Source organism: Styela clava, chromosome 7, assembly GCF_964204865.1.
Source record: "Styela clava chromosome 7, kaStyClav1.hap1.2, whole genome shotgun sequence".
Classification (NCBI taxonomy): domain Eukaryota; kingdom Metazoa; phylum Chordata; class Ascidiacea; order Stolidobranchia; family Styelidae; genus Styela; species Styela clava.
Window position 1 is genome coordinate 5430765 of NC_135256.1, and position 111596 is coordinate 5542360.

A 111596-nucleotide genomic window follows, 5' to 3' on the forward strand; every position below is an offset into this window, starting at 1 on the left:
CGAGGCTTTAAAAAATACAAACCGGTCCCAACACCAGCAAAAAACGCCCGACTCTTACTTCATTACCCCTTTGTAGTATTTCAACACAGATCTAGATTTATGCGGCGTCCAATTCCGTCAAGTGTATCGATTATCAACTTATACAAGATGGATAGATGTACAGGTTGTCCATAAAGTGAGTCCCTTTACAATTTCAATTTTGTTATGAAGTCAGTTCTCGATATATCTTAACAAGGTTTGTTGTTTTCTAATCAGCAATTGTTTAAGTATTTTTACCTCATTCAATATATCTGTGCGGGCCAAAACAATATATGGTATCGATAAATTCTCTTTGCAATTTTAAAAATTTCTACAACTTTATGGACACTCCAAATAAGAAATCTGATTTTACTATATCTGTTCTAGGTACAGATATACACAAACTACATATTGGGAGTCTTACAGGAATAACAATTCCCAGAACAAAATGCGCAAATCCAATGTTTCCAGAAAACAGAATGAGTCATAATTACGTATCTGTAGTGTAGTTTCATAAAAGTTCAGACTTCAGCTTGTGATTGGCAGAGGAAGACGCAACCGAACCAACCTTTTTTATGCTGGTTAATAATTCCGAATATTTACCGCTTAAATAATTGAAAAATTGAAATACGCCCGAATAAATGAATTTGTTTGAAACTTTGGAAAACTCTATCCCTTTACCCTTGAAAAACAAGGTATGCTAATTTAAATTAACTGAACTGAACATTACTATAAATAATTGTTACTATGCCAGATCTCACTAAAACAATTATTATGACGTTTTGTACGTATGTATATTGCATATACCGTAGCTAAAGTTTTGTAAGTCACGCAATTTAAAACTGTACTATTATTATGACGTTTTGTACGTATGTATATTGCATATACCGTAGCTAAAGTTTTGTAAGTCACGCAATTTAAAACTGTATTTGTGACGTCATAATCCATGAACTCGAAATCCCTATTATGACGTAAGTTGCCGCCAATCTAAGTATCTTCTTCATTATTGTATTACCGCACTTGTGTTACAGGCCCGTCAACTATGTTTCATGATTTTCCTTGCTTTTTTTACTCAAAGCGTCTCCCTGATTTCTCGGATAAACATTCCTGTTAAAATCTTATGACTTTGGTGTTACTGTGTTAGTACTAACTTGGCGATAACGATGAAAGTGAAAGCGCAAATTTTCTCTTTCATTTTTGAAATTGTTATTCCGGCAGCGCGTGCGGCTGCCAAAACGCAACATTTTGGCGTAGTTTCACGACGATGAAAGGGATATTTCAATAAAAAACACAAAAGATACAGAGAAAATTTGATTTAAATCAAGCACTTGTTTAACAGACGTATTTTTAGAATTGATAAAAAAAAAAAACTAGTGATAAACCTCCAAAATGAAATTGTATGATAAATCAGTGAACGCACATGTACAGAAATTTCAACTAAGTGGGCAACAATCATGTCTGGTGCATATAATCGCGCAACAAGCATATACTAAATACAACCGACTACTCCACATAAATTGTTATGACGATTTAGGGCTTCGCGCGTGATTGATACTAGATACTAGTAGATAGATAGGCACATGTACGATAGTTGCCCGACAGCACACTCTTATCTTCTTAAGTGACAGATAGCAATATTTTAGTATTAAGAGTTACGCAACACTAATTGTTTGCGTTTACTGAACTCACTTCAGTTATTGGACACAAAGTGGACCAATGGATCGGATCGTTTAGGTATTATGTTGTTGTTGTTCGACTAGGTATATTTCTTTCTGTCGTTACAAAAATATCGCTTTTCTCTTCAACTACTGTACCAACTGCCCTAAAATGTCAGTGGCTGAAGATTGTATTTTTCGCGAGAGAAGTAGATTTTCTAGATCTAGTCTAGATTTTCGCTAGATTTCCGGTGCATATATTTGAGTATAACTCTCTTATTTCACCCACCTTTATTCAAAACTCAAATGCGATCAACTCAAGCGCGAACCTTCTTTCGCTGTCTCAAATAATCGATCCCAACGATATGGTACTAGTTATGTTTCACGATAATGGTGTTCTGAAATAGGGGATTGTGCTGATATATGCGATTGGTATATCAGAATTGTCAATATATTCTTCAGCAGCTGTTCTCAAACGGTGGGGCGCAGTTTGAGCGACAACTATTTGAGGGGGCTTGGAGCGTATTAACAATAAAAACAATTGTTATACTTGATATAGCCCGCCTTATTTTGGATATTTACATTTTTTAATGTCGGATCTTTACGTTCCATCCACGTATTTTCAACGTGTTTTTTGAAAAAAACATGCTTCCGCCTTACCATCTGTTATTTATAGTTTATTGTTAGCTAGTTATTTTTAGGTAGGGCGCGAGACTAGACAAATTCTAAAATGAGAGCACGGTTTAAAAAGTTTGAAAACCATTGTTAATCTAGATTGATAGTGAAACTGGTGAATATCATTATATCTAGACTCCATGTAATCATATTTTTCCGAATAGTACGGTGTTCCAAGGTGCAAAACAAGAGAGCTATGCTCAAATATATGACCACGTCACAAGGTCTCGCTATTTTTTATTCTGACACATAAAAAACGAATTTTTGAGGTCCACAGAATATTTTGAAATAAATAAAAATAATAGCATTCTGGCAAAAAAATCGATCTTCAATCACTGAAAATTCCAAAGCAATTGGTCCAGTATATGAAGAGAAAAGCGATTTAATCGTGACGAAGGAGAAGAATAATAACCAGAACAACAACATAATATTGAAACGATCGTCATGTACACTGACGTGTCCAATTACGTGGGTTCTTGTTAACTTTAAATGACAGGATATGGGATCATTTGTACAAAACCCCGCCAGTCATTTGAGTAAAACACTACGTTTTAAAATAAAAAATTATTAATTATTCAGTCCAGGTTAGGATGGAGAATGATTTGAATACCTTTCGCAACCTGCCTTACTATCGTTGTCGAGGGTTTGTACGAAAGATCCCAGATTCGGATTATTACCTCCAAATTCCAAGTTTTTATTGCCACGATTCGAGCTTTGTCAATCGTGTACGTCGCGTTGTATATACAGTTTTTGTAGAAGATTGAGTGGAATTGTAGGCTGACCTTTAACCCGGTAACTGAGAATAGAAGAATTTGCAGCTATATCTTGTATGACGAAGTTAGACTATGATCTAACGAAAGCTTACAAATTTGATATTTCGAGATTATGATTTTTTCATTTATCCTTTATTTCGTTCAAGCATGCTTGTGGCAACTGACACATACGGATCCGAAGAAGTAAACAAGGAGAAAGGACTTGCGGTTCATGGTACAATACCATAGTACCATATTCGAATCGATTCGAATAGTAAATGATTCGAATCGGTTCAGAGCAAAACGCCGCCATCTTGTTTTTTTTCCACCAATGGTCGAGGTGAATTCCCCATTTTTTTTTTTATTGAACCCCTATTTATTCAATGCAATTCTGACATATGACTATTTTCTGTAGTGAATTATTGATAAATAGGTGTTTTTCATTGTGTGTGCACACTCAGTAATCTGTCCAAGTGATGTATGTATTCTTTGTTTCCAATAATTCATTTATTGACAGGACCAATTACAATGAAAAAAGTCATTGCAATAATTTATCTTCCATTGGCTTACAAGTATTTGAGATTCGATTTGAGAAAAATATTCGATTCGATTCTGGAATCATCAGGTATTCGAAAATGCCCAACCCTATAGTACCAGGTTAGGGTTAGGGCATAATTTTATTCCGATTTTCTTTATTTTAGTTCTATTACGAGTTTGGGAACTGTCTGTGTTAGCGAAGAGAATATACCCCCTGTCCATAGGTTTCACTCCTTTTACACAATTTGATTTCAAGTAGACGAACAAAATTAGTTATCTCCCTATTGGTACACACTCTTCTGGAGCGCCCTTTAATTGGGTCAAAACAAACCTTCCTCGACACTCCTACCCCAGATGCTTTATTCACATACTTTATTTAGACACAGAGTAAATATCAAACATACTTAACTTGCACGCAAGAAGGCAATTAATTCTAAACTTCAAATGTCCTTGTTGCAAATGCTGCAATCGTATATGCACTTTATGCAGAGTTTACACGCCCACGCAACTTCGCTTCGAAGTATGACGTAGGAGGAATCGGGAGAGGCAACATGATAAAACATCTTGCCCAGCGGTCCTCGATACTCCGGCGTATTTTATTATGGTTTTATTGCAGTTGCATGTCAAACTTTTCTACTGCCCGGAGTGAGTTTCTGATAATGGTGCCCCTTATACCTAACTTCAAAAACAATCTGGGGGCTTAACAAATAGTAGATGTTGTTATGCACGAGAACGAATAAATTGAAGGTCAAGTAAGAGTGAAATATTTGTATTATTTTTGTTTAAATCATTAAACAGAGCAACAAACTCACTCCTATAACGTGTTGCCCTTCACGCTCCTGCTTAGTTAGCAACAATTTTGCTGATTTGTAAGTATTTTGTATGTTTATACAAACTCAAAGGTGAATAACCCTAATAAAAACTTTCGTGGCACGTTTAGGTTTTGAATGAAAATAAGTTTAGATTTGTATTTTAAAATCAAATTAGTACCTATGAGTCAAATCGCTTATCTATTTTCGTTAATACCTTCAAAACAATATGAGGACTCGCTTTCTCCCAACTCAATACGTACACATTTATATGAAAACCAGACACTTTCTCCCTGCGGATTGTTTTAATGGTGGCGCGTAGTGCCATGGCTCAGTACACATTTGACACTGATGTACCGCAGACCTTGCCGTCTAAACACGGTTTAAGATAGAATGACTTAATTTGGGCGGGATTGGGTGTAAATTCGCCACAATTGGCAAGGTCATCTAATAAAAATATGTTTACAAATAAAAAAATGTTCGTCAATATAATTGTATTGGTGGCAACAGACTCTGATGACCCCAAAGGGTCGTATCATTTCCTCCCAGTCATCCAACTAAGCATCTGTCTATTTCTTGTTTATATGTGTTTGCATAATATTGTGTGTTTTATGGTTTGACCAATGGAATAAACTCTCTCTCTCTCTGTTGTACGCTTCTAAGAAAATTATGGTTAGCACTGATTCCGGCTTAAAAGCAATGTACACAATCAAGATAAACGAACTCTGTTGTTCCTATAATAATTTGTGTGATATCTGTCGCACTCATGTAATATTTCGTGTTATCAGCAAATGCAAACATTCTGTTATCAATGGTGTATGCCTTCCATACGTAATGGCTTTTCTCATTTATAGGGTTTGGGTCAACAGAGTGTCAAGGAAGATTATACAACGTCTTAAGTCTCATTATGATAGAATCGCATGTACTCGCAGTTTCTACTGGGCACATATTCATTATATATATATATATATATCCTAGATGTAAATGCTAGTTTTCAGATCCTTTTCACAAAAACTATTGCAAACTGAGTGGCAATCTCAAATCTGAAAGATTGCGAATTTCTAAAATTTCTCGTTGCTCGAATTCTCTACCCACGTCATCTGAGATAACGCGGCAAACCGCTTTTTGAAAAACACAAAATACTCAAATACAAAATAAACATCACAAGGTATATATGTTGGGCGCGTGTGTTTATTCCGACATATTGCAGTCAGATAAACCACCAAAGCCTGGAAATGTTTTCGGATAAATTCTTCAAACTTGTTCTCTGCATCTGCGCTACGATATGTTGGGTGGATGCTCTACCTTCATCTGAAAAGGTTAGTTATACTTTTTCATTTTATTATTACAAGAGAGCAGTGCTCAAATATATAGACAGGAGAATTTTAGAAAGTGTTCTCGTGAATTAAAAATTAACAGCAAAAGTTTCAGCGAAAGGCCGGACCCGTAGAAAATAGTTTTTATGGTATAAGACCTTAAATAGGTCTGAATATAAATACAAAAGTAAATAAATTTTTCAGTAAATACTTATTTTATTTATTTAATACCATGAAAACTCAAAATTGATAATTTTTAACAGAATGTGGATCCCGCTGCCGTTGTGGAGGTTTCTGATAATAACCCGGAGGAGAGGTATGGTTCGATGTTTATATGTATAGGATGACCCCAAAGCAAAACACATAAATTTTTAATTACTTCTGCGGACATGAAAACAATTATTCAACATCCGATGAACTTCTGTTTGTGTACGATTTCACCCAGAAGTTTTAGTAATTCAGGACACTTTGCGTAAAACTTTTGTTTTCTCAAGAATGTTCCAATTTACCTGGATTATGTTTTTTTTTTTGGGGGGGGGGGGGGGGGGGGCTTGTTACAGGGGGGTGAAAGGCGTGAAATACTGAAGCATACATAGCAATCTTCCGTAGCTTGGAACATTTTTTAGACCCTCGAGGCTCTTGAAACCCCCACGTTTCCGGCTAGCTGAAACGGTGTAACTTAACAATCAAAAATTCTAGCCTATAAACAACAAAGCCGTATGGTTTGTTTAACGAACCACAAACAGTCATAGTTATAGAGCATATACCAGGAATATTTCTGAAATATTGTATTGTATTTTAAGCATTCATTCAAGCCACAGCGATAACACCGATGAGAACCTGAATATACAAACCAGATGTATTCAAATTGGACAAAATGATTGCGATAAATCTTCCGAATGCTGTGGATATCCAACGATAGTGTGCGCGTGAGTGTGTGGTCGCAACCATTTATTTTTTCATGGATCTTACTTAATATATAGCGCGTCCATGAAGTCTTTCATTTTTTTAAATTGCAAAGGGAGTTTATCGATACCATGTATTATTTTGGCCCTCACAGATGTATGTACTTTCGCCCTCACAGAAGTAAAAATACTTAAATAGTTACTGATTAAAACACAACAAACCTGGTTAAGATATATTGAGAACTGACTTCATAACAAAATTCAAATTGTAAAGGGATGTTATGGATACCCTGTATGTTGACTCTAACCGATTATCGGGAGTTTTGTATCTATCCTGACTCATAATATACCACAAATTTACATTATATGCTTACTCTAACAATTGGTCTGTTGTTTTATATTTATTCTAACGTATATTTACCGTATGTTTTTAAATGGGTACTCCCGAAGTATGTGAACCAAGATGGCGGGACGTAGTTTGTGTACCTGCTTAGGGTTAGGCCATAATTCTATTCCAATTTGTCTTATTTTAGTTCTATTACGAGTTCGGGGACTAGCCCAGTGCCTCCCATAGTATTTGTGCCTGAAATTATGAGCCTAACCTGTTACGCATACTACGTCCCGTTGTCCGCCATCTTGGTTCACATAACATACTCCTGTTCATATGCTTTCTTTAACCATTTGTCTCAAGTTTAAACTCAGCCCAATTTAAATGTATTATCGAATCATATTTACAAATATATAACTATTCATCTAAGAGTTGATTGTTACGGATGCATGGACATAGTAACTGGTATCTTTAAATCACGTGGATGTTGCCATTTTATTTCAGACGTAATCTGACATTTTTTAAAGGCTCAATTACAAATACAGAAAAGTCCTACCCCTAAATATTTTCTTTTTTCAGGATCAACTTGAATACCTGGGTCACGACTTGCGTTCCTCGATTCTTACTGAAGAACAGCGTTGGTGGCCAAGAAATGCAAATAATAGATTAGGAATGAAAATTACGAAGTAGCATATTTAGAATAAAAAACTACGCAATCACTTCTGTCTCGAATTTATGGAAATGTATAAAGCGAGAGAATATCTGATTTGATAAACTTCATTCAAAAAATTAACTTTCCTTATCATGCTCTTTAACTGTGTTAAAAATTATGGGAAACGGTTTTATCGTATTTTAGTGATATTTCGCATATACTCTCGTCTACTCATTCAATGAGGCAGTAAACGGACATCAAACTGGGAGCGATGTATCTCAGACAAGATCCTAAGGCCGAGTACGGGACATATATCAGCTCCGAATTGTCCTAAAATTTTGTTCCAAACAATATAGTATGCTACACATATAATCTGCGAATGTCATATTTTGCAAAACTCATCAAGTTTTGCGACAATTAAATCGTTATTCTGCTTGATTGGCTGATTTTTGTGCATAAAAAATTTATCTGCATCATATGTACAATGTTCTTTTATTGTTATGCGCCAGAGTTTAGGCAGATCCCTCCTTTGCGCAATGTAAGTATCACTGTTGTCTCTTGTGGGTATGTAAATCTGCTCGGCTTGTGCAAGAATGAGATCAACCTGACAGTTGCTCGAAATATTCCAAGATTTTGTTAGCAGTGTAGATATCGGGGCTTATATTACGTTAGTTCTATAAATAGAATCGATTTGAAAGCTGTTGAGTTACAAATCACCAAGACATGGTACAGGTGACTCGAAAATGAAATTTATTGAGCGGTCCTTTTGATGGCAATACCTTATTTCAGGCATGTCCAACCTTTTTAGTGCCGCGCGCCATTTTCATACGAGGAAACTCATTGCGGGCCGCCAACTTAAATATATATATATGATATACCAGTTCTGATTTACGTTAGAATTTGAATCAAACGGATTGCACAAAGCTATTGTGAGTTTATTCGACGCAAAAATAACATACACACGATAGCAAAAGTCAAACAAAAAAACAACGTATACCGGAACCAGTAGCAAAGATATTGTACATTTTTTTATTTTACTGTGGCGATAAGGATGATCAGAACCGACAAGAAGGATAAAAAATCCTATAATTTTCCTTGACCCATGATCGCACAATAGCTTTTAATTTTGTTGAATTTTCATTTAGTCGTGTCCTTCGCGCGTTTGAACGACGAGGAATAAATGCTTTAATAATAATTTACCTATTTTTTATGGGAGGTGTCAAATGTGCCTCAAATTTGTGGGAGACGATTGCTTAAGTTTAGTTTATTTAATTTCGAAAAATACTTTGCGGGCCACTCGAAACTCTTCTACGGGCCACGGGTTGGACGACCCTGTTTGTTTTCAATAGAACTTCTATTATCCATCCATTATCATGTTAAATTATTGCACTTTTGCATTTTTATAGCTGTACCAAAACGGTCATCATATAATAATGTCATCAAACTGGCTCCTAATTCGTGACCTTCCTAAATGCAAATTATAAATTTTTAGGAGCAGTTTTATTTATCTATTGATTGTTAATCATTTTGCTGAAAATTACACACAAAACCTTGAGGATCAAGACTAATGATAATAGGATTAGAATAGCTTCTACAGGCTTTGCATGATATTCAGTTCGATTCGAATCAAAAATTATTCGATTTTGGACAGCCCTAATTGTAGATAACAGTTCATATTTGAATATAATAGCTTCGAATATAGTAAACTATTCGGTATTGGACATCCCTGGGAGGAAGTTACTGGTTCTGTATCAAATCATATTTTTAGGCTTACGTGAACTATTATTTGTTTAAAAAGCATATGACTGTAGGCTGTTAATTCTAACAACTGTTCGCGGTATTACTGTGTGACAGAATCAGGAATGTGTGACTATGAGTTAATACAAAATGTTTTCATCATATCATACTAAAATATGCGAGATTAACGCCACACAGGTCCCACCGAGATTTGAACTCGGATCGCTGGATTCAAAGTCCAGAGTGCTAACCATTACACCATGGGGCCGACGCGGTATAGCGTATGTGATAATTGGTGAAATATACGTAATCAAATTAAATCAATTAACTCGTTTTTATCATAATTAATCGGAAATCAACGGGTAATCAGTTTTAACTTTCTTAATCATAGATTCAAACATCAGAATATCTCCATGAGATGAAGAGGTAAATAGTCTTAGACTGAGAAATATAAAGAGAGTGATAGAGAGAGAGATGTAGATGCATATACCTTAGTTTGCGCCGTTCGGCGCCATGGCTTAGTTGGTAAAGCGCCTGTCTAGTAAACAGGAGATCCTGGGTTCGAATCCCAGTGGTGCCTTTATTTGTTTCAAATCTTGGTGTGCGCGTAAGTGTGTGGTCGCAACCATTTGTTATTTCATGGATCTTGCTTACGTTATTCCATGGATCTTACCTAATAAAGAGGGTGTCCATAAATTCTTGGAATTTTTTAAAATTGCAAAGGGAATTTATCGATACCATGTAATATTTTGGCCCTCACAGACGTATTATATGAAGTAAAAATACTTAAACAATTACTGATTAAAAAATAACAAACCTGGTTAAAATATATTGAGGACTGACTTCATAACAAAATTGAAATTGTAAAGGGATTTTATCGACACCCTATCTGTTTACTCTAACCCGGCGTTTCCCAACCTTTTTGGTCGCGAACTATTTTCTCACCGGCGAAAACCTTTGCGGACTCAAGGTGCGTTTATTGCAACCGTACTCTGTGTGAAAAAGCAATAAAACTAAACACAACATAATTTTACCGAAATTCAAAATAGGAAACTCGCCACAATTACGCGGTCGTTATAAGAGCCGAATTATTTAGTGTATGATGGCCTTTCCTTTCGCACAACGGTCAATCCATGACAACGACAAGATTTTAAATGTCTTTCTATTTTAATTTAATTGTGTTCATGGTAACTCGCCGTTGCGTCGGCTTACGACAAGATTACTTCTTAATGTATGCATCACGGCAGTCTGCGAACATAATAATGGGAGAATATATTGCCCTATTATATTTAGTTTGGATACATACTTTTTGCGATCTTGCAAATTTGTTATTTGTGCCTGAAATTATGGCCAAACCTGGTACACATACTATTTTCCGTTGTCGGCCATCTTGATTCACGTAACATACCCTTGTTTATATGCTTTTTTTAACCGTTTGTCTCAAGTTTAAACCCAGTCCAATTCAAATGTATTATCGAATCTGGTACACATACTACGTTCCGTTGTCCGCCATCTTGATTCACATAACATACACCTGTTTATATGCTTTTTTAACCGTTTGTCTCCAGTTTGAACCCAGCCCAATTCAAATGTATTATAGAATCATATTTACAAATATATAACTATTCATCTAAGAGTTGATTGTTACGGATGCATGGAATCAGTAACTGGTATCTTTAAATTTCGTGTATGTTGCCATTTTATTTCAGAAGTAATCTGACAATTTTAAAAGGCTCAGTTACAAATACAGAAAGGTGTTTTTAAACTTTTACCTTCATTTATTTCATTTTACAGAATCAACTTAAATAACTGGGTCACGACTTGCGTCCCTCGATTCCTCCTGAAGAACAGCGTTGGTGGCCAAGAAATGCAAATAATAGATTAGGAATGAAACTTACAAAGTAGCATATTTAGAATATAAAACTACGCAATCACTTCTGTCTCGAATTTATGGAAATATATAAAGCGAGAGAATATCTGATTTGATAAACTTCATTCAAAAAATTAACTTTCCTTATCATGCTCTTTAAATGTGTAAAAAATTATAGGAAACGGTTTTATCGTATTTTAGTGATATTTCGCATATACTCTCGTCTACTCATTCAATGAGGCAGTAAACGGACATCAAACTGGGAGCGATGTATCTCAGACAAGATCCTAAGGCCGAGTACGGGACATATATCAGCTCCGAATTGTCCTAAAATTTTGTGCCAAACAATATAGTATGCTACACATATAATCTGCGAATGTCATATTTTCAAAACTCATCAAGTTTTGCGAAAATTAAATCGTTATTCTGCTTGATTGGCTGATTTTTGTGCATAAAAAATTTATCTGCATAATATGTACGATGTTCTTTTATTGTTATGCGCCAGAGTTTAGGCAGATCCCTCCTTTGCGCAATGCAAGTATCACTGTTGTCTCTTGTGGGTATGTAAATCTGCTCGGCTTGTGCAAGAATGAGATCAACCTGACAGTTGCTCGAAATATTCCAAGATTTTGTTAGCAGTGTAGATATCGGGGCTTATATTACGTTAGTTTTATAAATAGAATCGATTTGAAAGCTGTTGAGTTACAAATCACCAAGACATGGTACAGGTGACTCGAAAATGAAATTTATTGAGCGGTCCTTTTGATGGCAATACCTTATTTCAGGCATGTCCAACCTTTTTAGTGCCGCGGGCCACTTTCATACGAGGAAACTCATTGCGGGCCGCCAACTTAAATATATATATATGATATACCAGTTCTGATTTACGTTAGAATTTGAATCAAACGGATTGCACAAAGCTATTGTGAGTTTATTCGACGCAAAAATAACATACACACGATAGCAAAAGTCAAACAAAAAAAACAACGTATACCGGAACCAGTAGCAAAGATATTGTACATTTTTTTTATTTTACTGAGGCGATAAGGATGATCAAATCTTACAAGAAGGATAAAAACTCCTATAATTTTTTCGACCAATGATCGCACAATTTGATTTTGTTGAATTTTCATTTAGTCCTGTCTTTCGCGCGTTTGAACGGTGCTGCATTGGAGTAAATGCTTTAATAATAATTTACCTAATTTTAATGGGACGTGTCAACTGTGGCTCAAATTTGTGGGAGACGTCGGGTTAAGTTTAGTTTATTTAATTTCGGAAAATACTGCGCGGGCCACTCGAAACTCTTCTGCGGGTCACGGGTTGGACGACCCTGCATAATTTCAAGGGAACTTCTATAATCCATCTATTATCATGTTAAATTATTGCACTTTTGCATTTTGATGGCTGTACCAATACGGTCATCATATAATAATGTCATCAAACTAGCTCCTAATTCGTGACCTTCCTAAATGCAAATTATAAATTTTTAGGAGCAGTTTTATCTATCTATTGGTTGTTAATCATTTTGCTGAAAATACCACACAAAACCTTGAGAACCAAGACTAATGATAATAGGATTAGAATAGCTCCTACAGGCTTTGCATAATGTTCAGTTCGATTCGAATCAAAAAATATTCGATTTTGGACAGCCCTAATTGTAGATAACAGTTCATAATTGAATATAATAATTTCGAATATAGTAAACTATTCGGTATTGGCCATCCCTGGGAAGAAGTTACTGGTTCTCTATTAAATCATATTTTTAGGCTTACGCGAAATAGTATTTGTTTAATAAAAAGCAAGAATCAGGAATGTGTGACTATGAGTTTATACAAAAAGTTTTCATCAAATCATACATTAGTAAGCGAGATTAACGCCACACAGGTCCCACCGGGATTTGAACTCGGATCGCTGAATTCAAAGTCCAGAGTGCTAACCATTACACCATGGGGCCGACGCGGTGATGGCGCTTGTGATAATTGGTAAAATATACGTAATCAAATTAAATCAATTAACTCGTTTTGATCAAAATTAATCGGAAATCAACGGGTAATTATTTTAACATTCTTAATCATAGATTCAAACATCAGAATATCTCCATGAGATGAAGAGGTAAATAGTCTTAGACTGAGAAAGATAAAGAAAGTGATAAAGAGAGAGATGTAGATGCATATACCATAGCCTACGCCGTTCGGCGCCATGGCTTAGTTGGTAAAGCGCCTGTCTAGTAAACAGGAGATCCTGGGTTCGAATCCCAGTGGTGCCTTTATTTGTTTCAAATCTTGGTGTGCCCGTAAGTGTGTGGTCGCAACCATTTGTTATTCCATGGATCTTACTTACGTTATTCCATGGATCTTACCTAATATAGAGGGTGTCCATGGAGTCTTGGAATTTTTCAAAATTGCAAAGGGAATTTATCGATACCATGTAATATTTTGGCCCTCACAGATGTATTGAATGAAGTAAAAATACTTAAACAATTATTGATTAAAAAAAAAAAAACCTGGTTAAAATATATTGAGAACTAACTTCATAACAAAATTGAAATTGTAAAGGGATTTTATGGACACCCTATCTGTTTACTCAAACTGGTTTTTCCCAACGTTTTTTGGTCGCGGACTATTTTCTCACCGGCGAAAACATTTGCGGACTCAAGGTGCGTTTATTGCAACCGTACTCTGTGTGAAAAAGCAATAAAACCAAACACAACATAATTTTACCGAATTTCAAAATCGAAAATTTGCCACAACTACGCGTTCGTTATAAGAGCCGAATTTTTTAGTGCCTGATGGCCTTTTCTGTCACACAATAGTCAATCCATGACAACGACAAAAAATTAAATGACTTTCTATTTAAATTTAATTGTGTTCATGGCAACTCGCGTTGCGTCGGCTTATGACAAGATTACTTCTTAATGTATGCATTACTTCTTAAAAATGGCACGGCAGTCTGCGAACATAATATTGGGAGAATATATTGCCCGATTATATTTAGTTTGAATACATATTTTTTGCGATCTTGCGAATTTGTTATTTGTGCCTGAAATTATGACCTAATCTGGTACACATACTACGTTCCGTTGTCCGCCATCTTGGTTCACATAACATACCCCTGTTTATATGCTTTCTTTAATGGTTTGTCTCAAGTTTAATCCCAGCCCAATTCAAATGTTTTATCGAATCATATTTACAAATATATAACTATTCATCTAATAGTTGATTGTTACGGATGCATGGACTTAGTAACTGGTATCTTTAAATCTCGTGGATGTTGCCGTTTTATTTCAGGAGTTATCTACCATTTTTTAAAGGCTCAATTACAAATACAGCAAAGTCCTACCCTCAAATATTTTCATTTTCCAGAATCAACTTGAATACCTGGGTCACGACTTGCGTTCCTCGATTCTTACTGAAGAACAGCGTTGGTGGCCAAGAAATGCAAATAATAGATTAGGAATGAAAATTACGAAGTAGCATACTTGGAATAAAAAACTACGCAATCACTTCTGTCTCGAATTTATGGAAATGTATAAAGCGAGAAAATATCTGATTTGATAAACTTCATTCAAAAAATTAACTTTCCTTATCATGCTCTCTAACTGTGTAAAAAACTATAGGCAACCGTTTTATCGTATTTTAGTGAAATTTTGCATATACTCGCGTCTACTCATTCAATGAGGCAGTAAACGGACATCAAAAGGATCACCGACAAGATCCTATGTCCGAGTACGGGACATATATCAGCTCCAAATTGTCCTAATATTTTGTGCCAAACAATATAGTATGCTACACATATAATCTGCAAATGTCATATTTAGCAAAACTCATCAAGTTTTGCGACAATTAAATCGGTATTCTGCTTGATTGGCTGATTTTTGTGCATAAAAATTTTATCTGCATCATAATATGTACGATGTTCTTTTATTATTACGAGCCAGAGTTTAGGCAGATCCCTCCCTTGCACAAAGACAAGTATCACTGTCGTCTCTTGTGGATATGTGAATCTGCTCGGCTTGTACAAGATTGAGATCAACCTGACAGTTGCTCGAGATATTCGAAGATTTTGTTAGCAGTGTAGATAACGGGCGCTATATAACGCTAGTTCTATAAATAAAATCGATTTGAAGCTGTTGAGTTACTAATCACCAAGACATGGTACATGTGACTCAGAGATGATATTCATTACGCGGTCCTTTTGATGGCAATACCCTATTTCAGGCATGTCCAGCCTTTTTAGTGCCGCGGGCCACTTTCATACAAGGAAACTCATTGCGGGCCGCAAACTTAAATATAAATATATATTATACCAGTTCTGATTTACGTTAGAATTTGAATCAAACGCCTGGATTGCACAAAGCTATTGTGAATATCTGAACACAATATGCACGCATTTTCACGGAGTGACTAAATTTCAGAAGTTTTATTCAACGCAAAATAACATACACACGATAGCAAAATGCAAACAAAACAAAAAAAAAACAATGTATACCGGAACCAGTAGCAAAGATATTGTACATTTTTTTATTTTACTGAGGCGATAAGGATGATCAAATCCTACAAGAAGGATAAAAACTCCTATAATTTTCTCGACCAATGACCGCACAATTTGATTTTGTTGAATTTTCATTTAGTCCTGTCTTTCGCGCGTTTGAACGGTGCTGCATTTGAATAAATGCTTTAATAATAATTTACCTAATTTTTATGGGACGTGTCAACTGTGGCTCAAATTTGTGGGAGACGTCGGGTTAAGTTTAGTTTATTTAATTTCGGAAAATACTGCGCGAACCACTCGAAACTCTTCTGCGGGTCACGGGTTGGACGACCCTGCATAATTTCAATGGAACTTCTATTATCCACCTATTATCATGTTAAATTATTGCACTTTTGCATTTTGATGGCTGTACCAATACGGTCATCATATAATAATGTCATCAAACTAGCTCCTAATTCGTGACCTTCCTAAATGCAAATTATAAATTTTTAGGAGCAGTTTTATCTATCTATTGGTTGTTAATCATTTTGCTGAAAATACCACACAAAACCTTGAGAATCAAGACTAATGATAATAGGATTAGAATAGCTCCTACAGGCTTCGCATAATGTTCAGTTCGATTCGAATCAAAAAATATTCGATTTTGGACAGCCCTAATTGTAGATAACAGTTCATAATTGAATATAATAATTTCGAATATAGTAAACTATTATAAGATGAAGAGGTAAATAGTCTTAGACTGAGAAAGATAAAGAAAGTGATAGAGAGAGATGTAGATGCATATACCTTACTTAGTGCATGTTGTTCGGCGCCATGGCTTAGCTGGTAAAGCGCCTGTCTTGTAAACAGGAGATCCTGGGTTCGAATCCCAGTGGTGCCTTTATTTGTTTCAAATCTTGGTGTGCCCGTAAGTGTGTGGTCGCAACCATTTGTTATTCCATGGATCTTACTTACGTTATTCCATGGATCTTACCAAATAAAGAGGGTGTCCATGAAGTCTTGGAATTTTTCAAAATTGCAAAGATGTAATATTTTGGCACTCACAGACGTATTATATGAAGTAAAAATACTTAAACAATTACTGATTAAAAAACAACAAACCTGGTTAAAATATATTGAGGACTGACTTCATAACAAAATTGAAATTGTAAAGGGATTTTATCGACACCCTATCTGTTTACTCTAACCCGGCGTTTCCCAACCTTTTTGGTCGCGAACTACTTTCTCACCGGCGAAAATCTTTGCGGACTCAAGGTGCGTTTATTGCAACCGTACTCTGTGTGAAAAAGCAATAAAACTGAACACAACATAATTTTACCAAAATCGGAAATTTGCCGCAATTACGCGTTCGTTATAAGAGCCGAATTTTTTAGTGTAGGATGGCCTTTTCTGTTGCACAATAGTCAATCCATGACAACGACAAGAATTTAAATGTCTTTCTATTTTAATTCAATTGTGTTTGTGGTAACTCGCCGTTGCGTCGGCTTACGACCAGATTACTTCTTAATGTATGCATTACTTCTTAAAAAATGGCACGGCAGTCTGCGAACATAATAATGGGAGAATATATTGCCCGATTATATTTAGTTTGGATACATATTTTTTGCGATCTTGCGAATTTGTTATTTGTGCCTGAAATTATGACCTAACCTGGTACACATACTACGTTCCGTTGTCCGCCATCTTGGTTCACATAACATACCCCTGTTTATATTCTTTCTTTAATCGTTTGTCTCAAGTTTAATCCCAGCCCAATTCAAATGTATTATCGAATCATATTTACAAATATATAACTATTCATCTAATAGTTGATTGTTACGGATGCATGGACTTAGTAACTGGTATCTTTAAATCTCGTGGATGTTGCCGTTTTATTTCAGGAGTAATCTGACATTTTTTAAGGGCTCAATTACAAATACAGCAAAGTACTACCCTCAAATATTTTTATTTTCCAGAATCAACTTGAATACCTGGGTCACGACTTGCGTTCCTCGATTCTTACTGAAGAACAGCGCTGGTGGCCAAGAAATGCAAATGATAGATTAGGAATGAAAATTACGAAGTAGCATATTTAGAATAAAAAACTACGCAATCACTTCTGTCTCGAATTTATGGAAATGTATAAAGCGAGACAATATCTGATTTGATAAACTTCATTCAAAAAATCAACTTTCCTTATCATGCTCTCTAACTGTGTAAAAAATTATAGGCAACTGTTTTATCGTATTTTAGTGATATTTCGCATATACTCGCGTCTACTCATTCAATGAGGCAGTAAACAGACATCAAACTGGGGCGATTGATCACCGACAAGATTCTAAGGCCGAGTACGGGACATATATCAGCTCCGAATTGTCCTAAAATTTTGTGCCAAACAATATAGTATATATATATACTACACATATATTCTGCGAATGTCATATTTAGCAAAATTCATCAAGTTTTGCGACACTTAAACGTTATTCTTCTTGATTTGCTGATTTTTGTGCATAAAAATTTTATCTGCATCATAATATGTACGATGTTCTTTTATTATTACGAGCCAGAGTTTAGGCAGATCCCTCCCTTGCGCGAAGACAAGTATCACTGTTGTCTCTTGTGGATATGTGAATCTGCTCGGCTTGTACAAAATTGAGATCAACCTGACAGTTGCTCGAGATATTCGAAGATTTTGTGTAGATAATGGGGCGCTATATAACGCTCGTTCTATAAATACAATCGATTTGAAGCTGTTGAGTTACTAATCACCAAGACATGGTACAGGTGACTCAGAGATGAAATTCATTACGGCGGTCCTTTTGGTGGCAATACCTTATTTCAGGCATGTCCAACCGTTTTAGTGCCGCGGGCCACTTTCATACGAGGAAACTCATTGCGGGCCGCAAACTTAAATATAGATGTATATTATACCAGTTCAGTTTACGTTAGAATTTGAATCAAACGCCTGGATTGCACAAAACTATTGTGAATATCTGAACACAATATGCAGGGATTTTCACGGTGTGACTAAATTTCAGAAGTTTTATTCAACGCAAAAATAACGTAAACACGATAGCAAAATGCAAACAAAAAAAAAAACAATGTATACCGGAACCAGTAGCAAAGATATTGTACATTTTTTTATTTTACTGAGGCGATAAGGATGATCAAAGCCTACAAGAAGGATAAAAACTCCTCTAATTTTCCTCGACCAATGATCGCACAATTTGATTTTGTTGAATTTTCATTTAGTCGTGTCTTTCGCGCGTTTGAACAATGCTGCATTTGAATAAATGCTTTAATAATAATTTACTTAATTTTTTATGGGAAGTGTCAACTGTGGCTCAAATTTGTGGGAGACGTCGGGTTAAGTTTAGTTTAATTAATTTCGGAAAATACTGCGCGGGCCACTCGAAACTCTTCTGCGCGCCACGGGTTGGACGACCCTGCTTAATTTCAATGGAACTTCTATTATCCATCTATTATCATGTTAAATTATTGCACTTTTGCATTTTGATGGCTGTACCAATACGGTCATCATATAATAATGTCTTCAAACTGTGACCTAATGTATTATCGAATCTGGTACACATACTACGTTCCGTTGTCCGCCATCTTGGTTCACATAACATACTCCTGTTTATATGCTTTTTTAACCGTTTGTCTAAAGTTTAAACCCAGCCCAATTCAAATGTATTATAGAATCATATTTACAAATATATAACTATTCATCTAAGAGTTGATTGTTACGGATGTATGGAATCAGTAACTGGTATCTTTAAATTTCGTGTATGTTGCCATTTTATTTCAGAAGTAATCTGACAATTTTAAAAGGCTCAGTTACAAATACAGAAAAGTGTTTTTAAACTTTTACCTTCAATTATTTCATTTTACAGAATCAACTTAAATAACTGGGTCACGACTTGCGTCCCTCGATTCCTCCTGAAGAACAGCGTTGGTGGCCAAGAAATGCAAATAATAGATTAGGAATGAAACTTACAAAGTAGCATATTTAGAATATAAAACTACGCAATCACTTCTGTCTCGAATTCATGGAAATATATAAAGCGAGAGAATATCTGATTTGATAAACTTCATTCAAAAAATCATGCTTTCCTTATCATGCTCTCTAACTGTGTAAAAAATTATAGGCAACTGTTTTATCGTATTTTATTGATATTTCGCATATACTCGCGTTTACTCATTCAATGAGGCAGTAAACGGACATCAAACTGGGGACGATTGATCTCCGACAAGATTCTAAGGCCGAGTACGGGACATATATCAGCTCCGAATTGTCCTAAAATTTTGTGCCAAACAATATAGTATGCTACACATATAGTCTGCGAATGTCATATTTTGCAAAGCTCATTGAGTTTTGCGACAAATAAATCGTTATTCTGCTTGATTGGCTGATTTTTGTGCCTAAAAATTTTATCTGTATCATATGTACGATGTTCTTTTAGAGTTCAGGCAGATTCCTCCTTTGCGCAAATGCAAGTATCAATGTTGTCTCTTGTGGGTATGTAAATCTGCTCGGCCTGTACAAGAATGAGATCAACTTGACAGTTGCTCGAGATATTCGAAGATTTTGTTAGCAGTGTAGATAACGGGCGCTAAATAACGCTAGTTCTATAAATAGAATCGATTTGAAGCTGTTGAGTTACTAATCACCAAGACATGGTACAGGTGACTCAAAGATGAAATTCATTGGGGCGGTCCTTTTGATGGCAATACCTTATTTCAGGCATGTCCAACCTTTTTAGTTGCATGATATTTAGTTCGATTCGAATAAAAAATTATTCGATTTTGGACAGCCCTAATTGTAGATGACAGTTCATATTTGAATATAATAATTTCGAATATAGTGAACTATTCGGTATTAGCCATCCCTGGGAGAAAGTTACTGGTTCTCTATTAGATCATGTTTTTAGGCTTACGCAAAATATTATTTGTTTAAAAAAGCATATGACTGTAGGCTTTTAATTCTAACAACTGTTCGCGTTATTACTGTGTGACAGAATCAGGATTGTGTGACTGTGAGTTTATACAAAAAGCTTTCATCAAATCATACAAAAATATGCGAGACTAACGCCACACAGGTCCCACCGAGATTTGAACTCGGATCGCTGGATTCAGAGTCCAGAGTGCTAACCATTACACCATGGGGCCGACGAGGAACGGTGCTTGAGATAATTACTAAAATAAACGTAATCAAATTAAATCAATTAACTCTTCTTGATCAAAATTAATAGCAAACAAATGGGAAACCAAATATAATTTCATTAACCACATACTCAACGAATAGAATATCTCAATTAGTTAGAGAGGTGGATAGAGTTAGACATAGATAGACAGAGAAACAGAGAGAGAGAGAGTCATACAAGTGCTAATTGTAGATAACAGTTCATAATTGAATATAATAGGATAGGATTTACATATTTATCCCGGGGGAGAGGAAAGCCGATAAGACGGCTTATCCATATGGCGAACCACGGCCTCTCGTCCGGTTACCATTCCAAGTCGGGTATGGGATAGAGTTTTTTACTGTATTGTTTGTTTTCGGAAGCATGGACTTGGTGGTGGAGGAAGCCGTAACCGACCAGCGGTTACGTGAACCACCCAACGACGGCGAGGAGTCCAGCAATCCTCTCGCACATAACCCTCCCTGCATGGGATTCGAACCTGCGAACCCACGCAGAGCAATTAGAGGTGCGGTGGCGAGCGTATTCCTAACGCTTAGCCCGTTGAGCCACACCGCCACGCCAAATAATTTCGAATATAGTAAACTATTCGGTATTGGCCATCCCTGGGAAGAAGTTACTGGTTCTCTATTAAATCATATTTTTAGGCTTACGCGAAATAGTATTCGTTTAATAAAAAGCAAGAATCAGGAATGTGTGACTATGAGTTTATACAAAAAGTTTTCATCAAATCATACATTAGTAAGCGAGATCAACGCCACACAGGTCCCACCGAGATTTGAACTCGGATCGCTGGATTCAAAGTCCAGAGTGCTAACCATTACACCATGGGGCCGACGCGGTGATGGCGCTTGTGATAATTGGTAAAATATACGTAATCAAATTAAATCAATTAACTCGTTCTGATCAAAATTAATCGGAAATCAACGGGTAATTATTTTAACATTCTTAATCATAGATTCAAACATCAGAATATCTCCATGAGATGAAGAGGTAAATAGTCTTAGACTGAGAAAGATAAAGAAAGTGATAAAGAGAGAGATGTAGATGCATATACCATAGCCCATAGGTTCTCAAAGTGCTCCGTACGGAGCCCCAGGGCTCCGCAAGAGAAACCCAGGGGCTCCGCGAGCTATTCGATTACTTTTCAAAATAATGACTTGGCTAATTTTGTAACTGTTCAAAGGGGCAATAACAGCTTTGATATAGTTTGACAACAATATAGCCTCGAAATATGGCAAAGAGGCGTAAATAAAAAATGACATTATTTATAAGCTGGAGCGCAGCCAGGATTCTTAAGACGTGAGGATTTGATTCGGAAATTTCCGCGCAATATTATTTGCGATTATAAAAAACGGATAACGAGATTTCTGTTGCGTAAAATATTCAATGCTTGTCCGATGCGAACATTTGAAGTGTCTTGTCGTAATAATTCAATTGTACTCATAGTTACTCACGTTTCATTCGAGATTACTAATATGAAAGAACACTATTCTAAAATAACATAAAATACGTGATAAACTGCCAACTATAAATAAATTGGAGTCGTAACACATAACACCAAATTTTGTGATTTACAATGCCTATAAAAGCGTTTTTAATCTGACGTGACTCTGCTAAAACGAAACTTATAGTGTGATCTTTTATTTTAACTTTTAATATTTTAGAAGGCTGTTTTTCAATTAAGAAATTTGGGTTGCGGATTTACCTCCTCATTATTAATTATTATTTTCAGCACTTCGTTGCCGATAACGATATGGTAACATGTTTTTCACATTGAACTCATAATTTCCCACGAGAATAAAAAAGCAATTATCGTCGTCATTGTGGAACATTACATGTATATGCCGAAATATTTTTTGATTTAGGGATGATAAACACCGGCGTAAAGATGTTTAATAACACACCATACTGACAAAAACTATCGGTTATTGTAACAAAATGCAATCGGGCACGTTATTAGCGGCCTTCCGAAAATGTCAAAAGGGAAAAGATTCGACCCCTAGTTGAATATGTTTGTCAAGTGTCAAATTTACAGCTTTAGTAAGAGTATATATAATTTATCTTTGAAATTTAGATTTATTTATGACTTGCATTAACCATATTAAAAAAGGTTTAGCATTTAAATCAAGTAAAGTACTTTTAACTTACTCAGCAAAATTAATCGGGAAGTAACAATTTTAACATTACTTTTGGGGCTCCGTGAATAATAGTCAACATTTTCAAGGGCTCCGCAACACTAAAAGTTTGAGAACCCCTGCCATAGCCTACGCCGTTCGGCGCCATGGCTTATTTGGTAAAGCGCCTGTCTAGTAAACAGGAGATCCTGGGTTCGAATCCCAGTGGTGCCTTTATTTGATTCAAATCTTGGTGTGCGCGTAAGTGTGTGGTCGCAACCATTTGTTATTCCATGGATCTTACTTACGTTATTCCATGGATCTTACCAAATAAAGAGGGTGTCCATGAAGTCTTGGAATTTTTCAAAATTGCAAAGGGAATTTATCGATACCATCTAATATTTTGGCCCTCATAGACGTATTATATGAAGTAAAAATACTTAAACAATTACTGATTAAAAAACAACAACCCTGGTTAAAATATATTGGGGACTGACTTCATAACAAAACTGAAATTGTAAAGGAATTTTATCGACACCCTATCTGTTTACTCAAACTGGTTTTTCCCAACCTTTTTGGTCGCGGACTATTTTCTCACCGGCGAAAACCTTTGCGGACTCAAGGTGCGTTTATTGCAATCGTACTCTGTGTGAAAAAGCAATAAAACCAAACACAACATAATTTTACCGAATTTCAAAATCGGAAATTCGCCACAATTACGCGTTGGTTATAAGAGCCGAATTTTTTAGTGTATGATGGCCTTTTCTGTCGCACAATAGTCAATCCATGACAACGACAAGAATTTAAATGTCTTTCTATTTTAATTTAATTGTGTTCATGGTAACTCGCCGTATTTAGCATATTTAGATTAAAAAACTACGCAATCACTTCTGTCTCGAATTTATGGAAATGTATAAAGCGAGAGAATATCTGGTTTGATAAACTTCATTCAAAAAATTAACTTTCCTTATCATGCTTTCTAACTGTGTAAAAAATTATAGGCAACTGTTTTATCGTATTTTACTGATATTTCGCATATACTCGCGTTTACTCATTCAATGAGGCAGTAAGCGGACATTAAACTGGGGACGATTGATCTCCGACAAGATTCTAAGGCCGAGTACGGGACATATATCAGCTCCGAATTGTCCTAAAATTTTGTGCCAAACAATATAGTATGCTACACATATAATCTGCGAATGTCATATTTTGCAAAGCTCCTTGAGTTTTGCGACAATTAAATCGTTATTCGGCTTGATTGGCTGATTTTTGTGCGTAAAAATTTTATCTGCATCATATGTGCGATGTTCTTTTATTATTACGAGCCAGAGTTTAGGCAGATCCCTCCCTTGCGCAAAGACAAGTATCACTGTTGTCTCTTGTGGATATGTGAATCTGCTCGGCTTGTACAAGATTGAGATCAACCTGACAGTTGCTCGAGATATTCGAAGATTTTGTGTAGATAATGGGGCGCTATATAACGCTAGTTCTATAAATAGAATCGATTTGAAGCTGTTGAGTTACTAATCACCAATACAAGGTACAGGTGACTCAGAGATGAAATTCATTACGGCGGTCCTTTCGATGGCAATACCTTATTTCAGGCATGTCCAACCTTTTTAGTGCCGCGGGCCACTCTCATACGAGAAAACTCATTGCGGGCCGCAAACTTAAATATATATATATATATATATATATATATATATATATATTATACCAGTTCTGTTTACGTTAGAATTTGAATCAAACGCCTGGATTGCACAAAGCTATTGTGAATATCTGAACACAATATGCACGCATTTTCACGGAGTGACTAAATTTCAGAAGTTTTATTCAACGCAAAATAACATAGGGGAAAGTGGGGAAGGTTGGGACACATTTTTTTCTTTTGCATATTTTGAGCCGTTAATTCTGCATATTCTCTTAAGTTTGCGGGACTAATGCATAGAGGGGTAAATGTAGTTTTTATTCAGCAACAAAGAAATTCCCTTGCGACACACATCTTACTACCAAAATGCTTTGAAAAACGTCTGTCAAGTGTCCCACTGTACCCCACTTGTGGGGCACAATCGGACAGACCCTGGGGCACAATGGGTCAGTCTGTCAAAATTCAACGAAGTATGCCCTTAAAAATAAGCAATTAATCAGCATAATCGTCTAAAGTACGGGGAGACTTCGAATTTGAAGATTTAATATATTTAAAATCAATGTTCAACTGAAATAGTTCAGATATTTTGACAAAACATTTTGCAAAAAAATTTGATTATTTCCTTCCTCGAATCTAAATCTGGAAATATTATTGATTCTCGAATATATTCCATATTGGGCCATGGGTCGAAAGAAACCATTATGTTACACAAAATATAACGCATCCCTAAGTCTCTAAGCACTTATTGTAACAAACACTGTCGAATTGTGCCCTGTAGAGCATTTCCCACTGAACCCCGGTCCATTGTTCCCCATAGGAAACAAATATTTTCAGACCATCCCACGGCAAAATTCGGAAGGCACAGCCACTCGCTAACGTTAGGAATATTTTACAGTGGATTGACGCTAAAGAATATCAGACGATGGTTTGTCTCGTTGGAAAGGCTAAACTAAAAAAAAGAAAAAACTGGAACGGTGAAATTTTTTTTTTCAATCTCCCAAAACCAATTTCACCCCATAGCTTGCGCCAATCTACCCGTCCGTTGTCCGTTCGCGGGGACGTTGTAACTCACCGAAGGGCGGATTGGAACATCGAGCCGCGGAGTTGCATTTTGGTGGCTGTACGCCTGTACCAATACGATCATCATATAATAATGTCATCAAACTAGCTCCTAATTCGTGACTTTCCTAAATGCAAATTATAAATTTTTAGGAGCAGTTTTAACCATCTATTGGTTTTTAAACATTTTGCGGAAAATTACACACAGAACCTTGAGGATCAAGACTAATGATAATAGGATTAGAATAGCTCCGACAGGCTTTGCATAATATTCAGTTCGATTCGAATCAAAAAATATTCGATTTTGGACAGCTCTAATTGTAGATAACAATTCATATTTGAATATAATAGTTTCGAATATAGTAAACTATTCGGTATTGGCCATCCCTGGGAGGAAGTTACTGGTTCTGTATCAAATCATATTTTTAGGCTTACGTGAAATATTATTTGTTTAAAAAGCATATGACTGTAGGCTGTTAATTCTAACAACTGTTCGGAGTATTACTGTGTGACAGAATCAGGAATGTGTGACTATGAGTTAATACAAAATGTTTTCATCATATCATACTAAAATATGCGAGATTAACGCCACAAAGGTCCCACCGAGATTTGAACTCGGATCGCTGGATTCAAAGTCCAGAGCGCTAACCATTACACCATGGGGCCAACGCGGTATAACGTATGTGATAATTGGTGAAATATACGTAATCAAATTAAATCAATTGACTCGTTTTTATCAAAATTAATCGGAAATCAACGGGTTATCAGTTTTAACTTTCTTAATCATAGATTCAAACATCAGAATATCTCCATGAGATGAAGAGGTAAATGGACCTTTCCCCGACCTTTGACCCCCGGAAAATTCTTCCTATACTTTACCATTGCAAAATTTTCAGTGCTATTTTAGGAGTGCTTTTGCGAGTTGGCGCCTGTAAAATGGGGTATGTGTTTCAAACCATCATTATGATTCATTGCACACAACAATCGGTTTTTTCAAAGTACCGGTAAAAAATTTCAGGCTAGTCTATCACAGCTATTTCTACACTAATTTCTATTACTGCAATTAAATTAAAACTCCTAGGAAGACAGAGTGATTATTGAATTATCTGATTTTTATTTAAGTTTCCGAAACACAACTGAACAATAACGAATAGAGTTCAAAAACGCGAAAACGAGGTAATGTTTACAACCACGCTTGAAAATCTGTCTGAGTGAGAAAAGTGTCTATGCGGATGCAAAAGGGGGCATTGTTACGTCACTTTTTTCATTTTGCTGATTGGCCAATGTCACGAAGTAAACAAGGAAGTCGATGCTCGGGGAAAGGATCATAGTCTTAGACTGAGAAAGATAAAGAGAGTGATAGAGAGAGAGATGTAGATGCATATACCTTAGTCTACGCCGTTCGGCGCCATGGCTTAGTTGGTAAAGCGCCTGTCTAGTAAACAGGAGATCCTGGGTTCGAATCCCAGTGGTGCCTTTATTTGTTTCAAATCTTGGTGTGCGCGTAAGTTTGTGGTCGCAACCATTTGTTATTCCATGGATCTTACTTACGTTATTCCATGGATCTTACCTAATAAAGAGGGTGTCCATAAAGTCTTGGAATTTTTTAAAATTGCAAAGGGAATTTATCGATACCATGTTATATTTTGGACCTCATAGACGTATTATATAAAGTAAAAATACTTAAAACAATTACTGATTAAAAAACAACAAACCTGGTTAAAATATATTGAGGACTGACTTCATAACAAAATTGAAATTGTAAAGGGATTTTATCGACACCCTATCTGTTTACTCTAACCCGGCGTTTCCCAACCTTTTTGGTCGCGAACTATTTTCTCACCGGCGAAAACCTTTGCAGACTCAAGGCGCGTTTATTGCAACCGTACTCTGCGTGAAAAAGCAATAAAACCAAACACAACAGAAATTTAACGAATTTCAAAATCGGAAATTTGCCACAATTACGCGTTGGTTATAAGAGCCGAATTTTTTAGTGTATGATGGCCTTTTCTGTCGCACAATAGTCAATCCATGACAACGACAAGAATTTAAATGTCTTTCTATTTTAATTTAATTGTGTTCATGGTAACTCGCCGTTGCGTCGGCTTACGACAAGATTACTTCTTAATGTATGTATTACTTCTTAAAAATGGCACGGCAGTCTGCGAACATACTAATGGGAGAATATATTGCCCGATTATATTTAGTTTGGATACATATTTTTTGCGATCTTGCGAATTTGTTATTTGTGCCTGAAATCATGGCCTAACCTGGTACACATACTACGTTCCGTTGTCCGCCATCTTGGTTCACATAACATACCCTTGTTTATATGCTTTCTTTAACCGTTTGTCTCAAGTTTAATCCCAGCTCAATTCAAATGTGTTATCGAATCCTATTTACAAATAACTATTCATTTAGGAGTTGATTGTTACGGATGCATGGACTTTAAATCTTAAGGACGTTGTCAATTTATTTCACAAGTCTTCAAACCTTTTTTAAAGGCTCAATTACAAAATCAATCACAAAAAAAAAAGTCCTACTCTTAAATATTTTCATTTTCCAGAATCAACTTGAATACCTGGGTCACGACTTGCGTTCCTCGATTCTTACTGAAGAACAGCGTTGGTGGCCAAGAAATGCAAATAATAGATTAGGAATGAAAATTACGAAGTAGCATATTTAGAATATAAAACTGCGCAATCACTTCTGTCTCGAATTTATGGAAATGTATGAAGCGAGAGAATATCTGATTTGATAAACTGCATTCAAAAAATTAACTTTACTTATCATGCTCTCTAACTGTGTAAAAAATTATAGGCAACTGTTTTATCGTATTTTAATGATATTTCGCATATACTCGCGTCTACTCATTTAATGAGGCAGTAAACAGACATCAAACTGGGGGCGATTGATCACCGACAAGATCCTAAGGCCGATTACGGGACATATATCAGCTCCGAATTGTCCTAAAATTTTGTGCCAAACAATATATTATGCTACACATATAATTTGCGAATGTCATATTTTGCAAAACCCATCAAGTTTTGCGACAATTAAAACGTTATTCTTCTTGATTAGCTGATTTTTGTGCATAAAAAATTTATCTGCATAATATTTACGATGTTCTTTCATTGTTATGCGCCAGAGTTTAGGCAGATCCCTCCTTTGCGCAATGCAAGTATCACTGTTGTCTCTTGTGGGTATGTAAATCTGCTCGGCCTGTACAAGAATGAGATCAACTTGACAGTTGCTCGAGATATTCGAAGATTTTGTTAGCAGTGTAGATAACGGGCGCTATATAACGCTAGTTCTATAAATAGAATCGATTCGAAGCTGTTGAGTTACTAATCACCAAGACATGGTACAGGTGACTCAAAGATGAAATTCATTGGGGCGGTCCTTTTGATGCCAATACCTTATTTCAGGCATGTCCAACCTTTTTAGTTGCAGTTGCAGTTATTCGATTTTGGACAGCCCTAATTGTAGATGACAGTTCATATTTGAATATAATAATTTCGAATATAGTGAACTATTCGGTATTAGCCATCCTTGGGAGAAAGTTACTGGTTCTCTATTAGATCATATTTTTAGGCTTACGCGAAATATTATTTGTTTAATAAAAAGCAAGAATCAGGAATGTGTGACTATGCGTTTATACAAAAAGTTTTCATCAAATCATACATTAGTAAGCGAGATTAACGCCACACAGGTCCCACCGAGATTTGAACTCGGATCGCTGGATTCAAAGTCCAGAGTGCTAACTATTACACCATGGGGCCGACGCGGTGATGGCACTTGTGATAATTGGTAAGATATACGTAATCAAATTAAATCAATTAACTCGTTTTGATCAAAATTAATCGGAAATCAACGGTTAATCAATTTTAACTTTCTTAATCATAGATTCAAACATCAGAATATCTCCATGAGATGAAGAGGTAAATAGTCTTAAACTGAGAAAGATAAAGAAAGTGATAGAGAGAGAGAGATGTAGATGCATATACCTTAGTCCACGCCGTTCGGCGCTATGGCTTAGTTGGTAGAGCGCCTGTCTAGTAAACAGGAGATCCTGGGTTCGAATCCCAGTGGTGCCTTTATTGTTTTAAATCTTGGTGTGCCCGTAAGTGTGTGCTCGCAACCATTTGTTGTTATTCCATGGATCTTACTTACGTTATTCCATGGATCTTACCTAATATAGAGGGTGTCCATAAAGTCTTGGAGTTTTTCAAAATTGCAAAGGGAGTTTATCGATACCATGTAATATTTTGGCCCTCACAGATGTATTAAATGAAGTAAAAATACTTAATCAATTACTGAAAAAAAGAAAAAAACCTGGTTAAAAAATATTAAGAACTGACTTCATAACAAAATTGAAATTGTAAAGGGATTTTATGGACACCCTATCTGTTTACTCAAACTGGTTTTTCCCAACCTTTTTTGGTCGCGGACTATTTTCTCACCGGCAAAAACATTTGCGGACTCAAGGTGCGTTTATTGCAACTGTACTCTGTGTGGAAAAGCAGTAAAACCAAACACAACATAATTTTACCGAATTTCAAAATCGGAAATTTGCCGCAATTACGCGTTCGTTATGTGAGCCGAATTTTTTGGTGCCTGATGGCCTTTTCTGTCGAACAATAGTCAATCCATGACAACGACAAAAAATTAAATGACTTTCTATTTAAATTTAATTGTGTTCATGGCAACTCGCGTTGCGTCGGCTTATGACAAGATTAATTCTTAATGTATGCATTACTTCTTAAAAAATGGCACGGCAGTCTGCGAACATAATAATGGGAGAATATATTGCCCGATTATATTTAGTTTGGATACATATTTTTTGCGATCTTGCGAATTTGTTATTTGTGCCTGAAATTATGACCTAACCTGGTACACATACTATTTTCCGTTGTCTGCCATCTTGGTTCACATAACATACCCCTGTTTATATGCTTTCTTTAATCGTTTGTCTCAAGTTTAATCCCAGCCCAATTCAAATGTATTATCGAATCATATTTACAAATATATAACTATTCATCTAATAGTTGATTGTTACGGATGCATGGACTTAGTAACTGGTATCTTTAAATCTCGTGGATGTTGCCGTTTTATTTCAGGAGTAATCTGACATTTTTTAAAAGCTCAATTACAAATACAGCAAAGTCCTACCCTCAAATATTTTCATTTTCCAGAATCAACTTGAATACCTGGGTCACGACTTGCGTTCCTCGATTCTTACTGAAGAACAACGTTGGTAGCCAAGAAATGCAAATAATAGATTAGGAATGAAAATTACGAAGTCGCATATTTAGAATAAAAAATTACGCAATCACTTCTGTCTCGAATTTATGGAAATGTATAAAGCGAGAGAATATCTGATTTGATAAACTTCATTCAAAAAAATTAACTTTCCTTATCATGCTCTTTAACTGTGCAAAAAATTATAGACAACTGTTTCATCGTATTTTAGTGATATTTCGCGCATACTCGCGTTTACTCATTCAATGAGGCAGTAAACAGACATCAAACTGGGGGCGATTGATCACCGACAAGATTCTAAGGCCGAGTACGGGACATATATCAGCTCCGAATTGTCCTAAAATTTTGTGCCAAACAATATAGTATATTTATATACTACACATATAATCTGCGAATGTCATATTTAGCAAAACTCATCAAGTTTTGCGACACTTAAATCGTTATTCTTCTTGATTGGCTGATTTTTGTGCATAAAAATTTTATCTGCATCATAATATGTACGATGTTCTTTTATTATTACGAGCCAGAGTTTAGGCAGATCCCTCTCTTGCACAAAGACAAGTATCACTGTCGTCTCTTGTGGATATGTGAGTCTGCTCGGCTTGTACAAGATTGAGATCAACCTGACAGTTGCTCGAGATATTCGAAGATTTTTTTAGCAGTGTAGATAACGGGCGCTATATAACGCTAGTTCAATAAATAGAATCGATTTGAAGCTGTTGAGTTACTAATCACCAAGACATGGTACATGTGACTCAGAGATGTTATTCCTTACGGCGGTCCTTTTGATGGCAATAACCTATTTCAGGCATGTCCAGCCTTTTTAGTGCCGCGGGCCACTTTCATACAAGGAAACTCATTGCGGGCCGCAAACTTAAATATAAATATATATTATACCAGTTCTGATTTACGTTAGAATTTGAATCAAACGCCTGGATTGCACAAAGCTATTGTGAATATCTGAACACAATATGCACGCATTTTCACGGAGTGACTAAATTTCAGAAGTTTTATTCAACGCAAAATAACATACACACGATAGCAAAATGCAAACAAAATAAAAAAAAAACAATGTATACCGGAACCAGTAGCAAAGATATTGTACATTTTTTTTATTTTACTGAGGCGATAAGGATGATCAAATCCTACAAGAAGGATAAAAACTCCTATAATTTTTTCGACCAATGATCGCACAATTTGATTTTGTTGAATTTTCATTTAGTCCTGTCTTTCGCGCGTTCGAACGGTGCTGCATTTGAATAAATGCTTTAATAATAATTTACCTAATTTTTATGGGACGTGTCAACTGTGGCTCAAATTTGTGGGAGACGTCGGGTTAAGTTTAGTTTATTTAATTTCGGAAAATACTGCGCGGGCCACTCGAAACTCTTCTGCGGGTCACGGGTTGAAAGACCCTGCATAATTTCAATGGAACTTCTATTATCCATCTATTATCATGTAAAATTATTGCACTTTTGCATTTTGATGGCTGTACGCCTGTACCAATACGGTCATCATATAATAATGTCATCAAACTAGCTCCTAATTCGTGACCTTCCCAAATGCAAATTATAAATTTTTAGGAGCAGTTTTATTTATCTATTGATTGTTAATCATTTTGCTGAAAATTACACACAGAACCTTGAGAATCAAGACTAATGATAATAGGATTAGAATAGCTCCTACAGGCTTTGCATGATATTCAGTTCGATTCGAATCGAAAAATATTCGATTTTGGACAGCCCTAATTGTAAATAACAGTTCATATTTGAATATAATAGTTTCGAATATAGTAAACTATTCGGTATTGGCCATTCCTGGGAGGAAATTAATGGTTTTCTATTAAATCATATTTTTAGGCTTACGCGAAATATTATTTGTTCAAAAAGCATATGACTGCAGGCTGTTAATTCTAACAACTGTTCGCGGTATTACTGTGTGACAGAATCAGGAATGTGTGACTAAGAGTTTATACAAAAATTTTCATCAAATCATACAAAAATATGCGAGATTGAAGCCACACAGGTCCCACAGAGATTTGAAATCGGATCGCTGGATTCAAAGTCCAGAGTGCTAACCATTACATCATGGGTCCGACGTGGTTATGCGCTTGTGATAACTAGTAAATTATACGTAATCAAATTAAATCGGCATACTACAAACTATGATTATACTTAATCAAGAATGACATCTATTTCTCTTAAAACTGAAATCAAAGTCCAGGGTGCTAACCATTACACCATGGGGCCTACGCGGTTATGCGCTTGTGATAATCAGTAAATTATACGTAATCAAATTAAATCAATTAACTTGTTTTGCTCAAAATTAAGAGGAAATCATTGGGTAATAAATTTTAACTTTCTTAATCATAGATTCAAACATCAGGATATTTCGATGAGTTAGACTGAGATAGATAAGGAAAATGATGCATATATCTTAGTTTAGCGCCGTTCGTCGCCATAGCTTAGTTGGTTAGAGCGCGTACCTGGTAAACAGGCCAGTATTGGCCCTCCCTGGAGGGAAGTTACTGGTTCTCTATTAAATCATATTTTTAGGCTTACGCAAAATAATATTTGTTTAAAAAAGCATATTATACTAGGCTTTTAATTCTAACAACTCTTCGCGGTATTACTGTGTGACAGAATCAGGAATGTGTGACTATGAGTTTATACAAAAAGTTTTCATCAAATCATACAAAAATATGCGAGATTAACGCCACACAGGTCCCACCGAGATTTGAACTCGGATCGCTGGATTCAAAGTCCAGAGTGCTAACCATTACACCATGGGGCCGACGTGGTTATGCGCTTGTGATAATTAGTAAATTATACGTAATCAAATTAAATCAATTAACTCGTTTTGATCGAAATTAAGAGGAAATCATTGGGTAATCAATTTTAACTTTCTTAATCATAGATTCAAACATCAGAATATTTCGATGAGTTAGACTGAGATAGATAAGGAAAATGATGCATATATCTTAGTTTAGCGTCATTCGTCGCCATGGCTTAGTTGGTTAGAGCGCCTATCTAGTAAACAGGCCAGTATTGGCCATTCCTGGAGGGAAGTTATTGGTTCTCTATTAACTCATATTTTTAGGCTTACGCAAAATATTATTTGTTTAAAAAAGCATATGACTGTAGGCTTTTAATTCTAACAACTGTTCGCGTTATTACTGTGTGACAGAATCAGGAATGTGTGACTATGAGTTAATACAAAAAGTTTTCATCAAATCATACAAAAATATGCGAGACTAACGCCACACAGGTCCCACCGAGATTTGAACTCGGATCGCTGGATTCAGAGTCCAGAGTGCTAACCATTACACCATGGGGCCGATACGATTATAGTGCTTGTGATAATTACTAATATATACGTAATCAAATTAAATCAATTAACTCTTCTTGATCAAAATTAATAGCAAACAAATGGGAAACCAATTATAATTTCATTAACCACATACTCAACGAACAGAATATCTCAATTGGTTAGAGAGGTGGATAGAGTTAGACATAGATAGACAGAGAAACAGAGAGAGAGAGTCGTACAAGTGGATTCATATACTTCCGATTGCAGCCGATTGGCGCCATGGCTTAGTTGGTAAAGCGCCTGTCTAGTAAACAGGAGATCCTGGGTTCGAATCCCAGTGGTGCCTTAATTTGTTTCAAATCTTCTCGTTTTTTCAGAATTCAATTTTCAGATTACAGCTTTTCCGCGTCCGACATACACGAAATCTTTAAATTGTGTAAGTGAGTAGGCCCAGGCCTGATTGACGGTTTCACAGACAAGATTGCGAGCAATCGTGCTGCTCAGCATAAAATCGGCGTACCACAAACTATGATTATGCTTATTCAAGAATGACATCTATTCCTCTTAAAACTGAAATCTAGTTTTTGACACATTCACGTGGAGTGAACAAAATGGGAGAAAGGCAGATACTCGATTCAAAGTCACTCATCAATAGTATGCTACTTGGTGACCTTGAGACGAATATGAGTTTGTTAAGTTTTTAGGGTGGAGATAAAAAGATGTTGTTAGAAGTGGGATTCGAACCCAGGCCTCCATTCGGGGACAAACCGATTTTGGGGACGAGTTCATACAAAAAGTTTTTCTCAAATCATATTATATAAAAATACCTGAAGGCAAAGGCCCGATTATCAATGTTCAATTTCGGCAATTTGGGGCAATTTTTTATCATAATTACTCGCAAACCAATAGGTTATCGATTTTAAGTTTGTTAAAAATAGCTTTGAATAACAGAATATCTTGCTGAGATGAAGAGGTATATACAGTTTTTGACTCATTCTTGAATAAGTGAACAAAAAGGCATAATCAGATGCTGGATTCAAAGCCACGCATTCATTTTGTCATAAAATAAATTATCTTTTATTTCATCTTTGGTTATTTCTAAAAAATACCAGTAAGTAAAAAAATTCTCCATCTAGCCATGTTCTGTTCTGACACGAGTAAGCGTCATATTGCCTCAATATACAAAAATTAATATGCCCTCTTACCTTGTTTTAGGCTTGTTGCGATCTTGAATGTGTTACGTTGTAAGCCTGGAAGGGCGTGGCTATTAAATAATATAATTTAAATGGGAAATAAGCTACAATAAAAGTTTTATTTGTATTATGCGCACAAAACGTTTGCGACACACTTTGCCCCTTTTAAAGATACAGTAGGCCAACATAGGTTGGGGCATGGACTAGTCCAGGGGTCGGCAACCTACGGCCCTCGGGAGTATAATAATCCGGCCCGCGACGCTTTATTGGATTATATCTACAAAACGGCTGTTTTCACGATTGTACAGGTTTTATTCTGAGACTCGTGTAGACTAAATTATATTATAAGTGTAAGTAAGCAAGTAAGTAAGTGTTTATTTCAATTTTCCAAACAATACATGGCAAAACAAACAAATGTACGGAAAATCAGGAAAGTGGGCAAAATCTAAAAAATGATTTAAGTCGTGCTGGTGCACGTGCCCACATACCCCAAACAGCAAACAACACATTGCAGTAAATTTAAAAAAAAAAAAAAGAGACACGAAAAATAATTTGGGCGTAAATTCTTGGATATGGAGTTTAACATGGAGTGTAATTTCTACTATATCTGTACAAGGAAATAATGAGAATTGTAGAATACAACAAACAAACAAGCGTTGCGCAATATGTGATAAAATTAATTTGATTACAAACGCACTCAACTAATAGTCTACTACAGGACGATAAACAATAATAATAAAAGCACCATAGAAGAAAACAACAATGAACGAAGTGAAATATGACAAGAGCGTTCCACGCGCAGGCGTTCCAACATCAGTTTTAATCCAAATTCATGTGCTTTGTGTAAGTGTAAGTAGTCTTTTTTATGAAATCCATCATCAAATATCCGATCCATTTGACGCTTGACTGTTCATGTTATCCCCAGCTTCGATCAGTGCCCACGATAAACTCCACGCAGGCCCCGCATGATCTGATGTGAACTGATTTTTACCGTATCGGTACTGTATCCAACAGCATCGTTTTGATTTAAGTTTGTATGCATCTTCTCAGTAAGGTTTATATTCGTCCGGTTTTCCAAGTTTTCGTCCAAATATTTCTTACTCCAGTATACCACCGTCGATATTTCACGTCCGCACCCAACGGCGGTATGATCAGACTAGTGATGCCCATTTAGAAAAGGTTTTGATCTGGGCTTCAACCAGCATGTCGCCTGATGTCAAAAAGCTATTATGCGTGATGCGTTCAAGTTCATGCTACCGAAAACACATAACCGGCTAACTAGTCCCATATCCGACCTGGACTGGTAACCGGACATGAGGCCGTGGTTCGCCATATGATTAAACCGTCCTTACGGTTTTCCTCTCCCCCGGATAAATATGTAAATCCTATCCTATGCATCAAAAAGTGTCACATTTAAATGTCATTTGTATTTTTTTCTCTTAGTAAGACGACTAAGTTGAGTGGCGCAGTGTTCTTAATTTCAACTTCTGATCTGTGTGAAAAAATGTGATTCATCAGCCATATGTTCGGTTTTTAACTTTTTAAAAATCCGCCAAGACTTTCAAATCTTAATTTTGGCCGCGAGCGACAAAAGGTTGCCGACCCCAGTCATTCAGGCGTAACATTGGGCATTTAGGTGAAAAATACAAAAGTAAATTTTGAGTTTTGTCCACAACCGGCTAGGGACAACACTAAAAGGCTGAAGGAAGAAACGCATGAAGTGGAAGAAAAGCGGAAGTTGGAGTGTTCCCAAAGGTGAAAAATTAAAAAACACTAAAAAGCTGAACACTAAAAGGAAGAAGTGGATGAAATTTCTTCCGACGGCTGGTGAGGTGGTTGAAGACACTAAAAAGCTGAACACTAAAAGGAAGAAGTGGATGAAATTTCTTCCGAAGGCTGGTGAGGTGGTTTAAGACACTAAAAAGCTGAACACTAAAAGGAAGAAGTCGATGAAATTTCTTCCGACGGCTGGTGAGGTGGTTGAAGACACTAAAAAGCTGAACACTAAAAGGAGAAAGTGGATGAAATTTCTTCCGACGGCTGGTGAGGTGGTTGAAGACACTAAAAAGCTGAACACTAAAAGGAAGAAGTGGATGAAATTTCTTCCGACGGCTGGTGAGGTGGTTGAAGTCACTAAAAAGCTGAACACTAAAAGGAAGAAGTGGATGAAACTTCTTCCGACGGCTGGTGAGGTGGTTGAAGTCACTAAAAAGCTGAACACTAAAAGGAAGAAGTGAATGAAATTTCTTCCGACGGCTGGTGAGGTGGTTGAAGACACCAAAAAGCTGAACACTAAAAGGAGGAAGTGGATGAAATTTCCTCCGACGGCTGGTGAGGTGGTTGAAGACACTAAAAAGCTGAACACTAAAAGGAAGAAGTGGATGAAATTTCTTCCGACGGCTGGTGAGGTGGTTGAAGACACTAAAAAGCTGAACACTAAAAGGAGGAAGTGGATGAAATTTCCTCCGACGGCTGCTGAGGTGGTTGAAGACACTAAAAAGCTGAACACTAAAAGGAAGAAATGGATGAAAATTTCTTCCGACGAATAATGAGGTGGTTGAAGACACTAAAAAGCTGGACACTAAAAGGAGGAAGTGGATGAAATTTCCTCCGACGGCTGGTGAGCTGGTTGAAGACACTAAAAAGCTGAACACTAAAAGGAAGAAGTGGATGAAATTTCTTTCGACGAATAATGAGGTGGTTGAAATAACTAAAAAGCTGAACACTAAAAGGAAGAAGTGGTTTAAATTTCTTCCGACGAATAATGAGGTGGTTGAAGTCACTAAAAGTGACGTTTTACATCGGTTTCTATTCGCATGAGATCACAAATTTTCATCGACATAAGTCTTGTGCCGCAAGGACGATGATAATTGCTTTTTTGCTCTCGCACGGAACTCTGAGTTATTATATTCATCACCGGCGAGATGATAAATAAAGAAGTGAATCCGTAACCTAACTTATCAAGATTAAAAATTGGGCAATATAAAATACTAAAAATAAAACGGAGAACACTATAAGTTTTGTTTTAGGATGGCCCGCGACAGGGTAAAATTTTTTTTATGTTTGTTAATTGCAAATTTTCGTATCCCTGCGACACACATTTTTATAACTGCGGATTGCCGTGGTAGTACTGTAAAAAGTCAAAAATCTCGTTTTGCAATCGCGGCAACCGTCTGTTGCATGGAAATTTTCGGCCTGATTTTAACCCCCACTTTTGGAAATCCTGACCGCGCGCCTGCCAATACTGTATTGTTGTTATGATTTTCATCCCAGTTTATACGCTGTGTTCCACTATATTATTTTTTACATTTATTTATTTTTTCCTGCATAAAATATCAGAATGTGAAAAACAATGATAAATCCATGGAAATCGCTATCCTGAGATAAGAAAGTAAACAGCTCGCAACAGGACTATATTACAGTGCGAATGATACCTACATAATTACATAAATAAAAACACACGAAACCAAGCTTTTTAACTGTAACTACTTGAAATGTGAAGAAAAACTGACGACGCAGGCGATGAATGTGAAAAACAAATGATAAATCTCCGGGAGTCGATGTCTTGGAATAAGAAAGGAAAAACACCGATACAATGCGACTTAATAGTTAAATACATGGGCTACATAATTACTTGAAGGAATAAAAAAACACGAAAGAGAGCTTTTAACAGTAAATATTTTAAATCTGCAAAAACTGACGTGGGCAATTCATGGGTTTTTGCAATGTGGACATACATAGTACGTCACGTCATATAATATACTTTCTGGTAAACAGGTCCTGTGGCTCCATTTTCGGCAATTTACACACATTACTTGAGTCTCGTCTTTCTTGTTCCCCGTGCATTTATCCATATCGCAAGTTGTCCAACCGCTTTTTTCCTTTTGTATCATAGGAAAACATTCATGGTATGTTTTTGTCCCGATCCCAGTTAATCCGGCGAAAGAAGAGATCCACTGGGACTTCGATATCTCCCTTGCTTCAGTTAGCTCGTTCTTGCTGTGGTGAGTTTTGGCCTCACCGGAAAAATTAATAATAACGCTTTTTATCCATGCTCGTACTTCCGCGGAATCAAAGTGTGCTATAAGCGGAATGTGATTGAAAACACAGTAAGCGTTGATAACAGAGTGGACGCCGCAGTCGTAACTATTAATCTGCTGTGGAGCATCCGAACACAGAATCAGCTCCCATTCCGTGGGCTTAAGTTTCACCCCTGCAATCGCAAAGAATAAGTATAAAATTTTGAAAGCTTGCTCAAGTAGATGGTACTTGGTTGCAATTGATGAACAGGTCTCAGACGAATCGATGGCCACTAAACTTTTATGTTTGATGTCTGCTATAACTATAAACCAATGAACCCCTGGATGTTGGGATGTGTTGACTACAAAGACCAATGAATCATAATTGATCGGTTGTTGGAGAACAGCAAAATCTGCAATTGGTTTAGTTGAATTGTTGAGTGCAGCTGATATTAAAAAGCTTTCTACTACCAAAAATGCCGAGTTAAATTGATGTATAGAAAGACCACCAATGGCACTCTCTATTGCCTCTCCTAGTAGCCACTGGTCATTGCTGACACTGGAACAAAGTAAAGGCTTGTTTTCAGGAATGTCTTTCTCGCCATACCACACATATGCTGTTTCCCATGGGTGTGTTGTCGAATTGTCTGTCTTTCTCAAAGGCAAATCATCAAAAGAACTGAAGCTTTCTGTTTTCAGTTCGTCCAATGAGAGGTCTACAGGCACGGTAGCGTCGGATATATCAAACAAAGCTGATTTTTTAACGAAAGATAGATCTAAATTTACTGCCTCCACAGTAGACTTCTTTTTCGGAGTTGATGTAGTCGGGAAATACTCGTGCTCTACTTCCAGAATTGAGGATTTTACACGTTTTCTTTTACTTAAAGTGGATAGGTTATATATAGTGTCATTTATCTTGGTTTTTGCTTGGCCCGGTTCAATAAACATTTTTACGGCAAGAATATGATAACAACCTGATTTGCTGGGACACGAGCATTTATATGGTTTAGGATGAATATGAACGGCGTGAACTTCTCCTTTGTACACACCAGCAACAGTAAAAACTCCTGGACTAGATATCCCAACAAGATTTTTTTCGACACATATTTTGGCTAAAGTTTTCTGTGTCACCTGGTATTTTGGACGTTTTACTATTTCCCGGTCCAATGGATTTTTTCCACTAGTCACATCCTCGACAATATCTTCAATATTGGGAATTGCAAGTACAGGCAATATATCTCTATGGCGAAGAGAATGTTCAAAACAGGTTTTAACATTATATTTCCCCAAACCTGAAAATGTACCAAGAAATTCAAAATAGTATATTTCTTGAACATGTCTAATAATTAAAACTATCGTGTCCAGTGACATGTCGTCGTACGAAAAAATGGAATTCAACATGTTTTCAAGTACCTTGACTGAAAGCAGAAAACTTTTTTGTTATAAAATAACACATAATTTTTTATGTCATCAACAATTTTCTTTTCCAAATATTCAACAAAATCTCCATTTCTAGTTAATCGAATATGATTTAGTCGATTGAGAAATTCTTCTTCATTCCTCGAATCGATCAAGTCTGTTACATCCATTTTCATACGAGAGATATCTTCCTGCGAAGCTTGAGCATCTGAAGCCCATAATTCAATATTTTTAAAAACGGTGTTTGAACAATATACATTTTGAATCCGGGGAAAATGAATTTTTATCCCTTTCGAAATTCCGTTTTCAGGATCCGTTACTAAAGGAATCAACCCGGTCTTTGTCAGCCCAATAGCCGGTAAAATGTTTCGTAAGAAATCAATGTGATGATGAACTTGAGGTTGTTGATCATGTATAAAAAATGCTATTGGGTAGGAGGGATCTTCTTGGATATGGACCTGTCTTCCAAATAAAATCGAAACATAATACTTTCCCAATTTAAAAGTTTGATCGTAAGAAATCAACTGTTTCAATTCTTGCTTTTTTATTGACGAGTTGACCAGGATTTTTGTCATCTTTATAATGTCTGCGGTAGCTAAGTAAAGGAGCAAATCTGGATAAACCGAAAATTGACGTACAAAATTATTTGATTGTATGGCAAACTCAGTGGTAGCAAAGAATTCACCATTTGAAATTTCTTTTTGTACAGCTGTTTTATGTTCAAATTTAGCACTTTGCTTATCGAGGGCACTTGAGTCGATATGTGCCGAAATTGTTGGTTGTCGCTTAATTCCAACCATTTCCTTATCCAAACTATTCTTATTCAATGATATTCTGTCGTCAATATTCTCAAATTGTTTGTTCGGAATCATAACATTTGTTTGTTGCCTGTCCAAGTTAATGAAATTATTACCGATATAATGTATGAAATATATCGGCATTTCGTTTTGCAAATCCGACTCAAGAAGGTATACATCTCTCTCAAAACCATCGATTGTAGATTTCCCCTTTCCAGTCGGATCTTTCAGTTTATAATATCGCCGTACTACGCCATGCTCTTTGTTCACATATTTGCCTTTTAATATAAACCGATACTGGTCGCATACAAAATCGTTTTTACATTCTTTGCTTAGAGCTTGAAAAAAATATCCTGATCCACCATTCGGTTTCACCGCTGCGGAATGGGAAACGTTTTTTGCACCTTCGAGATAAGTCCGGGCTTCTTCGAAACTTAATCGGCGATTTCCAACCTGAATTATTTCAATCTTTCACTCATATTAATTAGTTATAATAATTTAGTTCCTATTGTTTGAATAAATATCAGACGAAATTTAATTTAACGACGAAAAGAACTAGTTGTATAGTAGTTTTTAGACATTGCCAATCGCAAAATTACGTGTGCCTACGTCACTGAAATCTAAACACAGTCAATCGTGCTTGCGATATACCTTCTTACCAATTCTAAAACTACCGACAGAAACCGATGCGACTTTTCCCCGAATTATGGAGATATATAATTAATTTTAGCTATATCCAATTGTTTATAGTTTTTTAAATGAGCTTCACTGCGTTGGATTTCATCGCAGACCTAGATATTTTTCTAACGGTGATATCTTAAAAATGATATGAGTGACGGGCCTGCAGCATTGCGAGTTGCGACAGAGCGGAGTCAATATTGCGAGCACAGCTAAGTTGTCGAATTTGCAAAAATACGAATCATAACAAATTATATTCGGGTTTTTATCACACATATTTATGTACGCGGATTGCCATGGAATTTTGAAATAGCAATGCTTTTATATTGTATCTACGCAGTCGCAGGTTAAATTGAACACAAATAAATTAACAATGCGAGACATTTATTAGTATTTTGAGTATTGTTATTGTACTAATTTAAATTGTGTCCTCTGGGATCCCGTAGCAGAGCTTGTGATTTTTCTAGCGGCCATGGCAAATTCGCATGCTCCTGCTGAATATCTCACATTTCATGTCCGCAGATTGCCGAGGTCTATAGAAGAAGTAAATCGTATTAAGTCGGCGCAATCGCGAGTTACACTGAACACATTTAAATTATGGTAACTGTCCTGAATCGATAGCGTAATACACGGGAATAGTAGGCTCTTTTACGAACGCGTAAAAGCGGCCAGACGGCCTTTTTAATCCTGGCTGCGCCCCTGATTATTCATACTTTAAGCAATCATCAAAACTTAAGCTAACTCCAAATTTTGTTTGCCGTATTCAGCTAAAACTCTTGCGAATTTTACCAGTGCCAAAAAAGCAACTATCTATTTGTCATAAATGAGTGACAGCACAAAACGGGGATCCCTCCTCATAACGCCGCGTCATGCCACAATTTTTCTCTTTTACTAAGTAATATCAGAATTGCGAAATAGGAGTTTTTGATGGAAATTACGAAGAGATTTTTCAACAAAAATGCGCATTATAGGTGTTTTAGGCATGAATCTTGCGATATCGAACAATCTTACATTTGTTCACGCAAAGTCCAAGCATGGCAAGTGTATAAAAATGGAATGACAACTGGACTGTATTTGCTTGTGAAGATACTCGATAGGCCGTATATCTTCGAAAGTGACACAGCATGCGAGTCGGGTTTACTATGAAATAACTGCTGCCATTGCATTAAATAAATAGGTCGTTCGATTACGACCTCATGAAAGTTGTTGATCGGCGGTATGTTATTGTTACTATTCAGAGTGAGTGAAAGATCCGCTAATATTTGAAAAATGCTATTAATGTTAACTAATAGCTTTTCCTAGACTAGACAAATAGAAGTGACCACGCAAGAAATATTAGATAGACTATCCATGCCAATGAATTTTCGTTAGAAAAAAAACATTATGTAGGCTGCGAAAATTTTGCCAAAATAGTTTTTAAATAATATACAAATGTGCTCCTTAGCAAGTAAACGTTTCCGCAGGGTTAGATTCTTGAGAAAAGTCTATTTGTGCTATAACTTATGGATCAGCAGATTAGATTTCGGAATACGCTTCCCATCGTAAGGTCTCAATCAACTCGGGTATGATATTAGAGTCATACCACAATGAATAATATTGAAAACCTGAAGAAAACTTTTTATTAAATGGCTTTCACGTTTCAGAAAAATATAAATTTAATATGAGTGAAAAGATTGAAATAATTCAAGTTGGGAATCGCCTATTAAGTTTCGAAGAAGCCCGAACTTATCTTGAAGGTGCAAAAAACGTTTCTCATTCCGCAGCGGTGAAACTGAATGGTGGATCAGGGTATTTTTTTCAAGCTCTAATCAAAGAATGTAAAAACGATTTTGTATGCGACCAGTATCGGTTTATATTGAAAGGAAGATATGTGAACAAAGAGCATGGCGTAGTACGGCGATATTATCAACTGAAGGATCCGACTGGAAAGGGGAAAGCTACAATTGACGGTTTTAAGAGAGATGTATACATTCTTGAGTCGGATTTGCAAAACGAAATGCCGATATATTTCATACATTATATTGGAAAAAGTTCTTTACACGTTGATACGCGACATGGCAATGCACGTTGTCACACTGGAATATACTTGCCCATCTCCAAAGCAGTAACGGTAAATATTCGGCAAAACTTGCAGCGTAATATTAAAGCTAAAAAAATTTACAACACTCTTCAAATCGAATCAAGTGGGAGAGGCCAAGAGAGGATGCCTACTGATAGACCACGCAATAGGAAACAATGTGAAAACATTCAATACCGGGAATCTAGAAGGAGAAAATTGGTGATGGACGAATTAATCAGTCTACGACGATATGCTACATACACAGGAAACTTCGTCCGCCAGTTCACAGTGTATCCAGATTTGTGCGTTTATCTTGCCTCGTCGGATATTATAGATTTAACCAAAACGCTTGTTAATTTCTCAACAAAGGAAACGTGCCTGCCACAGCTGATATCATATGATACAACCTTTCAACTAGGGGATTTCTATGTTTCTATCATTGTTGGGAGGCACGTCCAACTGCGAGGCGATCCCATTTACCCCATAGCATTTCTCATTCATGAGCGAAAATTTCAAAAGACTCATCTGAATTTTCTACGAAATATTTTCCGGCCATTGATCTAACAAACACAAGTGCAATCCCGGTAGTCACAGATCGGGAAAAAGGTCTCACAAAAAGCTTGAAAACACATTTTCCTAAAATAAAGAATATTTTCTGCACAAACCACATTATCAAAGATATAGAAGTATGGGCTTCCAAACACAATAAGACAGCCGATGATATGCGAGTAATGAAAGATGATGTAATACAACTCATTGAATCCGACAGTGAAAAAGAATTTGATAAAAAACTGGACTACATACGGTCAACGAGGAGTCAACTTTTTGTTGACTATTTGGAAAAATACGTTTTGAACGATATCAAAGGCCACGCATGCAACTTCGTCACCAGAAAATTTGCTGCTTTTTCTAGTGGAGCTGTCACAAATAATATCAGTGAATCAATGAATAACGTCATTAAATCTGTAACCGAACGAAAAGAATTACCCTTAGATACCATAGTAACGACTTTTAAACCAGTACAAGACTTGTATTACTACGACTTCCTTCGGGCATTAACAGGCTTCGGACAATATCAACTCAAAAATGAGTTCATCTACCTCCAACAACCCAGCGGTGCAATTAAATTACCAGAAATATATACAACAGAAGAAGCATGTAAAATATCACAGGAAGAAAAAAACATATCATCTGGAGCAATTGTAAAAGTTGAGCATAGCAGAATTACACAGAAAAGCTTAGCTCGATCCTGTATAAAGAAACGTTCTGTTGGACATTCATCAGAAACAGGCATTTTTACAGTTTGTGACGTGTTTGGGGAAAATGTTCACGCAGTAGAATATCTTCCAAAACCATCTAGATGCTCCTGCTCTAGCACTGGATTGTGCTATCATATCATTGCAGTCCACTTTATACTACGAGATGGCAATTATTTCAGTGATGATTATAGCCACTCGCTTTCTAGCATGAGAAGAAAAAGCCGCGGACGAGAAGTGAGGTCTGGTAGAAAGCGTCCGAGAAGAAATGATTTCGATTACGTCGTGATTCCTGCGCCAGATTCGAAAATACGACGAAGTAATTCGGCGGCCGACAGAACGAATGAAATCGCACAAGCCAAAGGTCATGACAGCACAGTGATTGAGGAGTTCTAAGGTTGTGATAAAAAAAAGCCTTGTTTTTACCGTATGAACTGGGGCGGCCAACCTGCTTTCCTACGACGTCGTCTCCAATCCGCGATGGAGAACACTGTGTAACGCTCATTTTGTTCATAGATGCTAATATTTTTTTTTTGATTGGTTACTATTCAAAACTGGCATTATGAAAGAAAAAGACATTATTTTTTCAATTTTCTTAAAATTGGGGGGATTTTTCTAATTTTTTTTTTGTTCTTGTGATATATATAAAATAACGTGAACTGTTATTATAGCATAGTCTTCTATGCGAAATATTGATATAAACACATTTTAAGTAACTTTTCAGCGAACATAATGAATCGCTAATTTAACTTGGATTACAGTCGAAAGTAGTTTTGAGTAATGTAAACTTTTGGAATTTTTTCATTTTTTTGAATCATGAAAAAGTTGCCAATAACGCGTGCAATAGCATTTTGTTAAAATCGCTGATTGTTACTATCAGCGTGGCGTTATTTAGGCCGTAAACGCCTTTACGTTGGTAAAATTTATTACGATATTTATTTCATGTTGTCCACGCGCGGAATCGTGAATCCGGTCCAAAGACAACGCAAATTTCTTGATTGAAAAGCGGCAATATAAAATACTGAAAATAAAACTGTAAACAATAAAAGTTTTATTGAGAATTTCGAGTCCTTCCTGCACACATCATGTTTGGTCGGGGTGTAGAAAACATATCCTAACTAAAATGGAAGTACTGTTAATTGTGGGCGGGATTGAAATAATCAATCTAATGTATATATATTCAATTAATTTTTATTGTGCTAAAATATATATTACTTCGAGATTTTACAGAAGATTTTTTGAACGGTTTTATCTTTAAAATAATCGGAGAGGTAGCATTGCGATGTTACAAGTACCTCTAAAATTTGTCGAGTTCGCAAAATATTGAAAATAAGGATCAAAGCTTTATATAATCGGGCAGTTACCACAAATTTTTATTTTTATGTCCGCAAATGGCCGCGGTATTCTAAAATTGTGAATTTTGTAAAATTGTGTTTATTTTTATGTCCACCGATCGCCGTTGCATTTCAGAGAAGTAATGTTTAAATTTTGACGTAAGAAGAAGCAACCGCGAGTTACGTTGGACACAATTCAATTAATATATAAAGACATTTTAGAATCTTGTAGTTGCCAGGGATTGACTATTTTACGCGACAGAAAAATCATTATACGCTGAAAAGACGTCTCTTTAACGCGTAATCGCGAAGACTCTTACAGACGGCAATGGGAATTTATGATTTTGAAACACCCACCCTCCCCTATTTAAAACTTATTCATGCTTTTACATTCTAGTTAGCATCAAATATACTTATCTTTAAGTTTATATTTAACGTATTATGACGCTGAACTAAAGTTTTAAATTTGTACACGAAATTTACCAAGAATATTCTTACTTGTTTCAAGTTATTATCATCCACGTTATCGAAATTGATTTGACAATTTTGATCTTTCCACACGTAAAGAGTTACAAGGCATTTTCCAATGCAATTACTCAACGTATTTCAATAAACATTCGGCAGGTCAACTGGCACGGCATTTGTGCTTCTGAATACATAAATATTTATTTTTCGATGACCGTACTTTTGAACCCACGTACATTTGAACCCATACATTTGCACCAATATATATCCGCGAGTTCAATCTATATGCGGGTGCTAAAATCCACGGGTTAGGGTTTGTATGGGTTTAAATATACGTAAAAAAAATATTGCAATTGGTGCAATTGTCGTGCCTCCAAATTACGGGTTCAAATGTACGTGGGTTCAAATTTACTGTAACCTTATTTTTCATTTTCTCAGATACGATCTGTTCTCCAGGGCGACACTTCACTATGTATAATGAACAAGACTTCCAATTTACACATTCATACTCCTTACGTCGAAAAATTGAAAATTAATTAAAGTCGCAATGGTTACGATACCCAATAAATTGCACGAAGTTGGAAAACAAGTCATACTTTTCCTGCTTTTTGTAAATAATTTTGACGATGATAGATTAAAAGCATCGAATTTTTACTATAGGATGATTTTCTGTTGCGCAAAATATTCAAATCCATGACCGATACCATCATTCTAAATTATTATGCCCTATTAATATAATTTTGTTCAACGTAACTCATGGTTACGTCGACAATCTTAGGAAAATAAAATGTGTGGTAAATTACCCGATATTATTAATTTTTGATTTGTATTTACAAAATAATAAACGTATTACTACTGTACTCTTAAATACCACAGCAATCTGTGGATATGAAATGTGTGCCGAATGCCAATGTTATTGTATTGTAAAATATTATGCCAATGTTATTGTATTGTAATATGCCGATATTATTCATTTTTGATTTCTTCTTTCGTGTTTACGAAATAATAAACACATTGTTGCTCAAAAACACAAAGGCGATCTGTGGGTTTGAAATGTGTGGTAAACTGCCAGATAATATTCATTTCTGATTCGTATTTTCTAAATAATAAAAGGGTCTTCATCCAATCTCACTTCCGTCGGGATATGTTTTGGCTATTTAACTCTCCTAATGTTCGGCCTTCGCTTCAAAATTGATAGGACAAAATTTCGTCCACTTCTTCCTTTTGGTGTTCAGCTTTTTAGTGTCTTCAACCACCTCACCAGCCGTCGGAGGAAATTTCATCCACTTCCTCCTTTTAGTGTTCAGCTTTTTAGTGTCTTCAACCACCTCACCAGCCGTCGGAGTTAATTTCATCCACTTCCTCCTTTTAGTGTTCAGCTTTTTAGTGTCTTCAACCACCTCACCAGCCGTCGGAAGAAATTTCATCCACTTCTTCCTTTTAGTGTTCAGCTTTTTAGTGACTTCAACCACCTCACCAGCCGTCGGAAGAAATTTCATCCACTTCTTCCTTTTAGTGTTCAGCTTTTTAGTGACTTCAACCACCTCACCAGCCGTCGGAAGAAATTTCATCCACTTCTTCCTTTTAGTGTTCAGCTTTTTAGTGTCTTCAACCACCTCACCAGCCGTCGGAGGAAATTTCATCCACTTCCTCCTTTTAGTGTTCAGCTTTTTAGTGTCTTCAACCACCTCACCAGCCGTCGGAAGAAATTTCATCCACTTCTTCCTTTTAGTGTTCAGCTTTTTAGTGACTTCAACCACCTCACCAGCCGTCGGAAGAAATTTCATCCACTTCTTCCTTTTAGTGTTCAGCTTTTTAGTGACTTCAACCACCTCACCAGCCGTCGGAAGAAATTTCATCCACTTCTTCCTTTTAGTGTTCAGCTTTTTAGTGTCTTCAACCACCTCACCAGCCGTCGGAGGAAATTTCATCCACTTCTTACTTTTATTGTTCAGCTTTTTAGTGACTTCAACCACCTCACCAGCCGTCGGAAGAAATTTCATCCACTTCTTCCTTTTAGTGTTCAGCTTTTTAGTGACTTCAACCACCTCACCAGCCGTCGGAAGAAATTTCATCCACTTCTTCCTTTTAGTGTTCAGCTTTTTAGTGTCTTCAACCACCTCACCAGCCGTCGGAGGAAATTTCATCCACTTCTTCCTTTTAGTGTTCAGCTTTTTAGTGACTCCAACCACCTCACCAGCCTTCGGAAGAAATTTCATCCACTTCTTCCTTTTAGTGTTCAGCTTTTTAGTGTCTTCAACCACCTCACCAGCCGTCGGAAGAAATTTCATCCACTTCCTCCTTTTAGTGTCTTCAACCACCTCACCAGCCGTCGGAGGAAATTTCATCCACTTCCTCCTTTTAGTGTTCAGCTTTTTAGTGTCTTCAACCACCTCACCAGCCGCCGGAAGAAATTTCATCCACTTCTTCCTTTTAGTGTTCAGCTTTTTAGTGTCTTCAACCACCTCACCAGCCGTCGGAGGAAATTTCATCCACTTCCTCCTTTTAGTGTTCAGCTTTTTAGTGTCTTCAACCACCTCACCAGCCGTCGGAAGAAATTTCATCCACTTCTTCCTTTTAGTGTTCAGCTTTTTAGTGTTTTTTAATTTTTCACCTTTGGGAACACTCTAACTTCCGCTTTTCTTCCACTTCATCCGTTTCTTCCTTCAGCCTTTTAGTGTTGTCCACCGGCTAGCGTGGACTTTGACCGCAGGTCTGCAACTGCAGGTCAGTACCTCCCGTAATCCTATGGCGAACTACGGCCTTTCGTATGGTTACCAGTCCATGTCGGGTGTGGGATTAGATTAGTCAGCTGGTTATTTCTGTATTTGTTCCAGGTGTAGATATGCGGGATTTTGCAGGTACCGGTACCGTACACTTTTATTTTGGAACAAAGACGTATTTTTTAAACGTACCTGTCAGTACAGTAGTATGTAGACTATGAACTGCTCTAGATTTTTTTTCTGTAGACTACCGTACTGTATGTTTTCTAATTACAGAACTATAATAATTTTTTTGCATTCCTGTATGCAGGTACGGAGGTACCGTATGCTCATTTGTCAACTGAATACACAAATATACACTGTAACCTCTAATATACCATGCTTTATTGTTTTTATATTTTTTGCCTGTAATTAATCCTAGTTCTATATTCAATGACAAATACGGTACTGAATTGACACAAAAATCGACTTTTATGGAATCACAGTACAGCAGTATCAGAAATATATTTTTTCATTTTTCCAGAATCTATGAACTACTAATTTTAGGAAAAAAATCAAATGGTCCAATCATAAAATGTCTAACTCGGAAGGTGACACAGCATCATCAAAACTTGTTCAACCAGAAAAACAAACTGAAACAATCATACAACAAAATTCAGAACAGAATGAAACCGAACCGGAAAAACAAATCTCAAATAAAGATGAGCTTTGTGGATGTGACATCATTTGCTGCAAAAATAATTCAAGAATAAATTGTCGGTCTTTTCAGCCATTTGCAAAAGCAAAATGGGCTTTATTTTTTATTTGTATTGCAAACATGTTTCAACAAACTATCACGAATGGACTTTATGGCGTCAGTATCAGCACACTGGAAAAAAGGTGAGAGTGCCTAAGATCATCTATTTTAGTATGCCTTGAATCGTTGGAGAATGCATAGTGGAATCGTCCTGTTTTAGAGAGCATAATTTGATTATGATATGACCAAGTTTTTGTTATCAAAATTTTTTCCACCTGCAGTTGCAAGTCTGGAGTCTGTGCAAAAATTTCAACTTGCTACTTTTTAACCTTGATGTAGTTGTCCGTTCCCATACATTTGAACCCACGTACATTTGAACCCACGACAATTGCACCTGCATACTCTAGTACCTATGGAAATTTTTTTTGTTTTGCGGATATTTGAACCCATACTAACCCTAATCCATGGGTTTTAGCACCCGCATATATAGATTGAACTCGCGGATATACACATGGGTTCATATGCACAGTCACTGTAGGGGTCCGGTATTCGTTTTGTGCTATTGCTGCTATTTTGACAGGTATACCTCACTGATAATCATAATACATGAAACCATTTGTGATATTCAGTGAAAATTGATCATTATTGAAAAGTTCGAAATTCTGGATTCTGATGTCATATTTAACTCCAGAACCTGAAACCTCAAATGCTGTTCCTAGTTTTTAAATTCAAGTTATACAAGAATTAAAATCCTTATTCCTAACACATTTTATTTCTCTATAGGTTCGAACTTCGAAGTACAGAAAGTGGGATGATAGGAAGTGTGAACGATGCAGCTCAAGTTCTTACTTCAATTGTTATATCATTATTTAACGAGAATGTTAACAAACCACGGTACATTGGTTGGGGTCAGTTCATTGCTGGTATTGGTGGAATAATGTTTGCTCTGCCACATTTCATTGCACCTGAGTATTCTCTCGTTAATACAGAAGTTTTCAACTATTGTAATAATGTAACGGAACCAGATTGTAGCGAATCCATCCTTAGAAACTACAGGTAATAGAAATTTGTTTTACATTTTTTTTTTAGTCTCAGTCTCTTCTAAGCAATATGTTAGTCACTGCTAGGGGCTCCCGAAGTATGCAAACCAAGATGGCGGACATCAGAATGTAATATGTGTACTAGGTTAGGGTTGGGCCATAATTTTGGGTATAAATACTACGGGAGGCTCTTGGCTAGTCTTCGAACTGATAATAGGACTAAAATAAGGAAAATTGGAAAAAAATTATCGCCTAACCCTAACCTGTTACCCATGTTACGTTCCGATGTGCGCCATCTTGGTTCGCATACCTCGGGAACACCCACTGCTAAATGTATAAATAAATTTAAATTTCATGGGCCAAATCCGGCCCTTTGAGTAATTCAGTCTGGCCTGCCTGATGCTACCACAACCAAACTGAAATCAAATTTAGATGTTTTAGCTAAAATAGCTCAATGAATTTGTTAAGTTTGCGGTTAATTTTATTTAGTTTTGGCACGAGGCAGCATATTGTTTTCCACCTTTGCTCTGTAACACTGTAAATATTGTTCATAAAATGTAACTTTTTGGCCCCTGGTTTAAAAATCTTGCTCACCCCTGCGTTAGAACCTTCCTTCAAATTTTGTTCTAGCAGAAGAGTCAACATAGCCATACCCATAGGTTATTATAATGTTTTTTATATATTTTGTTTTTACTTTGCAGGTTCTTTTTTATGACTTCTATTGCATTAATTGGAATAGGAATATGTCCTTTGTACACTCATGGTATTGCTTATCTGGATGAAAATGTGGAGAAGAAAAATTCTGCTTTATTCAGTTGTGAGTTGATAATATGTTTATAGTTGTTCTATTGTGTGCATTACTTATATCCTATAGAATATAGGAGGTCGTGTTTAAATATTCACTGTATATCAAGTCCATGCATCCCAAACAAGTAAATTGGCTATCTAACCATCTTGGACAGGCAACCGGATGAGAGGCTGTGGTTCACAATATTTTTGAGCGGTGTAGAATTAAGAGGTTCTACAGCGGTCTTCTTATCGTTTTATTTTCCTCGAGATAAATATCTAAATCCCATCCTATCCTACCATAAAATTACATGTTATTGCTAGTAGCAAGGAAAGGAGATTGAAAAATTATATATATGGCAAACTGCAACTTTCAAATCGATCCGCAGTTTGTTCTGCGTAGTTGATTTAGGAAGTTAGTACTGTCCAATGATTCTTGAGAAACCTTGCCAATGAGAAGTCCAGAATCCCAGCATCCAGGGCATTGGGTAATCAGAGATATGATGATGAGTTTTTTTTTGTTAACTCACGATTGTTAAACTTTGCAGTCTTTCTCAATAACTTGAAAATTGTTGAAGCATAATTTGCCTTTAAAGTAAAGTCCCAAGCTGTCATTTATAGAGAAACCCAATGTGATTTTTTTAACATTTGATGAATATTCAAATTTTTTTTTCAGCAATTTATTTTGCGATTGGTGGATTAGGACCAGCCCTAGGATTTCTTGTTGGAGGAGCAGCTATGGAACTATACACAGATATTGGAAAAAGGTGAGATGTGTAACTATACTACTGTTATCTCATTCTCAACAATTGCTCTTGGATGTATCAAAGTGAGACATACAAAAGATTTTTAGTAGACGGTAGTATATGACCTTTAAGGCTTTAACACAGTTTTAAATTCATTTGAATATCACAGAATATCTGTAATAACAGGATGAACTCAATTGTAGATTAGAATGTCAAAAAAATTTAATATTTTATTATTTCCTCTTGCTACTGATACAAATCAATATAGGTTGAATGAAAACATCTGGAATGGTAAATTTCATAAGTTTTTGCGGACGTTACTTTCAGTTGTTAGAATTTTGAAAACGTACCATTCTGGATGAAAAAAATATGCAGTTATTATTCTTTCTCGGTACTTTCCTTAAATCAAACAACATGTAGATTAGGTTCTTAAATGACAATTTATACTGTGAATAATAAAGTGATTTAAAAAGACCGGATATATCAAGAAGTATTAACAGGAAGCTATAGTTCATCATTGTCAGTAGTTTATCATTGATTAACTGATATTAAAACTTCCTCTTAGTTGAATTAGGCTTTACACAATTTACTTCAAACAAGGCTGCTCCGTAGAAGTTCTGATGCATTGTACTGACGTCTGACGCTACTGTTTATGAAAGTATTAAAGTCGATTCAGTTTCGGTATTGCTCACCCAATTTAACTACTCCCAGGGCATGGTGGTCAGAATGATTTTAGATAGGAGCAGTCATTGATATGTGTATTAATTAAAGTCACAATTCATGGAAGAAGTGAATTCTTTTTTTGTATTGCTCACCTAATTCTATTACACCCAGGGTTATTACTGCCATCCCTTGACCTTTGACCCCTAACATAGTTAGTGTGCAATTAATTTGGAACGCACAGGCAGATAACGATTCCTAAACTACTATTCTATGATAGTTATTACTTATCGATCTCAATCGTAAGTCTGTTGATAGGTATTTGTTTGTTTGTTTCACTTTTGTATGTTATGCGATATCTCACGAAAGCGAGATTGAATCTGCTCCAAATTTTGCATGTGCGTCCATCATATCTTGAACCGAAAACCTATTGATTTTGGATGAATTATGTCGTATATAGTTATCGAGTTGCTATTGAGTCAGAGCGAAGGAATCGAAACCGCAAGATCGATAAGTCGGCGGTTTCCGACCGTTATCTAGTCTTTAATCTTGCTACAGCATCCTTGTATTTTAATATAAGCATACGGATCCACCGGCAGAAAGCATAGAAAAAGGATAAGAAGTTAGTCGCATAGAAACTAAATGAATAAACAAGATTGTTGATGTTATTTCCGTTACTACATAACTATGTCATGTAAACGACACTAAACATGTTCCTACAACTTCCTACAGATAAAACTTATTGACACAAACAACTCAGCATTTTCTATTAATCACTAGCTGACCAGTTGAACAAAAATGCAAATATTTGTCTGCCTTCAACTTTCTTTAACAGTTAGTTTATTGGCCTGCACTTAAGTTGCTTCAATATGACTAATTTATCGGTCTTTTGTCAATGGCTACTTTAATTTATGTCAGGGATTGCTAGAATGTAAATAACGACTTGCACAAACTTTTGGTAAATTTATATTATAAGATATGTAATAAAATTTTTAAATCATCAAGTTAATTTTCCATCATTGTTTATAAGAACCAATTAGGTTCACCATCTTTTTTTGCAAAGTACAACTCTCGCTACTTTTGCATGATCCATGGCAGCAGCCTCACTCAAGGTGTATTAAATTGGATAAGCAATTTCAAACAATAAAGACTCTGATTTTCCATAAATAATAGCTTCTTACATATTGTTAAATGTCAGCAGATACATGGCCTTGTTTGGAGCGAAAGGCACTGATGAGCATCAAATAATAAACTCAATAACAATTAAGATATTACAGTCTCTCTTTTGATACCAATTTTAATTTTCTTTTACAGTTCTGATGAAATACCGATCGATAGTAGCAGTTATCTCTGGGTTGGGGCTTGGTGGATTGGTTTCTTGATTTGTGGAATCTTTCTTGTACTGAACTCTGTGCCTCTGCTTATGCTTCCAAAACATTTGCCCGGAACAGAAAAATTTAGAGAGAATAGAAATTTGGAAACGCAGAAGAGTCATCTTGAGCAGACTGGGGAAGGAACAAGGTTATTATTTAAATATTTTTTGTTTTTGACTTTGTGCTGTACGGCACAGTTATATCAATTGATAATGCATCTAGTTCAGCATTTCTCAAACTTTTTTGTCCCGGAACACCTACACCCGCCTAGCGGAACACCAAGAAATTAGAAGGTAAAATTGATAATAAAACAACGAAAATGTCATGGCGACCAATTTAGATTTCATTCCTGCAGAACACTCCGGAGAAGCTCGCAGGACAACAGTGTTCCATGGAACATAGTTAGAGAAATGCAGGTCTAGTTCATAGTTTTTTTAAGACTATGAACAAGATTAATTTGTTCGCTATGACAAATGTGATATTTTATTAACTTGACCATAGGTTTCATTGTCGACAAACAGAATTTCGAATTACTGACCACAGGATCAATATTTGAAGATTTGATTCTTTTGAAATTGCCATTGTGTTGTTTATGGTATTTGCCTTACTGGAATTATCATCCCATCAGCTTATAAATGAGCACAAACTGGTTTGATTGAGTGCAGCTCCACTATGTCAACATTCACATAACGTAACTATTTTGAAATGTCTGGGAGGGAAACCATGCATGTCTCACCATCGACGCAATAGATATCAAGATTGCATCACTTATTTCATTTTTGCATCTCTTCTCTGAACTTATACAGATACATTTGAAATTGGGCAAAGAGTGAATCCTTCGTTTCAGACAGATTAGAAATAGTTTAATTTGAAAATTTATCATTTGGGAATTTGACATCTGACAGCTAGATAAATAAACTTCATTTAACCTCTGACACCATGACATTGGAACTTGGAAGACAATCAAAATAACATTTATCTCAATTATTCTGCTTTATTACCAAATTTCCTTTGAATTGACAAGGATTTGTACCAATTTCTTTGTTAAATTAATTTCTTTGTCATGATTGACAATTCATTATATTCAATATTCCAAGTTTAGAAATATAGGGTCTTCTCGAAGTCTTAAAATTTTTTAAAATTGCAAAGGGAATTTATCGATAGCATATATTGTTTTGGCCCTCACAGATGTATTAAATAAAGTAAAAATATCTGAACAATTTCTAAAAAACAACAAACCTGGTTACGATATATTGAGAACTGACTTCATAATAAAATTGAAATTGTAAACCCGACTTTATGGACACCCTGTATTATTTCTAAATATATTCAGAAAAATCAATATAATTCAGATTTATATATTCCTGACTGACGTGAGTCATTGTGATATAATGTTAATTCATCATTTTTAAAAACTTTCTTATTGTTTAAAAATTTTCAAACTTCAGCACATTTTGTAAAATTTAGCTTTAATATCACTTTATAGTTTGATGTCTTCAGAACTTTGTCGAGTCCACCTTATTAAAAATGACTAGCTAACAATAAGCAATAAAAGATACTGGTAGTAAGGCGGAAGTATTTTTCATTCAACAAACACATTGTACACAAAAGAAAGTGAACAATAAAGATATGTAAATATCCAGAATAAGACGGGCAAGATCAAATCTTACAAATATTTTCATTTTTAATTAGCTTCACGTCCCCTCAAAAAATTGTCCCCGCCTCACCGTTTGAGAACCACTGCTTTAGAACTTCCATTCTTATTTCACAGAGGAACAGTGAGAGGTATCAATGAAATCATCCTATTACTGAGAAACAAACCGTACATGTTTATGACGTGCGGATTAACAATGAATGTTGCTCTGATTTACGGCTTCAATACTTTTGGGGCAAAATATTTAGAATCTGTGTTTGGATTAACTCCTTTTCATTCTTCATTATTATATGGTAAGTCGACTTTTGGGTACTCTCAGTCTCATAATATATGTACCAGGTTAGGGTTAGACCAAAATTTTATTCCGATTTTTCTTATTTTAGGAGTTCGGGGACTGTCTGTGTTAGCCAAGTGAATATACCCCCTGCTCATAGGTTTCAGTCCCTTACACAACTTGATGTAAAGTAGGCGAACAAAATTAGTTACCTTCATATAGGTACACACACTCCTGGGGCGCCGACTTTTGTGACATATTTTTTTATTCTGAACAAGACTTTGTATAAGCAGCCTGTTGTGTAAGAAACTATTATACTTAGGACCAAATGCTTCTCGTCAATGTGCCGCATCATGCTAAGCATTAGAAATATACCGCCACCACACCTCTGATTACCCTGCGTGGGGTCGTAGGTTATATGCGGTAGGACTGCTGAACACCTCGCTGCCGAAGGGTGGTTCACACCCACCAGCGGGTTACGATTTCCTCCTCCAAGTCCATGCTACCGAATACTGGCTAACTAACTAATCCCATACCTGACATGAACTGGTAACCGGACGAGAGGCCATAGTTAGCCATATGATTAAGCCATCTTATCGACTTCCTCTCTCCGTGATAAATATGCAAATCCTATACTATCTCAGTTTGCTACAAGGGCATATCCAAAAATTTCAAGTGGGATGTTCTGAAATTTCTAATTATCAAGTTAGATTTTATAAGCAATTGGGGCCGGCAATTAAGAGTTTAATAAGTGTTTCAAGCTACAGAAAATTGCTTTACTTTACATTTGAAAAGGGCGCTTCTGACTATCACACAATAACACCAACAATGGAGTGTCATATGGTGAAATCCAGACTCAAATTTGAAGCATGAAAATTACATGCAGCTGTGCACCAGAACTAGAAAAACACAATTTTTAATCAAATAAAGGAGTGATTTTTGTAATTGTTAGGAGTTAATCAAACTTTATTCCATTGCAGGTGTTGCTGCCATCTTTGCAAGCTTTGGTGCTCAAGTTACCAGTGGTTTTATAATCAAGAAATATGAATTGACAGTTCCACAAATATTGAAGTTCATCATTGTGACTGGAATATTGTCAGCTCTTTGTAGCATCGGATTCGTTGTGCATTGTGGAGATATAGGTATGTATCTGGACAGGGATGATCAAAACAAAATTTCCTTATTCCAGTTCTATTACGAGTTAATGGACTGTCTGTGTTAGCCAAGTTAATATGCCCCCTGCCCATAGGCTTCAGTCCTTCTACGCAACTTGATGTAAAGTAGGCGAACAAAATTAGTTACCTCCATATTGGTACACACACTTCTGGCGTGCCATTTTTAATATCTTTTTGCTCTGAACAATGCTCAGCACAAATCTCCACTGCTAGGTAATGAACTACTTTAGTTTGAAAGATACAGAAATCTTCCCTGTTCATTCAATCAATCATTTATTTTTGCTTATCTGCCCAAAACATGACGACACTTAACACAAAAAAATAATTCAAACTAGATAACAAGGTGTAGTGAAAATAAGGGTGAGCATAGGGTACTCCAGAAGTATGTGTTCCAATATGGTGGTAACTAATTTTATTTGCCTACTTTACATCAAGTTGTGTAAAGAGACTGAAACCTATGGGCAAGAGGGTATATTCACTTGGCTAGTTCCCGAACTCATATTAGAATAAAATAAGGAAAATTAAAATAAAATTATAGCCCAACCCTAACCTGGTATACACACTACAGGAGTACCGAGCATAGCCTAAATTAGGCTTCAAAATGTACATGAATACACGCTCCTCCACCTGGTAGAAAAAAAACTCAAATGGGTTCGGCATCGCCTGCCCACTTTATTTCACTCTGGATTACGTGGTGGGTGTGGGATTTGGACATAAGATTATAATGTGAGGCCATCATGATTAAGTACTTTATAAAATATCTATCCACAAGTTGGGAAGTCTTTTGTCAGCTTCAATAACAATATTTGTAAACAGTGAAATACAATGATCTACTTCTGTTGATATTACAATTTGGATATTACAATTTAATTTAATGAAATAGCCTTATTAAAGGTTCCAAAACACACAAGGTATATCTGTATTGTCTCTTGAAATATGATATTTCACCTCCGGGCAATTTTGCTGTAATTTTTCCTCATTAAAGATTTAACCGCTTTTAGAGATATGATTTTACCATTAAGATCATGTATGGAATGGTGATAAACAAAAGTAGATATCATGAAAGACAAAAATTTTACGTTGTTTCTTTTCTATTGGGGATTTTGCTTTTTAATTTATAGTGAAATGAGGTATTATTTGGATTTAATGATCAAAGGATTTATTCAGCAGCCAGTTTAGGGTCAATTTTCAGGTGCTCCAGAAGTATGTGCACCATGGCGCACAACCTGAACCCTAACCTGGTACACATACTGTGTTCAGGATGTGCGCCATCCTGGTGCACAAAGTTCTGGAACTCCAATTTTCAAGCTACTATCTTGCTACAGTATTTCGTGCTGATTTTAATTTGCTAGGGTAAATCTTCATGTTATGCTACTTGTGTGTTTTTTGTGGAATTTTTTTTAATCATTTTTCCGCCGTAAATTCAATCATATAGCCCAATATGCCCTCCCAATACATTCATTCCTACACCTAACTATGTTGCACTTTACATCCAAGAAAAGTCTAAAAGATCCTAATTATGTTTTCAGATTTTGCTGGAGGAACAGTTCCATATCCTAACTCGACCTTTGAACTTTCACCCTACTCATCATGTAATGAAGATTGTGGTTGTTCAACTGATCGTTATCAACCAGTATGCGGAGAAGGAATTGCTTATTTTTCACCTTGTTTTGCCGGATGCCAAACTCAAATCAATGATACTGTAAGTGCGGATCATCTGATTAATTTGATTATATATCATACATTTATGAGTGGGCAAAAAAATTATTATGTGCAAAATTTCATGAAATGGGCCTGAATGCTAATCACCTATCTACCATGAAGAAGGAAATTGGTGAATTGTAAGATTGGGACAGGCATGCTGGGAAAATTTCTATCTAACTTCACTTGCTTTAGATAATTAAGTTATCTTCAGACTATGGCTCCTGTATCTGAAAACTCAATATTTTCAAAATGAAGCTTTGCTGTTTTCAGCCTCTCTCTCAGTGCGTTCCACTCTGATTTTTCTGTGCAATTTCGCTGGTCGGTTACGACTTTCTCCACCATAAAGCCCATGCATCTGAAATATATAATAACTGGCTAACTATTCTCATACTTGACAAGGACTGATAACTGGACAAGAAACCTTGGCACGCCATACAAATAAAAATCGCAGATCGCAACTTCATTTTAAGTGTTTCAAATTATTTTGTTTTATTCTTTTTCCAGACCTTCACAGACTGCACATGTGTTGCCAACTATAACTATACATCGAAGAGCCGAACGATTCTCTCAACAGAAAATTGTGATCGAAATCCATGTTCCATGATCATTCCTTTTGCTTTCATTGTTTTCTTTTGTTTTTTTACTTCTGTTTTAACGTTGTCACCTACTCTTCAAGTCACTATCAGATGCGTGCCATTTCATAACAGAGTTCTTGCAATTTCTATGCAGGTGAGAGTTTTATTAATATTGCTAAAATGGTATATTCGAAACAAAACATTAAGTCAGGAATACTTATTTGAATGTTTCATGAAGAGTACCCCATTATGCTCATATATGAAAAAACAGCCCATTAAATGTATTCACATCTCCTACTTGCTTGAACATCCTTGTTTTAAACTTATTGCGCAATCACCCATTATATTTGGTACTCTCGTAGTGTGTGTACTAGGTTAGGGTTAGGCCATAATTTTATTCCGATTTTCCTTATTTTAGTTTTAGTTTTACGAGTTCGGGCATTGTCTGTGTTGATTATCTGTGTCTACAACTCGACTTGCTCTAATGTCCTTGGGTTTAGATTAAATTTATGGTGCTCCAGAAGTGTGTACCAATATGGAACTGATTTTGTTCGCCTGTTTTACATGAAGTTGTGTATAGGGACGGAAGTCTATGGGGGGTATATTACCAAGGGGGTATATTCACTTGGCTGACACAGACAGTCCTCGAACTCGTAATAGAACTAAAATAAGGAATATCGGAATAAAATTATGGCTTAACCCTAACTTGGCACACACACTACGGGAGTACCAAATTTATTTCATTTTAAGTTTCAATTTTCTTTTCAGGCAGCAATCAGCAGATTATTTGGTGTAATACCAGGTCGAATTCTCGTCGGTGCAGTACTTGATCTTGCTTGTGTATCATGGAGTACAGAGTGCGGGGATTCTGGTGCTTGTCAAGCTTATAAACGAAAAGATGTTTCAAAAAATAATACAATTTTGCTTCTTAGCCAAACGGTAAGTAAAGTATATAAGGATAGCATGATTTCTTTCCACGAAATAGCAAGTATATTAGTGTAGTGGATAGGATTTACATATTTATCCCAGAAGAGAGAAGAGACGATAAGACAGCTTAATTAATCATATAGCGAACCACGGCCCCATGACCGGTTGTTACCTGTCCCTGTCGGTATGGGATTAGTTCGCCAAGTATTGGTTTTTAGATGAATGGACTCGACCAGCGTTTACGTGAACCATCCTATGGAGGAAAGCAATTTCTTCGCACATAACTACTCGTGAGTTCATGCAGGGTAATCTGCGGGAAGTAGACAAATGATCTTCAGTTCCATACAAGATACCCATAACCATTACAGATTATTGTGTGGGAATTTCATAGTATTGAATGAATGTGGTTGACCGGAGTAGAGTGAAAGTGTGATGCAAGATTTAGAACCACTAAATATGAGTAGATAGGGAATAATCCGGAAAAGGTTAAAAAAAAAAATCAGATTGCTTATTATGCATATATACAACAAATGTTCATAACCAAAGTATACAGTTACTACGCTAACAAAACCAACCCTTACACTCAACTGCTAATTCAGAGATGTCCTTCACAGCTGGTTGGTCATGGTCAATCACCGTGAACTCATGACATCACACATGACTGCTCTATCCCATTAGCTTGTTGTCGCTGTTGCAAAGACAATTCACATAGATGATTAAAATAACTGCTTTTCTTTAAAACAAATAGAAAATTCAATTAGACATTATTTATATTGGTTTTTTAATAAAATTCCTCCTTTCAAGTGTGAAACAGAAGAGTTTCAAATAGGAAAAATTATTATTTTGAGCAATCGAAGCGGTATGGCCAAAAAGACATTCATTCATTTCTTGAAATCTCTAACAAAAAAAGTACCAATCGATTGATCGTCCATCTTAACCTTCTTGCAAATCTTCATTGAAACTAAATCAACTATGTATTCTTTAGAACTATCATTTTAGGATCTAGCATAGAAATTATCTAGTTTTGACCATATCGTGTATGTATAAATATAAAAAACACATTACAATATTTGGCGCTCCAGAAGTGTAATTACCAATATGGAGGTAACTAATTTTGTTCGCCTACTTTACATCAAGTTATGTAGAGGGAAGGAAACCTATTGGCAGGGGGTATATTCACTTGGCTAACACAAACAGTCCCTGAACTAGTAATAGAAATAAAATAAGGAAAATCGAGTTACCGAGTTTTGGCCATATCGGGTGTTCATATCTAATAAAAATAAAAACACAATACGAATCTTTAAACACAAACAATATTCTGATCTCCTTGATCACTATTTGAATTAAAATTTTAACTTTTCATGTTTTCAGGTCATCTGTGCCGTATTCTATGTTCTTGTTCTACTCACATATAAACCAGTAGGTGGTGCTAAAGGGGATAAACATGAGAACGGAACACTCGATGCAAAAGAAGATGTGAATAAAACAACTTCAACTAATGATAATAATGATCCAGAGAATGCCGCAACTGTTCAGTTGCTAGAAGAAGAGAAATCGAAAAAAGAATCGTGATATTTTTATGATTTGTCGGTGTATTTCAATTTTGTTTATTAGATATGTATACTCGTTAGCATTCTGAAGCAATGCAAATTTTTCTCTTAATGCTAGTATAATAAGACTTCATACATGTATTGCAGGGGTATTCAAATGCATCTGCAAGGGAAAATTGTGCGACCGGCGAAATGAGTTTGTGATAGCAATTCCCATCTCATTGCAAAGCCTATACCTGAGTGTAATTTATTATCTATGCCTATGACGTTACAATGCTCTAATAACGCATGTCATAAGATCAATAACCAAAATTTTGTGTCTGTAATTACAAGAAAGCCTATGTTAAATAAAGGTGCGGCCAGCGGTTGTACACCTCTGATGTATAGTATGTTCAAAAAGTATCAAGTTTTTTATCTTTCCTGAAAAGACAAATGGCTCTCGGGACAGTAATGGCCTGAAATTTTGCTCAGATGTCAATATCTCTTCTTCTGAGTGAATGCACATGACCTGGCTTTGAACGAATGTTCATAAAAAATTTACTTTGACCACCGATGCATTCTCTAAATATGCTTAAAAATGCATTCCCAGGTACTCCTGTAGTGTGTGTATCAGGGCAAAATACCCTTATATATTTTACAGAGTCTTACGATTATTTTACGCCATGTCATGAGTGAGGTTTAGTCTATGAGTCATTAGTATTAGCAAGCTGTTATTACCCTTTCCTTACATGTCCCTTTCCTTAGTTTAGTAATTTCACCATTTTCCCTGGTATCGGTTCTTTACATGATATATCATATTGGTAGACACACTTATGGAGCACCTATTTCCAAACTGATGCATGTTGAGTATACTTTAACAGTTTTATAAAGATATTATTAATTAACCTATCCTTATCATTATAGAATATAGAGCCATAGTGGGTATAATAGAAAAATTTAGTATTTTAGTGCAAGTATTGTTTTTGCATCTCTATCTATAATGCATGATAATCTTCAATTAAATATAAGGAAATCATCAGTGTTTATTACTGCCTGTGAATTTTTCAATTTTGCTGCGACTATTTCGCAAGTCATAATTTTTATATCGTATTACAATTTATATATCTTGCCTTGATCTTTATTAACAGCATAATTTCCTTGCAGTTTTAATGTCCAATGCATAACCATGCCTTTGCATTACATTTTTCTTTTTATTTACTTTTCCAGGTTTCCTTAATTCAAACCAGCAAACCACGAACTTTTTATTCCTATTTTTATGTATGCTTTTCTCTGCCTACCCAATTCTACCTAGCAAACGGTCTCTTCAATATAATAAGCAAAATCAGGCTTTTAGCTCATGCCTACACTTATATATCCTTTTCCATGCCTACCTAATCCAAAATAGCAAACACTCCGAATTTTTCACCTAAAATGAGCACAAAATGAAAAAATTAACGAAAGCTGCAAATTTTATTTGATTTCCAATTGTTTTATTCGTGGTAATGTCAATTTTCCCACATTCCTGTTTTTTATAGACGTCTTTTCTTTGCCTACCTAATCGGAACACTCTGAAATTTTCACTTGAAACAAGCAAAATGAATAAATCCTTGGTTATTGATCATGATAACTCTCAATTCAATTTTGCTTTCCTCTGCCTACATGATTCAAACTGGCAAATCTTTAGTGTTTAATCTAAAACAGGCAAAATTATCATACAATTTTTGCTCCTGGATCATGCTCACCAAACAGTCTGAATTGTTGCCCTTAAATAAAGAAATTGACTGACGAAAGCTGCAAATTGTATTCGATTTTCATTTGTTTCATTTTTTATGTATGCTTTTCTCTGCCTATCAAATTCAAACAATCCCTAAGTGTTTCAGCTATAACATGCAAAATCGGTGACCGTACATTTGAACCCATGCGTATATCCACGGGTTCAATCTATATGCGGGTGCTAAAACCCATGGGTTAGGGTTAGTATGGGTAACTAGTAACTATCCGTGAAACAAAAAAAATTCCATAGGTGCAATAGCATACAGGTGCAATTGTCATGGGTTCAAATGTACGTGGGTTCAAATGTAATGGAACCTGCAAAATCAATTGCAAATTATACGATTTTGAGTCCTCATCCAATTGTTGCTTTTGGCTCATACCTACTTTTATATATGCTATTCTCTGCTTACCTAATTCAAATTAACAAACACTCTGAATTGTTCACCTAAAATGAGCAAGATGAAAAACGAAAACTGTAAATTTTATATGATTTCCAATTGTTTCATTTATGCTTTTCTTTGCCTAACAAATTCAAACTAGCAAATTTTCCACCCAAAACAAGCAAAATGATGAAACTGCAAAATTAATGATTTTAAATGCTCGTTCCATGTTGATTTATGGTCATTCTATCTAACTGTACTTTCCTAATATCATGTGTGCTACATATTCCAACTGAAACAATCGAAATGAACAAAACTACAAATTATTATCTTTCAAAAATATTTGTCTTTTTAGGTTTTTCACCCTAAACAAGCAAAACTAAACAGATTAAAATTAAAACTGATAAAAACTGTAAATTTTATTGAATTATTGTGATTTTAAATTATTTTGGGGATTTTTTTGATTTCATTTATATATATTGATAGAAAATCCGGTGCTGTTTATTCTGCAAACAAGTGCACTGTTCACCATCCAAATTGTGCTATAATTAACTTTTACATTTTTCCTTTTTAAATTTACGTATAAGAGGTATCAACACCTTAATCTTCAGCGAAAGTTTCAGCTTGCACATTATTGGATTTCCTCTCCTTTATATTAAATTGCCAGTAATCATTTAAAAAGGCTGCTTACTACATTAGCTAAAAGTTTGTTTTCGCTTCTTTCCCAATATTTGTCTACCTCAAACAAATACCTAAGTGTTTTGTCGATATTTTACAAATATAATCTATATCCGAGTGTGATCACGTTGTATTTTGGAATAGTCGACGTAGAATAGTAGCGCATAATTATTGTGGAACAAGATCGTAGCTAGCCATTTTGTATATTGACATAAAACGACGCTTATTTGTGTCTTTTGCTCCGAACGAGGCTCAATAAAACTAGCCATGATATCCAACAATATCTCAAAGGGTTTTTGGAAATTTCGTCGCATAGGAAATAGGTCGCCTGAAAAATCGTCGCAAGAGCATTTTGCTGTAAAACAAGTACTTGTGTTAAAAACAGTCAGGTTTTTAAGTACCTTTTTATTTAACAAGATTCGTTATTTGAGAGCATAATACGAATATTTGTTTTACAGCAAAATGCTCTTGCGGCGAGATTTTCCGAACACGATCTCAAGGGACTTACTTCGTTGCCGAAGTTATTTAAGCTTTTTCTCAATTGGTTCATTTGGAGAAAGTACTATTGATGTAAGGATATTGATATTGTTTTTCACAAATACTTGTTTTACCCTAAAGTGCTCTTGAGGCGAGATTTTCCGGACACGATCTCAAAGGACTTCAGACTTGGAGAAAGGACTATTGATATAATAGGCTGGGAAACATCAGGTTTTCAGCAAATCGTTGGAAGAAAGCTCGAAATGGTGTTGAAAAAGACTTAGGAATTTGTCTCGCTGCAAAAGCCGCAAAATTGCATTTCAAAAAATTGGGGGCGGACCTCCAGCCTGCTTACTACGCCTTTCGTTGTGAAAAACTGCTAAATGAATCAAACAATCTAAAATTAAGTCGGAGAATACCGAATTTAGTGTCGTAATTAGATTATGTACACATTCCGAAGCTAACGTTGTTCAAACGCGGTACGTGAAATCTAGACCAGGGAAATCAAAAGCAAGTGTCATTCAGGATCACTTTATTAAGCTTCTGTTGAATCAAATGCTATTTGTAACTTTGGTCTTGGCACTCGTCTCACTTAGGTATCTGTGGCATTCCTTTACTTGTAGGAACACTGCGAGTTCAAAATGTATAGTTTTCTTAAATGCTTAAATATAAATTCGCTGGCAAAAAAAAATTCAGGTCTAAACAACAAATAGTTCCTGCAACAATTTACTCTCTAAAAGCATTTACCATGTTCCGATGAACAATCTTCATCATTTTAGTAATGATGAGACAACGATTCTCAGTCTCTCCATAAAGATAGTTTCAGATTGTTCAACTGAGGATGTGCGGAGGATGTTTAATTTCATGCTAGTTCAGTTGAAAACCTCAATAAGACTCAACACCATCAAATAAGTTGGTTTCTGTGGCTGCTATTCCAAGAGCTTCCAAAAACTGGCACCCTTTTAAAATATACCATGTTGCATGATTCCTGACTTTATTTGAGCAAAATGTGAAACTGTTTTTGTAGATTTGAGAAACAAGAATAATAAATCATAATAACAGAAGTAAAGCACATAAATTTGTGTGGTATCAAAAACACACACAAGAATGATATCATGAACAGTAAGAAAACACATAGATGGAAATTGAATAGCAAAAAAGCACATAATATAGACTGCAGAAATACAGATTAACTACGAAAGCACATAAAGGTGATCGAAGACAGTATCACATAGATCTGAAATTGAATAGCACATAACTTAGACTGCAGAAACACATAGATCAAACTAAGAAAGCACATAAAGGTGATCATATCACATAGATTTGAAATTAAATAGCAAAATAGCACATAATTTGGACTGCAGAGACACATAGATTAAAACTACGAGAGCACATGAAGGTGATAAAAAACACAAGACACAGTATCGGCAGAAAGCCTAACAACACAATTTCAAATATTAATAGCAATGAACACAGTAGAAAAATGGGATTCGGATTTTAATAAATTTATAAAAAATTGAAACAAAATGTTAAACGAAGATTAATCTAAATACTGAGTCGAACACCATGTATCCCATGAGTTCGTTGCAAATTATACAATATACAAATTACTGCTTTAAATTCATTTGCAAATGCTAGACTGGTGCAAATACAGGTGGACTGTGCAAGAATTTATTATGGAAAATGCTTCCTAGGCAAGATTACAGATGAATATGCTAAAATAAAACATTTGGCTAATGATCGATGCCTCAAAATTCAGAATCTAAACGTTACAAAATTGTATTTTTGCACAGGGATAAATTAGGCTCTGGAATTACCAGCATGTATACTATATTTATATAGTTAAATAAAATGCACACATGCACAACAACACATTGAGAAGCAATTTATTCTACATGTGATATCAAAACTAGATATAAATTCACCAGTTAGGATTACTTTTTAAAACTCTCATAGCAGCGGGAAAGCACCAAAAAAATGTGGTCCCAAACTTTCAATTTCAATCAAAAAATCTCCTAGATAACTGCATCAAACTAAACTAAATTTAATCGACTTTTAAATCATTAAATATTCTTGAATAATACCCTTTTTCCATAGGAAGTATTCAGTTGTGCAAATTATTAAACTTGACTGATCAGGGACACAGTAAGTTGATTTAAACAGTGAAACGATGAACATGCATATGATGATTAATCAAACAATAATTGATATTCACAATGAAGAGATTGAATTATAATAATTTGTGCAATAAAATATGAGAAGGATGTGCGACTTTAATACTGAGCTGATATGAATCCAGAAATCTCAAATGACAGGATATTAATTTTAGAAAAAAAATTTGATTCAAGTATATTAACATAGGTACAGAACCCATCAAAAAATTACAATAATTTTCTTTAAAAGAAAGAACAACAAAAGTATAGAAGGTTCCTAATTTAAAATGATGAAAATCAGCTTAAATTTGGGACAAAAACCACTTTAGGGAGCAGAAGCATAGTGCAGGGTTTCCCAAACTGGGGTCCACGACCCTTGGGGTTCCGTGATGATTGCACCGGGGCTCCGTAACGTTTTGAGAAGAGTCTGATTTATCTTCAATGATTGGACTCAAACAAAAAGCGATTGCGTCTTTTTGGTTGAGTGTTGGAAACGTTGCCCCATCATTGCTGTCAGAAAAGGGAATTCAAAATGTTATTGCTCTTTGCAGTGACATACATGTGCGAGCATTTTCAGCTCTTACCGATATGATTACAAAATACTGATCAAAACTTGGGGGTTCATCAAAAATAAAGATTCACAAACAGGGGTTCGTGGCCCAAAAAGTTTGGAAAACCCTGGCCTATTGGTTACAATGTTGGTCCTAACGGTGTTGAAACCACTGTTTAAAGATCTCGGATTTGAAACTCTTCAGTCTACAGCAGGGGTGTCAAGGCCAAAAATATTGCTCAATTAGACTGGCTCATTGGCAGGCCATATAAGTGTGATGTAACAATTTAGTTATCAATCTTCACAAATTAGGGTTCAGAAAAGGGATGCAGCAATAGAATTTATAAATCACATCACCCAACAAGCCGGATTTCACCCGAAGGTCATACTTTTTCTATGTCAGGTCTACAGGTATCATCTCATTCAGAGTGTATTATATTGGGTATGCAATGATAGACAGGAAGTTCCTGATATCATCTCAAAAACAGTAGATCCTCATGTAAATATGACGGCTTGATAGAGCCTTGTTCAGAGATAAAAAAATATAGATATAAAAAAAAAACATAAAAAAAGTGGGAATGTATTAATAAGTAGTGCCTGATGGAATATATTTCAACTACAGTTTGTAATTGAAAAAATCTACTGTAGTTACTCAAAATCAGAACAAAAACAATGACTATATCAAAAGTATTATACATACACCCGAGTCGAGAAGGTCTGACCGAGGCAAAATACGATAGCCTCCTTGAAACACAAAAATATTCACCAAAAAAACTTCATTATGTTTATGTACCATAAACAAAGTGACAGTGAAAGTGGCAAAGCAGGAAGTTAAAGTATTCTAACCCCTCTGTTTACTTAAATATGTTGAAATGCCCAACACAAATTAAAGTTATTGGGCTTAGAACCAAGTGATTAGAAAAAGCTTCAGCTTGACCAAGATGCCAGTATTAGTAGATTTAAACAAAAAAAAAATTATTTTTTAAACTTAGTTATATTCTATATGTAATAGCTGGTTATACTAAATAGAAAAGTGAAATCGCCACAGTAGTTTTTTGTGCAAAGTAATCAACAATAACAATTATAATTCACAAAGCATAGATATAGAAAATGCTGAAGCCACATATACTACTAAATAAGCGATTATCAAACTAATATATTGCATTTCATGCCTATAATAATTATACTGTTTTATTAATAAATGGAAATAAAGAAAATATCTATAAAAGTCCCAAAAGAAAAAATTCAAAATTAACTCAGTTTTTTAATTATTTATTTATTCAAATATTAATGTAACAAATTACTTTTACCATAGCCTGATTGTTTGCATTCTTGTCTTAACTGTACAATAATTTTATGGGACAAGCACATTGATAATTCCAAGTTGAATTTAACAAATGTGAAACAAACACAGAACCATTACAGACACAATTGCTGTATCTTTAACTATGAACATTGTTATTTCACATTTTTCTTATAAATTTAATTGCAAAAAATAATAGATTTAGACCAAGGGTGTGCTATATCTTTCATTGGAGGGCGGGTTGGTGGATATCTAGCTGGATCACACATCGACACAACCATGTATACAACGAATTACAGTAATAAAGACACTGGGGAAAACGGAGAAAGATTAGACACAGCGACCATAGCAAAAAATACTTTTTATTGTATTTTTATCCCTGTGGGCACCTTTTTAAACATAAACTGTCGGATTAGGATTTTATGCTTGATGTGGAAAAAACTGTAGATTATGAAAGATGATATTCTTTCAAGAGGACCATTGTTATAGGTGTGTTAGTACTGTATATTGAAAATTTTGAAATTCTTCGTAATATGGATGATTGTGAATTTAAATTCACAAAAGTAAATTTGGCCCTACGACATACAGACAATAAGAAACACATTTACATGGCATTACATGGGGGGGGTATATTTATTTGGCTCACACAGAAAATCGGAATAAAAATCCTAACCTGGTACACACACTACCAAAAAACAAGTCCATTTAAATTTTGACAAAAAATATCATGTATCAAGATATATGTAACAAGTATGATGAGATATAAACATAAAGTATTCATTATATAATTTCATTATCATTTTCTTCTTTCTGTTCAGAACTTCCAGCAGGTTTATAAACAAGGTATACCAGGAAGTAGAATATTGCACATACAACCTGAAAAGAAAAGATCATTCTTGTTAAAATAGCCAAGGTGTTTATCAAATTCGGCGGTACAAAGCAACCAAGGCTGTTGACGAAAAATTTAAAGTTTCTCAATCCAAATGTTAAATTTTATAGTAAGAGAATGCATACAAGTTTTTGCCTATAGTGCACCCATCGAGAAAGCCGTAACCGACAAGGTGTTACGTGAAACACCCTATTGGAAAATGAGTTTTTATTGATCGTGAAAAAGGAAATAAAAAGTTTTAAATATATGTGGCAGGAAAAATTGATTGAAAAAATTGTGGAACAATTGGTATACTGCATGTCTAAAATTAAATTTTTGTACTCACTGTTTGTATAAGTAACAAAATAGTATTATTCCTGGCAACTTCTAATCTCCTGTACGTTCTACACGACCCTTGTTCACCACATTCTGTGCTCCAGCTAACGCAGGCAACATCAAGAACCGCTCCAACGATTACTCTACCAGGAATGATGCCGACAAGACGCACAAACGCCTCCTGGAAAAAAGAGAAATAAACAGTTTTCGGAGCTCCAGAAGTATGTGCACCAAGATGGTGCACATCCTGAACATAGTATGTGTACCAGTCTAGAGTTATTAGGTTGTGCGAAATCTTGGTGCACATACTTCTGGAGCACCCAGTTTTCAATAATGTTACCATTTTTTGCATTCTGACAAGAAAAAAATGGTAACCTTTTTTCGGCCCACCCTGCATCAAGTATTGTTAGGAACTAAATTCTTTTTAACCTCAAATGTCAAAACAAAGTATCTAGATTAGGTGCCAAGGAAACATTTTTCAGTCAGTCGAGGAATTGCGCATTTGAGGATGCCGAAATATAATTTCTGGAAAGACCGGACCAAAATAATTTAGAAGTTTTATATGCGGATCTTCGGTGAAAATAGTTGAGTAGCCCTGTGATATAGTACTACTAAAACTCTTTTTTTTACTATCACTATAATATTTATTTATGCACACATTATATAAATATAAACTACTTGAAACGAACTGTACAAAAGTGAGAGAGCAACTTGTGCATGACACCAGCTGAAGATCCATTGAAGATTGAATAAATAAAGTACTTTTTATGCAAAGTCAGGGGGAATAAAGAGTTTCAAAAAAGACGGAAGAAGGGATTCAACAACATAGGTTAGAAACCACTGGTTTTTTTTGGAGTGTTCCGCGAAACAGGGATCGAAATTGCGAGTAGATTAGTTGCCATGGCAATCTCTGACGTACTTCTGCAACTCTGGGTCGTAAATTTGTCTTCCCTCTGGCGCAAAAACAGGCGGACAAGCCTCGCTAACTAAATAGGCGATCAGCCCTCGTGCCACTTTTCGCTAACCATTCAACATCGTTAACAGTCGGCCTAATTTTTTAATTATTAAGTTTACAGCAAACTTTTCAATTTTACCAAAGAAAAAGAAAAGAAGAAAAAATCAACAGTTTTGAACTCTTGGTTCTATGTGACTCATAACTCTTGCTCCACATGGTAACATTTCAGCAGTTGTAATTGCCATTTTGATTACCCTATCATTCTAAATCCAGTTGAGTAATAAAACAGTTTATGACAATGCACTGACCTTTTGTGTCAGCAAAATTTATGGCCAACCCTATCATTAATAATAAAGCATGTAATAAAACCTAATTAATTCTCTCTAACTGCTTAAGGTTTAATTTTCCAATGTCTTGTTCCAATGTCCAATGTCTTCTACATAAATACAATACATTGATGAAGCAATTAAATATGTTATGACATGTTTTAACTTTCAACTTTTGAATAGAATATTTGGCTGAATCTAGATATTAATTCAGATTCCATTTTTATTAAAATAGTTTGCTCAATCGGCCACATTTCTTCTCTATTTATAACTATTTGTAAATTGGAATACTACTGCAAGTCAGCATCCAGACATGCTATTTTAAACATACAGAAACTCGCCCCAAATAATATGAACCAGGGGTGTGCAACCTTTAATAAAACAGGAGAGCCGGATACGAATAACTTGATATGATCGCGGGACGCATCTTTAATTAATGTAGCCTTTCTAATAGTTGTAGGTACAAAAATTTTGGTTATTGATCTTGTGACATGTGTTGTTCGCTTCCAACAAGCTAGCTGTTGGGTAATTGTAACGTTTTAGGAATAGACAATAAATAGGACCCAAGTATAGGCTTGGAATTGGCGAAAGGATTGGAATTACTCGCACATTCCAATAATTTGCGCATTCAAAATTGGCACTTCTCCACGGGCCGCACAATCTTTTCTTGTGGGTCGCAGGTTGCACACCCCTGATATAAACACTTCCAGATCTCAAAATTCAATGTGACCACACCACAAGTTTACTGAGAATTGTAATGAAATAATACAGTACATATTCTTACTAACCTGCAATGAAATTGCCTTCACTCTTTTATTGAAAGGAACACATCTCATTGTCACTTGAAGCGCTGGAGAGTAAGTTAGGAGCGACGAGAAAAAACATAAAAAAATAATAAGAAGAAACGGAATTATCATTTGACACGCATTTCTATCACAATTCTCTGACGAAATAACAATATTTTCCGTCGAATTCAAGTTCGAAACGCAAGAACAGTTTGTGTAAGAAGTTTCGCTGATTTGAGTTTGGCATCCGGCAAAACAAGGCGAAAAATATGTGATTCCTTCTCCACATACTGGTTGATAACGATCAGTTGAACATCCACAATCTTCATTACATGATGAGTAGGGTGTAAGTTCAAAGGTCGAGTTGGGATATGGAACTGTTCCTCCAGCAAGATCTAAAAATAGAAAATTGAAGAATCTCGACTTTGGTAATGCTGAGAAAAATAAAATATTCACCAAGTAACACAGTCCATATATGGAACATCAATGATCGGTTAACTGTTCCCACACACAACCTGATGCTCCAGAAGTATGTGTACCAGAAGTATGTGTACCAGAAGTATGTGTACCAATATACCAATATATTCACTTAGATACGTTTTTATCAAATTCAAAATAATCTCACCTATATCTTGGCAATGCACAATGAATCCGATACTACAAAAAGCAGAAAACACTCCACAAGCCAAAAGGTACTTTATTATTCCTTCAACGGAAAGATTGAATTTTTTAATAACGATCCCGCTGGTAATCTGAGCTCCAGTGTTCGCAAAAATGGCTGCTACTCCAAAGAGAAGGCAAGAATGAAACGGCGTTAATCCAAAAACTGACTCGAGATATTTAGCTCCAAAAGTATTGAATCCGTAAATTAAAGCGCAGTTTGTGGTGACAGCGAGAGTTGTGAATACATAAGCTTTGTTTTTCAAAAGTAGAAGGATATCCGATCCGACTTGACACGATTCCCTGAAATAGAAAGGTAATCCTAAATTTGTTTTTCTAGTTTTGACTCAGACAGTGATCAAGGACCAGGATAGGGTTAGCAGCTAGTCCTGCTATATCCAATAATCAACTATTCCGAATATATTCGAAAATAAAATTTGGCTGCTTGTCTGGGACCAAAGTAAAAGTTTGAAATGCTTCAAAATATAATGATAAAATGCATATAAAAGTGGCCATCAATATGTAAATAAGTAATAGTTTAACATTTGATTTTGTATGAAACTCAGATTCCTCCAATCCAACTTCGCATGATTCCCCGAAATAGGAAAGTAAATATAAAGTTCTTTTCTAGTTTACGCAAAATGTAGACTGAGAATTAGGACAGGGTAGATAACAGGGATGACCAAATCAAACCATCCACTATTTTGACTACATTTTAAGGTACTCCCGTAGTATGTGAATCAAGATGGCGGGCACTGGAACTGGACGCCATCTTGGTTCACAGACTACGGGAGTACCAATTTTAAGATAAAATTTTCATGGATGGAATGGTGAATTTATTCCACATTAGGTCCTATTTAACTGAGAAATATATTCAATGAGTCAAATTTGGGAATGTAAGAAGTTAAGATAAACAATAATTTAAGTCGGTGGTTTCGAACCGGGAGTCCGGGCCCAACCAGGGGGCCACAGAGCAGTTGGAGGAAGCCACCATGCTAGGCGCAGAACTGATTTCACTAGACCCTATACAAGTAAACTCCCCGTTCTTGCTAGTTTCATTTCTTGACAAAGTTATTTCACAGGATGTTTCCACTTTGTTGAGCATGAATTGTTTGAACAGAATGAGATTTGCATTCTACCAATCAAAATACCACTGGAATAATAACAGGGAATCCATGGGTGCCAAAAGCTTCCGGTTAAGTGTTTAAAAATCTACACTAATTTTTGTTTCGTTTTGGACATCCATGATTTCAATTTAGTTTAGTTCTAAATATCCTTAATTAATTTATATTGAACAAAATTATTGAAAAATAGCATTAATTCTATATTTCTAATTAATTTAAACATGTAAGATTAATTCTTTGCAACCAATCAAATTTCCTTATATCAGGTCATAAATCTTAAAGTTCAAAGTCCATAGTTAACATGTAGTAATTAATCTGGACTTTGTTACTAAACAGATGACTAACAACATACTGTGCCACCTACGGTAATAATGTTCAAGTTTCAGAAACATGGTGTAATCCTCTAGAAAAAAGATTTAAAAGTGAGAGAATACATTAGATTCTCCTTTTGTGAAATTATGAATTTGTTGGTATTTAAATTATGATTGATGACAGTGATATGTTGCTCTCTTTCCATACTGAATAACCATGCAAGTCAAACACATGACACGAATCATTTTGTTTTCATGGCATATTCAACAACTTCTAATCGAAAAACTTTCAACAAGCAGTCAGTTCAACATACTCGTTATTGGGCTTGAAAAATTTTGTTTCCCAAGTCGCCTCCATTAAATTTTCAATTTCCAAATTTGTTGACAAGAAAGAGCAGAGTTCAGTTACACGAAATTGTTTACAAACCAATCGATTCACATCGATACCAATAGCCAACATTAGTCATGTTTGAAACACAATTCTCAATGAAATGCATTCATTATTTACCGGGTATTTACTTTCAACCAAAGGAGGCAAGGTTTGTTTGAATTCAGGTGGAAGTAGGCCTGTGGAATTTGAAAATACAAATGTTTTATTATCATAGTTCAACAGCTGATGCATAATGTTGAACATTATTAAGTAAACGCTTGCCGCCATATTGCTATACTGCTTTTTTAAAGTTTGGAATAAAGTTTTATTTGAATTTGTTTCAAAGAAATTAGGACAATCTAGATTAATATGTTAAGAGGCCAAACTGCCTATTCACCATTTAGTATTTTTTTTATTGCTTGTTTTTTGTAACCTGTGTCACATCACAAAAATGCTTGAATGAGATGACTATAAAACCTGAAATTAGACCTGAATTTTGCCCTAATTTTACCCTAAACCAGTGCATATTTCATACTTGCAAGTTGCAAATGCAACGCTCATATTTGAGAAGGCCGTTCATTGTTTAGCATTAGCTGTTAACACCATATGCTTCCTGTTACTATGTGAATTGAATAAGCAAATCCTTCAAGTGGATGCTATAGATCAGAGCTACTCAACGGGCGGACCACGGTCCGAATCTGGACCTTTCGGGTATTCAATTCGGACCGCGCCTAATTCTTTATTTTGGATCATTAACCCCACTTTTGTAGTTTCCATTTATAAAATGACTTTTATAGATTTAAATATATACGAAAAGAACTATAACGCCATAATAAACAATGTTGATTAGTTAATAATCATTAGTCGGCCGAGGAATTGCGTGTTTAAGGATGCCGAAATATAATTTCTGGAAAGACCGGACCCAAATATTTTTGAAGTTTTGTATGCGAACCTTCGGTAAAAATAGAGTTGAGTAGCCCTGCTATAGATAAGCCACAGTAAAATTAATTGTGCAAGCTATAGCGAGCACAAATAGAAATAAGCACAACAGCTTATAATATTGAAGCACCCGTCAATTAAGGTTATTCGAACAAAGGGACGAGCGTTCAGCTTGAATCAAATATTACTTCACTAAATTTCAAATTAATAATAAAATATTGATTCCATAAATAATTTCAAATATTGATGATCAATTTCAAAGAATGATCTGTAAGTTGAACTGACAAAAAATAAAACAAAATAAAATATGATACTTCTGTGATGTATGTACCAGGTTAGGGTTGTTAGTTTTATTCTGATTTTCCTTATTTTAGTTCTATTACAAGTTCGGGGAATGTCTTTGTTAGCCAACTGAATATACCCCCTGCCCATAGGTTTCAGGCCCTTTACACAACTTGATGTAAAATAGGCGAACAACATTAGTTACCTCAATATTTGTACATACACTTCTGGAGCGCCCAAAATATGATAAAACCCATCTCTATCCATCCCAGCTGACAGTTTAGCTAAGACCAGAATTAAATTCAGCACAAATAGAAACTCACTTTTCGTTTTCCTCATTGATTTCAGTCTTTATAAGATGATTCTCCTGAACTTCCACATTTCTATTTTTCCTGTGTTCCGCTGTTCCCGGAAGATATTTGGGGAGCATTAATATCGGAATTGAAATTAATAACATGATTCCCCCACAAAATAGAAAGCCGGTCCACCATGCCCCAACCCATAAATAACTCGTGCTGTCAATGGGTATTTCATCTGAATTTGCAGAAAAGTCCGTGTACAATTCCAACGCTGCTCCACCACATAAAAATCCGAGTGCTGGTCCGATTCCTCCTGTGGCGAAGTAAATAGAGTTGTACATAGCGGAGTTCTTCTTTTTCACATTTTCGTCAAGATAGGTGACTCCATGAGCGTACATTGGACAGATTGATAAACCGATTATAGAGATTGCAACAATGAAAATGTATCTGAAATTGAAAATATTAGTATTATCTATTATGCGTGTAGTGTGGTAAAAGAAAGACATAAGTGGGTAAAGCTTAGCAAGTGCAAGGAAAGTAAGACAAGTTTGATTAAATTAGGACAAGTGTGGCTTAAGCAAGGCAAGAGTGGGACGGACTAGTGGTACAAGTTTGAGACAAGCAGGACATGTGAGTAGCCAATGCCGTGCGAGATAAATCCATGTTTGTTGTTTTTAAATTTTTTTCATTTAATAATCTGTGAGGACAAAAAAATATATGGTATCGATAAATTTATATATTTTGATATTCCAGAATTTGCCAGAATTTATTGGAACTATGAGCAGGTAATTTAATAGCCTTAGTGTGTCGACAACTCATCTAAAGAAGATAGGTATTCATATTCATTTTTTAATATTCTAGAATTATATGTCTAAATTCATTTAAATTGTGAATAGGAAATTTATGATAGAGCATAATTATGTGTTAATTCCAATAGGAAAAAGTTGTTATAGAGTAAAAATATCTGAATTTCAGCAAAGCTATTTATGAGTACGCAAAGTATTGAATGTTTTATAACTTGAAATCACATATCGAGGGAGTGTAGAAGCGATTACATGAACCTAAGCAACGTAACGATTAATCACAGTATGGTATGAAAAGGAAGCATCTTTGACGCAATAAGTTTCCGTCATAAAGTGATATTCATTGTTTCGAGGTGTGATAACCGACAGGGAGTTTTTTAATGATTGCGAAATTTGAAACTGTATTCCTTTGATAGGGATTTATGTAGAATACCTTTCAGGGGAATTTTTTTAAAATAAAAATTTGAGTTCTTTTATAATAGGGAATTCCATAAATTACAGCTAAAAGTTATAAAATTGAAAATTTATTCCAAACATAATTATTATGATATTTCTATCAAATTTGTTTTAATAAGTAGTTTTCAAGAATATTTTTGCCATCTCTTCAAAGAATATTCTTCCTACTGCGTTCCTTTGATTGTAAATACAGTGCAATGGGACTTTTTAATATTCTCAAAATATAAATTTGCGTTTATTTAATAAAGGAAATCTATAAACTGCAACTAAAATTTACATTCGCTTAAAGATTTTAGTGTCATTGGCATTGAAAAACTATTTCATGACCACATTTATCGAAAGAACATAGAATTTCATTCATCTTTTCGGGACACAAGAGCCACAAGGGATGAATATTAAGGAAGTTTAGAACAATTACAAAAAATTTTCATTTATTGTTTTAATCAATTCTTGTACCTAATATTTTTTTTTTCTCAGAATTGGATCATGCATGGCCAGATATGCTAATAACAGACAAAATATCACTATATTACATTTGACACACAGACAACTATTCTGGTCTGCATTATACAATACTGAGAAACAAAACACCATTGTTTAATGTGGACTCCAATTGTTGAATATAAAACAAAGAGAGAGATCTCATTAATGGCATTTATTTCGGCCACCCGCTGTTATTTAATCAAGAAATTCACTGATTTTATTGATTATTTAACATGCATGACTCCCATAATTTTAAACTGATTGTTCAAATATGCATGTTAAGTAACTGCTTTTAGTGTTATAGTTGAACTATGTATGTCTGAAGAAGTCTGACCTTGGTCAGACGAAAAGTTACAGAAATATATTTGTGTTAGTGTGCAGCAAGACTCTTGAATCACTTAAAATTTATAGCATTGCAAAACACATTTAACCTGATTCTTTATATATTTATATAAAATTTGCTTTTAGTAAGCTCCTTAAAAAGCCATTTTGTGGCTCTGAACTAGCAGTCCCTCAGAGGTGAGATTTGATATGAACTACTTCCAAGTCTTGTGGGCAATCACTAACATGTAATTTTACACTTAGCTCTTCACATTTAGGTGGTCACTATGGCTGGGTATTTTGAATCGAACAGTGCAGGCCGCCCAACCTTTTTCATCTCGCGGGCCACTTTCACATAAGGAAATTCGATGCGGGCCGCAAAGGTTTGTACCAAACTCTAATACCAACCAAGTCCTGATTTCGTTAGAATTTATAAAGGCAAGATTATTAATATAAAATCAATCACGTTAATGGTTACTGCATGGTTACTCATTAATGCTGGCGTAATATTCGAATATGAAGTCGAATATTAAAATAGCAGTTCAATATTCGAATATCTGGTAACACAAGGCGTGGATATGACACTAGCAGGCCGCTGAATCAAAAAATCAATCATTACTCAACACACTCGTGAATTTACGACGACCACATGAGAATCTGTGCACGAGAATCTAAGTTACTAACAAACAAAGACGTAAAAATTGAGTCCTGTATTTGAGTCATGATGTTTAATTATTTATTTATTTTCAGTGGCCATGATATTGTCTCAATGGGCGTAATGTGCGCCAATGTCGCGGGAACATGAAGTTTTAGAGGGCTGCTTCGTGCAATTTGAAACATCAATACAAGTATTTAATGAAAAAAACATTACAATAACTTTTGGACGAATATACAGTTTATACTAATTTGAATATGTAGAATTGTCATTAAGCCAATTTTATCAGAATTATTGACGGATATGCAGTGACGATATTCCCGGCATTTTATTCAACGCAAACAAAAATACAAACATAAAAGAAAAACGAGTCCCGGAGCCAGCAGCAAACATTATTGTTGACTATTTATTTTACGTTGGCGATGAAGACGATCAAAGACTACACAAAAAAAGCAATCAGAATGGAACTAATTTAAAAATTTAGGTTCCAAATTCATTCCTATAATTGCGCTCAGCGTTCGTCGCCTATGAACCCACAACATCTTTCAAGACCGTCAAACAGAACACACAGTTCTACGAAAAAAAACGAACGTCGATGTCCACCAGTGCGCAAGACTTGATACATACATAATACGTAATAATAAGAATTGGCATCCGGATGTGGATAGATGGCGGGAATAATCACATCAAAACCACGAAACATACTTAAGCCTATTTATAACATAGTGAAAAATTGAAAAGTCTGCTTACAAAATTTATTGGGCAGGTTGCAAAAACAGTCAGGCGGGCCGCAGGTTGGGCACCCTTGGAATAGTGTATTATTAGAATTGGTTTAGACGAAAATTTTGAATTATCACCTTCCTGTTTGTTTTCTGTCCGCCAAAGGTTGAGGTGCATTCTACAATTTTCTTTATTAAAGTTATATTTTTACAATGCAATTCGGTCACATCCACTCACATGACTTGTTTTTTCCAGTTAGTTATTACTGAAATATGTTTCTCATTGTATTTGAACAATCTGCGAACTAACTGAGTGATGAATTCTATGTTTTCATAATTTATGCGTCTGGAGGACCCATCACAAAAAAGTCATTTTTAATTATATTCGATTCGAAAAAGTATTTGATTCTGAAATCATCAGGTATTCGAAAATGCCGAGCCCTAGTGATCACCCCTAACCTTGCTCAAAGATCAATCACCTGAATTTACAGGTGAATGCACATAGTCCCAATTGCACATGCACATATCAATTTTTAAAGATATTCCTACTGTTAGATAAATATTGCCACCTACCTATAATTTCTAATACTGGATTGGTTGCAGTCAGGTTCTGTTACATTTCCACAATAGTTAGTAATATCAATGTTGAGAAACTGATATTTGGGAGCGATGAAATGTGGAAGAGCGAATAAAAAGCAGCCGAGACCACAGAGGAAAACTCCCCAGCCGATCCAACGTGGTTTATCGACTTTGTCTCGATATAAAGATATGAAAATCATCGTTACCACGATTCCGATATCAGCACTGCTTGCAATTATACCAGTTTCTGTGCTTCGAAGTTCAAATCTGAAAAACAAAACACATTGGTATAAAAAAGGGAATATATTAGTCTTGAAAACTTTGTTATGATGTTAATTGAAGAACGCAGTAACTGGAATCTCTAATTTGGAGTTGAATTTTAAATTTTTTTGCTGCTTTTAGGATCATCATTGCGTCAAATACATCAGAATTCACTCAAGATTCCACTCAAACTTTTCAATGTCTGAAGTCTCTAGTTAAAGCTAAGAATGCTGGCAAATAAGTTTTCGTAGTTTTGATAGCTCAAATAAAGAGCTGACATTAATTGGGGTCAACCTAGAGTCCAAAATCCAGTAAAAATTTTCTATTAATACACAGTCAGACCTTCAAATATTGCATCATTGAACACAGGAAAGATGAAGAAACAATCAATTTATAATACAAGATATATTAATATTCTAATATTCTCCAATATTCTAAACTAGGTGTCTACAACATTTTTTGTCGGTGGGCCATATAACTAACTTCAGACATCTAGCCGGGCCACACACAAAATTTAGCGTGAAAGGCAAGAGAAGAGAATGTGGCTATTGCGTAGCCTAGCAGTAATAAAGACACCATGCAAGCAGCGAAAGATTTAACGCAGCGACAAGAGCAAAAAATATTATGTAATTTTACCCATGTGAGCAACTTTATGAACATTAACTGTTGGATTCAGATTTTATGCTTGATGGGGAAAAATCTAAGTGTTGACAGAGACCACACTAAATGGCAGCAGGCGGGTTGTGACCCTCAGGCCGCCTGTTGCACACCCCTGTTCCAAACAAAATAGAATCCAAATAAATTTAAATATATCTATTTAAATATAAAATCTCAAACCAACCTCTTTTCTAAAGTGCTTATGTTGACGCCAATCAAGCCATTTATAATAGTTTGTTGAGCCATATTTGCGATGCATAGAATAGCCAGAGCTCCTTGTGGAGTTGCCATTGATTGGAATACATTGAATGCATATCTGAAATTAATAATGAGGTGAAAAATAATTTCGATTTCAGAAGGATTAAAAATGATTTTCAAAAAACAGTAGATAATAAGGTTATAGTAACATTAATTAAACTTATATAACAAATTACACAAGTTTACATTAAAAACGGCTATTTCTCTTGTTTTCTCGTCGCGACGATCCCAATTCGAGAAAGATCGCTGACTTTAGTAATTTTATTATCGTCAGCGAGTTGGTATTCATGAAAATCGTATGTATGGTCTGCGCTTGCATACAAGCATTTATTATCGCTCATAGGTGTCATTCACTTATTTTGATTATATTAAGCCCTACAAAAAAAAAATAAGTAGGAAGTTACCTATGCAAAAAAGCTAGGGAAAGGGCCTTCTAAATCCCTGAATTTTCAGTGCGACTTATGTGCGAGTTAACTCTAAATTAAACTTTTTTAACACAAAACTAATAGTGCGACCTATACGGTGGCGCAACCTATAGGCGAGTATATACCGTAATTACCATCACATGGATTTGCCAACTAAAAACTCAGAAATTCAATCCGGTGCAATATTCAGATATAGAAATGTGCCGATATCTCCAATCAATTACCTTATCTCATCTTCTTTAATAAGACTGTATATGGTTGTTTTTTTACTGGTTGGGAAAAAAAAACTTGACTTGACACACTTTTACACTTTTCAATGTTACAAAGAAACTTCTAAGAATTAACTTAACAAAAATTTCTCTTGTATCACAATATATTATTGCAGTCTTACAATTTAAAGTTCCAAAAAATTCATGAAAACGATTTTGAAATCCAAATCCAACATACTTTCTAGTTTTTTGTCCACAACAGATGAATTTACATCCGCATTGTTCATCTGAATTCAATGAACTTTCAGACAATTTTTCCTCCGTTTCTCTTGACTCTTCGCTATCAGTCTGCAGCAGTTGACAATCTTGCTTCAAATCTAATGCAGCATTGCCATTGCAATCGCTGGCTTCTCCCATGATTCCAGAATTTTGTTTGGATAAGAGCTGTGAAAAGCAATCATTAGAAATAACAAAATATAGACTATAAGAATGATACCAGTTTTCGAGTCTAGCAAAGTGAACCCAAATTTTAAACATTAAAATTTCACAACACATTTGTGTTATGGCATCATTTCAAGCAAGTGACACTGTTTACTTTGCTAGACCCCAGTTTTCTCTATCAGAACTGAGTGAGGTGAAGATTATCTTCCATAAAATTCAGCTTTCAAAAATTGCTCATGTTCAGAAAAACAAAAACTGATTACAGAGTTTATTTTGATTGATATAAGAAGCAATTTACCTGTTATTGTGCCTCGAAACGTCTAAATACCGACCAGCAAGTGCGAACAGCAAATTTAAGGAAAAGTCGGAACGCCGATTGCGCAAGACAAAAGCAAATACAACGCTCTCTTGAACACCGAACAAAACATTCCGGGTTTCCCCAAAGGTGTCGCAATTCTCTATCGTGGGATGTCGCCATCGCGCTGCAACGACATGAGTAATGCCTTCACTTCCTCGAGAATCCCCCTATATTTCTTTACGGTGCACTTGGGATTGGTGGTATATATTTTTAAAATAATAATACGCACATCTAAATGATTTTTATTAATTTACAGAAAATTTCATTGCAAATAGAATTCAAAAGAACTTAATTCAACACATGAAAATTTTGGCATTTCCTTGTACGAATTTGAAAACTTATGTGACAATTATAGGAGTTCATGACGGGTATGGGATTAGTTGGTTACAGTACTTGTTTTTTATTTCGGAAGCATGGAATTAATGGTGGAGAAAGCTATAACCGACCAGAGGCTACCTCTCTACATAACTATCCCCGCGTGAGATTCGAACCTAACGCTCACCACGATGAGCCACACCGCCGCGCCTTATTGTCGACTTGTTGCACGAATATTTACATACCAGTACATAACGAAAGAAACAAAATCAGAACTTGGATTAGATATTGAAAAATGAGTGTTGACTTTAATCAACATATAGTGATTCAACAAATATTAACTGGTCGCCAATCCGTCGTGTTAGTACATATTGGCACTTTGTTTATTATCTCTATCAGTTTTCATGAGCAGTGCTTAAATTAGGAACAGAAATCATGACTCGGTTTGTCAGTTAACTACTTTATAGCCTACGTTCAAAACGCATCCTAATTCAAGCACTCATGGAACGTTTATTTGTGATATTTTATTTTCATTATCGTGTATTGTATTGTGCATTGATACATAAGGTTCTGTTTTTTCGTGACAGTCATTCCGAACAAGTATATAAATGGGCATTCATTACATTTTTTTATTATACCGACCGTGGTGTATCTAGGTAAGATGGCGCTCAAAGTTTAAAAATGCGCCCCCCTTGACCATTGGCTGGCGATTTCAACAACATCTGTTGAATTGAAATACCTGCACGCTAATATTTAGATAAAATTAAGAGTTTTAATTATTTTCAATTAGAAATTATTTTATTTAAATACTCTACAATTGAAACCTTTCGCCTTTTTCGTGCCCCTATCCACATGGCTCCCATGGTACGAGCCTTCGTCACAACATTCGAATATTCGAGTTTAATGCCTCAATCATCGCGCTTCCCGACACATTTACTCAGACACTAAATAAAGACATGGTGATTTTAACTGCAATATCCATTGGGAGTAATCAATATGGGCGATATTGTTTACGCAAACTGTTTTTTTTTTCGATTCATTATTCACAGCAAATCTGCTATCTACTTGCATAGTTAGGTAAAAATCGTCACATTAATTAGATGCTATAAACTCAGTCAAAGCCGTATGGAGGTTGATCAATTTACTTTCGGTCACATATGTAGTTGAACTTATATTTCTTCATAGTGGCCCTTATCTCATCTATCTTGCATGGATTCGCAGTGATAATTACATTCGCTACGATTGTCCGACTCCAAGCCTTCTCAGGGTCATCGATTACGCCCTATGTCAATACATGTTTAACAGCTGATCAACTTTTTCCATACCCAATCAGGACTGACAACAAAACAAGACAGGGATAAGTTATATATTTATCGCGAAAAAGCCGATAATATGGCTTAATCATATGGTGAACCACCACGGCCTCTTGTCCGGTTACCAGTCCCTGTCGGGTATGGGATTAGTTAGTTATTTGTTTTCGGAAACATGGACTTGATGCCGCGCGATTCGCCACGTTACCGAATTTCCCCTCTTTGCCTCCTGGTTAATTTATACTTAGTATCTGGTGGTCCACGTTAAACATGGGGATCGGAAATACTAAATCGCAACATATGTTCAATAGTGAAATGTGGAATAGAGCTCGCGGTGAAGGACTTGCTCCTCTCTACTGACAATACATCTATAAATTGGTGATTATCTACTAGATATCTGACCAAACATTTTGTATTGAACTATACATAAAAATAAGTCATGTGCCTCATTGTGAGTTTTATTCGATTCCAGTAAACGTAATTAATATGCATATGTTGAAGAAACTTTCTGAGTAATGGTTAACAGTGAATAGATGAAACTATATACAGGGTGGTCGCTAGAAAAACAAGAAATTTGTCAAACAGCTAGTCATTTTTACAAAAAATAACCTTTACAAAGGCATATGTCATATTACACTCAAAATGAACTCCCGTGAACTTCATCAGAGCAGTGTCTTAACCTAGAAGTCCAAGCTCGTCTAACGTTACAAATGTCAACTTGTGGAATATCGTTTCAATTAAACCTACACGCATTTTATTCGTGATCTCATCTGACCTTCTGCTTTTTCAGCGACCACCCTGCAGTTTAAACATTTTTGTTCACAATTCTGTTTTCTCGGGTTTTAAATTTGTCTTAATCTCTTCTGGTTCATACGCATCCTTGTTCTTCATTCTCTGTTTCCATCTTTTCTTCAAATTTTCTAGATATTCGCTCGCCATATTCATGTTGCTCAGCATTTTTATAATTAAATCGTTGGCACGGAAAGGATCTTCGTCTTTGGCTTCTTCGATATCCATTACGTCATTCGACATGTAGAAATCGAGCTCTTCTATTGATAACACTCCGTCGTCATTTCTATCAATAAATGAAAAAGCAAAATTTCCATCGAACTTTTCGATTTCAAAAACTTCCAATAAATCGGAATTTTTTACTTCAATTAGCATTTGCTTCAAATCCATCGTTTTTCCTTGTTGTACGCTGTTTTTCATATTTTTAAAAAGATCCAGAATTGTTTGCAATTTAAAATTTTCGATTTTGAAGGCAGAATTGTCATTCACATCCGCAAGAAGTCTTTTTGGAATTTGATTCAAATCTTTTAGAATACTCATGTCTCTCGCTTCGACCTCATCACTGAATAGACCGCCACCATTTATATTAGTACCAGCCATTGAGTAATACATTCGACTAAAATCCCGGAGACGCTTCTGGGTTGTGTTGTCAAGTTCCTGTGTTGAGACGATGCCGTTAAAATCATGATCAAAAAGTAAAAATGCGTCGCTCGGCGTTCCAACTTGTACTTCAACCCATTTTTTAAATTCAGGAAAAGTTATTTGGCCATTAGAACCTTTGGTTCTCAATAAAAATTGAAGAAAATACAAAGCATATCTGGAATCGACATGTCGATCGTTAAGTCGTTTTGCAAACGCAGAAGTCTCGGCAGAAAGTTGTTTACTTTGAGTCGCCTGTGTTTTGGTCGGTCCGTGGGGACTATCCAAGTCACGGCACCATTGTTTCCAAATTTCTATGTCCGCGTTTTTCATGTCCGATATCGTAATATATTTGTCTTTATCGTGATCTAGTTCTTTGAAAATTACAGTTGTCCTCGGGCCAGCTTCAATACCCATCTCGCCGTACAAAATAAGACTCAGATAAAAGAACATTTTCATATTAATTTTTGACTTTCCAGTTGCTTTTGCGGCTGCAATAATCTCGTCCCTGACCAAAACCGGGTTCATGTATCCCATATCGACCGTTTCCTGTCCGTTCTCATAAGTCCAGTACACATATGTATCATTCAAACTCAGGTAGCCATTCAAGTCAACATCTTTGCAATCGGAATCCGAAAAATCGTCATTGGGATAAAATAAAAATGTTGAGGAAATTGATCGCTCGTAGGAACGCACTTGGTGAAGATATCTGTAGGGTAAATACAAACAATCGCCCGCTCTTATGGTAGCGTATAGCCAAGGAACGTCCCATACCTCCGGGTTCAAGTCTTCGTCAATTCGATCCACGTTTAAGTGAGAAAATCCCGATGCCTGCGCTTCTCGTCCGACAACCATGTCGAGTTTTGACTTGTAATCTGGGTGAATTAAAATCCAATCCTTCCAACCAGAAACGACACAGTGCATTATATTATCTGCGTCGTGATGTAACATAGATCTTGTGCCATGTGTTCCAATCCACAAATTTAATTCTGCCAAATTCTTTCGAAACGTGCTGCACATTAGTGGTTTCGGAACCCGGACGTCTCGTCTCATCGCATTCGGAAGTAAAGACACTACGTACCAATTTTCCTTTCGGTAATTGTTAATAAAATCTTTAATGGGCATTCGTTTTGGCTCGCTTTTTCTGTCTTCATATTTCTTTTCAATCAAAACCTCTTGGTCTCCATATGTGTCAATCAGGTACGAATCGTCCCAAAGTGAAAGCGCGGGAGACCCGTGTAGGGCACCTCGTATTACAGCAGGCTTATATGGCAATACATGGTTCTCCCAAAGTTCACGCGGGGTCGGAGCTTCAAAATATTCAGTGATGTGTCCTAACGGTGGCCTTTGGCATCCCAACTCGTCCAAGTGTCCAATCCGATGACCGTCCGACTTGGGTTTACAGGGATGAGAAGAGCGGGAATCAAAATCCCCGCATACTTTACTAACGGTGCAAATCGCCGATACGGCGAACAATAGTTGCAATTGCATTATTGTTGTTTTGGAAATTCAATTTGTTTTACAGAATATCCTAGGCTAACTGCAACAAATGAATCTATAATGAAATTGTAAACAAATTAGTGAGAAAGACCAAGTCAAGTCCATGCGTCTCTAATAAATAAATGGCTAACGAATCCCATCATCGACATTAAATAGTAATCGAACGAAAGGCCGTGGTTCGCCATATGATCAAGCTGTTATCGCCTTTCCTCTTCATCGTGATTAATATGAAAACCTTATCCTAACGTAGGCAAATCTGATTGTAAGTACACCTTGTTCATGTCCAATTTAAAACACTCCTAAATTACAAGTAAGCTAATTCACAAACAATCTGCAGACCGCATATTACCGAAGGCAAAATTCACAATATAATTTACTAGATCTGCTTATCAGTGTAATCAAGTAAAGCCAATTATAGTGCTCATCTCCTAATCAAAAAAAAATACAAATTTACAAGTCTCGCTTATCGAAAGCATGTCAACAAAACTTTACTGGGACGGGTGCAGCCGACTGCCTGAAATAGATGGACATTCTGGTTTCAGCAGATTTTTTTTGCAGAAAGCCCCCGTCGAAAATAACATCCCTATCATCGCTAAGGTGGTTAACGCAATCTACAGTGCAAAACGTCGCGAAGGTGTTTTTCTTAAATCTCAACATTTTTGCATTAGTTCTACATAGGATTCACAAATTGTATTGGCTATCTCATCCTATACCCGACAAAACCTAAATTACTGGCCGCTGCTTGCCACAAAATTAAACGGTATTTTTAACATTTTTTGGAGAAATATGAAGAATAATACCCAACCCTTGTCATATATCTTATATTTTTCTCCTACAATCAATACTTTTTTTATTACATGCAAAAAAATTGACCAAAAAAATAATAAAACCATACCATTTTAATTTCTGGTCGAAATTACACATATTGCGTCCACTTTGTTCATCACGCTATTTATCGAATCGGTTGGAATAACCATTATTACTTAATTTACGGCGCTCCAGAAGTGTGTGCACCAATATGGAGGTAACTAATTTTGTTCGCCTACTTTACATCAAGTTGTGTAAAGGGACAGAAGCCTATGGGCATGAGGTATATTCACTTGGCTAATACAGACATACCCGGAATTGGAAATAGAACCAGAATAAGGAAAATCGGTATAAAATCATGGCCTAACCCTAACCTGGTATACTCACACTACGAGAGTACCAAATTTACTAATTGACCGCTAATAAGGCTCTTCATACTATGCTGCCGACACGGGAAGCCTCGCATCACTCGCCTAACTGAGACACAAAAATCCTTCACGATTCAACCTTAGCAAAACTGTCTCAGTATGATATCTTTCATATTTGATTCACCTAATTACAATCAAATTTTAGTTGATTTTACTAGTTTTCTCGTGTAGAATTTTAATAGGAATTAGCCCAAGGCTATTTGCACAAAACTACCTTTCCTGTTTTTGCGATTTTTCCTCGCTGGTGAGAAAAGATATCAATGCAGTGTTTGTCGATGTATTAGTTGTATTCGCTCACAATCTTCGATATTTAGCATGCGTTGCTTTCTGGTTTAAATTGGATATCAAGACGGAATCAAACACTGTAGCAATTATCTGTCTAGTTAAGCTCATGACAGCCCTGAATTGATGAACTGACGCAACTTCGGACCTATCATACAACCTTTAAAGCCTATCGCGCTAATAAGCGATATAATTTTTCACCGAAATAAGTGATAAAGCACATGCTTTCAAATTCTTAAATTCAACCATTCGCAGGCACTCTACTTGTGCTTTCTCCCATGTGCTCTGTATTATTGAGTCAAATACGACAGGAATTTAATTTCGCAGAATGTTTAATTTTAGTCGAAATCGAATAATGTTAAATAATATTTCTCATTTTGGCAGTTTTAGGCTATGCCCGCATTGGAAATATATAATCCGCTATCGCACAGATGTAACATTACAATTTTTGAGAATGGACTTGTATTGGACGCCATTATTATACTTTTATACCCCGCATTAACTCTTACGAATCTTCATTTTAACCAAACTCAACCGACATAGTGCAATGCTGTTTAACTCATTCTGACTGACATTATTCTATCTCACATCATTCGTATATACATACATAAATAGGCATTCGTGTTCTTCATATTGGAGTAATGCTTCCTAAAATAGACATTCGCCTCTAAACATTTTAAACCATATGGCCTATATTGCTTCTTCTAAACTGCATTATGGAAATTTTATTTGCCTACTATCAAGTCTATGCAATGCTCTTAGAAACAGCTATAAATTTACCTACAGTTTAGTAGTAACTGCACTAACAGATGCAAAGAGATATATCCTCTTTATGTTTCGATTGATGGATTTTGTGTTGGTGACTCACTTTCCAATATACAATCCTTTGTAATTAAGAGCGTTCCGACATTGTCGTTAGGTTGATATACAGTGAAACTCAACGTGATATTTTACTAATTTTTCGCATAATCTTACTTGATACAATCTACAGCCATTCAAATATGAATCACAAACAGCCTGCATCCGGTTTCTGATTTCTTATCAACTTACAATGTGTATTGAGAGGAGATTGAACTCGTCTTATTTCCTAACAGACAATCCCACGCAGAAGCTGCGCGTGATTGTCGCACGTTTGTCAAAATAATCGTGACATAAGATAGTCATGTTGGTGGAGAAGAAATGAAAATAAACAGAATGTTGTGATGCTGTGCCATATGCAAAATTCTGACACAAAGTGTTGTGCCACGGTTAATAACAATACACTGATTTGACGCTGCCACTTTATTTGTTATTGCAGTGGTTGCAGCATTTTTTAAGACGCGCCCCCTTTTTAGAATTTGTCAAGTCTCGCTCCTCACCTCAAAAATAACTAGCGAACTAGCGAGTATTGAAAAAAAACGTTGAAAATACGGATCTAGATCTCTTTTTTTATATTAGTTCTATTACGAGTTCGGGAACTGTCTGTGTTAGTCAAGTGAATTACCCCTGCCCATGGGTTTCAGACCCTTTACCCAACTTGATGTAAAGTAGGCGAACAAAATTAGTTACCTCCATATTGGTCCATTACTTTCCGGAAAAGACCAATAATTCCACTTTGTGTTCATTGCAATCTAGCAGAAGGTAGAGCAACCATGACGAAAAGCACTGGCTTCCATCCGAATCGTCAGAAATAATTAGCCTTAATATTAAATCCCAAAATTAAGCCTTACATGCACCGGTTTAAACCAGATTTAACCTTATTACTTAGTCTCATTTTAGCATCACAAAATGGTCTCTAAAACAACAAAATATAATACTACTTATAAATATATATTGGAACATTTCTTGTGATTTAGCTAGATTCTATTCTGTTATTTTAGGATGCCCTCGTTATTGTCCGGCACGTACACGATGCTTTGAAGGAAATTGCGTGGTGAGTGCCGTCTATTTCATTTTGCGCGTTTTGCTTGAATCTTTTATGCCTTAGAAGGCATTGGATAATTTGATCATTGTAAACGCCAATTGTTGTACTCTAATTTTGGCGGAGTATAAGACTAAACATTGAAGTATAAATGTGTTGTCAGCTCGTATACAAATCAATATGGGGCGCTCCCGTGTATGTGTACCAAGATGGCGCACAACCTGATAACCCTAATCTGGTACACATACTATGTTCCGGTTGTGCGCCATCTTTGTACAGACACTACAGGAACACCCAAAATGGTATATTATTTTCTTAGCCGTGTATTCGTGACAAAATTAATTACTTTACCACTTGCTAACAAAATGCATGACACGAAAAATTTCTCTATAACTAGGGCTTTGGTTTTGGAAATAATTAAAAATCATAAAATGTGCAAACATAGCTAAAGAATACACAAATTTGGACGCTCCGGGAGTATTCGTACCAAGATTACGCACAACCTGAACAACCCTAACCTGGTACACATTCTATGTACAGGTTGTGCGCCATCTTGATACGAATACTTCGGGAGCACATGAATTTGTTCCCCTCAGTATCCACGTCTATCGCCTATAAAGGGAATACACATGAGCAAGCTTCCATCTTCTGTTGTGGAATTGGTCGATAAACAAAATAATTTAGATAGAATCGCATGGATTCAACATTTAAGGATACTTTTTTATAATATATATATATGGGAATTTTGGTAACTAATTTTGTTCGACTACTTTATATTAAGTGCAAAGGGACAGAAACCTATGGGCAGGGGGTATATTCACTTGGCTAACACAGACAGTCTCCGAACTCGTAATAGAACTAGAATACGTAAAATGGGAATAAAACTATGGCCTGACCCTAACCTGGTACACACACTACGGGAATACCGAAAAATGTGTTGAAATCTTGCAATAGGTTCTCATAAATTAAACCTAGATGATCATATTCATAACAACACATTTTTTGTTTAGTTACATTGAACTGGAGGAGATAAATATTATTATGGATCACTATCAAGAACCGAATCACACGTATTGGACTGTTTATAAACGAATTGTAATGAATAAATGCAACTTATGAATTTACGAATTTTTATTTCTTCAAAAACTAATTTCTTAATTCAAAGTTCATTAAGATCTAAACCATATTTAGAAAGCAGACTACAGTATACGTAAATGCAATTAACTTAATAGGAAAAGTAAAGTAACAGATCGCCCGATAATAGCACAAGCAAGTTCGAATTGCTTTAGCGGGGAACTTATGCGGGAAAGGATTGTTCAACTGTTCTCGCACGCTGGTTCACGTAACCGCTATTGGTTTAGTGGAAAAAGAGTCTAATACAGGAGCCCGCGGGCCGGCCCACCGAAGTGTCTCATCCGGTCCCCTTGCGTCTGCTGAAATTGCGACTATAGTTTTTATGGATATAAATTTACGTTGAAAATATCGATGAAAATAACGTCATAATGACCCCGATTGTTACATTGGGTTTCTTATTAAATAAGCGGTAACTGTTATAAATAAACTGTTTTATCCATAGTTTTTCATATTAAGCCGTTGACTCTGTAACTGACCCACTCATAAAAGTAATTGCCCACCCTAACAATGTACCAAACTAAAACACAGGTTGCCGAAAACCCTTTTGTTGAACTACATCCCAGATCAGATGGCCCACTCCATTTTGCACATTTCAAATTTATAAATATTTCGTAATTTTCGACGCCCCCAGTGTGCTATTTTCGGCGCTTCCGAAGTATGTGCATCAAGTTGGCGCACAACCTGAACCCTAACCTGGTACACATACTATGTTCAGGATGTGCGCCATCTTGGTGCACATACTTCTGGAACTCCAAATTTTCTACTGCACATCGTGCGGAACGATATCGCTGATCTCATACCCATAACATGCCTTAATCCAGGGTTTCCCGAACTAGGGTCACAGTTTAGTTTTTGCTACTGTCTTTGTAAATAAGTCAGACGACTCGAGGGTTTCGGATTGATTGTTTATTGCACGGCAACACCACAACTTAGCACAGCAAAAACAGTAGACATAACAAAACGCAACCGACCTCCAGCCCAACAGCCGGAGAAAGAGAACAAGAGATATATTTTCTCTCGCACGTGGGTGGTCGGTGTCCTAAAAGGTACCAAAAGAAAGCACCAATCCACCAATCGAGAGTAATCAAATTGTCGACGAGATTTGAACCATCAACGGTTTGTGAACTACAAATTTAATAAAATCGTCGATCGTCCGACATTCACAATTTGTGGGTTGAAAGTATATCGGGGTAATTGCCATTTTTTTTTTATTTAATTAAAGGTGTTGTAGGCCCGATGACGGATCATTCCGTCCTTCGCAGCTCCTGTCATTTCAATATTTATTTTTTGCAGATATTTTGTTGTTGATTGTTTGTTTTCTGAAGTATCAAATGAAAAAATAACTCTGACCCTGACTATGGCTTATCTATGCTAAGCAGGGATCGCTCTGAAGCAAAAGAGCTATCTGAGAAAAACTACGGGCGACACCTAATCTGCTAAGAACTACTAAAACTGTAAACATCTATAACAGTAAAGTACAGCGTGGCGGTGGCCGGACTTTTCCACTTTCGGCAATTGATCTCAAAAAATTATATGAAACTAATCACGTTAAATTTTATTTCAACTTTATTACTTTCATTGAATATTGTTGACTTCTGAATGTAAATCGTCAAATATGACCGATTTAAAATATATTCGAAAAAGGATTTGCGAAATACTATTTCAGCATTGGATTTTGGTCATTTCGTAGTAAAGCAATAGGGAAAGGGCCTAAATTTATGGGCACAAATACAAAATTGATTTAACATTCTCTACATTGATTAGCTCATATATCATCATAATATGGGGAAAAATCCAAGTGCTTCTGTGGCGTAATTTTCAGTTACTAAGTTGTACTTTTTAATTGATAATAATGTTTGCAGCAGGAATTGCAAATTTTGGTGATTCACATTGTCTATAATAGCGTTTTTATCCGACGTGTGGCTGTTGAAATAAAACTTATCGTGTTTTCGTTTTTTTTTTGTAGTATTTGATAAAACCGTCTTTCTGTCATAATATTCACTCCTTTATTTTATTCGAAAAAATTAATTTGCATATTCAGTCCTATGAATACAATCTCGTCTCCGGCGATTGCACAATAACGATTTTTCACATCGGGCGCACAGTTTCGGACAAGAAAAAAAAATTAGTTATCCATGTCCGGCGCATGATGTGCAGATATTTGTGAGACGGTGAGAGTTTTGAGAGATAAGAGTTTATCTACATAATGCTGATGTTTAGGTCCATAATAACCACGCCAGCCTGTTCAAAACGATCGTCGATTTTACCAAAATTATATCTGTGATAATCGGAGTGACTACTTTAGCCTTTTTGCTTCAAAAAGAAGTGTTTCGCAATCAGACCTGCTCTTGCGGCACTGTTTGCAGCACGATTTTCAATGACTTTATTAATTACTCATTACAGTTTATTATTCTGCACTTTCATTAGAGCGTCCTAGGACCTAGTCCAGGGTGGTCCAAACCCGGGCCCGCGGGTCAAATGTGGCCCGCCACTTCATTATCTGTGACCCGTGTCACATTTGGAGAGTAATCAAAATATCACATTTCGTGTTGTTTTGTCATAAAATTTATCAGAAAAATCTTTTGACATATTGTTACATCACTAATGTCACCGAAATGACTAGCCGCTATATGGCTAGCTGAGGCAACTAGCGAAGTTGAATGATGTGCTTGGCAGTCTAAATTGTTATCTGGCTTTCTATCTTTTTGGTCGGGAATATATGTTAACAATATAGGAATCATAGAAAACTAAAAATCGAATGCGGAATCTATTAGCCTAGGTTGGCAATGCCTGATAACTAAGTGTTTGCACAATAAAAGTGTTTGTGTTGTATTGTACTGTTTACTTATTCTTGGCAATATTGTGGCCCGCGAACAATGCAAAAATAGTTTTGTGGCCCGCGGAGTCGACAACCTTGGACCACCCTGAGTCCTAGTCCATGAAATAATTTGCGTCCAGATACGTTCTTTGAGTTGCGTAATAAATCATCGAAACGTTCGTTGTTGACAACGTGGAAAAAAAAGTATGAAAACTTAGAGGATTTAAATTGAAGTTAAGCAAAAAATAGTTTACTCTTTGATTTGTTTTGCAATTAAAAGCTCTTCCATTCAACGCAATGTTGGTTATTCGCCTGACAATTTGTCCGTTTGATTTGGGTTTAAAAGCTTAGTTACACAATTCAAATGAACCGCGATGCAACACGTTTCGTTTTGATGTCATAATTCTATGACGGGAGAAATCAGCAAATGTAATGTAAGTGAACCATCGCAAGTACGGGGTCACTCCGTAGGCGAAGTCGTAATTACGGAAATGATTTTGATCGAATACGTGCAATACGGTCCCCACATTAGGAGACATCAAACATCACAGTTTGGGCCTTGACAGAAACCAGCAAATAGACACTGCACAATAAACTAAAAGGATTTGCAATCTAAAACCGTCGTCGTCTTCGTCTCAATCGCTTCACCGAAGACGAGGTTGCATTGGTTTATTACGTAATTTCTCTTCCGCCGTCATATTGCGACGTCTTTCGAGACATCTCGCCGAACAATCACACTTCGGCATAATCGCTTTTTCGGCTCCGATTCATCGCGAATGCGCTCCATCAAATCTCGCAAGATTCAGAAACCTGAAAGTCGGCACGCGTGCTTTTTCTGTTCTCCGTGCTTTTCCTGATTAATATGACCATCCATATAAAACGTTATGCATACTTTTTTTGTTTAAACCAGAAAAAAAAGTCAAGAACAGTAGGCTATAATATTCCAGTAAGATATGAACTTGTTGCGACCTGCAGGTGGTCACGAGACGCGCAAAAAAAAGCATGGGCCGCTGAGTTTTTTTCCAGTATTTTGAGCAGACACAGTAGGATTTGGAGCCTGGTGCCAAGTTACAGACGACTTTGTCATTATAATGTAAATTCATTTCGTTTGAGGCGTCGATCAACTGCAGAGGGATTCATATGATGAACACGATGAAGATGAAAAAGCTTGATTAAAATTGTGATTCTACGATTTTGGATATCTCTTGATAACGAATACCCATCGCTAAGTAATCGAGCAATCAAACTGTTGTCCGTATTTTCAACCAGTTGCTGCGTTATGCGAAAAACATTTTCATCACTAGCTTTAAATAAAACGAAGCAAGAAGTCGCCTGCACGCCGCTGCAGAGCTAGGTATTGCAGAAACTTCTTTGAAGCCTCGTTTGGAATCCTATATTGAAAACGAAACAGCAGCAAAAGTCTCACTAGTGTTAATTTTGTTTGTACGTGATTTACCATTTTGGTAATGAAAACCAAGCATCGCATATTCGAATACTTCGTGTTTTATATGTTTTTTATGTGAGATGTTTTATGTGTGCCTTTCGTACGCATAATGGGTGCCCAGCACTGCATTCCATTACGATATATGATATTATTTTATATTTCACCCATTTCAATTATTGGCCGGCACATTATTTGATAGTTTTTCAAGTGTGCCTTTTTGTATAGAAGCATATTGAGTGCCCGAAATTGCATTATATCACGCAAATATATGTTATCCTTTTTGTTCCGGTCTTCAAATTTTTTGCCGGTCCGCGAGTACATTTAATTTAATTTTTCCTGTCCGCCAGGGTTGAATAGTATGGAACCACTGTGTGTAGCTTTAGCCATTTAAGAGATTGTAGCATATAGGAACATGTTGTTGAACGTTGTTGATGTAGTTTAATATTGTAGATATATATACACGAAGCACAAACGATGAAGACATGACGACACGACACCGATCCAGACGACTTGACTCCTAATACCAGACCTTTTCCATACCTGACTTCTTCAATACCTCTTTTCTTCAATACCTCCTTCAAATCTCCAATTGAAACCGTATATACGTATGCGCGTATGGTGATATCGATTCCATTAGGGTTATCGATTCGGGTTGGAATACTAATTAGCATCTGGTGTCATCGATCCAATTATATTTTGGTTGGCATCTGTTATATAATTACAACGGGCCCTTTATCGATCTAATTTATGAATTTGGAGAATTTCGAAATAAGCAATTTTTAGTCTTTTTATAAATTCTACTTGAAATAACGAATTTATCCCTAAACATATCTACGCCCTTTAGATTGGAAATCGGGGTTTGGGGCATATTTGTCACCTAACATGCGTAAATTTCAAAAACACATTGAATATGACAAAAAAAAACACAATCGAAAAATATACATAATGAAATTCAAAAATATGGGACGAGAAGATTTAATAATGAGAGGGAAGTAGGATGACAGTAAGAGTATAGATTAGAAAAGAAAAGGCGATTTATTGTTTTTTAAATTTGATTTCGACAGATAAAACTGATCTTTCAATCCAATATACTTCGTCACACTGAATTACTGATCGCTCATGTTTTTGAAAAAATAGCGCTTTGTTAGTTCGCTTGTTGCGATATGTTGAGAATGCCATCTTCGGGCTTTGAAAAAAAATAAAAAATAGCGCTTTGTTGGTTAAAAAAATTGTCATATAGTAGGGCGGGGGAAGATAGACACACGGGGTTAGATGGACACTTTTTTTCAAATTGACCTATTGGCGACATCTTATGGGGCTTGGTTCTGCAAATGCCATTGCCGAGTTCGTTGCTAAGGAGGGAATTCGTTCTAGCCATTTCGGTTCAGCGCTTGGCGTAGTTCGTCAGTTGTGTAGCTTTCCACGTGGCTTGTGATTTTTGAAGGGTGGAAAAAGGGCATTTAGTAAGGACACGTTTTTCTTGGAGGCACCATATGCTCATTTTCAGCGAAGGAACTCTGAATCGCGCGTTTGTTGGTAAGTTTATACTTACTGACAATGATTTAGGACTAACTGAGCGACTTGTGCCATCTAGCAGCTAACTATATCTTTCAGCATGTGATCATGTAAAAATGGGGGGGTTATGAGGGGGTAATAATTTTCTTGCGTTTTTCGGGCTTATATTTACTTTGACCGTTCAAACCCGTTCTTTGTGAATAAGATACCAGAAAGTCTTCTTTTAAATTTTGTTATTGCTTTTACCTGTCAAAACACTTCTTGGATAATCTCAATAATCTTATGAAATTATGGGGGGTGGCCAACTTACCCTTATGTACTATCATGTTTTTCCAGATGCAAGTTTTGGATGTACGGGAAACAGAAAATCCTAAAGAATGTTGAGAAAATACCAAAGAATATCAAACAGAGGCAAATAACAAATAGAGACTACGATGTACCATCTCATGAGGTTACCACCACGACAGAGATAGAAAGTGTCACAAGTGAACCATGCTGCTCTGTGCTCTCTAACGATTTTTTCAAGTAGAACTTCACCAGGAGGTCAGTTAGTTTCTGATAAAGTCAGTGATTCTTTGAGGCAAGAAAATAGCAGAGACCTGATAGCACCAGTTTATCATTTGAATATATTTGCCTCTTCCAGTAGCCACTCAGAGAGCCAAGAGGCAAAGAAAGTCATTCAGGCAGGAATTAGAGTGTTAACAAGTGAGAAATATGTAGCCGAACTGTCAGCACTCGCAGAAACAACGCCGCCTAGCTCGTTCAGGAAAACTACAGCACTCGCAGAAACGATGTCATCTAGCTCGTCTAAGAAAGTTGCAGCTCCCAGGAAGAAAAAAGAAAATAAACGTAAGAATGAGCGACATGAAAGATATTGTTACAGTAACCTCTGTGCTGTCTGCAACGGCAATTTTTTTGACGACGAAGAGGACGAGGGATGGATTCAGTGCCAGAAATGCCAAAAGTGGCTTTACGATATTTGTGCCGGGATTTATGGAAACACATTGTCCCTTCCAATGTGATGACTGCTCTGCTTGAAGCTTTTTTGTATAAATATTTTCATTCGAATGTAAAATTCCATGACGATAGCTTTCATGCTATCCCAGATGTTCTTTTGGTGTTATGATTAAGATTTGTGTGAAAGTATGATCAAATAAAATTTGGCTGCTTTACTAGGTGGTGTTTTATCATACTTTCGTGAACAATTATATGGGTTCACAACTTCAAAAATTTAAGGGGTAAGATGGACATAGGGGGAATTTTCGAATGCCCCAAAAAATTTTCCAAATACATTGCTTATTTTGATATTCTGATAAGAAACAGAACGCAATACTAGTATTTTGATGCGATTTTATCACATGTCCGTCATATCCGACCATATGTCCAACTTCCCCGAATTTTTTTTTCGTTTAAAAACGTTTCTGCTGTTGCGATGGTTGGAGACCGGCGGACGCCGCCGAGTGGCTAAAGAGTTCAGCCCCTTATGTTTGTACTTGCAAAGTTTTAGGAATATTTGAAGAAAGGTTTTCGAAATATAGATAATTTTCAATAAGGGGGGCCATCATCCCCCGCCCTACTATATACTCGTTTTTTGACGAATATATTGATGAGCTCATTTATGCACCGTTCTTATGACGATGGTATAAACGCTTAAAAGAGTGACTCGTTTGAATCATCTTTTAAAAATAGTTCAGTGTTAATGAAATCTATCTAATCGAAATAGTTTGCATCCGTCAATGTTAATTATTATAAGTCGCAAGAATTCAACTCTGAATATTCACCTCTATTGCATAATCAATTGGCCATAAGATTAGTTGCAATTTGAGTAAACACTCAAAGTCTGTTTTCAAGCAATTCATAGAAATTAAGATCCTAATTAATATCGCCAAAGAAGTTAAAGAAGGACTATACATTGAGAAAGGAAGTAGTACGATAAATGTTCCTGTAAGAAAAAAATCGTATGTATATATAAGAAAGTAAAACAAATTGTTGAATATTATTTTCATTCTATTGTCTTGCTCGATCATTTTTTGCTGTGATCTTTAAAAATATCTACAAGCGTGCGCTTCCTTCGGACTTTTTTAAAAGTTATCGTTCGTTGTATTATACCATCAGTTTAATTTAGCCTGATACAATTTTTCACCTTGTATTTTTGAATTCGAACAGAAATTCATATCGTTCATTGTGCGGACTTGGTCTTTATCCGACGTCTTCGTATCCTTCGTCTGATTCTTTTCCGATTCCGTACCTTTGTTCTCTCGTGCGGTGATACCTTTATTGCTGTACCATTTTTTCCGTTGTTGTTGTTTTGTTGGGTCACCTTTATCGATTTCGACTCCACATCAGAAGATTTGCTATTCTTTGTTCGGGATCGCCATTTTAGCCATTTAAGAGATTGTAGCATATAGGAACATGTTGTTGATGTAGTTTAATATTGTAGATATACACGGAGCACAAACGATGAAGACAGGACGACACGACACCGATCCAGACGACTTGACTCCTAATACCAGACCTTTTCCATACCTGACTTCTTCAATACCTCTTTTCTTCAATACCTCCTTCAAATCTCCAATTGAAACCGTATATACGTATGCGCGTATGGTGATATCGATTCCATTAGGGTTATCGATTCGGGTTGGAATACTAATTAGCATCTGGTGTCATCGATCCAATTATATTTTTGGTTGGCATCTGTTGTATAATTACAAGGGGCCCTTTATCGATCTAATTTATGAATTTGGAGAATTTCGAAATAAGCAATTTTTAGTCTTTTTATAAATTCTACTTGAAATAACGAATTTATCCCTAAATAGCCTATCCAGATCTGGATCGTCGACATTTGCTAAAGCAAGTAGCGCACGGTGCTCCGAGATTTTTCTCGGTTTAAAGGTTATTTGAAACTTATAATTTTACAACTTGTTTTCATGAAAGGCAACACATCTTGATCCGATACACAGCTTTATGATAGAGTGGGCTATATTGATCTGGAATACTACTTCGAATATAAATTTATGAAACATCTGAAAATCTGGGGGATGAACTGGCTTCTTTCATAAGGGCACATTTTATTTTTAATGGGGCTAAACTAAATGTAGGCTCCGCACAATATCAAAACTGATATCCTACGAATGACGCAAGAGATATGGCATTGGGAAATAACTCAAAAGAATAAAACTCCGAAGTCGATAAAATGCAAAACAATAACGCAAACTGGATTTTTTTTGCACATTCACAATGGGTGACTCGTGTGAATTTTTGTCCGAGAAAAATTTCGACGTGGGAAATAATGATAATAGTTGCATGAAGAAGAGCGTTTTACTTAGAAGGCAAAACGCGTAAATAGAGATCGTTCGGCGATAACGTAATCTGGGGCAGGAATTTATAAATCTGGCAGCTGTGATGTGAAGATGTTTTAGTGAAGTATTGCCACAGTAACTCATAGTTGCCAGAATGTTCGTGCCAGGTTCGTTCATGCTAGTTCGTTGGATCATGCGTAAGTCAAGCGGGTCATTCAAATTTACCTGTAATTCACAATGAAAACTCTCCGAGATCTATTCGACTTTGAATTTTTTGATTGGCGCAACGAATTATATCGTATCTAGTTAAATATTATTTAATGTCACTGCATTCCCCCCGCGGAATATACTATGAAAATACCAATTGGTACAGATAATTATAGCGTTATTAAACCTACAATAACCTTAAATCTTTTCCTACATATTTTATTTATAGCTAAGCATTTAGTTGCGTCATCAAACCTTTCTAGAGGTAAAAATGTACTTCGTCAAAATTATTTTCTTTATCTCTCTCGTCTATGGCTTGCTTGCGGAACTAAAAGTTCCAGGTAATAAAATTACTAGATAAATTTTTGAATTCTAAAATATACGTTTTTTATATCATTTCCAAAATATAACACATCCGACAAGTGTACCAACACCTATTATTTTGGGTACTCCAGGAGTATGTGCACTAAGATGGCGGGAACCGGAACGTCGTATGTGTACCAGGTTACAGTTAAGCCATAATTGGACACGTTAGTGGGCATAACGATCGTTTTGCATTATTATGCTGGCACTCTTCTTGTTCTTTGTCACAGAAAAATCCGCTTTTCTCTTTGATTACTAGACCAATTACTTTGAAATTTTCAGTGCTTAATAATTAATAATTTTTGCTACAAGGCTATTACTTTTATTTATGTTTTGTGTCATCGGAATTTGCCACTATGTGCCCATATATTTGAGCATACCTCTCTTGTTTTAGGTACAAATACTTCGGGAGTCACTTTGGCTAGTCACCGAACTCGTAATAAAACTAAAATAGGGAATATTGGAATAAAATTATGACCTAACCCTAACCCGGTACATATACGACGTTCCGGTGTCCGCCACCTTGGTGCTCATACTTCTGGAGCGCATCATTTTTGGAGCGAGACGTTGTTATATTGAACTTCTCGTTTCATTTTGACAGCTGGATCCTGCCTTTCCAAAATCGTGAAGGGGAAACTCATCCAAGTCGGAGATTGCAAGGTGAAATTAGGTTGCTATTTTTATCAGGTGTTTCACTTTTCTATTCTAAAGTAGGCTAGCAGTCACTGTTATGTATAAAGTTACTATTTTTAGAGTGGCTGGCTAGAGGAGTTTCTGAATTTCCAACCAAATTTCAAATCCGACTTCTGCTTGTCACGCGACTAATATAATCTAAATAAAACTTACGTGTTGTAATCATTTTTGTAATCATGCATTTTTTTTATTTATTTCACAGAAAAACGATGGGTCGGGTGAGTTCGCCCTTTCATGATATATATATATATATTATGTTTGAAAAAAGACTTCCGTCATCGTAAATGATTAATGTACTTTTGAGTCATAAATGCATACAGAATGATCAGAAAATATTCTCGGCGTGTAAGATAGTTAAAATATACAATACAATATAATATGACGAAACTGATTTAAAATGCTCAAAATATGTTATTTATTTGCAGAAATTGCCAAGTTGATCAAGAATTGATCAGTATTTAATTTTATGAAGACTTCGAGTATTGTCACCGAGTGATTATTTAACACAACGCTTTGTCGGTTAAGACTTTGCCCGCCACCATGTATCTAAACTTGATAGCTATTATAACAAATGAAACAAATTTGTTCTGTCGTTTTTTATGATTCATCTTATCGACTTTTCTCTTTTCAAAATTAATAGATAACAGAATGTCTAAAATTTATATTTTAAAAGGAAATTTCATTGAATGAGCAAAACCTTAATCTCAGATTGGTAAAATATTCTGAAATTAAAAAAAATAAAACATACAATGACAATAATAATGTTGTTTTCAGGCAACTGTGACGTCACATATAAGTCAAAATGCTTCCGAATTGTTGCGTATGAAGTACCCCGCGTCATCTTCAACGACAGCATATCCCTTTGCAAACGAATATATAACGGAAAACCCGCGAACGTTTACGACCGCGAACATTACGAGTCGCTTCTCCCTTATATTCGCCTACTGATCCCTGATGGCCGGTCATATATTAACGTCTGGACAGGAATGAAGTTTAAGGTCAGTTTGATAGAACACAAACTAAAATCCTAGTAGTCAGCAAAGTTGCAGTTTTCACCACTTCATGGCACCTCATGCCACGAACGAACCGCGGCGTCTCTTGCCATGGTTTATGTATATTCACAAAGTTATGTACCAGATTTTAGTTTATCATGCGGAAATATATCTGCTTAAACCTGAAACCAACCCCAAATCCATCAAAACTGTATTCATAAAAAAATGTTCCAACTTACCCAAGATTTGTCACCATCAGGGGCAGCTCTGTCTTTACGGCCGACAATTGAGGTATATATGCACCTCAATGCGGCCGGTCTGCCGTGGTTACTGCAGCAAAATTTTACCTGCCATTGGTTTTCAATTTGCTGCCGCGGTAACGGCAGCTTGCCATTGGTTTGTGGCAGCTAAAAAGTCAGTCGCCATGAGTTTGGCCATAGAGGCCATGATTTGTAGATATCGCCATGGTTTTGCGGCAGCTTGAGACGCCACGAAATACTTGAAACTGCACTTGCAGCAGAGTTTGAGAATGGATATTAAGAAAGGTCCAATATATATAGAATTCATAGACAAAAATCGTCATAGACAAAAATTCAGATTGATGTTCTGGTATTTGCCGAATATTTTAGAAGTTATGATATTTGTAGTAATTTCTGGTTTGCACTCATTTTCATGCAGTTCTTACACATCACAATAGAATTTGAAAACGTACATTTATTTATTACAGTACATGCAGCTTTTGCTGACAAGTGGAAAATCGTTCACTATAGCAAGAGACGTGTGGTACCAGGGTTACCCGAAATTCAATAAAACGCCAACAAATGTTGCTATTGGTGCCAATAAAGATCCAAAGTCTACATCCCAGGGAATGGTCAATGGGCCTCCATCTTGGAAAATGTACGGTGTCCTCTGTGAAATATGAAACCAACTAAAAATCTGACAGTTCTTTGGTGACGGACTGATATATTATAAACGACAAAGATTTTTTACTTATATTATTCCTTTACTATTATTAGCGTTATAACTGGGGGTTACCATATTTTTTTTACTTCAAAGCGGGACGCCTCCTGTAAATTTGCAGTTTCCGATTTTACTACATAGGCCTACATCTAAGCCATCCCGACTGTCTTCATTGACCATATTGCCATCGAGAGTTCGTGCGCATATTCTCTGTCTAAATATCGAGTTCAGTTCGAAAAATAGAAAGGAATAGACGCTAACGATACAAATGATCCGAATTTAGATTTTTTTATGTACAGCAAAAGTAATAAAGAGTAATGAAATAGATTCGCTATTTGATTGAGGCGACCCTCTCACTGGGTTAGGCCCTCGATAGCGAAGGAATCGAAGAAAACGAAAGACATACAGCCTTCATTTCATGGTAAGACAATGCGTTTGCAACAATATTCCAATACCAAATGGATCCAAAACATTGGTGCTAAGCAATCATGACCTTGAATATGGATGGGACTCTATTTTGACACCCGTTTCCGTTTGCATTTTCCCACCTCCTGGTGGTAGCTGAGTTGGGTTTTGAGACTGTTATATTGAAATATCAAGACCGTACGTTAAAGCTGCAATTAATTGTACAGTGTCATTTTGATTAAATGTTGGTTTTATATTTTTCATTTGCTGTTGATCGTTTTTCCAATTATGTAGAGAAAGTTTTATTCTTTCTAACATTTTATCACAACATTTGTTTAAGTTTTTGACGGCTGCATCATTACATACACTTGCTTCATTATTCATTTGACGTTCCGTTTGTTGGACCTCTGGATCAGGTTTGGTCCTTAGATAATCTGGGACAATGGCATGATTTAGATATAGCAATCTACCTTCTGTTAGATTAGCAAGATATTGGTCGTCATACTCGTCATCCTGGCCCAAGCGCAACGATCTGATGCCGATCGGATAATTTTGAAGAGGTGCTATTTTTTCAGCTTTCATTAAGTTTGACCCGATAAGAGAGCGTAACTATCCAAGACTGAAGTCCAAGTAAGAGTTTCATGTTCGTGATCTGTTTTTGCAATAAATTGTACCAAAGCAATTTTCAATTCTCGAGACAATTCAATTCTTCGAGCTCATTTTCTTCTATTGGATTCCATAATATTATTTTTAGAAATAAGTGTTGCAGGCTTAAACAGCAACATGTGATACGTTCGCTAACAATGTTAGCGGGAAACAACGAAACAAACAAAATAACGCATTCACCTTCAGTAAGTACGAGAACATGTTCGTGTATTATGCTGGATGACTGAACGCAAAAGCGGGACTTTTGGCTGACTTGTCGGGACGGCGGGACAAGACGCTAAAAAGCGGGACTGTCCCGCCTAAAGCGGGACGTATGGAAAGCCTACTTATAACCCATGCCTTGAATTGTTTGCCTTGTCTATTGAAACTCTTCGATCAGGAAAAAAATTAATAGCTGTTTCGCCCGATGTGATTTCTGTATATAACCAAACATGATAATAAAAATTGATTCGATCATTCGTGAGTTCGACATTATTTTGTCAATTTATGAGAATCTACCTAAAATAGAAAAAAATGGCATAATAATCCTTTATAACCTTCAAATAAAACCTTATTGGGAAAAATTCTAGCAAACGTTGTAAAATGAGGCTCGGCATAATTTGAAGAGCTGGAAAGCACTGTTAGATGTAAAATCCCATGAACTGCCCATCGCGAGTCAAGTCGTGTTACGAGTAATCTGATTCAATCGTTGAGTTAAATCTCACTGCTGTTCAGTCAGTTGATGTCGAGTCTGAGTCATTCAGATTTTAGATGACTCGAGTCTTCGATAAATAGCCCTTCATGTCCAGTAATTTTGGAAACAACGAATCATCATACAGGTACGCAATACAGCAACAACAGTAACGAGAACACGCTAATTGGTAATGTTCGTGTATTATGCTGACTGGCTGGAGCCAAAGCGGTCGGGACGCCTAGACAAGACGTTGAAAAATGGGACTGTCCCGCCTAAAACGGGACGTATCGTAAGCCTACCTATAAAATAGATCCCCCTTTTGAATGCCCTGTGAAGCTGCTATGTGATAATCAGCCTGTACGGCCAATTTCATTTATGACGTTAACAAACTTTGACATATTTGTCAAGCAATTGCAATATGCAGTGGTTATCACTGATAAATTACAACATCTTAAATCTAAATCATAAAACAATATGTAAGTGAAATTAAACGAGGATTTCAAAGCTTTTTTGGTGTGTACAATAACAAGATGTGATTTTATTCTTTATTTAAGCGTATTTAGGGAGCAAACTTTTACCGACCTATGTGAATCTGAAATAACAATGGAACAGGAAGGTAGCGACTTTTGGTAAAATTAAGGAAAAATTTGCTCAAAGAAATGGCGCGCACTCACTTTGAAATAAAAAATGGCCGAGCGAAGTTCACTACTGAAATGCCAAAAGCTATTGAGAAATAAATTATAGCGTAGAAATATCTGATAGTAGGCTAAAAAATTAAACAAAATGGTCGCCGGATATTCTATTGAAATCTTTATAATATGGATAAGGTTCCGAAAATTTGTTTCATTTCTCGATATTTATTAAATATTTATATCACTAACCCTTACCACATCCAAAATATAATTCGCCGGATGAGAACAGAACAGGCCTAAGTCACAATTTTGAGTCTTGAGAAAAACGCAAAATCAATTTGGAATTTTTTTATTTTTGAATTTCTAGATATTCACACTTAGTAGAGACCTGAGTTCTGGTTATTTTAATGTGGATGTGAATATCTATGTAATCAATATTTTTTGGCACTTCAGCTTTAATTCCTTCCTGCTTTTTTAACCCCATAATGGACTTTGGCCCATTCTTTTTTTTTTTTTTTTTTTATTTTTTTTTATTTTATTTTTTTTTATTAATAAAAACATCACTTTTTATCCACACGATATAACACATAAACACAATTGCACTTTTAAAAAAATGAGTTCATGATAACTTTCCACTTCTTAATGTGGTTCGACAGTTTACATTTTCTAGTTGCAAAAATTTTTTCACAGTTAAATATACTTTTTATCATATATAAAAATTGATCAAATTGAGGCCTTTCATTACGTAGTTTACATTTATAGATATAATATCTTGCACTCAATAAAACACAGTTTATACCTTGGTTTTGCTCTACCCCCATTAAAATTTCTCTATATGTCAGATTAAGATTTAAACCATATTCAACAGTTAGCCATGCATTAACTATTTCCCAAAATTGTTGCACAAATTCACAGAAATAAAATAAATGTAACACGGTTTCAACATTCCTTTCACAAAATGTACATTTCGGACTTGATGTCTTATTTATCCTAAATAATAGGTCATTTGTAGGTACTGCTCGCAAAGCAAATTTAACATGGAAAGATCGAAGTCTCGATTCAATAGTGCAATAAAAAACTTTTTCATACTGCGTCAACCAATTATCCAAGTTCTTGCACAGTTCATTTGGCCATTTTTCTATTTTCTCCTTAGGCATCAAGATTTTTACATTACGAAGCTTGTCATATATGTATCTGGAAGTTTTATCGATGCTTCTAATATCTTCCAATAGACTAAGATGTGGATTGGCTTGAGGGGTTTTTACTAAATTGTTTTTCCATGCTTGGGGTATACATGATAAAACTTTTAAATATGATTGCATGTCATTATAAAAATCAGAAAAGCAATAATGATGAAAAATGATTGGAAACATTGCAATTTTGTGTTTTGAATCACAGATATCTTCAATAAAACAAATACTTTTTCTATTCCAATCTTCAATATATAACATTTTCCCTTTACTTGATATCTTTTTATTGAACCACAGTGGTTCATGCAAGTGACTTACATCAGTAACAACTTTAGATTTAAAAATATGCCAATAGTATAGAGTATCTCTTAAACATCTCGACTTAATGTTTTTAATAAATATTCCAAATGGATATACATTTCCATAGAACAAATTCATTCCTCCATATAAATTTAGGAAAAAAATTTCTATAGATTTCCACGAAGCATCAAATTCATCATTTACTAAAAATTTAACCCATCTTAATTTAAGACCAATGAAAAATGATTCAATATCTATCATATTAACCCCCCCCCCCCCTCCCCCTATAGGTGCAATTAACGTGTTACGTTTTATTCTCTCCCATTTTGAACCCCACAAAAATTAGGGATTTAATTACAGTAATTTTTCCAAGGAAATCAAGATTTTTTTTTGACCATAATTGTGCAATCATTTTCATTTTCTGGAGTTTTGGCAAAATATTCACAGTATAAAGGTCAGCATCATTTTCATATATAAAAATACCCAACAATTTAAAATCTTTTGGGTTCCACTCAAGTCCTCGATCTTTCATAGAACAATTTTGGCAATGATTGTTTCCCCCCAGGTACAAAGCTTGGCATTTGCTCATGTTAATTTTGCATCCAGACATGGCCCATTCTGTTCTCAACAACTTCTGAATTTTTTTGTATGGGATGCAAGGTAAAACAAGGTGACTTAGGCCTAAGTTGCACTGAAGAAATTTTTAGGGATGTAAGTTTCGGACATTTTATTCCTGATGTTCATGCCCATCGTATTGGAACTTAGGTCTATCTTTTTTCAGTAATTTGGGGTTTTGAGCCATGCTCTACAAGGTGGTGGTCTTAAAATTCTGAATTTTCATAATATTGAAAATTTTAGCTGGACTCAGGCCCACTGGACTTGTGTTCTTAACTTCTACAGTCCTAAGTTCAGCTAGAAATTTTATTATTGATAAATTCAGAATTTCAAGACCACCACCTTGTAGAGCATGGCTCAAAACCCCCAAATATTGAAAGAAGTGAATTTTGCAAAAATGTGACTTAGGCCCCTTCTGTTCTCATCCGGCGAATGGGCGTGATTGCTTAGTGTCTGAAGTAGTGGCTGAAGCGCTGTACTAAACTATATTGACGTCGCAGGTTAAAGATTTTAGGTTTAAATATTCACTACCTGATCCAGACTTTAATGAATTGGGTAGGTTATTCTGAAGAAGGAAGATTTCAACACCATTCTGTACGAATTATTCATTGCTTGGACAAAAATTTGTTCGGAGTAAAGACATGAAAACGCCTCATAAAAGAAGTGGTATATGGTTATGCGCGATATCTAGGGAAGGCATCAGATGATTTATATTTTAAAAAAACCCAAATGTGAATTCGAGAAATATGAGGTAATATCGAAATTATTTCCGTGCTAAGAAAAATAAATATGAAATAAGGTGCTAAATTTTTTCAGCTTTTTTTCGTGGTGCACAGTAGCGCCCCCGGTGGAACGGTTGTGATTGTTCGGTACTGAAAACTACATAAAGGTAGGCCCACAGTACTTAAGGTAGGATAATAAAATGCTTTAGTATTTGTAAATTCGGCGGTATTTAAGTATTCATTAGCATATTTAACAATTCTTATCGAGTATTAGGCGATCTAATCAGCCTCATAGTTTTTGAACATGAGAGGACCTAACAGCTAAACGCCATCGCATTGGGTAAGCCACCGCATCACCA

General features: G+C 35.9%; 5 protein-coding genes, 1 long non-coding RNA gene and 15 other non-coding genes across 21 annotated transcripts; 10 read left to right on the forward strand and 11 right to left on the reverse strand.

The window, feature by feature from the left end:
• Nucleotides 1–4558: 4558 nt before the first annotated feature.
• Nucleotides 4559–8125, forward strand: LOC120328225 (uncharacterized). The gene is made up of 4 exons (XM_039394656.2): nt 4559–5765; nt 6026–6078; nt 6566–6691; nt 7575–8125. Exons 1-4 carry the CDS (start codon nt 5682–5684, stop codon nt 7663–7665), a joined length of 354 nt encoding a protein of 117 aa, XP_039250590.2. The 5' UTR covers nt 4559–5681; the 3' UTR covers nt 7666–8125.
• A 1455-nt stretch (nt 8126–9580) lies between these two features.
• Nucleotides 9581–9652, reverse strand: Trnaq-uug (transfer RNA glutamine (anticodon UUG)). The gene has a single exon. It is a non-coding gene; the product is annotated as a tRNA-Gln (tRNA).
• A 239-nt stretch (nt 9653–9891) lies between these two features.
• Trnat-agu (transfer RNA threonine (anticodon AGU)) lies at nt 9892–9964 on the forward strand. Its single transcript has one exon. It is a non-coding gene; the product is annotated as a tRNA-Thr (tRNA).
• A 3172-nt stretch (nt 9965–13136) lies between these two features.
• Nucleotides 13137–13208, reverse strand: Trnaq-uug (transfer RNA glutamine (anticodon UUG)). Its single transcript has one exon. It is a non-coding gene; the product is annotated as a tRNA-Gln (tRNA).
• Nucleotides 13209–13447: 239 nt separating this feature from the next.
• Nucleotides 13448–13520, forward strand: Trnat-agu (transfer RNA threonine (anticodon AGU)). Its single transcript has one exon. It is a non-coding gene; the product is annotated as a tRNA-Thr (tRNA).
• A 3032-nt stretch (nt 13521–16552) lies between these two features.
• Nucleotides 16553–16625, forward strand: Trnat-ugu (transfer RNA threonine (anticodon UGU)). Its single transcript has one exon. It is a non-coding gene; the product is annotated as a tRNA-Thr (tRNA).
• A 4199-nt stretch (nt 16626–20824) lies between these two features.
• Trnaq-uug (transfer RNA glutamine (anticodon UUG)) lies at nt 20825–20896 on the reverse strand. Its single transcript has one exon. It is a non-coding gene; the product is annotated as a tRNA-Gln (tRNA).
• A 795-nt stretch (nt 20897–21691) lies between these two features.
• Trnaq-uug (transfer RNA glutamine (anticodon UUG)) lies at nt 21692–21763 on the reverse strand. The gene has a single exon. It is a non-coding gene; the product is annotated as a tRNA-Gln (tRNA).
• A 1443-nt stretch (nt 21764–23206) lies between these two features.
• Nucleotides 23207–23279, forward strand: Trnat-agu (transfer RNA threonine (anticodon AGU)). Its single transcript has one exon. It is a non-coding gene; the product is annotated as a tRNA-Thr (tRNA).
• A 3067-nt stretch (nt 23280–26346) lies between these two features.
• Nucleotides 26347–26418, reverse strand: Trnaq-uug (transfer RNA glutamine (anticodon UUG)). Its single transcript has one exon. It is a non-coding gene; the product is annotated as a tRNA-Gln (tRNA).
• Nucleotides 26419–27156: 738 nt separating this feature from the next.
• On the forward strand, nt 27157–27229 carry Trnat-agu (transfer RNA threonine (anticodon AGU)). The gene has a single exon. It is a non-coding gene; the product is annotated as a tRNA-Thr (tRNA).
• Nucleotides 27230–29462: 2233 nt separating this feature from the next.
• On the reverse strand, nt 29463–29534 carry Trnaq-uug (transfer RNA glutamine (anticodon UUG)). Its single transcript has one exon. It is a non-coding gene; the product is annotated as a tRNA-Gln (tRNA).
• A 242-nt stretch (nt 29535–29776) lies between these two features.
• Trnat-agu (transfer RNA threonine (anticodon AGU)) lies at nt 29777–29849 on the forward strand. The gene has a single exon. It is a non-coding gene; the product is annotated as a tRNA-Thr (tRNA).
• A 3886-nt stretch (nt 29850–33735) lies between these two features.
• On the reverse strand, nt 33736–33807 carry Trnaq-uug (transfer RNA glutamine (anticodon UUG)). Its single transcript has one exon. It is a non-coding gene; the product is annotated as a tRNA-Gln (tRNA).
• Nucleotides 33808–34279: 472 nt separating this feature from the next.
• On the reverse strand, nt 34280–34351 carry Trnaq-cug (transfer RNA glutamine (anticodon CUG)). The gene has a single exon. It is a non-coding gene; the product is annotated as a tRNA-Gln (tRNA).
• A 245-nt stretch (nt 34352–34596) lies between these two features.
• On the forward strand, nt 34597–34669 carry Trnat-agu (transfer RNA threonine (anticodon AGU)). The gene has a single exon. It is a non-coding gene; the product is annotated as a tRNA-Thr (tRNA).
• Nucleotides 34670–38810: 4141 nt separating this feature from the next.
• On the reverse strand, nt 38811–40906 carry LOC144425089 (uncharacterized). The gene has a single exon (XM_078114373.1). It carries the CDS (start codon nt 40904–40906, stop codon nt 39227–39229), a length of 1680 nt encoding a protein of 559 aa, XP_077970499.1. The 3' UTR covers nt 38811–39226.
• A 9870-nt stretch (nt 40907–50776) lies between these two features.
• On the forward strand, nt 50777–66399 carry LOC120327990 (solute carrier organic anion transporter family member 4A1-like). Its single transcript, XM_039394363.2, has 11 exons — nt 50777–51145; nt 51786–52058; nt 52744–52859; nt 53505–53595; nt 55549–55755; nt 57379–57554; nt 58516–58677; nt 60240–60412; nt 60919–61143; nt 61758–61928; nt 63288–66399. The coding sequence occupies exons 1-11, from the start codon at nt 50841–50843 to the stop codon at nt 63486–63488; spliced, it is 2100 nt and encodes a 699-aa protein (XP_039250297.2). The 5' UTR covers nt 50777–50840; the 3' UTR covers nt 63489–66399.
• Nucleotides 66400–67712: 1313 nt separating this feature from the next.
• Nucleotides 67713–84744, reverse strand: LOC120328009 (solute carrier organic anion transporter family member 4A1-like). Its single transcript, XM_039394381.2, has 9 exons — nt 84580–84744; nt 84079–84284; nt 83133–83264; nt 82025–82297; nt 78039–78461; nt 74655–74992; nt 74033–74424; nt 71974–72144; nt 67713–71635 (listed from the first exon to the last, which is right to left on the reverse strand). Exons 2-9 carry the CDS (start codon nt 84255–84257, stop codon nt 71540–71542), a joined length of 2004 nt encoding a protein of 667 aa, XP_039250315.2. The 5' UTR covers nt 84258–84284; nt 84580–84744; the 3' UTR covers nt 67713–71539.
• A 1962-nt stretch (nt 84745–86706) lies between these two features.
• On the reverse strand, nt 86707–89271 carry LOC120328326 (uncharacterized). Its single transcript, XM_039394782.2, has one exon. It carries the CDS (start codon nt 89181–89183, stop codon nt 87084–87086), a length of 2100 nt encoding a protein of 699 aa, XP_039250716.2. The 5' UTR covers nt 89184–89271; the 3' UTR covers nt 86707–87083.
• Nucleotides 89272–103253: 13982 nt separating this feature from the next.
• LOC144425062 (uncharacterized) lies at nt 103254–104529 on the forward strand. Its single transcript, XR_013477237.1, has 4 exons — nt 103254–103367; nt 103991–104049; nt 104285–104300; nt 104508–104529. It is a non-coding gene; the product is annotated as an uncharacterized LOC144425062 (long non-coding RNA).
• Nucleotides 104530–111596: the final 7067 nt, after the last annotated feature.

Coding starts and splice junctions, on each gene's coding strand:
- LOC120327990 (XM_039394363.2), top strand. CDS start 50,841: ATGTCTAACTCGGAAGGTGACACAGCATCATCAAAACTTGTTCAACCA. Junction 55,756..57,378: donor CAGACTGGGGAAGGAACAAG/GTTATTATTTAA, acceptor CTTATTTCACAG/AGGAACAGTGAGAGGTATCA. Junction 61,144..61,757: donor TTCTTGCAATTTCTATGCAG/GTGAGAGTTTTA, acceptor TTTTCTTTTCAG/GCAGCAATCAGCAGATTATT.
- LOC120328326 (XM_039394782.2), bottom strand. CDS start 89,183: ATGCAATTGCAACTATTGTTCGCCGTATCGGCGATTTGCACCGTTAGT.
- LOC120328225 (XM_039394656.2), top strand. CDS start 5,682: ATGTTTTCGGATAAATTCTTCAAACTTGTTCTCTGCATCTGCGCTACG. Junction 6,079..6,565: donor GATAATAACCCGGAGGAGAG/GTATGGTTCGAT, acceptor TTGTATTTTAAG/CATTCATTCAAGCCACAGCG. Junction 6,692..7,574: donor TATCCAACGATAGTGTGCGC/GTGAGTGTGTGG, acceptor TTCTTTTTTCAG/GATCAACTTGAATACCTGGG.
- LOC144425089 (XM_078114373.1), bottom strand. CDS start 40,906: ATGTCACTGGACACGATAGTTTTAATTATTAGACATGTTCAAGAAATA.
- LOC120328009 (XM_039394381.2), bottom strand. CDS start 84,257: ATGGGAGAAGCCAGCGATTGCAATGGCAATGCTGCATTAGATTTGAAG. Junction 74,425..74,654: donor TGTGCATTGCCAAGATATAG/GTGAGATTATTT, acceptor TTCTATTTTTAG/ATCTTGCTGGAGGAACAGTT. Junction 72,145..74,032: donor TGAAGGCAATTTCATTGCAG/GTTAGTAAGAAT, acceptor TCTTTTTTCCAG/GAGGCGTTTGTGCGTCTTGT.